At 37.6% G+C, this 144179-nt stretch overlaps 2 protein-coding genes across 7 annotated transcripts in view; both read right to left on the bottom strand.

The window, feature by feature from the left end:
* Window positions 1-2262, bottom strand: part of LOC131030967 (eukaryotic peptide chain release factor subunit 1-3) — an 11803-nt gene extending 9541 nt beyond the window's left edge. The window contains exons 1-2 of one of the 4 annotated variants that reach the window (XM_057961953.2): window positions 669-686; window positions 430-546 (exon numbers count right to left, since the gene is read on the bottom strand). The gene's annotated coding sequence lies outside the window, so the exon portion shown is untranslated. Of the gene's footprint in view, window positions 1-429; window positions 547-668; window positions 687-2090 lie in introns of those variants that run through there. The other 3 variants (XM_057961952.2, XM_057961955.2, XM_057961954.2) reach the window with 3 other exon arrangements.
* Window positions 2263-62220: 59958 nt separating this feature from the next.
* On the bottom strand, window positions 62221-116920 carry LOC131030962 (eukaryotic peptide chain release factor subunit 1-3). 3 transcript variants are annotated; one of them, XM_057961931.2, is made up of 4 exons: window positions 116644-116920; window positions 63004-64545; window positions 62861-62904; window positions 62221-62616 (listed from the first exon to the last, which is right to left on the bottom strand). In XM_057961931.2, the coding sequence occupies exon 2, from the start codon at window positions 64491-64493 to the stop codon at window positions 63180-63182; it is 1314 nt and encodes a 437-aa protein (XP_057817914.2). In that variant the 5' UTR covers window positions 64494-64545; window positions 116644-116920; the 3' UTR covers window positions 62221-62616; window positions 62861-62904; window positions 63004-63179. The 3 variants fall into 3 exon arrangements, with proteins under 3 accessions (XP_057817914.2, XP_059077639.1, XP_057817917.2); XM_059221656.1 differs by lacking the exon at window positions 116644-116920 and adding an exon at window positions 110738-111507; XM_057961934.2 differs by lacking the exon at window positions 62861-62904.
* Window positions 116921-144179: the final 27259 nt, after the last annotated feature.

Genomic DNA, 144179 nt, shown 5'->3' with positions numbered 1-144179 from the left:
TAAAAAAAACAGAAACTAAAAGATTAAATTGCAAGCACAACCTTAAAAAGGGGGGAAGAATGGAGGACCTGAAAATGCAGGTCATGACATGATGTTAAAACTTCATAAACCTACAGAAGATATTAGAGAATGAAAAGAACAGACATGCAATGTACAGAACCCTTTCATGCAAACAAAAAATCTAGATTACTAATAATATCCAGATTTACTCCTACATATGTTATTTCACATATGTATGTATATAATATTTCGTTTAAAACAAAATCAAGACTTTAATGCTACGAAGAGGCAATGAAATATAAACCAAAACAATCCAGATTGATAAATCATGGAATAACAGAATATTCAAGATTTAAAATCAATAGCGTTCATATATTGATACAATATGATGGTTTAAATGTACTGGTATTCTTGGCATAAGATTCAAACTTCTTTGGATTGTTATTGTTGAGTGTTCATGTTGCAGATGAGGTCCCCTGAATAACCTCACCAATTGGGTTGTTATTGTTTGTTATTGTTGAGAGTTCATGTTGCAGATGAGGTACCCTGTTTATGACCTCACCAATTCATAACTAAAGATCAAAAGAGTTCATGCCTTCAAAAAAACAAAAAACTTTGCAATCAATAACAAACGTCCGTCAATTGAACATTAGGGTTAAATTATATACGTTTGGACATTGCTTTTGTTTCACTGCCATCATCCACCCATCCATACTGAAATACAGACAAGAAACATAGTTTCTCTTAAAGTTTAGTAATTCAAATTAAAATAGTTTTTAAAAAACTTAAAAAGGGCCAACAATTTAAATCGAAGGATTATTGAAAAATTCTGAACCATAAAATTCCCACCATATTACCTATACAAAATTCTTTCAAACCCCAAGCTCCGCATGTACTCTTGCCCCAAAAATCCACTTTAAATTAGTTGATTTACGGAATAAAAAATTGATAAGAGTTGAAAAAAGAAAAATAAATCAATCCGAAAATCCCTACCCAGAAAACATCGTCAAAGATATTTGCCATAAATCCATTAAAATTACAAACACAGCATTTTAAAATTTACCAGTCTGAATCTCTTAAATATTTGGAAATTTCGAATTTATTTGAATGCTTCTTACTTTATCAGTAAAGTTTAATAAATTAATAGTTCATAACTAATTAAGTTAGTTGAGCCTAACAATTTGAATTTTTTAACAAATAGAGATTGAGATCGGGTAAATTTGATAAAATGAATACTCTCACATCATATAGTTAAACAGAAAGAGGTTGATTATTTGTGCACCCAGAGCACCGGCCTTCCACGCAAATTCAGCTTTAAACAAAGATTCAGAAACTGATAGAATAAATACTCCTTAAATCTTCAGATACAGTCAGAAACTGATAGAATATATACTCCTTAAATCTTCAGACACAGTCTAAGGAGGCAGTTATACATTCATCCAGAACATCAACCCTTCAAATAAATAGATACTCCTCAAACCTTGCTTGTAAGTAAACAGAGGGATTATCCATGCACCAAACTTGGTTGTAAGCAAACAGAGGGGTTATTCATGCACCAAAACACAAATCTTCCTCACAATTTTCTTTTAAGCTAATTTAAAGATGCTTAAACTCATCCTCATGGCACCCTTATTCTATTAGTAAATGTAAATGATTTATAAGAAATTCATGAGAGATCAGGTCTTGTTAAATAGAAAAACCTAATAATTTAAGAAATCAGAAACTTAAATAATACCCAGAATAAATTTAATAAAATGTATGCCCCTCAAACCTTTACACCAATTATTAATACATTCAAATTACTGTATAACAACAAACTTTAAAAAGATAAAACATCCCATAACAAAATTTATAAAAATAAATATAAAAAACGCATAACAAAACCCCAACCCCTATAAAACCCTAAAATTCTAGGCAAAGCTCTCACATGCACAACAAAGATCAGATTTCTCTGAAATCCCATGACCCTTGAAACAGACATTCACATTACATTAAAATCATTAAATCCTCATATAAAATAGATTTTTCCCAAGAAAAACACAAGAAAAATCTGTCAGATTCAAAAATAAAATATAACAGAATTGCCATACCTGACAAAAGGCAAATATATTCCACCTCCACAGAGTGCACTCCGCTGCTATCGAATATGGAAGAAACGGGAATATCGATTTTATTGGAGATGGGCTGAGGAGAATGATATTCTTGTGTGCGTCTCAAGATAGAGGATGTTTCGTTTACGTATCTATTGCTACGTGTCAGTCGTCCATGATTTATACATTAATGTAATAATGATATATGAATAGTTTCCAAGGTTGAGCTTGGTGATGAGGTACGGAAAACATGCAACAAAAATATCTGAGCCATGTGGTGCCATAGTATAAAATAACAATTAGAAAACTATTGTCCGTATAATTATAAAATAATTTTAAAAACATCTGAACTTTATAAAGTAGATTCTGAAAACTATTATACAAAATAATATTAAAAGACTGTCCATTTCATATGCATAAGGTCAAATCTAAGGTTTTAAAAATTATTTAAAGGTATATTCATACACTTAAAAAATAATTATAAAATCATTTTAAGATTTATAATGTTTTAAAGTAGTTAAGATTTGTGAATTTCAAGATCCCCTCATTTATGATTACGTTGTCTTTTTTAAGAATTAATTATTTTATAAAAGATTAGTTTTCTAATTAATCTATTTTATACGTGATTAAGAAGTTAATTAATAAGGTGGGTTATAATTAATTGTTTGATAAATAATATTTTTGATGTTTTAGAACATGGTTAAGATATTAATAGTTAATGATTTTTATAAATGTGGAGAGTTTTTACATATAACTTAAATTGGTATAGTGGTAGAGAATTTGTGTTCTTGAAAGAGGGGTCACAAGTTCAAGTCCCACAAAGAAGTAAAGTATATATGCTTCATGGGCTTCAACATATTATTGATCAAAAAAATTTGTCAAGAATTTTTATTTTTTGATTAAAAATTAAAGGAGCTTTTTTTAATAAAAGTAAAACGTGTTCCCTTTTCTCTTATGATTTTGGATTTGACTTATAAGTTTATTTTTTATTTCTTAGGGTCTAGAGAAATTTAAGTGTTTAAATTGGATGTTTAGATTATAGGGTGATGGATGTTACATAATAAACTGATTATTTGAAAAAAAAAATGTTGGCCAAGGATTGTTTGTGGGTATATTTTGGAGGAAGGGAGAAGAATTTGAAATTTGCATATTTAATCAAGAGAAGGATAGAGAGAAGGAATGCTTGTTTATCCATTAGTTGTACTTAAGTAGATTAGGCACCTTATTCATATATTAATGGAGATTGGAGGATGAAAACCCCTTAACTTCTATATTCAGTTAGTGGATGAAACCTCTTGCAACAATCATGAGCAATTATGCACAAATTATAATTGAGCTTCACCTATTTTCCATTTGGGTGGCTTTAATAGCACATCTTGTTTTAAGTTTAAGGTGGCTCTCTTAGCGTCTAGGATTTGTAATTCTTAGGCAATTCATAAACCATCTACCATAAACCAAGAATAATCAAAGATAAATGGAGAGAGAAAGGGGGGATAATGAAGGATGAAGGGAGAGGTAGCAAGAAGAGAGAGAGAGAGAGAGAGAGAGAGAGAGAGAGAGAGATGTGGGATAGTATAAAGTAGAGATGGGGGAGGGAGAATTAGAGAGAGACGTGAGATGAGAGATAGATAGGTAGGTAGACCCTCAACCCTCCATCATCATGCATTACCCCTACACCCTAAACCCTAAACATTAGGAGATACACCTTGAACCTTATACACTAAACCCTAAAACATGATAAATTATAATTTAACACTAAAACATATACCCTCAACCCTAAATTATATACCATCAACCCTCAATATTGAATTATAAACCTTGTAGGTCCCTCAACCCTTCACCCTATACCCTCAACCCTAAATTCTATATGTGCTCAACCCTAAAAGTTATACTCTTAAACCTTAACCCTAAATTTTATACTCTTAACCCTAAACCCTAAATGTTAGATACTTTCAAACCACGGGGGCTTCACTAAATAGGCAATATCATATCACGTGCATTCATATTGAGGGGTTTAATATCCCAAAAATGAAGGTGCAATATATTGCCCATCAGTGAAAATAGGGGGGTTTTTAATTCGGGCTATGAAAAAATGCAATATTTTGTGCAAATAGGGGGGCTTTTAATTCAGGCTGTTTATTGGGAGGGGGTGGATAAAAAATGAGTTTAGGGCAATATTTTTTGAAAATAGGGGGATTCTTTAGTATGCCATGAATGCAGGTGATATAACCCTGGTTCACTAAGTGAAGCCCCTATGTCTCAAACCTTGAGCCTAAATGATATATTCTTGATTCTCAACCCTAAATTCTATACTCTCAAACCTTAGCCCTAAATGATATACTCCCAACCTTCAACCCTAAATGCAAGATACTCTCAAGCCTTAACCCTAAACTATAATCTCAACCATCAACCCTAAACTCTTGGTCTAGAGAGAGATAAAGGTCCAAAGAGGAATTGAGAGAGAGGGGGATACAAAGAGAGGAAGGCAATGCAATAGAGTGTTACTCTTTGCAAAAACATGAGCATGTTAGAAAGAGTGTGTTTTTGTTCATAAAAATGTGAGTGAATTAGAGAGAGGGAGGTAAGAGTGGAGAGGGAGGGAGGGAGAGAAATATGGATAGATAAGATGTTTATCTTCATAAGAATGCAAGCACATTATAACTTGCTCACATTCCTATGAAGATGATTTTTTAAGCATTAGGAACACTTTTTCTTCCCAAAAATGTGAGCACATTATAATGTGCTTTCAATATATCCTACTTTTGGAAATCCAAACCTTAGGTTTGGAGTTTCCTTAGGCATTCAACTAAAAGGCTTGGACTAACTTTTTAATCAAGGACATGCTTTTGACAAATTTTAGAAAAATGGCACAATGTCTATTGTGTGGTCCATTAGGTTTGCATGTCTTCCAATGCAAAGTTTAAAAATACCACAATAACGTTAATCTCTCTCTTAGCTTTCCAACCATGTAATGTTTTTTATGTTTTGAGTACCTTAAGGTTTTCATCTTTAATTTCTTTTCTTAGTGTATGCATTTTTTGTCAAAACCCAATGTGTTGTATTGTAGATTTCATTTTTTAACCATACATAAAAATTATATTTTTAGAAACTAGACTCTATTCTATACGTAGTAAAAAAATTGGAATTATACTTTCAAACCTTAACCCTAAATTCTGTACTCTCAACCCTAAATGCTAGATACTCTCAAACCTTAACCCTAAATGCTAGATACTCCCAAACCCTCAACCCTAAATTCTAGATACTCTCAAACCTTAACCCTAAATTCTAGATACTCTCAAACCTTAACCCTAAATATTATACTTTCAATTCTCAACCCTAAACTCTATACTCTCAAACCTTAACCCTAAATGATATACTCTCAACCTTTAACCCTAAATGTTAGATACTCTCAAGCCTTAACCCCAAACACTATACTCTCAACCATCAACCCCAAATCCTTGGTCTAGAGAGAGATAAAGATCTAAAGAGGAATTGAGAGAGAGGGATACAGAGAGATGGATGGAAATAGAGGAGGAAGGGAATGAGATAGAATGTTTCTCTTTGCAAAAGCATGAGCATGTTAGAGAGAGTATTTTTCTCTTCATAAAAATGTGAGCACATTAGAGAGAGGAGGGACAAGTGAGAGAGAGAAAGGGAGGGAGGGAGACAAAAATGGAGAGAGGATGTTTATCTATATAGGAATGTAAGCACATCATAATGTGCTCACAATCTTATGAAGATGAATTTTTGAGCATCAAAAATACTTTTTCTTCCTAAAAATGTGAATATGTTATAATGTGTTTGCGTCATATGCTATTTTGAAAAATCTAAACATGAGGTTTGAAATTTCCTTGTGCATTCAACTGAAAGGCTTGGACTAGCTTTTTAATAAACAAGGATGTGTTTTTGACAAAAAATTTTAAAAAAAGGTATATTGCCATTTATGTAGTCCATCAAGTTTGCATGTCTTCCAATGCAAAAATAAAAAATACCACAATAATGTTAAGCTCTCTCTTAGCTATCTAACCATGTAATGTTTTTCATGTCTTGAGTATGTTAAGCTTTTCATCTTTAATTTATTTTCTTAGTGCATGCATTTTTTTTGTCAAAAACCAATGTGTTGTATTGTCAATTTCATGTTTTGACCGTAGATAGAAATTACAAATAAATTACATATTTAGAAACTAGACTCTATTCTATGTACAATTAAAAATTTAATTTTGATTATTTTTCATAAAAAATCCACTTGCAAGTGACAAAAATTGATGCTCTTGGTATGCTCAATCTCTTAAAACCAAAATACTCAAAATTCCCTATGGATTGATATTGGATAGCTCAAAGTCAATATTTAGCAATACGTATCGAATTTGTGAGGAAAAAAAGGACTAGTTTTATAAGAGGATATTCAAAAAAAAAGATCCTAGACATGCAAATGTGTTCTTTTCACTTTTGAAAATTGAAATGTGCGCTCATGATCTGTTCTTGTAGTCCCTTTATAAATTCTCCTTACGAATTAATTGTACATGGAAGTCTTTAAATGCCAAGGCAAGAATGCTACTTCTACTTTGTGGTGGCATGACACTGTAATATCCCTTACAAAATTTATATTAGATTTGATTCTTCTTTCAAAACCTTAGATTTAATATTTTTCAAAATTTGAAAAGTTGAATCAACATTGCCAAGGAAATTGTCTAGACATTCACACTTGAAAAGCCAAAATATTCACACAAACTGAAATAAATTGATTTTATAGATTTGCAGAAAGGAAATAAATTGCATATGTTCTACGAGTTTGTTCTTTGTAATCCAGTAATATCTGTTGTTTGAAATCAATAACGTGTTCTGATCTTCTATTTATTCCTTTATGACTCATGCTACGCACGTAAGTGGTGTATGAGAATTACTGGGATAGACAATATTGTGGTGATATTCTTTCCATGAGTCTGTAAAGTTGTTGACTTTGCAGGTTTACTGGAGGTTTTTGTTTATTGTTTATAATATGGTTCATACAACACAAACTTTTGCAATCAATTATTTAGGAATTGGAAGCAAAACGATGCTCACAGACATTGCCAGTCAACATCGTTTGAAGCAAAACTTCACTAGAAACCCCCAAGTTGTGACATAAATGAAATGACAATTTGATGTGTCTAACAACAAAAACTGGACAACAAAATATGTTGTTGTCAACAACAATACAAATATGGAACAATCCCTCTAAACTATGCACTCCAAACACCTACAAATTGCTAAAGATGATACTGCAACCTAAAAGCATTCAACACCAATGCAACCTCTAGATGAGATTTCCCCTAGAGACCCTTTGGAGGTCCATGCCTTTGAGTCTCAATATCCTTGGTTTATCAGTCTTAGAGGTCCTTCTTCATCAATTTATCAACCTTTGAAGAAATTACAACATCATTTGGTTATAAATTAACAAGATAGAATGAATCCTTGTTGCAAAACCAAAACTAAATAAATAGCAATTTGTTCAAATTCATTCTTGGAAGTTTGAAGCTTCCGTTTGCCATTTTTCATTCATCTCCTAACATTTTAGTCCAAAACTTCCAATTGTCTCCCCTTATCTAGCAACTTCAATTTCCAATTCACATGCTAAAGTTGTTATTTAAAGACTCATAACATATTTTGATTTTAGCAATATTTTGAATCACTTCTATTATTTTTTCATTAATTCAAATTTGAATAATTTATTTTGATAAATTAAATTTATTGGTTTATCTACAAGTCCCAATTTACTATTTTTAGATAACTAGTCCTACAATAAATAGTAAGGGCTAAATTTAGAAAGCGGACATGACAAATCCTCCCTTCTTAAAATTGCTTGTTCTCAAGCAATTGCAACCATGATGCTCCAATATTCCGATGCCAACATAATCAGTCATATCCAATTGTATATCAAATTGTGACCTTGTATTTGTATGATGTTGCATCTTCCTCCCGTGCATCCTGAAAGTTCCTTGAAAAGTGTACCTATGTCGAGTGACTCTTTTAGTGACTATTTTAATGCATAACCAAATTTCCCATTCCATCATTCTCCAATTTCCTCCCTTAAAAAATGTACCTTCCTTTTCTTGACTTCCAAACTATATAGTTGCATAAGCATTGGGAACTTGTACCAAAAACCCTTGCAACTTCTCCTCTATCATAAATATATTATTTGCAACCTATAAGATTATTACAGCCTTTAATGCATCCTCAACAACAAAAAGTATGCAATTTGCAAACAATTACCTCTTTCACTTTTAAAATGTAGAGATGCTCCCTATAGGAAACAATAATATATGCTCCAAACTTTATCTCTACTTGAAGGATGCTAAATGCAATTTTAGGATCTAATCTAGAATAGAAATCGTATAATTGAGGGACAAAAATTAGCATCATATAACAAGAACCAATACTTCACCAAACTCTAGATATTGAATCTTCAGATAACAATCCATTCTGATGGAAGTTTATGCACCTTCAAAACCCTTCCACTAGCACATATTGCTATCAAAATAAAATTTTCAACATTACAGTAGATTTATTTTTTATGGCAAGTTCTACCATGTTATGAAAGTTAATGATATGCTTGAATTGTCTCCTTATAACACCTCTAGGGCAATCTCTTTCAGCAAGTCAAAAAGTGTCTTGGATCTCTAGCTGGAAGTGCACTGTCAACTTGTTCCTAGTACTTTTGAGGCAATCTAATTTGTGTTTCATAATGGACTATGATAATAGCCAATGTAAACCTCATAAACCAAGTGCATATTTGTAATGTCCCCACTCTAGTTAGCATCAGTTGCCAATGGGTTAGCCTATCATTTGGACTCTCGTAGGCTAACATGTTTGGATAGAGAGTCTCAGGGGCAGTTCCACTTCTTCAGTGCAGTCTTTTTGAACAGTCTTGGTTCTAGTTCCAGGGCTTTATAGTCAGTGTATGGGCTCAGTAGAGGAACTTACTATTTATAGTAAGTCAATCTGGCAGTAGTGCTATTTTAGTTAGGGCATGTGGACACATGGGGGTTATACAGTGTTGACCCCAGCTTCAGACAGCTCATCAAAAGACTGAAAATTGAGGGAGATATTAATATTTTAGTGGTTAAGTTATTAATTAACTTTTATGGATATTATAAAGTCATAAAGTGACTATATAAATTAAAAGCCACTTAAATATTATAAAGTGACATTTAAAAACCACTTAAATGAAAATTTTCACCCAAATTCATTTTAGAACTATGTAAAGTAATTAAAATAAATTTAATGTATTTTAAAGGCAATTGGGCATACTTTCTTGGAATTCGTGCCATTTGGGGTTATAAGGAAAAAAAACCAATTCAAACTCCATTATTGTTGATTATTTGAAATTGCTTGGTTTTTCTCTATGGATTTTTTGAGACAAGGGTTTCAAAGGGTTTTCTATTGAAGAATGAAAATTCTTCATGGATCTGTGATTTTGAGGTTGTGAAAGATCAGCTGAATTATTGCAACTGAGAGGGCTTCATTCAGAAGTCTTATTGTGCTACATCAGAAGTTATTTCCTTCAGGTATTTGCAGATTTTGAATAAGAAAAATGGGCATTCAGGTTTAGATGTCCCAATTGTAGCATATTTAATTCAATAAGCTAGACGTACTATCCTTTCTTGTTGGTCGTACAGCTTCAAGCTTGGCACATGGGTTCTTGAAAGGGGTGTTTGACTTAGAGGGATAAAGCGGCTTCTTATTTTGTATTATGGTTGCACCATTCCCAACGCCTAGGCTATTCAGGCAATTCCATCAATTTTCTGACCTAGAGAATTCACATTTTGGACTTGTACACTCATTTTGGTTTGTTTCCTAGTTTTGGGTTGGAAAACTCTAGAATTCTTTATTTAAAATAAGGTGAGGACCTACGAGTATGCAATTAGAATAAGAATTATTTGTGGCAGTTACCTTATTGATAATATAGTTGCAGTTGCTCCTTATTTCTTGTCTATTCAGTTTTATGTACAATTATTGCCTGGCACAGTTGTTATTTTTTTTTTAAATTATCCAAAACCTTTGAAAAAACACAAAAACAAATCAACAATAGCATTTCAAGGAAGTTAGAACCAACAAGGTTCTTATAGTGGTATCAGAGCTCTATCCTACCTTCCTGGAGGGTTAGAAGTTCTTATGCATCAACATCAGTTTGGGCCTCACAGGTTTTATACATGCAGGAGACCTGGTTTATAGGGAAACCAGGATCAATTTGAAGAGATACCATTGGAAATCATGGGAGACGGGAATGTTGGCGAACCACGTAGAGAGCCTGTTAACAATGAGGACAAAGAAGCCGAAATTATTATGAGGGGTCTAGTAGCTCGACAAAAATAGGTGGCAAATGCGTTGTAGCAGCTGACTATAACCATACAATAGATCATTATTCCTAGGGGACATATCCAAAATCAGGAAGAGAATGGAAGTGTTGTTGGTCACCCAAGGGAAAGAGTGACACCCACACACACCTATGATAGGCCTACATGCCCAACATTTGTGAGAAATGAACCTGAAGAAGAGGACATTTTTGAGGGGGAAGATGGTGTGGTATTTGCAGATAATGTGATGACAATGCATGATAAGTGGGATAGATTACCACAAAGAGTTAAGGATCATATTAACTTTGATAGGCTCATCAGTTAGAAGAGAGATCATAGCAGGAATTGGAATGACTAGAAATCATGGAACAAATTTAGTGATCTCAGATATGCAACTAAAAAGCTTACACTCTCCACTTTTGATGGCAGTGATAGAGTTACAACCAAAGCTTGGGTTAGCAAGTTGGATACCTTCCTGAACTTACATCCTATGAAAGAGGAAGATGCCATTAAGTTTGCTACTTTGCATTTGGAGGGATTTGCCCATGACTGGTGGCACCATGGGTTGGTTACCTTGCAACATGACCTTATCACTACATATCAGGAGTTTATTGATAGACTAGTTGAGCGCTTTGACAAGAGAGACCCAGAGTTATATTTTAGAGATTTAGCTCAGTTGAAACAGGCAGGCAGCTTGGAGTCTTATATTGGTGAATTTCAAAGGTTCTCAATCATGGTCACAGGTATTTCAGAGAGAAGGCTAGTCATACTATTTGTTGAAGGTCTTTATGAACCTATGAAGGGTTGGATTAAAGATTTTGATCCCCCTACCTTGCAATAAGCTATGAGAAAAGCATGTAGCATGGAACTTACAACTCCACGTAGTAAGTTCACTCCAAAAAATTCAAAACCATCTTGATCCTATAATGACAACAAATCTTATCCAAAGAAACTAGACAATGTTGATCAAAAGAAGAAATTTTCAGCACCTTTGGATAGGGAAACTATAAATGATTTTTGTAGGAAGAGGTTGTGTTTTTATTGCAAGGGCCCTTATGATCAAAATCATGATTGTCCTCTCAAGCCTAAGGGGCAAAATAAGCATATGGAATGGTTTTATGAGGGTGAAAACATGACTGAAAATACAGACCAACAAGCTGATCAATAGGATTCAACAACTGAAAATTCTGAAAATGAAGTTGAAAATGTAGAGGAAATGGAGCTATAGGAAGCTCATATATCTAGCATGCAAATGGAAGGATCCTTTAAGTTGCATGGAATCTTGGCTCGTCAAAGAGTCATTTCCTTACTTGATACAGGAGCATCACACAATTTCATAGATGCACAATTGGTGGAAAAGTGTGGTATTCAAACTCGAGAGTTTGAAGGCATTAAGGTAAAAGTTGTTGATGGCTACACTTTGAATTGTGATAGAGTGATTCCAAATTTGCCTATGAAACTTAATAACCATGAGTTTAAAGCAAATTTTTATGTGGTAAACATGGGGAACAGGGATGTGGTTCTTGGCATGAAGTGGCTTCATGGAATTGGAGAGTTTACACTCAACCTTAGGGATATGGAAATGAAATTTAAGGGTGATGGGAAAAATCATGTACTTAAAGCCATCAAGGACAACAACTTAAGAGTTATAACTCTTAAAAGAATGGAGAGACTTATCAAACATGATATGGTAGAGTGGACAACAGAGTGTAAGTTGATGTCTTCTTATGAGGAGCAGCATAAAACACCCTATCATTCAGATGTACAAGATCTTAGAGTTAAGCACATGAAGTTGTTCAGTGACATACCACCTAGTAGACCTCCTAATAGAGGCATAGAGCACATCATTGAGTTGGAGGAGGGCATCAAGCCCATCATGATTACACCTTACCGACACCCAAAGCGTTTGAAGGATGAAATTGAGAAAACCATCAAAGAACTCCTTGCTATGGGACATATAAGGCTGAGTAAGTCTCCTTTCGCTTCATCAGTGGTTTTGGTGAAGAAGAAAGATGGCACGCTCAAAATATGCATTGATTATAGGATGTTGAACAAAAGAATAATAAAGAACAGGTATCCCATTCCTCACATTGATGAGTTGATAGATGAGCTTCACGGAGCTTGTTATTTTTCTAAAATTGACTTGGGGACTAGATATCACCATATCAGTGTCAGAGAGCAAGATATTGAGAAGATTGCATTCAGATGTCATTGTGGGCACTATGAGTTTTTGGTTATGTTCTTTGGCTTAACCAACACACCGGCTACTTTTCAATCCACTATGAATAAGGTCTTCCAGTCTCAGTTGAGGAGATTTGTTCTGGTATTCTTTGATGACATTTTGGTTTACAATAGAACTTGGGAGGAGCACATGGCTCACTTGGATACTATTTTAGGCATACTTGACAAGGAGTCCTTGTACGCCAAGGAATCTAGGTGTGCATTGGGCATGACAAAACTGTTATATTTGGGTCACATAATCAACAGAGAGGGAGTTTGCATGGATCCTGATAAGGTTCATACCATTATTGATTGGCCTACGCCTAAGACTTTGACTCACCTCAGGGGATTTGTTGGTTTGTGTGCCTTCTACCATAGGTTTGTTAGTAGATTTTCATGGCATGTCGCACCACTTACTGATTTGACAAAGAGGGGTGCATTTGTTTGGACACCTCGAGCACAGGAATGTTTTGAGGAGTTCAAGCAGTTGATGACTACATGTCCAGTTCTAGCCTTACCAAATTTCACCAAACCTTTTGAGCTTCATTGTGATGCATGTGGAGAGGGTATCGGTGCAGTGATTATGTAGGATCGTCATCCTATAGCTTTCGAGAGAAGGAAGCTAAGGGGTCCTAAGAGGAGCTATAGTTTTTATGACAAGGAAATTTTGGCCATCATGCATGTAATGGCCAAGTTCAGACATTACTTAGTTGGCAGCAAGTTTTGGGTCAAGACTGATCAAAACAAATTGAAGCATTTCCTTGGGTAGTGGGATCTAAATGAGCATCAACAGAAGTGAGTCAACAAGTTACAGTCTTATGATTTTGACATCTCCTATGTCAAAGGAACTCAAAATGTTATTGATACTGTATCTCATCATCCTCATTTGAGCTTCATGGCTGAGGTTTCTGAGGATTGGAAAAGCTTGATCATAGCAAAGTATGCCAAGAACCCGTGGGCTTCTGGTATTATTGATGGGACAATGTAGGACAATGGGTACTCTCTTGTGAATGATCTCATCATTTACAAAGAGAGAATATTTTTAGTCCCAGGTTCGGATATGAAGAACAAGGTATTGAGATCTTTACATGATTCACATATGGCTGGTCATCTCGGATACTTTAAGACCTATAGGCAGGTACGAGAGAGATTTACTTGGAAGGGTCTCAAATCTTATGTTCTTTAGTATGTCAGGGAGTGCTTGGTTTGTCAGTAGAACAAGCAAGAGCACACTTACCCTGTTGGGTTGCTTCAACCACTTCCTATTCTTGACAGAAAGTGGGAATGCGTGTCTATGGACTTTATTACAGGCTTTCCAAAAGCTCAAGGGAGAGACAACATTTATGTGGTAGTTGATCAGTTGACTAAGCGTGCACATTTCTTCTCGATCATGATTACTTATTCAGATGCATAGGTGGTAGATCTTTTCTTTCATGAGGTATTCAGATTGCATGGGCTACCTCGAAGTATTGTCAGTGATAAAGATAGTAGGTTCATGAGTAACTTCTAGCAGGAGTTTTTCAGGCTATGCAAGATAGAGCTCACTTCGAGTACTAGCTACCACCCTCAGATTGATGGGCAGATTGAGATTGTCAATAAATGGGTGGAGGGATACCTGCAGAACTATATTTTTGGGCAGCAGAAGGCTTGGGTGAAGTGGTTGCATCTTTGTGAGTATTGTTATAATTACACTCACCACATGACTATCCAGATGACACCTTTCAGAGCTTTGTATGGCTATGATGCTCCTAGTTTCCTGGATTTATTGATGAGCAATTGCAGAGTACCGATTGTTGGGGATTTGTTACAAGAGAACCAAGATATCATGAGAGCTCTTTGTGAGAACATTCAGAAGGCTTAGAATCAACAAAAGCAATATGCTAATCAGAGGAGGGTTGAGCAATTTTGAGACAAGGGGTATGGTGCATCTGATGCTACAACCCTATAGATAGTCCTCTCTTAGGAAGAAGGGTTTAGAGAAACTCAAGCCACGTTATTATGGGTCATTCAAGATTATCAGGCGAGTTGGCTTATGAGTTAGATTTACCAGCAAATAGTAAGGTTCATAATGTGTTCCATGTTTCTCGCCCCAGGAAGGCATTGAGACAACATATAGCTCCTTCTTCAGACCTACCACCCCTAGATGATGAGGGGAAGTTGATATTAGTACCTGAGGCCGTCATAAAGACTAAAAAGCATCATCTTCGGAGGTTGGTCATCAGGGAAATTTTGGTTAAGTGGAGAGATCTGCCAATAGAGGATGCTACTTAAGAGAGCGAGAGCATTTTACAACATCCAACATTGACTTTTCTTGTAGACAAGCAAATTTAGGGAGGGTGGACTGTATTGTCCCCACTCTAGTCAACATCAGTTGCTAATGGGTTAGCCTATCATTTGGACTCTCGTAGGCTAACATGTTTGGATAGAGAGTCCCAGGGGCAGTTCCACTTCTTCAGTTCAGTCTTTTCAGTCTTGGTTTCAATTCCAGGCCTTTGCAGTCAGTGTATGGGCTCAGTAGAGGAACTTACTATTTATAGTAAGTCAATCTGGCAGTAGTTTTTTAGTGAGGGCACCTGGACACATGGGGGTTATATAGTGTTGACCCTAGCTTCAAACGAGTTGTCAAAAGACTAAATATTGAGGGAGATATTAATATTTTAGTGGTTAAGTTATTTAATTAACTTTTATGGATATTATAAAATCATAAAGTGACTTTATATAAATTAAAAGCCACTTAAATATTATAAAGTGACTTTAAAAATCACTTAAATGAAAAAGTTCACCCAAATTCATTATAAAACTATGTAAAGTAATTAAAATAGATTTAATGTATTTTAAAAGGCAAATGGGCGTACTTTCTTGGAATTCGTGTCATTTGGGGTTATAAGGAAAGAAAAAAACAATTCAAACACCATTATTGTTGATTATTTGAAATTGCTTGGTTTTGCTTTATGAATTTTTTGAGACAAGTGTTTTAGAGGGTTTTCTATTAAAGAACGAAAAATTCTTCATGGATCTATGATTTTGAGGCTATGAAAGATTAGCTAAATTATTGCAACTAAGAGAGCTTCATTCAAGATTCTTATTGTGCTACATCAGAAGTTATTTCCTTCAGTTATTTGTAGATTTTGAATAAGAAAAAGGGGCATTCAAGTGTAGACGTCCCAATTGCAGCATATTTAATTCAATAAGCCAGTCGTACTATCCTTTCTTGCTAGTCATATAGTTTCCAGATTGGCACGTGGGTTCTAGAAAGGGGCGTTTGACCTGGAGGGCTAAAATGCCTTCTTATTTTGTATTATGGTTACACCATTCCCAACACCTAGGTTGTTCAGGCAATTCCACCAACTTTCTGGCCTGGAGAATTCACATTTTGGACTTGTACACTCATTTTGGTCAGTTTCCCAATTTTTGACTAGCAAACTTCAAAATTCTTTATTTGAAATAAGGGTATGCAATTAGCATTATAATTATTTGTAGCAGTTACCTTATTCATAATATAGTTGCATTTGCTCCTTATTTCATGACTATTCAATTTTATGTGCGATTCTTGTCTGGCACACTTGTTATTTTTTTCTTTAAATTATCCAAAATCTTTGAAAAAACACAAAAACAAATAAGCAATATCATTTCAGGGAAGTTAAAATTAGCATCATATAATAACAACCAATACTCCACCAAACTCTAGATATTGAATCTTCAGATATCAATCCATTTTGATGGAAGTTTATGCACCTTCTAAACCTTTCCACTAGCGCATACTACTATCAAAATAAAATTTTCAACATTACAATAGATTTATTTTTTATGGAAAGTTCTACCATGTTGTGAAAGTTAATCATATGATTGATAATTGTCTCCTTGTAACACCTTTAGGGTAATCTCTTCTAGCAAGTCAAATAGTGTCTTGGATCTCTAACTAGAAGTGCACTGTCAAATTGTTCCTAATACTTTTGAGGTAATTTGATTTGTCTTGCATAATGGACTATGGTAATAGCCAATCAAACATCATAAACCAAGTGCATATTTCAAAGGAAACAACTATTTTGACCCTCACACTAGTCATTGGAACATACATTGCTGAAATTCATGGTAGTAAGCTCATACTTTACCTCCAAATATGAGAAGTCATTTTCAACCTCACGGGATCTTATCTATGGGATCCAAGGTATAATAGTATGCTAATCATAGAGAAACAACATTCATTCCATAACACTCTTGGTACTCGAAAAAAAAAAACATGTCTAGTTGGAAGATGATATACTCCCTGAAATCATCCATTGGCATATACTTGAAACCCTTCACAATTTCGTATAAAGTGTTAGTGGCAAATGCATCATCAAAAAAAGTCTATCATGGTGGGAATAATTTCACCTCTATTTATTGTAATACAATACCATGAAGCAATCATTCTCAAAAGGTTATCTACCACCATCTTTTGTACTAACCATTTCAGTGGCTCATTACTCCTATTATATAGCACCCAAGAGATCCCCCATCTCATGTAATCTACTTGTGTCACATGTCTTCCATTAACCAATGGGTATTTGAGTTCTTTTAGGCATAAGCAATAAAAAAAAATCAGCATACCTTATGTGGAGCTATCTTGTATGACCCTAAACTTCATTATATGCAGTTCCTTGAGTTTTCATCTCTTTTCAATATTTTTGAGGATTTCTTGTTTGTACTCTTTTGTATTCTTTGAACATAGTTGACATGGATCAAGTAAGTGAAGTCAATGCTCCATGTTGTTGATATGTTTGGAAGATCATGTTGTCGATTTACACCTGAAACTATTTCCAAAAGTTCCAAAATATCTAGCCAAGCCTTGAAACACATAATATTTTCAACATAGGCCAACCCAAAATGTATTATGTTGGTTCCCAAAAATGGATGGGTATACACTGCCATTGGGTAGAGACCAAGCTGATTCCTCCAAATATCTATGGAGAGCCACCTCCAACTACCAATTTTCATCATGCTTGGACCAACTTTAACAAGGACATAAAATCCTTCTACACTTCGGGCTCTGCAGGACCCGGGAGGGTGATCCCTTCAGTGAATCTCCTACTCTCTGCAATGATACTCAGGAATTTACTGAAAACAAAGCAGATTATCTCATGAAAGGACTCAATGGAAAGGGATAATGCTTAAGGATGGAAAGTCCTTCAGTGATCCTCAACCTTAAGCTGGAGTATGAGAAAGGTGGGACAACTTTCCAGAAGAAACATAAAACTTAACAAATGATATTCTGATATTTTTAGAAGATTTGTTCTGAGAAATCACAAAGAAGATAAACCAGAAACCAAAAACCTAATGACACTTGCTATCAAATACGAGTGCCTTGTTCATTTGGGTTACAGATTCTTTGAAAATGTTACTGAAATTTGATAACAACTCGTCTAATAGTTGGTCTAGCCTTGAACAATACTACCTTACAATATTGTTCTGCTTACAATCCTTTACTTGAACTACTTATCAAATCCTATTACAAGTCTTATTTCTCCGTAATCTCATTCAAGCATTTTAATTAACCCCTTGGACTAAAGCATTGGATGGAAAATTACATACATCATAACAATGCAACAAACAACCCTTGATCCCATTTGCTTAAAAGAAGATAAAATCACACATAGGAGAGTAAAGATTAGGAAATATATTTGCATTAATATCATAAGCTATCTTCTATCAGATAACAGTCAACAGATTCTAGTACAAAATAACCCCTTTGAAAAGGAAACTCGCAACTGTTTTATTACTTTTGCTTTGCAAAATGACATTACAGTTCCTGTTATTTTCCATGACTCTTTAGAACTACATGGAACCTACCCCTACAGAATAGACCTATTTTACAGAGATCCTTCTCAGAAAATTCTGAACCCTAACTAATGGCCTTGATTTGCCTCTTATAGAAAACAAGGGAGCGACAAGCTTCAAGCCAAAAGACACTTGTCACCAAAACCAAGCCCCAAAGGTTGTACACAATTCTGTTACAAAATATTCCTTATCCACATGCTGGTATGCGTGATGAGGTGGAACCAATATCTTCAACTGATTATCAGTAGAAACAAAAACACTTGAGTTGTACTAATATCACCCAGACACTTCCAGATGGACCCTTAGATGCTCAGTCTGCTCCATAGCAGTTCTCTTCTTGAAAAGGAAAATAGATCTTGCCATGAAACGAGACTTTCCCATCGAAATAGAGGAAAATCTCCAACCTTTATGCCCCGGATAAGAGAAAATGGAAAGAGGAGCTTGGGGGTAAACATGATTTATTGATGAGGCATTGCAACTTCCATGTTGTTGCAGAGATGACTGGCTGCCAATCCTCATTCGAACAAATCCTTCTTTCAGCTCCTTGTGAGCTCCTTCCTAGAACACTCTACTAACGAAATGCAGAGTGAGAGCAGAGGATATGTCCTAGGTGGTTTTTCCTAATAAGAAAAGGCTTTCACGCCCCCTCTGACAATCCTCTGATCTTTCACAACCCCTCGGATAATGAGCAACCTCATACCAAAAAAAAAACATCCATCTAGTATCACAAAATGTGCAACGTCACCGTACATAATTCTATTTGAACACCATCTTCTTACTGATGAAAAACTGTTCTCAGAAAAATGAAGAAGTTTGTATCTGTTTCTACCTATTCTATCACCTACCTAGTGAATTTATAATCATAAATGTGGCAGTGCTAATCCATGTGAAGAATCATCATCCTGATATCTTCTGCTCATCTTGTCAGTTATGGATTCTAGCAATCATGCCTACAACTCAAGTCACCATCATTTTCTAGACCATCACTCCATTGCCACCTGCATATGTTCACCTTGCATGAATGATTTTATTATGATCTTACTCCTTTCTCAGTGTATAGTCTCATGTTTCATGATTTCTATTAATAAGAAAATCTCTGAATTTATCAGAGAAATTGTGATCCATCATATCGAAATCTGGAGCTTTTCTTGATCCTTTCACATCTCTAAGATATCATCTTTGACTGTTTAATCAATCTTGAGTCAACAATTCTATATTCTTGTTTATCCCATCTCTCCTGCACTAGCCATGACAAATGCCTTCAAATATCCCTCATAATTTTATATTTGAAACTCCACCACAGATCTTACCCAGCTTGGCAAATCTATCGGTCATTGCTAGTCGATGCGACGTTTGACCCTCCATTTGTATCTGCGAACCCACAAAATCATGACTAATCAGCACCACATCATCTTTCAACTAGACTCTGTCGTTGGTCCCACCGTAAGTCTTCTTGGCCAACCCGGGACACGTGGCATCATCTCGTGATGTCACGGTCTATAACATCCTTGCAACTTCCATCGCGGGGATACAGGGGCTGTCAGATCTGTTCAAACTTTACTGCTTCGCACAATGCTCGTTAACTCCTCTTGAACTAAAGATCGAGCACCTTTTACCTCAAGAAAAAACATCTCCGTTCATTTTGAACATGTGCAAATTGATGGGACTATTAGTAAACCGACTTTTACCGATGCTTCGACCGACTATACCGCTAGCCTGTCATTTTTTGCTGAAGACACGTGGCATCATCTCACGATGTCGTGGTCTTTATAATCCTCGCACCTTTGACCACGGGGAAGCGTGAACCGTTGGATTCATTCAGTCTTTAGCAACCGGCTGAAATACTTAGGACTTTCAAACTTAGGAAAATTATGGGCGCAGACACAAATATTTAAAGGGAGACCGATCATAAGAAATTTTTTGCACATGACTTAGGAAAAATTATTCCATAAGCTGGTCTAACATGATTTGATGCTTAGGGAACGAAATGGCACCCCCCATGAAGTAGAACCCTTAGCCTTAAGTGGAAAAAAGGTAACGACATAATATATCATTGCTAGGGTTTTCTTCACAAAACATAAGAAATCTTGATAAACCCTAGACCCTAGACCTTGGATCATTTACAGAGGATACAAATAAAACCAGAAAATCAATACTTTAAGCTCAAAATTGAAAATTTCATGCAATCAATTTTCAAAGCTATCAGTGGCTTTAGTTGGGGACGCTCATTTCATAGGAATGAGGCAAGAAATCAGAATCCTTGGGTGAAGCAGATCAACTGTAGGGGCAAACCAAAAAGAAAATTACCTAGACATGGTAACTCCAACAGAAAAGAAACTATACTACCAAAGAAAACCTAACTAATGCTCATGGATAACAGCTACTTTAAGGAAAGTAGAACCTCAAAAATTGTCCATGAACAGGCAATTTAACAGGGAATTTATTTATAACTCCATTGGGCATAGAGTCAGAAAAACTTACTCTAGCCCAAATTGTTTGTGGCCTATAGGGTCAAACCACATAAGATGGCCCAATGCCATCTGTCACTATCAACCAATATTTTCCTCTGTCAAAAATATAGTTATGATCACGTTGCATCTTGAATGATCTAGAGATATCATAGCTATATAATTGTTCTTCACTCAACATGTTATAAAAAACCTTTATCTGAGTACAACGTCCATTCATCTATACCAATTGATAACTTAATGATGAATGAATAGTACCAAACCGGTACTAAGAGGGGGGGGTGAATCACCACAGACAAAAGCACAACCTTAAAGCGGTTTGTCAGCTGACACTATGCACTGACAGACAAACATCAGCACTGGTCCTTCAACAGAGTTCAACCGGCAAAACCCAGTATATCCGAGACAAGCAAAGACCGGTTGACACTTATCTTCTCATATAATCTAACACTTCATTCCCATTTCACCTTAATGCATGAACACGTAATCTACCATCAAAGATGTACATATTGCGGCTAGGTCAACATGCATCACCGCTTAACAGAAAAAACTCATAACATCACATGAAGAAGACATCACACTTGACACACATAATTTTCAAGTGGAAATCCAACTGGGAAAGACCACGGTGGGGATGAATACCCACAAGCTTGTTTTGAACTCTTTAGAAGTCCGCTCTGTTAGGAGCCTTGTCTAGTTAAAGACAGATACAATAGGTTCTGTTAGGAACCAATCCTGTTAGGGATCACCCGGTTAAGGGATGGCTACAATACCCGGTTAAGGGTTAAACCTTGTTAAGGGTTACCTTGTTAGAGGATTTCAAGAACTCAATAGCTAAAGGATATCAATGACTCAGTAGCTTTGAGTTACCCTGTTAAAGGATTTACAGCAAGCCGGTTAAGGCTACCCTGTTAGGGGATTTCACAACTGTTGAAGTGGTTAAAGATCAACAGGTATATCAATGACCTGATAATAGCACTCAATGCCAATGCAGATCTGCTTAAGCTCCTCTTCACCTTCTGCACATACACTTTGCAGATATGACTTCTCTCCTTTGGTCTGGCAAGAATCACGTATCTCTTCTCTTAGATACATACACACAACTTTTGCCAACAACCTCTGAAAGAATCACAACATCGACCTTATAGGAAGATAGATAGATCGGTAGCATAAACCCTAAACCCTAAACCTATTAGGTTAGGGAATTCAAACGGTTCAATCCTGACCGTTGAGCACACTACATTAAATGCAACAATCTTGATCCAATCTCAAGACATTCTCCATCCTTCGTTTTCCACCAATTTCATGGCGGCTAATAACCCTTCACACGTTATCATCATTTATAAACTTCGCACATTCCCGAGGTAGATAGGATCAATCTCCTTCATGCAAGATCCTTCACGCGCACAAGGCTTATGTGGCAACACTATCTGTTCTTCGTTGCCATGCTAACTCATCACACAAAGTCACCGGTTGAGCCACATAGGCTTGAAGCACTCCAACTGGTAGTCATACACCACTTCCATGTGTCGGTTCACCTTGAACAAACACACTGCTTCTCTTTGGCACAAATACCGGTTCTCCGTGTTATACACCACTTCCATGTTTCGGTTCACCTTGAATAAACACACTGCTTCTCTTTGGCACAAATACCGGTTCTCAATGTTATACCGGTTAACACATATGTCGATTCTCCCCTCTTCAGCATATTGACATCAATGACAACCTTCAATGTCATTATGTCCACATACCAGTTCTCATACTGGTTCACATAATGCCAACAATCTCCCCCTTTGGCATTGATGGCAATATACAAAGATATCTCTCTGCTTCACATCTTCTCCCCCAATTTCTGCAGATATCTTCTCTGCTTCACATCTTCTTCCCCTTTGACAACAATGCCAAAGTGGAGACACAAGCTTCCCTGTTCCATTATGTTGCTCCCCCTGAGGAGTAGCATCCTTCAACACATCAATCCAAAAAGGAAATGACTATGCAATACCTGACTGATGTGGAGCAAATACTTTTAGTTCACCTCCTGAAGGGGCAGTACCCCTAATTCACCTCTTAAGTACATAAATGTAGTCTTTGGGAGAGGCTTGGTGAATATGTCTGCTAACTGCTCCTTACTGGAAACATGTTCCAGTGCAATCTCTTTGTTCTGAACCTTTTCCCTCAAGAAATGATATTTAAGCTCAAAGTGCTTGGTTCTAGAATGTAAAACCGGATTCTTTGAAATATTGATAGCACTTGTGTTATCACAAAATATGCTTACCGGTTCAGATACAGGAACTTTGAAGCCATTTAATACATGCTTCATCCAGATTGTCTAAGTGCGGTTCATGAAAGCTGCAACATACTCCGCTTCCGCTGTAGACTAAGAGATACAACTCTGCTTCTTACTCATCCATGAGACCAGTCTACCACCGAGAAAGAATGCACCACCTGTTGTGCTCTTCTGGTCATCCACATTACCTACCCAATCAACATCTGTGAATACTTTTAGATTGAAATCATTGCTATATGGGTACCATGATCCATAGTCAACTGTTCCCTTTAGATACCTAAGAATCTGCTTGACTGCAACCAAGTGGGATTCTCTTGGACTTTTCTGGAACCTTGCAGTAATACCAACTGCATGAGCAATATCCAGTCTGCTATGCACTACATAATGCAACTTACCAATCATGGATCGGTATTCCTTCTCATCAACCAACGCTGAGTCATCCTCTTTGGATAGTTTACAACCAGTCACCATTGGTGTACCAATCGGTTTGCTATCTTCCATGCCAAAGGTCTTCAACACCTCTTTGACATACTTGGACTGAGTGATAAAGATTTCATCTTTCATCTGCTAAATCTGAAGTCCAATGAAGAATTTAATCTCTCCTATGAGTGACATCTCAAACTCCTTCATCTCATCTGCAAACTCATGACTCATCTTGTCATCTCCACCAAAGATAATGTCATCAACAAATACCTCACATATCAGAATCTGATCTCCTTCAATTTTCAAGTAGATATTACTATCTTCACTTGTTCTCTCAAATCCAATTTTCACAAGATGGGAGTGCAGACGTTCATACCATGCTCTAGGTGCCTGTTTTAGACCATATAAGGCTTTATGTAGCCGACACACCATGTCATTGTCTTCTGATAGGGCAAACCCATTTGGTTGCTCTATATACACCTCCTCTTCAAGTACACCATTTAGGAATGCAAATTTTACATCCATTTGATATACTTTAAATCCTTTAAAGGTTGCATATGTAAGAAGCATACGAACTCCTTCCAATCTGGCTACAGGTGCAAAAGTTTCTCCATAGTCTTCTCCTTCTTCTTGGGCATATCCTTTACACACCAGTCTGGCTTTGTTTCTAATCACCATGCCATTCTCATTCAGCTTATTTCTGAAAACCCATTTGGTACCAATGACATTTTTATGCTCTGGTCTGGGTACCAAGGACCATGTACCATTTTTCTCTATCTGGTCAAGTTCCTCTTGATCCAGTCTTCATCTTTATGTGCCTCTTTGAATGACTTAGGCTCAAATTCAGAGATCAAACATGAGCTTTCTCTAACTCTTCTTCTTGTAAGGATTCCAGCATCCTTATCTCCTATGATCTGCTTAGGATCATGATTCAGCTTGACATACCGAGGAATGGTCTTAACAGATTCCTCTTGCTTTTCTTCTTCATCCTCATCTCCATCAGTATCAGCATCTGCATCTGTCGGTGTAGGAACACTGTTACTAGTACTTGGTTGACTGACAACCGTTTCCTAGAAGGTTACAACTGGTTCATTTACCGCTTGCTCACTGCCGGTTTCCTCAGTTTTCTTAGAGGTTTCATCAACTCTTACATTGATACTTTCCATAATTCTCTGAGTCCTATTATTGAAACACTTGAGAGCTTTGCTCTTGGTAGAATATCCTAGGAATATTCCCTCATCACATTTCGCATCAAATTTGCTCTGGTGTTCACTTCTCTTGATGTAACATTTGCTACCAAATACTCTAAAGTAGCTAACCACAGGTGTCTTACCGGTCCAATACTCATAAGGAGTTTTATCCTTGCCTTTCTTGATGAGTACCCGGTTCATTGTGTAGACTGCAGTGCTCACCGCTTCTCTCCAAAAGGTGGGAGCTACCTTTCCTTGAATCAACATGGTTCTAGCTGCTTCAACCACAATCCGGTTATTCCTCTTTGCTAGGCCATTATGTTGTAGAGTCCGGGGGGCAGACAATTGCCTCTTGATGCCATGTTCTTCACAATATTTGTTGAATTCACCAGAAGTGAATTCCCCTCTTTGATCAGTTCTCAGGCACTTGATCTTTTTACCGCTTTCCTTCTCCACTAATGCTTTGAAGGCTTTGAAATTCCCAAAAGCTTCAGACTTATCTTTCAAGAATGTGACCCACATCATTCTTGAACAGTCATCAGTGAGAATCATGAAGTACCTATCACCCTGCACGCTTCTAGTTTTCATAGGACCACACAAGTCAGTATGCACAAGATCAAGCAAATTATCAGTAGTGAAAGGTTTACCTTTAAAGGTTGAGGAAGACATTTTTCCCAATTGACACTCTCTGCACAAGGTATTATCCGGTTTGCTTAGCACCGGTAACCCTCTAACTGCCTTGATCTTACTAGCCTTCACAATGTTATTAAAGTTTACATGGCAGAGTCTCCTATGCCATATCCAGCTATCATCAAATTTAGCCATAAGACATGTACTTATATTTGCGTTCAGCTGAAATAGGTTACCTTTGGTTTGCATGCCGGTGGCCACCAATTCACCATCTTTTCCTTTGATTCTGCACACTCCATTCTTGAATTCCAGAGTGAGACCACTATCATTCAGCCGGGCAACACTCAGAAGATTGTGTCTGAGACCATCAACCCAATATACATTCTCAGCACTACTCTTTCCATTTAGAGAGATGGACCCTCTGCCTTTTGTTGAGCACTATTTTTTAAAAAAAAGAAAAAATATAATAAAAATAAAAAATAATACTATATGTTTCCATAAGCATGAAGACTAATGGATATTTCGGCCAGTAAGCTGTGTCGAGCACTGCAGGAGAGGTTTCATCGAAAGAGCGTTTTCATCGACACAGGGCATATAAAGCGCTAAGCAAAGGTGTTTCGGTAAGAGGTTACCTTCGATGAACGCAAGAAACCGCTCATCGATACCCCATGTTTCATCGAAAAGGATAAAAGCAAAAAGACAAAAGGTGATTTCGAAGAAACATCGTTACCGAGGAAACTCAAGAGGCATTCATCGAAAAGCAAGTCTCATCGATGAACGTGGTGTCGAACAAAAGAAAGGCTGTTTCATCGATAAAAAGAGATATCGATGAAAAGGGGGATATCGATGAACACTCATAAGCCTTCATCGAAGAAAGAAACTCATCGAAAGTATGGCATCGATGAAACTCACGAGCAATTTGTCGAAAAGGGAGACCATCGATGAAAAAGTAATTTCGATGAGTCTTAAAAGCGGCTTCTCGACGTAAGTTTTTCACCGAAACAGTATTATCGAAGAAAGTAAGCTTTCGATGGAAGATTCGAACACTCGGCCGAAGGCAAGGGTTTCATCGATAATTCGAAACGCGCGCACTTTGAGCGGACTGTACTTCCCGCGAAGGAATTAAAAGCCCAGTTGAAAAGTGTCACATCTGCAATTAAATTTAAAACACTTGAGTAGCCGTTACAGATCCAGAACATTAACTATACGCAAGTTGCCCATTCAATTACAGTTAAGCTGAGTGAATTTTCGTAAGAATCAAATCGATGCCAAGAGATTGAAGGTTGTGAAGAACTTGCAGAGATTTGCAAACGATAACCAGAAGAGTTGAGCATTTTACCAAGTAAGTATTGTCTCTCTTATTTGCTGTAACTATGGAACCTTCGTCTTCTTCTTCTAAAAAGAGTAGGAAAGGAAAAGAGTTAAACCCTGAAGAGAAGCCCAAGAGACAGAAGAAAGAAGGGAGAGCTTTGACTCAGGACTTATTAGACCAGTGTCCATCGTCTAGTGTAAGGTCCAAAAAGATTAAAAGTGAAGAAGAAGGATTAGAGGATAAATTTGAAAATCTAGGAGACATCTGGACTGAGATACGAGGGCATGAGTTATTTTTGTTTGGTTACAAAAGAAGGGATGCACCCGAACCCATTAGTAATCTGTGGAAGAGGAACTTAGGCAAGTTAGCAGTTCCGAATGTATTTGTAGACGTAGAATTAATGAAAGCTCTGGTAAATTGCTACAACCCGAGAACTAAAACCATATGTGATTACAGAGGGAATACATTAGTAGTAATCAACAAGCAGACTATTGATATGGTCTTTGATCCAGACTGGGAAGTCGAGGAAAGCATTGATATGAAGAAACTCTCACAGGAATTCTTTAGTTTGGAGAATATCTACAGGACTTGGAGGCTACCTGTTCATAGGCCAAAAGTGGGTGGGTCATTTGTTCAGTTTGGCAAAAGTGACAAAGTGCCATTTGATGTCAACCACTTCCATCCATATTTCAAATATACATATTACACTGCAGCCCAAGTACTAGGCATAGAGGCTCATCCACTCATGGATGTTGGGATTATGGTTCTGTGTGCTGATATTCAATCAAAAGACCCTAGGTCATTTGATTTTGCTACTTATGTTGCGGATACCTTGAATCATGGGCTGGAAAAGATGAAAGGAGACCTTGTGAATGTTCACTTTTCATTATACTCCATGTTAATGCATATTCTTCTTTATTGTGGACAAGAAATTAACTTCTGGCCAGATGAGTTCAGCATCAGGTCTTATGATAAGAATGGTCTAAAGAAGCCGGTTCAGCTGTGGGTATCAGCATGGGACCAGAGGTTTATAAACAACCAATATTGGCATTTTCAAGAATACTTTGTGAAACCTCTCAGTGCAGCTTTTGGACAACGCAGGGATTATACTTTGTCCCCTGAAATTAAGAAGTTCCTCAGGCCAAAGGATTTCTCTCCAGAATCACAGATTGAACACAATTGGGGTGATTGGTATTGCCATGATAATCACACGGAGATAAGGGTATTTGGATATGAAGGGCAACCACACATGCTTCCAATTACGGTGCCAGACAGAGTGGCTAGCTTGGAGATTATAAGGCAATTGTCTATTGCCAGTGCTAAACATTTAACTGATTTTGGTAAACAATCTATTGTTCCAGGTCTATTAGTTTTCTCTGATTTCATTATCAAAAGTTCAAAGAGTTATCATTTATTACAGAATAAATTAAATTACTATGGCATGACTCTGGGTGAGCCTAGGGAGAATTTTGATCCCGAAGGATATATAAAAACTGCCAGAGCCTCACAGAAACTCAAAGCTGGGATACATATGGCCAAAATGCCAGACGACTTAATTAAGAACCTCGAGCGAGAGGAGGCCAAAGTTTTGAAAGGAAAGAGTGAATTAGTCTGGGAGGCCTACAAATGGAAAAGGGCAAGGGGAATGATAGACGGAGACCTAATTGGAAATATCCAAGATCCTCTGGAGGTGGCTAAAAGGCTACTTCAACATGAGGCTGAAATTATGCACAGAGTTCCTTCACAATTCCTTCGCTTCATTAATACTGAAAGAGACAGTCAGCCCCTAGCTCACATGTCACCAAAATCAACCGCCAGTAGTATCCCACCTGATTCTCCTCGAGAGGATTATCCTCCAGGTTTCGAAACAGAAATGAACATGGACACAGGAGAAATCAACATCAAAGATGTTGTTGACATAAGGATGACTGAGCATGAGGACTTTATTGCTGATGATGGATTCGCCTCCTCTAGGGAATTTCTCTCATTTCTATATCAATACAAAGGGGCTCATGTCAAACGAAGCATGGCTGGAAAACCAGAGGAAGAACAGATGAAGAGATTACAGGATGAAATTGATGTCCTCATGAAAGATATGACTCCTGAAAAGGGGAGGAAACTATTAAAAGAGGCCGGTGTGATCATCTTCTCTGGTTGGGATATCAATTCAGCACTCTTATTTGATGGTTTTTTGAAGAAGCAAGATTTGAATCAGCAGGTATTGCCCCAGGAGGTAGATAAACTGTTCCTAGGCTCTGGATATGATCCAGACAAGAAGGCTCTCCTACAGTGGGCACTATATCCAAAAGGGAAAAGGCCAATCATTGTGGATATAGAAGAAACCTTTGGGCACCTCATGGTTCATCAGGTTGGAAAGACCGACCCTAGGGTCACTGCGAAGCTCAATCTGGATGTTGCAAGATTGAACTTGGACCAGACAGAGTTTCTGGTCAGAGAAAACATTACATACAAGGGATTATATGAAAAGTCCAAGGAGGAAAACCAGAAGCTGCAAGCAAAGGTATTGCAATTAGAAACGGGGACTCCTATCAGCGAATACACCTCATACCCTGCAGGACGCAGCTTGGATGACGTCTCTGATGCCCTGTACTGGAAATATCAGGCGGAGAAGGCCAATAAACGCGCAGACAATATCCAGCAAAAAATGGACAAATTGGTCAATGACATCATAGGACATCGGTTTAACACCATGCTCTTACAGGTCGAACCATATTGGACAGTTTACAATGGAACCATGAAGGCGCTAACAGAGCATGAGCGGTTAAGAGCACGATTGCAGGGGGTGCTAAGCAATGGCGATTCCATGACGCCAGAAGAAAAGGCTGAGGGTAACGCGTATATGGATAGTCATGTCAAATTCGAAGATATGCTGAGAAGAGATCTAAAAGAATTAGATGATGAAAGACCCGTTGGAATGCCCTCTGTCTACAAGGAAGGAGAGGTAATAGCCTTGGAGGATTTGCGAAAGGAGCTTGTCAGCGTCAAGGATTGGGCCTTGTCAGAAATTGATCGGAGTAAGGATATGGCCCCTACCATCAACCAGATGATATTCAAGTACCTGACGTTAGGGGATGAATTAAAAAAGCAAACACTTCGAATCAAAACATTCAAAGATGATGATTACATTCATCATTTGGGACTTTTGAATCTCTTTTTGCTTAAGTTTAGAAACACTCGAGTTGATGACTAATATTTTGAAAAGACGTGTCTCTTCATGAAAAGCTTGCGTCCTCATATATATATGAGAATGTTTTTGTAATGTAAGGGAGAGACATTATTAGATAGGATTATGAGCGAAAGAACAACAGCCTGTAAGTCTTCGTGTATGAACTTCAATGGAATACAAATCTTGATCAATTGTTTCCCTGCATATGCGTTGTGGATTATTTCATTTTCTTTTGGCAATCATCTGTGATATTATCTGATAAAGATAGGGTTATTCATATTCTTAAGATCAAATCTATGCTTTATGTTATAATGTTGTAACAAAAGTTTTGCTTGCGGATTGTAATTGTTCCCTGCAAAGCTTAATTGACTGGTCCCTTAAGGGTAGGGTTAAATTCACTCAATCAGCACATAATGTAAGCATTCATTTGGTTTTGAAAGAAATAGTAACTGACAGGTTCATAAGGGATGAGTTAAAAAACTGTCTCACAGATTCGCACTATAAGCCCTGAAGAAAATTGTAATGACTCTGTAACCCATGCAATAAAGAAGGCACTGGCTTAAATCTCAAGTCATACTCATCGTTTATTTTCACAATTAGTTATTTTGATAGCTACAGGAGTAATTAAGAAACACGAAGCGAAATAACAACCTTGAACTCGTCTGCAATATCTCCATTCAAGGAATTCATGCCATTTCAAGATCAGGAGATATCAGAATAGGATAACATATCTGCTATAAAAAGCACTGTTTATTGGAGACATTCAGTGAATAGGTATACCCGCCTAGGTCCTGCAGAGCCTAAAGAGAGAGAGTTAGTAACTAATAGGTTCACTCTATAAGTTGGCCAAGTCAATTGGAGGGTTTGATCATAGGAGTTGGCATTGCCTTAGAACCCATCCAATCTGTTGATTTGAGACCCAACAGATTGGCGACTCTGCTGGGGAAATTGTAAGAACTCTGCTGTGGGAAAGAGCTCAGAAGAAATAAAAACAATTCATGTCCTCTAGACAAGAGGTGGCGACTCTAAAATAAGAATTTCAATGCACGGGACAAGATCGGTTGCGAAAGGACAATCTTTATCCCAATTAGATTTCCCTCAACGAAGGAACAAAAATAAAGAACCCATGAATGATTCCATGAGAGAAAGATACAACCAGTATAAACATGAAAGTAGCCAACACTCGCCCTCGAAGGAACAAGATAGAACAACAACTTCAAGCCCGATGAACGAAGATTTGGTTGCGGCATATAAAGCTCAAAAGGGGCGATGCCAAATTCCCCCTGGTTTTGAAAATCATGAAGCACAGTCCAGACAACATACACCACCTCCATCAAGATCAGGTATGGCAGATCCTGCAGATAGATTTACAGATTTAACCAGACAAATGATGGAGGCAGCTGCTGAAATGAGAGATTCAGGAAGGACGCAGGAATGTTTGGAACTGTGTGCCAAGTTGGGCATAAATGTTGGTGAGGATGACTTTAATAAAGATGTAAACAACTACAAGAAAACATATGCTCAGGGAGTGGGTAGAACAAAGAGCAATGATTTCAAAGCTTATGAGAACCCTCTGTTTGGTAACAAAAGGGATGATCATGTGCAATCAAGTGCACCACCAGTCCAGCAAAACTCACATGCAAGCTTTATCCCTCACAATCAGTATCCACCTCCTGGTCAATTTTATAACCAACATCCACCCCCTAATCAGTTTCAGTATCAACACCAGAATCAATACCCTCCTCCTTATCAAAACCAAATGCCCTTGTATGGTAATATGAACCAGAACTTCGTGAATCCTCATGGAGGGCATGGACTAATAAATATGGAACAAATGAGGCAGTTTGATTTTTCAGGAATGATGGTGTATCCATATCCCATCCCAAATGAGATCAGGACAGCAATACCAAGGTTCACAGGAAGTAATGCAGTTTCAGGTGAGGCTCATTGCAAAGCATTTGATGCAGTAATTGAGGATTTTGGTTTGCCATATGAGGATGTCAAAATCAGGTTGTTTATGCAGTCATTAATAGAAGATGCGAGAGACTGGTTTAGAACGTTGCCTGATGCGTCCATTAGAAATCTTGCAGAATTCAAAGAAATGTTCCTGGAACAATATGGAGACCATAATAGTCCTGAGTTTGCTTTACATGAAATCATCAGCATTAAGAAAGAGCAAAATGAATCAGTAATTGACTTTAACAAAAGATTCAATAGGGTTTTGAACAAAATCCCTAATAGGATGAAACCAGTACCTGAAGTGAGCATTCTGTACTATATCAATGCTTATGACAGCAAAACAAACTATGAGTTGAGAACCAGAAACCCAAGAGATCTCCGAGATGTTATGAAAGATGCCATTGTTATAGAGAACAATAGAAAGGCTGCTGGTAAGATTGGAAAGAGAGAGGATGCAAGATTGTACAATCCTAAAGCACCCAAGGCCAATAGGGAAGAAGATAAGCTTGACAAAGTTTTAAATGCCCTGAAAGATTTATCTGTAAGAGTAAACAAAACAGAGAAGCAGCAATACTACCGTCCTGAGAGACCTAGACTACATGACATGCCTTACAACACTACATGGAAGGATGGAAAACCGATAGAAAGGAACCATAGAGACAATCAACAAATTCCAGATCCTTTAAAAAGAGCAGTAAATTATACTCAAGACGATGACATGTGGTGCTATGCTTGCAATATGCCACACGCTTCCTCTTTGTGTGCAGTAGCAAAAGGGTTGCAAGAGGAGGAGGATAGCTATGAAAATCACGTGGATGATTCAACTATTAATATGATGTCATTTAGTCAGGAAGGAAGGTCGGACTCTATAAATATTGATCAGTACTCTGTTTTACCTGTGACCACCAGCAAAAATGAAAGTGTCAAACTCAGAGTCCCTACTGAAGAAGAGAAAAGAAAAATTACAGCTTATGCTGTTGCACAAGCAAAAAGGACTTATGACTTAAGAAACAGGATGGTGAACCCAGAACAAGGTAAACCTGCTAGTCTTTTCATGAAAGAAAACAATGAAGCATTTAAGCAAATGAATAAGGCAACTAAGACTAGGCAAGATGATAATCAGGGTCCTGATGTTCAAAGGAAAGAAACGGTAAAAACTCTTTCATCACAGCAATCTACCTCGTTTGATATCTCAGCTGCACTAACACAATTAAAAGTCTCTGTCCCATTGATGGAAATCATGAGGTTTCCTGAATATAGGGAAAAAACTTTGGAAATGATTTCAGGTGTCCAAGAAGGGAAGGTTAATGAAAAGAAACGAGAAGTCCCAACAGGTGGCAGTAATGAACAAATGACTCCAATTATATACTTAGGGTCCACTATAACTAAAAATCCAACACAAGTAGACCCATTTTACCTCACTTTGGTGATAAACAACAAAAGGGTAAAAAATTGTATGATTGATTCAGGAGCAGCCATAAACGTCATGCCTGTTGGGGTGATGAAAGAATTAGGATTGGAAGTTGATACTACCTTTGGGAAATGCTATGCCATGGACAATAGATCAGTCCCAGTGGTTGGTATCATGAAGAATGTAGAGTTCAGATTAGCAGCCTGTCCAGAAGCATCGTATAAAACAGATATCACGGTGGTGGATGTTCCACCAAACTATGGAATGTTGTTGTCTAGACAATGGTCGAATATGATTGGTGGATATGTGCAGCTGGATTTATCTTATGCTACAATTCCAATAAATGGACAGGAAATAAAAATTGACAGGGAGCCTCGGTCCACATATATCATAGAAGACATGGAAGGAACAGTGAACCAAGTGTGTTTTTTACAAACTGACATGGACAACTTCCAGGTACAGTTGACAAAACCTAAATTTAAAGAGTGGATCCCCATTGAGTCATGTCTAACTGAAAATGATGGTCAAATATGGAAGATGTTCTTTGATGGGTCTTGTAGTAAAGAAGGGAGTGGGGCTGGAATCCTTTTTATTTCACCTACAGGAGAAACTTGCAAGTATTCTTTCAAGTTGTTATTTGAATGTACAAACAACATTGCTGAATATGAAGCCCTACTCACTGGTCTTAACATAGCAGTCAAACATGGAATCAAGTTGATAAGTGTCTTTGGAGATTCAGAACTAATAGTCTCACAAGTAAAGGAGAGATATGCCTCGAAGCATTTAAGACTGAAACAATACAGAAATGCTGTATGGGATACCATGGAGCTTTTTGATGCTTTTCAGATAACCTGGATAGATAGATCAAAGAACATCATGGCAGATTTTCTAGCAAATGTTGCACTAAAAGGTAATGATATAACACTAACTGGGATATCTGAAGTGGAGATGAAAGTGAGACCATCTGTTCCTGACAACTTGTATAATTGGCAAGTGTTTCAAGATGATGCAGATCTGTTGAACTTCTTGCAGTGTGCTGATCATTATCAGGCTCAAGCTATAAATTTTAATGACTTTGTGGAACAAACTGAAGGTAAGGAGACCTTATTTGGACATGAAATTATACAACTGAAGACAAATAAATTACCAAGAGGCCTGGTAGCGTTAGAGAGAACTTTTAATGCTCAAGATGTAATTGAAACCAAAGGGTCAGCTGTTAAAGAAAGTGATGTTGAACAAATCAATCTAGGAAATGAAGAAGCCCCCAAGAATGTTTTTATTGGAAAAAAATTGACTCCTACTATGAGGCAACAACTGATAATCTTGTTAAAGAGATATAAACATGTGTTTGCATGGTCTTATGAGGATCTCAAAGCTTACAGGGAAGATCTCTTTCAACATGAGATACCACTTAAGCCAGAAGCTAAGCCATTTAGGCAAAAACAGAGACCAATTAATCCTACATTGCTACCAAAAATGAGAGAAGAAATTATAAAGATGAAAGATGCAGGAATAATAGAACCATGCAGATATTCCACTTGGGTTTCTAACTTGGTACCAGTCAGGAAGAAAAATGGGGATATTAGATTATGTGTAGATTTTAGGAATTTAAACATATCGTCTTTAAAGGATAACTATCCATTGCCAAACATGGATAATATGCTGCAGAGGGTAACAGGGTGTGAGTTGCTGTCCATGATGGATGGATTTTCGGGTTACAATCAGGTGAAAGTTAGAGAAACTGAAAAATATAAAACAGCCTTCACAACTCCATGGGGCACTTATGTCTATGCACGAATGCCATTTGGATTGACCAATGCTGGAGCTACTTTTCAAAGGGCAATGGATGTGGCTTTTTCAGAATTAATTGACATAATCATGGTAGTATACCAAGATGATCTGACTGCGTACTCAAAGAAAGCTGATGATCACTGTGAACACCTTGAGAAGATATTTAAAAGAGCCTTAGAATATGGAATTTCCTTGAATCCCAAGAAATGTCACTTTGGTGTTGAAGAGGGAAAACTACTTGGACACATAGTATCCAAGGAGGGGGTGAGAATTGACCCTGAAAGGGTAGCAGCTATTAACGAGGTTCCCATCCCCCGAACTATCAAAGCAATCCAGTCATTTTTGGGACAAATTAATTTTGTGAGAAGGTTCATTTTGAATTTCGCAGACATAGTGAAACCTATAGTAAGGATGTTGAAGAAAGAGGCAAAAATTGACTGGACTGAAGATGCAATTGATTCCTTTGTGGCTATTAAAAGAGCAATTTCTGAGGCACCAGTACTAATTTCCCCAGATTTTGGCAAACCATTTATGATATTTTCATTTGCCTCTTGTCATACTATAGCAGCAGTGTTGTTACAGAAAAATTCAGAGGGGTATGAGCAGCCCATTGCATACTTTAGCAAGTCTTTAAGCCCTTCAGAAGTAAAATATGAGATAAATGAAAAACAGGCCTATGCTCTGGTCAAAGCAGTAAAACAATTCAGGCCATACCTAGTAGGGGCCGAAGTTATTGCTTATGTTCCCAATGCAGCAGTAAAAGATATCTTCAGACAAACTGAGGTCACGGGCAAAAGATGCAAATGGATCAATCAGATACAAGAATTTAACATTGAGCTTAAGATTTCACAGGTTATCAAAGGACAAGGACTGGCCAAACTCATGACAGGAACTGAAATTGAAGAGTCTGATGTGAATCAGGTTGGATGGGAAGAAGCTAATTTCAGTATTGAGAAAACATCATGGTACACTGATATCATGTATTACCTTAAGCACTTAAAGTGTCCAGATGCTATGACCGATAGTCAGAAGAGAGCTTTGAAGTTAAAATCAGCAAGGTATGTGATTATAAATGGGGACTTATACTGGAAAAATAGAGATGGGATATTGTTATTGTGTCTGGACAATTACCAGGCAGACAAGGTTCTTCATGAAATGCATGATGGGGTTTGTGGTGGCCATTTCTCAGCTAAGACTACAGCACATAAAATATTAAGAGCCGGATATTATTGGCCATGTGTCTTCAATGATTCCTATAGATATGTCAGAAAATGCGAAGCTTGTCAAAAGTTCTCAAGCAAAACAAAATATCAAGGATCACTCCCGTTGAGACCAATGGTGACTGAGGAACCATTCCAACAGTGGGGGATTGACTTTATAGGGGAAATATCAGAAAAATCTAGTGGAGGACACAGATGGATATTGGTTGCTACAGATTATTTTACCAAATGGGTGGAGGCAATACCTACCAGGCAGGCCACTAGCAAGGTGGTGATAAAATTCTTAATGGAGAACATTATTACTAGGTTTGGTGTTCCCGCAAGAATCATCTCGGATAATGGCATGTCTTTTAGATCAGAGGAATTCAACAATTTCTGTGATGAATATGGCATTAAGATATCACATTCTTCTCCTTATCACCCCCAGGGGAATGGGCAGGCCGAATCAAGCAACAAGAACATCCTGAAGATCATTAAAAAGATGCTGGGGCAGAACAAAAAAGCATGGGACTCAAAGTTGAATCTTGCATTATGGGCAGACAGGATAACTGTGAAAAGATCCACAGGAAAATCTCCATTTGAATTGGTTTATGGCAAAAGGGCCAGACTACCTTTGGATAATCTTCTACCTGTACATAGATTTATGATTCAAGAGGAAATAGATGTTGAAGATCCATCACAAGAAAGAATAATGCAGCTAGTAGAACTTGATGAAGTCAGGGCAGAAGCTCAAAGGCAAAATATCAGGATTCAGAATCAAATAAAGAGGTTGTATGACAAGAGGACATCTCACAGGAAATTTTGTGTAGGAGACTGGGTTTTAATGTGGAATGCCAGGAGTCAAGACAAAGGCAAGCATGGTAAATTTGAAGCCTTATGGATCGGCCCATATGTGATCATAGACAAAGGGGGGGAGGATTCTTATTTGCTCCAAAACGCGACAGGGGAGGTCCAGGAATTGCCAGTACATGGGCAGTTCTTAAAGAACTTCTTCTCCTGAAGCACTCTGCATCACCTGTACAGTAGGGTAGGATCCGTCTCCATTGTAAATACCATCATGTCTACGAAACCAGAGATTCTGGATTCTTGAAGGCATAGTTCAGAATGCCTCCATCCTCAGTCAGAGCCGCTGTTGAGCACTATTTTTTAAAAAAAAGAAAAAATATAATAAAAATAAAAAATAATACTATATGTTTCCATAAGCATGAAGACTAATGGATATTTCGGCCAGTAAGCTGTGTCGAGCACTGCAGGAGAGGTTTCATCGAAAGAGCGTTTTCATCGACACAGGGCATATAAAGCGCTAAGCAAAGGTGTTTCGGTAAGAGGTTACCTTCGATGAACGCAAGAAACCGCTCATCGATACCCCATGTTTCATCGAAAAGGATAAAAGCAAAAAGACAAAAGGTGATTTCGAAGAAACATCGTTACCGAGGAAACTCAAGAGGCATTCATCGAAAAGCAAGTCTCATCGATGAACGTGGTGTCGAACAAAAGAAAGGCTGTTTCATCGATAAAAAGAGATATCGATGAAAAGGGGGATATCGATGAACACTCATAAGCCTTCATCGAAGAAAGAAACTCATCGAAAGTATGGCATCGATGAAACTCACGAGCAATTTGTCGAAAAGGGAGACCATCGATGAAAAAGTAATTTCGATGAGTCTTAAAAGCGGCTTCTCGACGTAAGTTTTTCACCGAAACAGTATTATCGAAGAAAGTAAGCTTTCGATGGAAGATTCGAACACTCGGCCGAAGGCAAGGGTTTCATCGATAATTCGAAACGCGCGCACTTTGAGCGGACTGTACTTCCCGCGAAGGAATTAAAAGCCCAGTTGAAAAGTGTCACATCTGCAATTAAATTTAAAACACTTGAGTAGCCGTTACAGATCCAGAACATTAACTATACGCAAGTTGCCCATTCAATTACAGTTAAGCTGAGTGAATTTTCGTAAGAATCAAATCGATGCCAAGAGATTGAAGGTTGTGAAGAACTTGCAGAGATTTGCAAACGATAACCAGAAGAGTTGAGCATTTTACCAAGTAAGTATTGTCTCTCTTATTTGCTGTAACTATGGAACCTTCGTCTTCTTCTTCTAAAAAGAGTAGGAAAGGAAAAGAGTTAAACCCTGAAGAGAAGCCCAAGAGACAGAAGAAAGAAGGGAGAGCTTTGACTCAGGACTTATTAGACCAGTGTCCATCGTCTAGTGTAAGGTCCAAAAAGATTAAAAGTGAAGAAGAAGGATTAGAGGATAAATTTGAAAATCTAGGAGACATCTGGACTGAGATACGAGGGCATGAGTTATTTTTGTTTGGTTACAAAAGAAGGGATGCACCCGAACCCATTAGTAATCTGTGGAAGAGGAACTTAGGCAAGTTAGCAGTTCCGAATGTATTTGTAGACGTAGAATTAATGAAAGCTCTGGTAAATTGCTACAACCCGAGAACTAAAACCATATGTGATTACAGAGGGAATACATTAGTAGTAATCAACAAGCAGACTATTGATATGGTCTTTGATCCAGACTGGGAAGTCGAGGAAAGCATTGATATGAAGAAACTCTCACAGGAATTCTTTAGTTTGGAGAATATCTACAGGACTTGGAGGCTACCTGTTCATAGGCCAAAAGTGGGTGGGTCATTTGTTCAGTTTGGCAAAAGTGACAAAGTGCCATTTGATGTCAACCACTTCCATCCATATTTCAAATATACATATTACACTGCAGCCCAAGTACTAGGCATAGAGGCTCATCCACTCATGGATGTTGGGATTATGGTTCTGTGTGCTGATATTCAATCAAAAGACCCTAGGTCATTTGATTTTGCTACTTATGTTGCGGATACCTTGAATCATGGGCTGGAAAAGATGAAAGGAGACCTTGTGAATGTTCACTTTTCATTATACTCCATGTTAATGCATATTCTTCTTTATTGTGGACAAGAAATTAACTTCTGGCCAGATGAGTTCAGCATCAGGTCTTATGATAAGAATGGTCTAAAGAAGCCGGTTCAGCTGTGGGTATCAGCATGGGACCAGAGGTTTATAAACAACCAATATTGGCATTTTCAAGAATACTTTGTGAAACCTCTCAGTGCAGCTTTTGGACAACGCAGGGATTATACTTTGTCCCCTGAAATTAAGAAGTTCCTCAGGCCAAAGGATTTCTCTCCAGAATCACAGATTGAACACAATTGGGGTGATTGGTATTGCCATGATAATCACACGGAGATAAGGGTATTTGGATATGAAGGGCAACCACACATGCTTCCAATTACGGTGCCAGACAGAGTGGCTAGCTTGGAGATTATAAGGCAATTGTCTATTGCCAGTGCTAAACATTTAACTGATTTTGGTAAACAATCTATTGTTCCAGGTCTATTAGTTTTCTCTGATTTCATTATCAAAAGTTCAAAGAGTTATCATTTATTACAGAATAAATTAAATTACTATGGCATGACTCTGGGTGAGCCTAGGGAGAATTTTGATCCCGAAGGATATATAAAAACTGCCAGAGCCTCACAGAAACTCAAAGCTGGGATACATATGGCCAAAATGCCAGACGACTTAATTAAGAACCTCGAGCGAGAGGAGGCCAAAGTTTTGAAAGGAAAGAGTGAATTAGTCTGGGAGGCCTACAAATGGAAAAGGGCAAGGGGAATGATAGACGGAGACCTAATTGGAAATATCCAAGATCCTCTGGAGGTGGCTAAAAGGCTACTTCAACATGAGGCTGAAATTATGCACAGAGTTCCTTCACAATTCCTTCGCTTCATTAATACTGAAAGAGACAGTCAGCCCCTAGCTCACATGTCACCAAAATCAACCGCCAGTAGTATCCCACCTGATTCTCCTCGAGAGGATTATCCTCCAGGTTTCGAAACAGAAATGAACATGGACACAGGAGAAATCAACATCAAAGATGTTGTTGACATAAGGATGACTGAGCATGAGGACTTTATTGCTGATGATGGATTCGCCTCCTCTAGGGAATTTCTCTCATTTCTATATCAATACAAAGGGGCTCATGTCAAACGAAGCATGGCTGGAAAACCAGAGGAAGAACAGATGAAGAGATTACAGGATGAAATTGATGTCCTCATGAAAGATATGACTCCTGAAAAGGGGAGGAAACTATTAAAAGAGGCCGGTGTGATCATCTTCTCTGGTTGGGATATCAATTCAGCACTCTTATTTGATGGTTTTTTGAAGAAGCAAGATTTGAATCAGCAGGTATTGCCCCAGGAGGTAGATAAACTGTTCCTAGGCTCTGGATATGATCCAGACAAGAAGGCTCTCCTACAGTGGGCACTATATCCAAAAGGGAAAAGGCCAATCATTGTGGATATAGAAGAAACCTTTGGGCACCTCATGGTTCATCAGGTTGGAAAGACCGACCCTAGGGTCACTGCGAAGCTCAATCTGGATGTTGCAAGATTGAACTTGGACCAGACAGAGTTTCTGGTCAGAGAAAACATTACATACAAGGGATTATATGAAAAGTCCAAGGAGGAAAACCAGAAGCTGCAAGCAAAGGTATTGCAATTAGAAACGGGGACTCCTATCAGCGAATACACCTCATACCCTGCAGGACGCAGCTTGGATGACGTCTCTGATGCCCTGTACTGGAAATATCAGGCGGAGAAGGCCAATAAACGCGCAGACAATATCCAGCAAAAAATGGACAAATTGGTCAATGACATCATAGGACATCGGTTTAACACCATGCTCTTACAGGTCGAACCATATTGGACAGTTTACAATGGAACCATGAAGGCGCTAACAGAGCATGAGCGGTTAAGAGCACGATTGCAGGGGGTGCTAAGCAATGGCGATTCCATGACGCCAGAAGAAAAGGCTGAGGGTAACGCGTATATGGATAGTCATGTCAAATTCGAAGATATGCTGAGAAGAGATCTAAAAGAATTAGATGATGAAAGACCCGTTGGAATGCCCTCTGTCTACAAGGAAGGAGAGGTAATAGCCTTGGAGGATTTGCGAAAGGAGCTTGTCAGCGTCAAGGATTGGGCCTTGTCAGAAATTGATCGGAGTAAGGATATGGCCCCTACCGTCAACCAGATGATATTCAAGTACCTGACGTTAGGGGATGAATTAAAAAAGCAAACACTTCGAATCAAAACATTCAAAGATGATGATTACATTCATCATTTGGGACTTTTGAATCTCTTTTTGCTTAAGTTTAGAAACACTCGAGTTGATGACTAATATTTTGAAAAGACGTGTCTCTTCATGAAAAGCTTGCGTCCTCATATATATATGAGAATGTTTTTGTAATGTAAGGGAGAGACATTATTAGATAGGATTATGAGCGAAAGAACAACAGCCTGTAAGTCTTCGTGTATGAACTTCAATGGAATACAAATCTTGATCAATTGTTTCCCTGCATATGCGTTGTGGATTATTTCATTTTCTTTTGGCAATCATCTGTGATATTATCTGATAAAGATAGGGTTATTCATATTCTTAAGATCAAATCTATGCTTTATGTTATAATGTTGTAACAAAAGTTTTGCTTGCGGATTGTAATTGTTCCCTGCAAAGCTTAATTGACTGGTCCCTTAAGGGTAGGGTTAAATTCACTCAATCAGCACATAATGTAAGCATTCATTTGGTTTTGAAAGAAATAGTAACTGACAGGTTCATAAGGGATGAGTTAAAAAACTGTCTCACAGATTCGCACTATAAGCCCTGAAGAAAATTGTAATGACTCTGTAACCCATGCAATAAAGAAGGCACTGGCTTAAATCTCAAGTCATACTCATCGTTTATTTTCACAATTAGTTATTTTGATAGCTACAGGAGTAATTAAGAAACACGAAGCGAAATAACAACCTTGAACTCGTCTGCAATATCTCCATTCAAGGAATTCATGCCATTTCAAGATCAGGAGATATCAGAATAGGATAACATATCTGCTATAAAAAGCACTGTTTATTGGAGACATTCAGTGAATAGGTATACCCGCCTAGGTCCTGCAGAGCCTAAAGAGAGAGAGTTAGTAACTAATAGGTTCACTCTATAAGTTGGCCAAGTCAATTGGAGGGTTTGATCATAGGAGTTGGCATTGCCTTAGAACCCATCCAATCTGTTGATTTGAGACCCAACACCTTTAACCATGCATGGTGCATCATTTCCAAAGCGAACCACACCACCATCATACTCTTCAGGATAGAAACTTGCTCCGGCATATGGTGAGAACAACCACTGTCAATGATCCACTCATTGGAATTATCAAACCGCGAGACAAGAGCTTTCTAGTCTAACACATCTTTTTTGACAACAACAAACACAATATCTTCATTTTCTTCATCCTCTGATTCCTCATCTGTGACACCTTCATCAACTGCCACAAAATAGTTTTTCCGGTTTCCTCCTTTGAATTTCTTGAACCTTTCTGGTTTGTCCTTATTATCACCATTAGGACAGTTCACAACAATATGTCCTATCCGGTTGTAAGAAAAACATTTCAAAGGAAGCTTACCTTTGTATTTACTGGTTCCTTTAGGGAGTTTCCTTGCAAGAAGAGCTTCAAAATCCATTAGAAATTCCTCATCATCCATTACTCTGCCTTGTCTTGTTTCAGCATTGGTGCTTGCTTCTTTTCCTTTTTTGGATGGTACAGTAGAAGCTTTAAAAGTTGATTCAGTCTTTTGAACACTACCATCAAAACTATTTAGCTCATAAGCTGTCAACTTTGCAATGATGGAGTCTAGGGATACCTTAGTCTTGTCTATTGATCTCAGCTCCTGAATAGCAGCAACCCTTATTGCATAGACCAGCAATAGGGATCTCAGGACTTTGCTTACCATAGTGGAATCTTCCATTTTACCACCTACACTCTTGATATCTCCAACAACGGTTTTGATTCTTATACCATATTGTTGAATAGTCTCACCTTCAACCATCCACATGTCTTCAAACTTCCCTCTAAGGCTTTCTTCCTTAGCTTGTTTTACACGCTCATCACCGCCATAGATATTTTCAAGAGTATCCCATACCTCTTTGGGATTTACCTTATCTTGGACATTAATAAACTCAATGTCAGATAAACTACTAATTAGGGCTTCCATAACTTGCCCATTCTCCTGCATCTCTCTCTTTTGGTCATCGGTGAGAGTACCGGTAGGGGCAATATAGGCATTCTCAACATAGCTCCAGTGTTGAGCACCCATGCTTCTGATGAATATCTTCATTCTATCTTTCCATATACTGAAGTTTTCTCTGTTAAACTTTGGACCTTCCCTCTTCATCATTAGACTGGGATCTTTACCTCAAGCGTTTAAGCTTATAACACAAAGGACTTGGAGGATGCTCTGATACCAATTGATAACTTAATGATGAACGAATAGTACCAAACTGGTACTGAGAGGGGGGGGTGAATTAGTACAGACAAAAGCACAACCTTAAAGCGGTTTGTCAGTTGACACTATGCACTGACAGACAAACAATAGTATCGGTCCTTCAACAGAGTTCAACCGGCAAAACCCAGTATAATCGAGACAAGCAAAGACTGGTTGACACTTATCTTCTCATATAATCTAACACTTCATTCCCATTTCACCCTAATGTATGAACAAGTAATCTACCATCAAAGATGTACATATTGCTGCTAGGTCAACATGCATCACCGCTTAACAGAAAACACTCATACCATCACATGAAGAAGACATCACACTTGACACACATATTTTTCACGTGGAAACCCAACTGGGAAAAACCACGGTGGGGATGAATACCCACAAGCTTGTTTTGAACTCTTTAGAAGTCCGCTATGTTAGGAGCCTTGTCCGGTTAAAGACAGATACAATAGGTTTTGTTAGGAACCGATCCTGTTAGGGATCACTCGGTTAAGGGATGGCTACAATACCCGGTTAAGGGTTAAACCTTGTTAAGGGTTACCTTGTTAGAGGATTTCAAGAACTCAATAGCTAAAGGATATCAATGACTCAGTAGCTTCGAGTTACCCTGTTAAAGGATTTACAGCAAGCCGGTTAAGGCTACCCTGTTAGTGGATTTCACAACTGTTGAAGTGGTTAAAGATCAACAGGTATATCAATGACCTGATAATAGCACTCAATGCCAATGCAGATCCGCTTAAGCTCCTCTTCACCTTCTGCATTTACACTCTGCAGATATGACTTCTCTCCTTTGGTCTGGCAAGAATCACGTATCTCTAAAAGAATCACAACATCGACCTTATAGGAAGACATATAGATCGGTAGCATAAACCCTAAACCCTAAACCTGTTAGGTTAGGGAATTCAAACGGTTCAATCCTGACTGTTGAGCACATTGCATTAAATGCAATAGTCTTGATCCAATCTCAAGACATTCTCCATTGTTCATTTTCCACCGATTTCATGGCGGCTAATAACCCTTCACACGTTATCACCATTTATAGACTTCGCACATTTCCGAGGCAGATAGGAACAGTCTCCTTCATGCAAGATCCTTCACGCGCACAAGGGTTACGTGGCAACACTCTGTTCTTCGTTGCCATGCTAACTCATCACACAAAGTCACCGGTTGAGCCACACATGCTTGAAGCACTCCAACCGGTAGCCATACACCACTTCCATGTGTCGGTTCACCTTGAACAAACACGCCACTTCTCTTTGGCACAAATACCGGTTCTCAGTGTTATACACACTTCCATGTGCTAGTTCACCTTGAACAAACACACTGCTTCTCTTTGGCACAAATACCGGTTCTCAGTGTTATATTGGTTCACACATATGTTGATTCTCCCCTCTTCAGCATATTGACATCAATGACAACATTCAATGTCATTATGTCCACATACCGGTTCTCATACCGGTTCACATAATGCCAACAAAATATAGTTATGATCACGTTGCATCTTAAATAATCTAGAGATATCATAACTATATAATTGTTCCTCACTCAACATGTTATAAAAAACCTTTATCTGAGTACAACGTTCATTCATCTGAACCTTGCCATCTAGCTTTGCATGAAATCAACAAAACCCAAACTCACTATCCGAAATGGAGCTGTGATGATAACAACATTCAATAGGCTTCATGTCTGCCTCATCAAGATGAAGAGAGAAGCTAAAAACTTCATACTTTGTTATGCAACTGCCATCATGAAAATTGCTTTCTTCATCTGTTTGCACCCCTATAACATGCTTATCATTAAAACATTTTTGCAAACGTGGTGCAAAATCATTACAAAGATCAAAAGGAAATCTCTCATATGCTGGTTCATCCAATATGGTAATTGTTTTACAAACATCCATATCTGAACAGTCAATATCTGAAAACCATTCTAATTCACTTCCTTTTTTTATTGTTGTGGCCAGTGTGTCTTGATCAACTTTGTGTACATTCAGATCATTGCATGATGAAAAAACATCATCATATACCCTTTCAACAAAGGTATCCTCATGTACTACAAAACATTCCAATTCTGGTTTCAAAATACCATGTGGAGCAACAAAACAACAATCTCCTTCATCTATTTTAGAACCCTGATCAATATCAACGAACTCCACACTCTCATATTCAATGTCAACATTCATAACATCAAAGAAGAAACCATCCTCACATTTACTGGCCATAAATGTTTCCAGATCAATTTTATAGAAATCCTTAGGAAGATCAGGACAAACGGTTATAGCATAATCTTTTTCATTTTCTTCAAACTCCCATTCTTCAAATGAAGTAAACTCCTTGCACACAGCTAGACCATTATAAGGCTAATCCCTAAACTGGTTTAATGTGATTTCCTCATTATTTGAACATACCACACAACTGTCTATCTCACAGATCTTATCAACTAAAGTTGATGACATCTCATCATCAGAATTTTCATTATCATATACAACTACTTCCCGAGAGACTAAAATCATATTATCAAAATCCTGCATACTTGTATTTGTCTCAGACATAAAATCTTCCAATCCTTCATACTCACTGTTGGATTTATCCGAAACACAAGACTGCAGATGAATCTTTTGTTGAATCTCATTCCTGGAACAACCACTGTTGCTGTCATTTAATAAAGTAATTGACATCATATCCATCTCTACATCCAATATGTCAGATAATTTCTCATTAACCTCTTCTTCATCAATATGAGGAATAACCATTGTTTGGGACAAGTTCTCTTCACTCATATTTTTATTCAAATCATAATCAATAACAGGGCTAATGTGATCAGTAGGGATATAAGGGCCTTGATATGGATCTTTATGTTCTGATTCATGCCTTTCTTTAACCTCTAATATTGTGGGATATCATACCCTTGCAGATAGATAACCCTTAGGGATTCCATACTTCAAGTTATTCTCAATATCCATTGCTATCCTATAAGCCTGGTACAAGGTTTTAGGATCTTTATCTCTCAACAAATAACTCTCTTCCTTGTCAAATGCAACCAAATAAACAGCTAAGCATATTGCATCATTTGGTCTATAACTGCTAGGAATGTCATCCAATGTCCTAGCAAACCTGAGATTAAAAGCAGGTACTAACTAATCTTCTTCCTTCTAGATACCCATGAATGTTTTCATAACTGAGCTTGGATTAATTCTTTCACCAAACTGTTTTATAAATGCTACCTTTAGCTCATCAAGATAAAACATACTGGCATGTAAGAAAACCAATCTCTGGCATTTTCCTTCAAAGACTGAACAAACAGCTTAATAAAAACATCTTCCTAATTTATCTCAAAATCCTCCATTAATTCAAAAAACTCTTGCAAATGTTGACGTGTTGATTTTGACTTTTTCCCATTGAATCCTGGCAATTTTTCCCTAACCTTTGCAGGTACAAGATTTGGGAAACCTTGGATACCATTAAAGTTCAATGGCTTATATCTTTCCATAAAGAAAGCTCTATGGTGATTTGACAGAGGTTGCACATTTATATTTGACATTTCATAGGGAAGCACAAGCACATAATACATATTTTCATTCATTTCCCTAATTATTTTCCTTTGCCATAAATCTTAAACTATCACATTGCAAGGCTCAAAACATACTCCATCTAATCTCATACAGAAAATGGAAACTGAATCACAGGAGTATGTAAAATAATCACTACCATTGCCTTCCTTAGTGCTTCTTTCACTCTTTAGTGAACATTTTTTCACATAATTTTCATGAAAATACACTTGACTCATGAAAATCAAAATACTTGGAAATGCTGAAGTTGTTGCTGCTTTCTTTAACATGGGACTTGCAAAATCACCTTCAATCCTTCAAATCTTTAACACTGATCTTTTGATAGAGTCGCCACCTCCTTGCAGAGGACAAATACTCAAACACTAGAATTCCTTCATAGGTCAGATTTGTTTCAACACAGCGTTGCAACACTTCCTTATCATCAAATGGCATTACATAGATTCCGTCCTCAACTTGTCAGGGTAATTCATCATAAGAGCTCAAATCTGCTTCATCTCTTCTGTAAATTTTTTAGTTATTTTCACAGATGCACACTAGTGCATAGATCTCAGAGTCTTATAGTCGCCACTCACAACTTGTGAGGTATTACAAATAATCTTGAAAAATAGAAAGATCTGGACCAAACTCTTTATAAAAGATGAACTACAACAAATTTTCCAGCAACATTTATGAGAATTGACTCAAACCGACAAGGGACAGGTTAAGAAACTCTTCACTCTGTGGGCAAAAGTTTTAGTCCTGTGACACGGGAGAAACGCTCAACCATCAAATCACAAAAGACCTAGACAAATTTATGCAACAGTCCCCAACAAAGTCGCCATTTTTGTTGGTGACTTGGATGGGATAATCTTGAGTATATATTTAGGCAAATATTTTTACCAGAGATTCTTTACAATTTATATTTTCCCCAGCGGAGTCGCCATTTTTTTTGGTGACTCGGATGGGATAATCTCAACTATATATTTAGGCAAATCTTTTTACCAGAGATTCTTTACAATTCATATTTTCCCTAGCGAAGTTGCCATTTTTGTTGGTTCCCAAAAATGGACGGGTTTACAGTGCCACTGGGAAGAGACCAAGTTGATTCCTCCAAAAATATATGGAGAGCCACCTCCAACTACTAATATCCATCATGCTTGGACCAACTTTAACAAGGACATAAAATCCTTCTACACTTCGGGCTTTGCAGGACCCGGGAGGGTGATCCCTTCAGTGAATCTCTTGCTCTCTGCAACGATACTTAGGAATTTACTGAAAACAAAGCAGATTATCTCATGAAAGGACTCAATAGAAAGGGAGAATGCTCAAGGATGGCAAGTCCTTCAGTGATCCTCACCCTTAAACTGGAGTATGAGAAGGGTGGGACAACTTTCCAGAAGAAACATAAAACTTAACAAATGATATTTTGATACTTTTAGAAGATTTGCTTTGAGAAATCACAAAGAAAATAAACCAGAAACCGAAAACCTAATGACACTTTCTAGAAAATACCAGTGCCTTGTTCATTTGGGTTACAATCTTTGAAAACGTTACCGAAATCTGATAAAAACTTGTCTAATAGTTGGTCTAGCCTTGAACAATACTACCTTACAATATTGTTCTGCTTACAATCATTTACCTGAACTGCTTATCAAATCCTGTTACAAGTCTTATTTCTCTATAATCTCATTCAAGCATTTTAATTAACCCCTTGGACTAAACAATTGGATGGAAAATTACATACATCATAACAATGCAACAAACAAACGAAACCCTTGATCCCATTTTCTTTACAAAAGATAAAATTGCACATAGAAGAGTAAAGATTAGGAAATATATTTGCATTAATATCATAAGCTATCTTCTATCAGATAACAGTCAACAAATTTGAGTACAGAATAAACCCTTTGACAAGGAAACTCGCAACTGTTTTATTACTTTTGCTTTGCAAAATGACATTACAGTTCGTGCTATTTTTCATGACTCTCTAGAACTACATGGAACCTACTCTTGCAGAATAGACCTATTTTACAGAGATCCTTCTCAGAAAATTCAGAACCCTAACTAATGGCCTTGATTTCCCTCTTATAGAAAACAAGGGAGCAACAAGCTTCAGGCCAAAGGATGCTTCTCACCAAAACCAAGCCCCAAAGGTTGTACATAATTTTGTTACAAAATATTCCTTATCCACATGCTAGTGCTCGTGATGAGGTGGAACCAATATCTTCAACTGATTATCGGTAGAAACAAAAACACTTGAGCCGTGCTGATATCACCTAGACACTTCCAGATGGACCCTTAGATGCTTAGTCTGCTCCATAGCAGTTCTCTTCTTGAAAAGGAAAACAAATCCCGACATGAAATGAGACTTTCCCATCGAAATAGAGGAAAATCTCAACCCTTTATGCCCCAGATCAGAGAAAATGGAAAGAGGAGCTTGGGGGTAAACATGATTTGTTGAGGAGGTATTGTAGCTTCCATGTTTTTGCAAAGATGACTGGCTGCAAATCTTCACTCGAACAAATCCTTCTTTCAGTTCCCTGTGAGCTCCATCTTGGAACACTCTGCCAACGAATTGCAGAGTAAGAGCAGAGGATATGTCCTGGGTGTCTTTTACTGATAAGAAAAGGCTTTCTCTCCCCCTCTGACAATCCTTTGATCTTTCACAACCCCTCGGACAATGAGCAACCTCATACCAGAGAAAAAACGTCCATCCAGTGTCACAAAATGTGCAATGACTCCATACATAATTCTATTTGAACACCATTTTCTTATTGATGAAAAACCGTTCTCAGAAAAATGAAGAAGTTTGTATCTATTTCTACCTATTCTATCACCTGCCTAGTGAATTTATAATCAGAATTCCTTTCAATGTGGCGGTGCTAATCCATGTGAAGAATCATCATCCCGATATCTTATGCTCATCTTATCAGCTATGGATTCCAGCAATCATGCCTACAACTCAAGTCACCATCATTTTCTAGGCCATCACTCCATTGCCACCTGCATATGTTCACCTTGCGTGAATGATTTTATTATGATCTTATTCCATTCTCAGTGTACAGTCTCTTGTTTCAGGATTTCTATTAATAAGAAAATCTCTGAATTTATCAGAGAACTCGTGATCCATCATATCGAAATCTGGAGTTTTTCTTGATCCTTTCACATCTCTGAGATATCATCTTTGACTGTCTAATCAATCCTGAGTTGACAAGTCTGTATTCTTGTTTATCCCGTCTCTCCTGCGCTAGCTATGACAAATGCATTCAAACATCCCTCCTAATTTTATATTTGAAACTCTGCCATAGATCTTACCCAGCTTGGCAAATCTATCGATCATTGCTTGTCGACGCAGTGTTTGACCCTCCATCTGTATCCACAGACCCACAAAATCACGACTAATCTCGACAACATCATCTTTAAATCATACTTCGTCATCGGCCCCACCATAAGTATTCCTAGCCAACTTGGGACACGTGACATAATCTCATGATGCCACGGTCTGTAACATCCTTGCAACTTCCATCGTGGGGATACAGGGACTGTCAGATCTGTTCAAACTTTACTGCTTCATACAATGCTCGTTAAATCCTCCTGAACTAAAGATCGAGCACCTTTTACCTCAAGACAAAACATCTTCGTTCATTTTTAACATGTGCAAATTGATGGGATTGATAGTAAACCGACTTTTACCGCCTAAGAACCGGTAACACAATGCTTCGACCGGCTATACTGCCAGCCTGTCATTTTTTGCTGAAGACACGTGGCATCATCTCGCGATGTCATGGTCTTTATAATCCTTGCACCTTTGACCATGGGGAAGCACAAACAATTGGATTCATTTTGTCTTTAGCAACCGACCAAAATACTTAGGACTTTCAAACTTAGGAAAATTATGGGCACAGGCACAAATATTTAAAGAGAGACCTCTCATAAGAAAATGTTTGCACATGACTTAGGAAAAATCATTTCATAAACTAGTCTAACACGATTTGATGCTTAGGGAACAAAATGGCCCCGCCCATGGAGTGGAACCCTTAGCCTTAAGTGGAAAAAAGGTAACAACACAATATATCATTGCTAGGGTTTTATTCACAAAAAATAAGAAATCTTGATAAACCCTAAACCCTAGACCTTGGATCATTTACAGAGGATACAAATAAAACCAGAAAATCAATATTTTAAGCTCAAAATTGAAAATTTCATGCAATCAATTTTCAGAGCTATCATATTACCCGATTCACCTTAAATTGACAAATTAATTTGTGAGGCAAGAACTAGAATTTTCTATGGTCTTTGCAAGTAGATATCAGAGTCCTCCTTTGTTTATTCAAAAGTTAGAGAAGAAGAGAGAGGGAGGTAGGGATAGAGATGGGGTTAAGGAGGGAAGAAGAGGTAGAGAGGGAGAGAGGGTGGGAGAGGCCTAGGGAGGGAAGGGTAACGACTTAGACATTGCAGAGAGAGAATAATAGAGGGGGATATAATGAGAGAGTGGAGGAGGGAGATAGATGTAGAAGATAACATAGCTTGTGTATTCTTTACCACCAAAATGCTTGCTGTTATATAATCAACTTTTCTAACATGGCTATCGATAACTGAAGTCATCAAAATAAAGAATGTACCCATGGTTCAACAATCACAAAATTGACAAACTTGAGTAGCAATCGTTGATATGTCTCTAGTGAAATGGATGAATAACAAGGTGCATACTGAAATCTCTCCATAAATAGTCACAAACTGTAAAATATTATTTTCCATGACTGGGACTCCCATTATACTAAAGGTAGTAATACCCATGAATTTTATCATATCAATTTGTATATAGGTGTACAAGATCGCAATCAACTCAACAATGGCATATCTCGCTTCAAGAGTAAGCTTGAACTCTTTGGATTTATAAATTTGAAATAACTCATTAACCATTCCATATTCATAATAATATCTGATCCATTATCCAACTTAGAATGCAAACCTCCATAACTCCTTGTGTGACTTGAAAAAGCACTATATGAAACCTCAAGATGCTTGAAATCGTTACTTTTAACATTAACTAAACCCTTTATTATGTCAACTACTTTCTCTTGCCAAACTCATGTGATTGTGATTGCTTCCAATGTGGATCAGTATTCAACAATGGGTTGTGTCTCAACATTCCCCTTTGACAAATCCATATTTGTAGTACCAAGATCCCATATGTAGGAACAACCTTGAATTTGAAACAAAGAATTTTCATGTATCATATTACCCATTGCATCTCTTAAATTGTCACCCATTCTTGCATGCTTCTAATGATGATAAAACTTTTGTATTGGCATAAAGAAAAGCAACAAATCTGAAAATTTGAAATTTCTCTCCATACCTTAGGTTGCAAGTAGGAAGTTTTTTCAATAACTCCATTTTTGTGATCCAAAACCCATGAGTTGGAGTTAATCAAAATGTTGATCTTAAAAGAAAATCAATCCATAATGTTACCATGTAACTTCATCAATAAAACACCATTTGTCAATACTGTTTTCCTTTTACCAAACTCATCATTTTGAATAAGTGGCCCTCTTCCATTATCTTGCATGTTAGACACCCTTCTTACATAAAAAGAGTTTTTCTTCACTACTTTCAAAAGGTATCTCTTTGACAAAATTAAAATCTTTTGAATTATTTGCATTATCAACATGCAATGCTGATTTTGTATTATATTCATCCCAATAATCACATCCTTGCTGTGAAATCTCATTAATTAAAATACCTTATCCAATTGAACATTTATTACCTTTAACTGTTGGTTCTAATGCTCTTTTGTGTTGGGTCTTTCTCTTCAATCCCTTCTTTCTTGATGATACCTTGAGACTCCACCTTTAATTGTTCTTCTTGCTTCTTTATTTCTTTAGTCTTCTGAAATTGTTCTCCTCTTTTGATCATTCTCATGTATTTCTATGAATTTCACAAATGCAATCCGATTTGAAGATTTTAGATTTCTTAATTTATTCTTCATACTATTTTGCAGCTAAAGATGAATTGGTAGGAACAATTTCTTTTTCTTTCGCACTCTTCTTATTTTTCTCTTGCCACATTTTCTCCACAATGTGAGCCAATTTATCAACAGTCGCAATAAAATTTTCTCTTGGATCTTCTTTATGCTTCCCTCTTTCTTCTTTAGCTATGGATACAATGTGAGCCAATTCATCAACAGGGTAGCTAGATCTTAGCTTTGATACGACTATAATATTCATTACAAAATTTATATTTGATCGGATTCTTCTTTCAAAACCTTAGATTTAATCTTTTTCAAAATTTCAAAAGTCGCATCAACACTGCCAAGGAAATCGTCTGAACATTCACACTTGAAAAGCCAAAATATTCATTCACACAAACTGAAAAAAAAATGATTTTACAAATTTGCAAAAGGAAATAAATTTGTATTCACTGATTATAATATGGTTCATACAACAAATAAACTTCTACAATCAAGTATTTAGTCATTAGAAGAAAAATGGTGCTCGTAAGCATTGCCATCAACACTATTTGAAGCAAAATTTCACTAAAAACCCCCAAACTACAACATAAATGAAATGCCAAGTATGATATGTCTAACAACAGAAAATGGATAGCAAAATATTTTGTTATCAACAACAATACGAATCTAGAACAATCCCTTTAAACTATGCACTCCGAACACCTACAACACACCTTCAAATTGCTAAAGAAAATATTACAAATTGAAAGCATTCATCACCAACACAACCTCTGGATGAGATTGCCCCTAGAGACCCTCTAGACCATTACCTTTGAGCCTCAATCTCTTTGGTTTATCAACCTTAGAGATCCTTCTTCATCAGTTTATCAACATTTGAATAAATTACAACATCAATTGATTAGAAATTGACACAATAGAATGAATCCTTGTTGCAAAACCAAAACTAAAGAAATAGAAATTTGTTCAAATTCATTCTTAGATGCCCAAATTTAAATTCTAAGAAGGAAAGATGTTTGTGTTCCAAGTTAGAAACTTTCATTTGCCATTTGTCATCCATCTCCTAACATTCAATTCCAAAAATTGCCAATTGTCTCTCCTTATCGAGCAACTTCCAATTCCAATTCACGTGCCAAAGTTAATATTCCAAAACTCACACCATATTTGGATTTTAATGATATTTTGAATCACTTTTATTAATTTTTAATTAATACAAATTTGAATAATTTCTTTTAACAAATAGACTTTAAGGGTAAATTTAGAAAGGGGACGTGACAGACACACTCTTCAAACAAAGGATGGTTGATGTTCCTGATGGTTTGGATTCTATGGATATTCATTATGTTTCTCTAATGGTGGGGCATGATGTGATTGCTTCAAAATCTTGTGCCTCAAACTTTATTTGATGAACTTGCTCTAGCGGCGATTCCTATTCTTGTCACTCCTTTGGCTCCTAATGGTGAGACACACCCATATTCTACTTAGACCACTCAATCTCCTTTAGCGTTGGTTTAGCCCTAGCCTTCTCCTATGGCAGTTGTTCAATGTTTGGCTACTCCAACTTGACATTGTTGTGACGTTTTCATACATCGCCCCATTGCAAATGGGGACCCCCCTTTTTTTTGGTCATCTTGGTCTTTTGTTTGTGGTCCTTTATGTCTTTTTGCAACAGTCCCTTCGATCTCCCTGGTTTGCAAGTATTTTTGGTGAATTTTGATCAAGTCCGCAAGTCATTTGAGTGAATTTGGCTAAGTCTAGAACTTGTTGTGTCTATTTTAGGGTTTCACCCTTTAGACTTAGATTTTAGGTCATTTCCTTAAATTTTTGGGAAATTTGAACATTGCAATGAAGTCAGAGCCCTTCAAGGAAGCTACAAGTAAAATTTGAGCGAATTATGAGAACTTACTATTTTTAGTAAGTTTCATTGCGTCTCAGATTGGCCTAATTTTGCCAAAAATCAAACTTAATATTTTTAGTAAGTGTCACCCTATTCCGATTTGCCCTAATTTGATGTTTTGAAGTACTTACTGTTTTTTGTAAGTCTATTTTTGACAGGTCCATCTCAAGCAATGGTTAGGACACTAAAGGTAGAGCATTCCTAAAAATCAAGTCTAATTCTGGAAAGTTGGAAAAGCAAGTAGTTGATCAGAGAAATGGCAAAGTATGAAGTTCTTTCTTGAAGTGGAAAAAGCATTGAAAATCATTCTAAGGCAGAGAAATCTACTTCAAGACTAAAAATGATGTCCGAATCCGAAAAGATGAAAAATCTATCCCAAGTCAGGAAAGAGTGACCAAATTCCAATACATTTCCTCCATCATGACGAAAATGCACCCAAATCTAGAAAAGGGGAGCCAAATAGAGGTCAAGGAGGAATTCATTGAAAACAAAAGAATCCTTCATCACATGCAAATAGCGCCCAGGCAGAGGTAGAGGGTGCCAAATAGGGGCTATGGAGGAATTTTCGTCCAAGGCAAAGATTTCTGCACAACATCAAAATGTCACCCAAGCCTTAATAAGAGCGACAAACAAAGGTAAGGGAGGATTTTTTCCTTCCAAGGTAACATTCTTACAGAGCATGGTTCCAACACCCAAGTAAGAATGGTGAGCGCCAAATCAAGGGTGTGAAGGAATTTTCCAATAGAACAAAATTTCCTCCATCATGTGTAAACCCTACCCAAAAGGCAAGATGGGTGCCAAAACTAGGTTGTGGAGGAATTTTCCTCAAGCATTTTTCTCGCAACATGTTGAAACAACACCCAATACTAGAGTAGAGAGCTAGAAAGGTGTTGAGGAGGAATTTTCCTCATAGCACAAATTCCTCCTCCATGGTGAAAATCCTCCCAAGCAGAGGTAGAGGGCACCAAAATGAGGATCAGGAGGAATTTCCTCCCAAACAAGAGATTCCTCCTCTATAGTGGAATAGCGCCCAAGATTATGAAGGAGCGCTAAAAGCATGTTGTGGAGGGTTTTTCCCTCCAAGCCATAATTCCTCCTTCATTGTCAAATGGTGCCCCATCGAGGAAGGGAGCGCCAAAATGAGGAAGAGGAGGATTTCCTTCCCCCAAAGACAAATTCTTGCACGGTTCAAAATCCTCCATCAAGACAAAATTTCTTCCCAAGGATAAAATTGAAAATGGAACTCAAAGCAAGGGGAAATAATTCAAGAAATTCAAGATTTCAAAAAGTTCCTCTGAAAAAAAAAATTACACCAAGGATGAAATTTTTTTGAGACGAGACAAATTGATTGAGAGGATTTTCTCTCTCCTAAATTCCCAAAATGTGGTCAAGAAGGAAAATTCAACTTCAACAAAATTCCTCCTCTTCAGTTGAAATATATCTAAGGACAAAAGTAGGGCACGAGAATCAGTGCATGAAGGAATTTTTCAAATTTTCCAAATTCCTTCATCAAACTTATGCCCAAGGATTGGGATAGGGCGTGAATTTCATGACAAGGAAGATATTTTGTCCTCGAACAAAAAATTCCTTCCTCAGGGAAGAAACACACCCAAATTGACAAAATTTCGAGGCGCAAGGAAAATTGGCTAAGTAAGAAGATTTTCTCTCTCTAGGACTTAGGTTGTCAAAAATCCTTGAACATGGAAAATAGTCAATGGCCAAGAAAATCTTCCTTCAAGACAAAGTGTGCACCAAAATTTTTTGTAAGGACAAAATCTCTTTAGAAAGATTTTCTCTCTCCTCAAATTCTAGCATACAGGAATCCTTCAGAAGTGGAAAAGATTGTCAAAAATCTTCCAAGGCAAGAAAATCTTCCAAAATGTCTTTTGTGAGCCCAAAATAGAGAGATTCTTGCAAAAGATGAGTTGGCTACATGCAAAGAGAATATTCCGTATTAATGAAGCACAACCCAAAAAATTATAGAAGTTCCTATGACGACGAGGTCCACTTGCTTGTCGAGAATCTATTGAATGCATTGCGAAATGATGACACATTTACTAATGGCGGGCATTTGACCAAGTGGTGGTTGATTCAATGCATGGCAATCATCATACTTAATGAAACAATGATGCATCTTTTGCATGTTGGGCGAACTTTGCATAATGGAGCATTTATTGCATGTAGGTGATTTTGGAGATAGTGGAGCATTCAAAGCATAATGGGTGATTTCTAGCTTGACGGAGCATTTATTACACATTGGGCGAATTTGAAAGAAGTGCATTTAATGCACAATAGACAACATTTTTGGCATAAATGTGATTAATTGATAATAGGCATAATGGGTCATTAATGCTTATTCCCACCTTGTTGCATCATGTGTGGAATTTTTTTGGCTCAAACCCTAATTAGGGTTTGCATGTAATCAAGGCTAGAGGCCTATAAAAGGGGGTCTTCATTTGTAAAGCAAGGAGATTTCTATGAAATTGTTGCGATAAATTATTGAGATAATAACAGTGATACATTGTTCTCTAATGGTGTTCATTTAAGTTATTTTTCAAAACTTGCATTGTTTCACCTTCCTCACTTAGAGTAGAAATTTATTTTCAAGCATTTAGATGAACAAGATTGATTGCAGTGTTTTAAGGTGAAGATCATTTGCTGATAACTTTTCTTGATAGATGATTTTTATCAACAATGCAAGGTTGGATTGAGCTATTTTATGTGTGCGCTTAATCTAAATCGTGGGATGTGATAGCTCTGAAAATTTATTGCATGAATTTTCAATTTTTGAGCTCAAATATTTATTTTTGGGTTTTATTTGTATCCTTTGTGAACGATCCAAGGCCTAAGGTTTAGGGTTTATCAAAGTTTCCTACATTTTGTGAAGAAAACCCTAGCAATGATATATTATGTTGTTACTTTTTCCCACTTAAGGCCGAGGGTACCCTTTCCATGAGCGGGGCCATCCTATTCCCTAAACATTAAGTGATGATCAACCGGTTTATGAAAAATGATTTTTCCTAAGTCGCAAATTTTTTCCCTTATGACCGGTTTCCTTTTAAATATCCCTGCCCATGATTTCCCTAAGCCCGAAAGTCCTAAAGTATTTCAACCGATTGCTAAAGACAGGATGGATCCAATGGTTCACACTTCCCCGTGATCAAAGATGCGAGGGTTTTAAGGACCGCGGCTCTGCGAGATTGTCTCACGTGTTATCGATGGAAACCGACAGGGTTAGCAGTGTAACCGGTCGAAGCATTGTGTTACCGGTTCTTAGGCGGTAAAGGTCGATCTACTAACAGTCCCATCAATTTGCACGTGCTCAGAATGAACAAAGATGTTTTGTCTTGAGGTAAAAGTTGCTCGATCTTTAATTCTAGAGGAATTAACGAGCATTGTGCAAAGTGGTAAAGTATGAACAAATCTGACGGCCCTCGTGTTCCCACGATGGAAGTTGCAGGGAGGTTACGAACCGCGACATCGCGAGATGATGCCACGTGTCCTAGGCTGATCAGGAAGACCTACGGTGGGACCACTGACGGAGTTTGATTGAAGGATGACATGACACTATTTAGTTGGGATTTTGTGGGTCCACGGATACAGATGGAAAGTCAAGGTGCTAAGTCGACAAATAATGACCGTTAGATTTGCCAAGCTGAATGAGATCTGCGGTTGAGGTTTAAATGAGAAATTAGGAGGGATTTTGAAGGCATCAGTTGTAGCTTGTGCGGGAGAGGCAAAATGTATGGGGTTCAGACTTGTCGATTCAGGATTGATTAGACAGTCAAAGATGATGGCCCAGAGATGTGAAAGGATTTGGATAAGTTTCTAGTTCAAGTGTGATGGATCATGAGTTCTGTGATGAATTCAGAGATTTGTCTGTTGGCAGAGACCCTAAAGCAGAAGAATGTACACCCATGGAAGAATAAAATCAGGATAAAATCACTCGCATCAGATGAACCTTGACAGAAGAATACAGTAGATATGATATGCATGAATTCTAGTGTCCATAGCTGGCAGAGTAAATTGAGAACACCAGAGTGATGGTGTTTCAAGAACATGCACTACTTGATGAAGTATTGTTCAACTATAAATATAGCAAGGTGGTGATCGAATTGGTAGAAGAGTATGAAGCCTTTTTATTTTCTAAATGTGGTTTTTCCTTCTGCAGAAGAAATGATGTTTGAGCAAGCTTGTAGATGGAGTTGCAATATACTCTATGATACTAGATGGATTTTTTCTCTAATGTGTGAGTATGTCTATTGCCATAGGGGATGTGAAAGTGGGGAGGATTGCCAGAGGGGGCGTGAAAGCCTTTTCTTATGAAGAAAGGCCATGCATGACACAACCTCTATATCTACTCAGTCATTGGGTGGCAGGGGGTTTTGAGAGAGAGTCCGCAGAGGAATGAAAAAGGAACATGTTGGGGTAGGGAGTGGCAACAATCCATCCATGTAGCTGCATGGAAGCTACGACCCCTCCCCAACATATTATGTTTACCCTCTAACTCCCCCTCTCACTGCCTCTGATCCTGGGCATGAAGGGTGAAGCTCCTCCTCTAGTTTAGAGGCGACTTTTCTTCTTGCCAGGACCTTGTTTCCTTTCCTAGAAAGGAAATGCTCAATATGACAAAAGCGCAACATCTCACACTCCATCCGAAGGTGTCAAGGCGATAACGACATGGCTCAAACAGTTTTGCCCCTACCAATTTTCAGTTAAAAACAATGATTCACAGGTGCCAGCGCATGGACATGTGAACATTTTTGCAACAAAATTGTATACGACCTTTTAGGGCTAATTGTTAAAGAATGAATCTGCTGTTAACATGTGTCTTCTGGCCAGAAGCTTGTCACTCCCTTTAATTCTATAAAAAGGGAAATCATGGCCACAAGAAGGGTTCAGATTTTGTTGGAAATATCTCGTAGGTTCAGTTTTCCTGTTCCTTGGGTTTTTCCTAGTTTGTTTCCAGGAGTGAGTAAAAAGTGAAGCAAACATGTTGTAAGATCTTTTACAGAGCAAAATAAAGAAGTGTTTTAGTGTCAAATTTTGTATAGGTTCTCGAAGGACTTATGCATTAATTTTATCTTGTAACAGAGGTAGCTTTTTGCTTATAGAAAATATAATTCCGACCTTTTTCTCTCCATTGCATGATTCAATTAGTTTTTTAAGTGAAACAAATCAAGGGTTTATTTCATTTAGTGCATTGTTATGATGTATCTAGCTTTATGTTTATGCTTGGGCCCAAGGGGTCAATTAAATTGCTTAAATGGAGTTGCATAATGATAGGACTTATGCAAGGATTTTAGATAAGTAGTTTTGGGTCAGGGTTACAAATGGGATGTGTTGTAAAGCATAATCATCTCAGATCTTATGCTATCAGATCAATTTCTGTCGCACTTTCAAGTGCCCAATGGAATAAGGCACTAATCAGTGCTTGTAACCGGTTTTATTTACCAGTCTTGTTTTGTTTTCAATTGATGAATCTTTGCAAATATCAAAATATCATTTGTTAAGTTTTATGTATTTTTTGACAATTGTCCCACCCTCTCTCATACTCCAGCTTAAGGTTGAGGATTACTGAAGGATTTGCCATCCTTGAGCATTCTCCCTTTTTGTTGAGTCTTTTCATGAGATAATTTGCTTTGTTTTAGTAAGTTCCCGAGTATCATTGCAGAGAGCAAGAGATCTTACTGAAGGGATCACACTCCCTGGTTTTGCAGAGCCTAAAGTGCAAAAGGACTTTCTGTCCTTGTTATTGTTGGTCCAAACCTAACAGAAATTGATAGTTGGGGGTGGCTCTCCATAGATATTTGAAGGAAATCAGCTTGGTCTCTACTCAGTAGCAGTGTAAACCCACCGTCCATTTTTGGGAACCAACAGGATGAACCTTGTTCTCTGATGGTTTTCATTGATGATTTAAAATCCTTCGAGCACAACCTTTGAAGATTGCACCCACTTCATGTAGTTGTCTTCTAGTGGCGAAGTGAAGTGTGGTTGATCTCATCTGAAGCATTGCTATCTATTGAGTTCTTAGATTTAGCTTAGGCTTCCTAAACCCTTTCCCCTTTAATTTCAGTTCATTTCAATTCAATTTGTTTGAAGTGGAAGCATCACAGAATTGCTATATCTGATGATGAAGTTCCAATCATAACAAATAAGTGAAAGAATGATCAAACGTTAAGTCCCCTTGAAATGCCAACAAACATCTACCACACGAGCCTATATCGACATAAAGTCGCTAGTACGCAATTGGAACCTTGGACTCAAAGTATGATCTTCCTGCAATCTTAGCATACATTTGATTTTGATCAAGAGAGGATAACGTGACCATTGGGAATTTTTATTTTGTGTTGGTGTGGTCACAAAACACACATCAACATACATGTTTTTGATCTACCCTTGGTTGGGCCCTCTATGGTGGATTCCTCACCCACTTCTCCTAGGTCTAAGGAATTTGCATTGTACTAGTGTTGGGACCCTTGTTTCACATTTATCTAACCAAAATAATAAATCACACAAATATGTACAAAGTTCGCTCAAAATGACTAGTAGGAAAAGATAATTTTGAAAATTACAATTTATTTTTATTTTTATTATTTTAGGTTAATCCTAAGCACCTCAAGAACAACCAACAGTTTTAATTTTAAAAAAAATAAAAATTGAGACAAGGAATGAATGCACACAAATAGATGTCGAACCTCAATAAAATAAATGATATTTAGATAACAAATATATAGAAAAAAATGCCTATGAATAGAGAGATGCACACCATAAATATAATAAATGATGTTTAGATAACAAATATGGAAATAAGAGCAAAAGGGAAAAGGATAAAGTGCAACAAATGATGAACATCATAAATGTGTAAAATAGGGCATAGAGAAAGGTTGAGTCATAAGCCAAACTCAAGACAAGTGTGCTATTTGTCAAAATTTCATATGCAAAGAAAACGTTCCATCTCAATAACCTTTGAAATGCATCTGCATGAGATTTCCATACTTAACACGTAAACTTTATTTTGATGTTTGGGAATGACTTAACTTGAGAAATCAATTACGACTATAACTAAACCAAGAAAAATTGCCAATCTAGAAAAGCATGCATTTTAAAAAAACATTCGAGGTGGAACATGGATTTGCTGTAAATACCGGTTCAGTATTATTAGCAGAGTATCCGAGATCTCTTGAAGATAGAAGGGAGTCTTATTTTCACTAATATCATATCCTTATACCATAAAGTATATCAGATGGTCTGTTCATAGGAAACATTTTAACCAAGTCTAATCTCTAGACTTCATGTCTGGTTCAATAACACGCACAACCTCCAACATATATCAATATGCGACATAGATGACGAGATGACGAGATGACAAGTACCAGGTTCAAATTGGTGAAACACAGCTACTCTAATACAATACTTTTGCATTTATCATAGAGCTGATGGTCTCAATTTTCAATCCAAGGCCATTTTCTCCAGCGAACCCCTGACACAAATTCAAAATTTCAAATTGACAGTTCATAGTTTGTCTTACAAGAAAAACAAGACTACAAAATGATTGCAAACAAATTACAACTCAACTACAATTTCTTGATTAATAAAAATACAATTTCAGTAAAACTCTTACTTTTGCAAGTTGATAAAAGGAAACAATCGAAGTTCAACATCTAAACTATTACTGTCGGTGGTAATAACCAAAATATAATGACAAGTCTAATAATAAATCATACCAGCCAACGCTGATAAGCCTACTGGTTTGAGACAGTCCTATTATCTGTAGAACCCACGAAGTGACATGATGCCTTAATAAAAAGAATCGTTCATTTGCCATGCACAGAGGAAAACAATAATTTGCGAAGCATGGTCCTATTACCTGTAGAATCCCCGTAGGGACCTGATTCCTTAATTCCAAAGATTGTTTCCAGCTTGCACTTGTATAAGACCAGTTGCCAAGACAAATTTGCATAATCTCGAATTCAAAACTGTTGAACACCCCATGCATGTTTCTGAGCTCCAGCTGCCATGCTCAAGATAAGTATGAATCAATTCTCATTCAGATTCTTCATAGACATCCTCTTCATCAGACTGCTCATCAAAGGTTCGCAAATCTAGCTGATATCTTAGGATCCCACCAATACCACCAAATCCTCTGCAGAACTGAGAGCCTTCCTGTGATTTATTAGTCACAAATTCAAGGTTGCAGCCAAATTTTTTGTATTCATTAGCAAACCACTCCAACAAGGGCATTTTGTCTTTAACTTCCAACTCTGCTCCTGAGTTTGGATCCCTGAAAGTTTTTACATCAAGCTCTTCCTCTCTGTTTAAGTACTTGATGAGAGTATCACCAGTCACACTATTCTGTACTGTATATCTGTTGATATCTAGGCTCTCCCACACAATCAGTGTTTCAACAGCTCCCATTTCCAGTGCCTTTAAAGTATCATCAATACCAAATACATACTTACCTGTATCCTGGCTTATTTCTGCAAAATATTTCACTATCAAATGCTTTTCTTGAAGAAACTTGACATTTCCTAGAATTTCAGCAGATAGTCCAATAGCTTGATTAAATCCATTCTCTCCACCATATGATACATCAACAATGTTAAGTATCTTTGCCTGAAGCCTGGCATCAAACATATCAGATTGGCTTAATTCAGTCTTAAAATCTGCAGATCCTGCCAAGATCAAACCAGCGACATTTGGTTGATTGGTGGCAGCATTGATGTAGAACTGAGTTGCTAGCTCTGCTGTTTTCCGAACATAATTGTGGCGCTTCTCCATTCGAAGACGTGCAAAACGCAAAGCCGATTGTCCTCCTCTTCCATGCTTCTTAGGCAGATCTACACTGAACTTGTGAAGCACTTCACGAGTGTTACCACTCAAGGTTCCAAAAAGAGTGCCATTGCCATCCATAACTATAAATCCAAACTTCTCATCAGATGCAAGAAGTTCATTCAGGGCCTCTGTGTGGAATCTACTATCACAAAGATACAATGATGAATTTATGGGCTTAAAAGGTTCGAAAGCATGTGTTACTTTCTTTTCCTTTCCGTCTTCTGTGATAATAGTTCCTGTATAAAGCACTAAACCATTAGGTGGGACCTTGCTGTAAAGCTTCAGCCTTTGCTGTGCAGAAGTTATTGCTCCTAAAACTGATTGTCGGTTAACCCTGCTCTTAATGTTTGATGCAGTTCCTAACTCATCGCCAAGCATTTTTGAAACACGGGATATCTGATCCCTTGGAGGAATTACCAAAGATATCATACTTGTACCGCTACCTGTGGCAGACTCCAAGGTTTTTATTAATTTTTTGATCTTCCATACCTCAATGTTCTTATCAGTTTCTTGGCCATCTGCCATTTTTAAAAGATGCCCGTTTTACTCAAGGGAGCTTTCAACACCTGAAAAACCCCTGATAAAAACATTAAAAAACAATTAAAATCTGGTTGAACTCTAGAACACTCCAGGGAAAAAATCAGCAAACCAAAGATATATATATTTTGCAAAAATGGGGAAACAATTGGATTTAAAAAAAAAAAATTGTAGAAAAAAAGACAAAAACTACTCTTAAAAAAAATCGAAGGCATTTCTATTGCATGGAGAAATAGAGAGCAAATAAAATAGAGTTTAACCTATGAATTGTAGAAAATAGGATTTTGTCATTTATATTCATATTGCTAATTGCATTGCATTGCACAAAGCATACTTCACAGTGCATAAATAATAACTAGATGGTTATAGTTGACAGCATTTCAAATACAATATAGTTTGAACAAAGTCATCCTATAAACTAAGTACAAAGTTCCAAAACATCAAATGTAGTCAATGACTCTTGCTACTACAAATAGAGCTATGCTATAGGGCTACAAGTCCTAATGATGAAGCTCCTAGTTCAAAGCCTCTCCTAAATTGTTCAACCTCATGACTATCCAAGTTGACCTCCAAGAAAATCCTCAAGCTCAAGAAAGCCATTAAAAATATAGTTTTCCTTTGCTGAGCAGACATTATAAATTACAAAACGGGAATCAACTTGTTCATATTTGTGAATTTCTAGGATACTGTGAAAAAGAACTATATTAAGAGTGTGAAAGGGAAATTATATGACAAAAGAAGAAATTGCAAAGTTCAACTTCATAGGTTTTGAATCAAATAGCTAAGGATAAAGCAATAGAAAATGCTTTTGGAACATAATCTTACATCTCAAAAGACCATAAATGATATTGAAATGTTCTCATTGATAACTATTTTAGCAGATTTGTAAAACAGTGAAGGGAGTGTTAAATATTTTTCTATTAGATAATAAAGATCTGCTGGTACAAAAGAAGAGAGCAATTCTTTGAGCCACAATTTTAGTTATTATTATTCAAGTAAATTTTTCCTTGATTGTGCATGTAAGTGGATGATGGAGTTAAAAACATTGATGGACTTTGAGATAAGAATTTGAGAGATTATAGGTATAAGTTTCAATGAAAAATTAAAGCACAAGGAACATTCCCTTGCAATGGGGCAGTTGCTGCTGAAATCTATCTAGATTATTAAAAAGAAAATATGAGGCTTGCTTCGGAAGGAATTAAAATAAGCACACGAGACTGGGGCATGACTTCTCTCAAGGAATGTATTAGGTTGTCTAAAACCTATTTAACATGCATGGAATGCTATGCTATATGTCTAAAGCATTCAAAATGGAATGTAGTTCCCTAACAATTGCAGGGCATGCATTTAAGCAGTGAGTTTCACCAATTAACAAAGCATTTAGCCTGTAGAATATATTGGAAATTTAAATTAATCATTTTGATATAAAATATTGCTGCAGTTCAATTTTTTCAGCATTACAAGCTGGATTTTATTTGTCTAATAGGAACTATTCTGCTTCCAATTCCACAATGTCTATATGCTGTTATGTATATACGTCTGCTTTCCACTTGATTATAGCTATACAATTGTCACTACCCTACCAGCTTGTCATTAAAACTTGATGGGCAGTGTCAAGTTGAAGCTTCAAAATTTCAAATTATCACGCTTTGTTAGCATCTGAAAAGGAAATTTGTCCCAACCAAACGTTGATAATCTAAACAACCACCTTGGTATTATTGTTGACAATTGAAATATTAAATTCTTTTGAATAGTCAGGATCATAAAAATTCCAAGAAAACAAACCTCTATATCAAGCCAATAGCGTTTCGTTTTGTTTTGTTTCGTTTCGTTTCAGTCTAGTTTGGCTTTCTATATTTACTTTTGGCAAGTACTCTTATAAGGTCCAGATATGTTTAAAAAATTATTTAGAAGTCTTAGTATTTATGATATTGTCTACTATTTAACACTAAATTGTGTCTTTGGATTTATATTCATGGAATGCACTACTATGAGCCTAAGGCAAATGACAGTAGTGTGGAATACTGAAAAAATCAGCACATCTCTTAACCATTCCATGTTAGTATCCTTAACATCAAATGTAGAAGCATACCAAAGAATGTGTCTCTATTTTAATGTCCTTAACATCTATTAGAAATATACATCATTCAAAGTCGCCTAACTACGATTTGCCTCTACTTGATGAAATATGATGAATCTTTGATGATGAACCACATCACAGCGACTAGTGCTCAGTTCTATGCTAAAAATCAACAAAAAAACCTGATTAAATAGTGATTTTGCACGGATAGGATATTACGATAGGTTCATGGATAGTAAATGCATTTCCTAGATGATTATTTTGCAATTTTTTCACAATTTAAACCTTTAGAAGTCGTTGAACATCATTGAAATTTGTGGCTGATTAAATTGGGATTTTAGGGGGAAAAAGCTTTTCAGCCAAGGATTTGTAAAAATCGTGAAAATTGGGATTTTTTGAGGATTTATGCTTCTACTGTTTAAAAGCCATTTTACACAACTTAGTTAAAAACAGGTACAATTTCCAAAACAGAAATGCCATCAGAATGTAATTCCCCAAAGTCTATAGAAAAGGGAGAAAAGATAAATTGAAAAGAAAGAAAGAAATAACATAGAAATCTTAAGATATATGCTTATATTTACAGGCCAAACAAATAACCCTCCAAATATTGCTGTCAGACTTTAACTCCAATTTACCTAATAACATTAGCATAGTATTACCGATTTATGAAAGTACAGGTTTCTGTAACTGAACACAGCATTTATTACTAAACTAATTGTTAGGATTAAAAACACTACAGGTAATCAGACTAACATTTCAACCCAGAAACACTGATAATTCTTCTGTGCACGGGCATACCATCATCAGAAAGATGGTATAACATGGTACAAATTTGTTTGCAAGTATTAAATGATTAAGTATAAAAGTGTGCAATGTGATAAAATGCAAGTGCCAGACTGAACTGCAAAAGAGCATCACATATAAACAAAACAATATGTCCTTCAAATAATTGTACTTGGTAGATTTGCTAACTAGAAGGAACCACTGGGAGAAAAATAAACATTTAGTTAGAAGGTTTGTGCTCTGATATGCCATGAAGGACCTTAAAAAATGACAGGTTTCATAAACCATATTCTTTCAAATACAAAACAATGAAAATCGGTATAAGAAAGTCACAAATCATACTTATTTGAACCATAAATGCAGACAGGTAGAAAGATGCATCCCAATGACCAGTACATTACAAAGCCACCACTAACAAGGGAAAATTAAGTTCAACTGACAAAAGGACAACCATCGAAAACAAAATAAATGAAGCACCAACGGCTGACAAAGATTTTAAATAGAAAAACAAAATAATGTGGTTTTTATGTGCTCATAGAAAACCACAAGATACCATTACAGATAAGGGGGGCATTCCTTATATTTCTGCAATATAGATCTAACAAAATGGAATATTCCATGGCACATAAATAGAAAAATTGAAAAGAATACATGTTACTAAACAAAGGAATATGAAAACTTCATTAACAAAACATGTTTCTCAATAGTTACAATCTTAATTATAGAATATTCAAGATTCCACCAATTTCCAGAATATGACATAAGATAAAAGACAACGTTCTGGGCAGCACCCAAAATTTTACGTCATTTGCATGAAGTCCCTATGGAAAACTGGCATTTGTGGACAGCAACCAAAATCCTATGTCCTTTGCATGCAGTCCCTATGGAAAACTGGCATGATTCATAATCAAAGGCAATGAAATTCAGGCGCTCTAATTTAATATTTAACTTTAGTGTTGTAGAGACTCGGACCTAATACATAACTCTGAACTTACAATTTAATTAAGTAAAGCATGTTCTATGCATGAAATATCAAAGAGATCATGCCAAATAACATCTACGAGAAGAATGTTTTCATGTAGCTGATACAAGCAACAATGGAAAGCAGTCTAGATGAAGAATAAAATGAAAATAGGAAAAAAACTGAGAGCCAAGCAAAGCTGCTACAAATTACGGTAATTGTTATTCTTCATGAAAGAGACAAAATTACTCTCTTTCCCTGCCAGGTGCTATCTTTATTAAGTTAGATAACATCAACTGAATATGGGAGGAGATGCAAGGGACACCAAACCTAGAGGGGGTTTTGGAAGACTGTAAACTTTGAGAATTTCTTTGGTCTCCGTAGCCTTAGAAGTTCTTGCATTAAGCGGTATTAAAGCTTCCTCAAGCAAAGAAGTGAAAACAATCGCACTGACAAATACGGTAGTGTTCCCCAACCAAAGGATTGACAGAGAGCATTGCATAAACCAATACACACAGGTTATTAAAGATGATGGAAGATTAAAAGGAGAATGAAAGGTGCAAAAAAATAAAGTAGACACTGGAGTAGTCTGATAGGTTAAAGACAATGAAGAAATAATAGTAGAAGCTTTCCACAAATACCAAAAAAGTGGAGAAAAGAATACTGGCAACCGGCATTGTTAAAATGACTTACGAGAATGACCAAAAGATGAGGAAGCAAGCATGAAAAAATGTGAACATGCAAGATGAGAGTAGATGATAAACCAATTATGACATTAGAAGAGAAGTACTGGGTTGCTAACTAAAATAGTAAAATGGATTTGGAAACCAAAAAGGTGCAGAATTGGAAGAGGTTATAGTTAAAGGCAAAGCAAGTGTGATATGGAAATGATTATAGTGTGACTCAATACCCAAAAAAGGCTGGTGTACATGAAGAGTGCAATATGACAAGGGCGGGCATGCAATGATGTGACTGGACCATGCATAGAGAACTTGAATAAAGAGAAGAAATTGAAAATGGTTGAAGAGAATACTCTGGTGGTAATTAAACAAAAGAAGGAAGCATGCAAAATGGTCACATCACAAAAATAAAGCTGAAAATGAAAATAATCTCCAAGTTACAACAGAGATTACCACCCAAGAGTGTTATGTTTTATTCTCTATGCATGGTTTGGGAGGTCCTGCTAAGGAAAATCTGTGACAAATTTGAGATGGCATTACTAGAATGCTTTCATGTAATAAATAAAACCAATAAAGTAAAGTAGTCAGTTGAAGAATAAAAAGAAAATGGAAAAAATGGAAACCAAGAAACGCTGCTACTCATTATGATAATTGTTATTCTTCTTGAATGACATTAAATTCCTTTCTTTCCTTTCATGCTATCTCTTATGAATTAAGGTACCGGTAATCAAAGATGAAACACCAATTGAAGAGGGTGAGTTGCATAACTGTAAGATTTGATGTCATGTCCCTTCTGTAGTAGACTTTAAACACACACCCCTCCTCATGCTGCAAACACTATTAATTAGAAGTGTTTCTCAACACTATATATATATTTTGAAATTTCAAATCTTAGCACCAATGTGGCTCCATGAGTCCTAATTTGTTGAAGGTATTTCTACAAGTTCTTTTTTTGATTGGAGATTATGGAAATTATTAGACTACTTCTGATTTTGCATTGTGAACAACTCACTTCAGGGACAAAAACCCCTTGAGTAGAATTTTGTGAGGTGAGGACAAAACCCCTGCACACAATGACATCAAAAAATCCAGCCAATATTGCAGGGCTCAACTAATTCTGAGTTTCTTTCATCGAAGGCCTACAAAAATAAGATGCAAGCAAGGTTGAAGGTGCTCTGTTTAATCAAGGATTACAGTGTTGTTAGATTGCTGAAGATATTGGAATCTGCCAAGCGTTTGTAAGCATTGACAATCCCCTACAGCTACCTGTTGTGACGTATTCACACATCGCACCATTGCAAATGGGGACCTGTTGTGACCATTTCACACATCGCCCCATCGCAAATGGGGACCCCCTCTTTTTTGCTTGTTTTTCGCTCGTTTTCGCTTTTGTTTTTAGGGTTTTGTTAGTTAGTTGGTCGTCTGGATTTAGGGCCAAGCCTTAGGGTTTTAAATTTTGCCTTTTCAAGCCAAAATCCAGTCATTTTTGAGAGCTTCTGAGCTTCTTTTCTAGAGTGCAAATTTTTGAATGCAATGAATTCGCCAAAATGGTCTAATTTTCAATTGGAATGTTCATGCAGAGCTTAAACTTGTCTAAATGATGACCGTCAATGTGAATTTTTGTCTGATTGAATGTTTTGACCAAATTTTGACTTTTTTGAAGTTTGATCCTGGGCATTGGAATTGATTCGTTTTCGCCTCGTGAAGTGTTAAAATGTGAAAAATCTTGTTATTTTGGCCTGTAGGAGCAAAATCGCTCCTGTCCCTTAGTGAAGGACGGGAGCTCAATTTCAAATATCTCATCATCCTTGTAGAGTCCAGACAAATTTTACGTTTGAAGTGATGAAGAACGACGAGATCTTTTCATTGAATATAAATTGAAGATTTTCATGAGCACAGAAAGGTCTCCAGAAGGAAAATCGCTCCTGTCCCTCAGTGAAGGACCGGAGCTACGAATCAAATTTCACCTCGTCCTTGCAAGATTTTAATGACTTAGCAATTTGAGGACGTCCAAGGGAAGATGCTTTGCCAAATGAATATAATTTGAGATGCAAAAACGAAGGAAAATGACCTATATTGACTAGTTCGCTCCTGTCCCTCTCCAAAGGACCAGGGCGAGGTACCTTGTAGCTCTCGTCCCTCTCCCAGGGACCAGAGCGATTTCCTTCATTAGACAGAATCCAGGCAAGGGTCAAGGCAAGTTTACGTTCAAAAACAAAGGAGAACATGAGATGAATGCATTGAATATAAATTGAAGATTTTTGGGACGTCCATAACAATGCTAAATGCCTAGTTCGCCCCTGTCCCTCAGGAAGGGACCAGAGCGATTTTTGATATAATTGCTTTTCTTGCAAAGTTACAAACAATGTAAAGGCATGGGCGGATAGAGTGAAGAAGGACGACTCCGTTGAATATAAACTTGGAACCTGGCAAAGTAAGATAAAGGCCACAAAGGGAGGATCGCTCCTGTCCCTCTCCAAGGGACCAGGGCGATACAATGGTGATGATACGTCCCTCCAAAGTTCAAGGTCGTCCCTCCAAGGTTCAAGGCCGATCCAAGCCAGGACGAAGGGTGGCGAGTACATTTCAAGGCATTTCCATCAAGCGCAACGTTGCAAAGGTCATCACATGGAAGGATTTGCACTCTAAAGACCTAGATCGCTCCTGTCCCTTAGGAAGGGACCAGAGCGATATCTACATAATGGCGTAGATTTCAAAAGGCAAACAAGTTCCGAGCAACCAAGAAGGTCGAAAGGACGTCATTTCACGCAATGAAGTTGATTGCAAGTTGGTACAAACAAGAACAAGCACATAATGATGAACTTCGCTCCTGTCCCTCAGGAAGGGACCAGAGCGATATTAGATGTGTTGATCAATTCATGCAAAATTCGCGTAAGGACAATATATTGCAATGTTCTAGAGGGTCCATGGTATGACAACAAGGTGATAAACAAGAGTTTTGAATGTCCAAACATCGCCAAATGGTGTAAAGGCCCCACATCGCTCCTGTCCTTTGGACAAGGACCAGGGCGATCCTATCAAAAGCGCTCATATTCCTCCAAAATCGAAGCAAGGCGAGGTTAAGCAAGACAAAGGACGGCGTTTGGAAAACATCACAATGAAGGATCGAAGGTCAAAAATGCATATTGAACGTGAAAAAATCAAGATCGCTCCTGTCCTTTGGACAAGGACCAAGGCGATCCTATCAAAACACTCGCGTTCCTTCAAAGATCAAGGCGAAATGAGGTTAGGAAGTGCGAAGGACAATGTTTGAAAGACATTGCAAAAGAGATCGAAGTTTAAAATCGCCAAGACCAAGGAAAACATGTGGATCGCTCCTGTCCCTCTCCAAGGGACAAGGGCGATGATCCTTATAACATCGAAGGTACCTTGCAAAAGCAAGTGGAAATAAGCGCAAAGGACACAAGCAATGATATTTCGAAGATCAAAGATGCAAGGTGAACGCAAAAACATGGAGATCGCTCCTGTCCCTCTCCAAGGGACCAGGGCGATAATGGTCATGGGACGCACTTGCTCGCACAAGAGAGGCATTCAAATTCGAAGGACCACCAGATGATCGATTTGGGACGTGAAAATAAAGGAGTTGAACGTTAAAAACGCAAGAATCTAGACCAAAATCATGAATCGCTCCTGTCCCTCTCCAAGGGACCAGAGCGATGAGGTACGTCCCTTTCATTTTCATATTTTTGGCGCCAAATTAAACAATTCGAATTTCCTTAAATGCTAAATCGATTTAAAAATTGAAAATCTTATTTAAATTGGCATTTAATATGGCGTTAATCTTTATTAATTATTTTTGCCTTTATTAAAATCGAAATTTACAAATAAAAAACACAAGGCATTAATAATTAATTATTTAATCAATAAAAAATCGATTTCAAGCGCTCATATATGGAAGTCGGCCTTGTTATGTCATTGCAAATCATTTAAAAATCGTTTGAAATTGTTATATTTCATCAAGTCGGCCAAAGAGATAAATCGATGAGAGCGCTATATATAGGGGGGTGAAAACTATTATTTTCACATCATTATTTTACCTCTCTACATGCGAATTAAGGAAGACAAAGGAAAGTGTTAAGTGTGTTCAAAGATAGTGCGAATATTATCCAAGGTGGTGCGAGTTTCATTCATCCAAGGGTGGCGCGCTTAGCTATCAAAGGTGGTGCGATTCCAAACCAAAGGTGGTGCGAATTTGAAGATCACGCCTAAGGCGAATTTGCTAAAGACTTGGAGATTTATTTGTGCGAATTTGAAGATCCATTTGAGACCACGTCCAAGGCGATAAGTGAAGATCACATTCTATCCAGAGGTGGCGAAGTCAATTTTGAGGGGATCATATTGAAGATTATCTTTATACCTCAATTTTGCCTAGGCAAATTTTGTTTTTTGCATTCTAGAGTTAGCTCTTTATCGAGGTATGGCGATTTAATTATTATTGTTTTATTCATTCATCGTCATATTTCAAATTTTGATTTTAAATCTCTTAGCTCAATCGTTGTATTTTAGGACATGATAACTCTAGGGACTTATCATGAGGTTTCCTAAAATCTATCTCTCTTATCTGCGTTATTTATTGCAAAATCTATTTCTTATAGTGAAATGTTGTGTAGGTATGGCGACCCCAAAGGCGGGAGCATCCACCAGTCGCTCGGCCCCTCATGAAAGAAGATCAGAAGACTGAAGAAGTGGAGACCAAGATCGTGTCCAAGTGGAGCAACATTGGAGATACAAACTTGGGGAACTTTAGCACGAAGAAGTTCCGAGAGGTCCCTTACATCGGCAAGCCATCACCTGTCGCCCGGAGAATAATAGAAAGTGGCATCATTAAGGCGGCCGGTTTTCCTCCAGCCATTCAGTGTCACGAGTTGATGATCGAGTGTGCCCGTCATTACAATCCACAGTCCAGGACAATTGTGTCCAATGAGGGAAACATTTTGGCGTACCTCTCAGAGGAGGCCATAAGTGAAGCCTTCCATCTTCCAGAGCACAGGGACATGATATACAAGAGCATTGAAGGAGCCAGATCAGTGTACGATGATGATCCAGATGCTTGTCTAAGCATAATCAACAAGAATTGGCTACTCAAGAGTCGTCCCCGTCTGAGCAAAGTACCGAACACACCACACCGGATCGATTTCCAAGAGGAGTACAGAGATTTGATCACTATGCTCAACAGAGTTACAGGAGCACCTCATGCCTTCTATTTTGAGAAATGGATGTTTTATTTCATCCAGGTGATTGTTCAAGGGAAGGGTACAATACATTGGGCTAGGATAATTAGCCATTGCTTAGACGTACAGTTGAGAAGACTCAGGGCCACTAAGTCCTTCCACATGAGTTCATATGTCATCTATGCCTTAATCAGGAGCGTTGAGTACGCAGGACTACCTCACAGAGGAGTGATTGGAAGAGGACCCGGTGAGGTCAGAGTTTGTGAATCCTATACCTACTTGCATCATCCACCAGGGAAGAACTACAAGTTAATCAATGATACTTTCACGATGAACATCACAAGGACGTTGCAAGGAGGGATTCACAACAGATTATCTCAAGATGCCCAGGAATTAATCAAGAGGTACGGTGCTTGGTTCATTCAGTTTCCCAAGTTCACTTACATTAGAGTGTATGGATGTCCTTTACCCCCATACATGTTGCCGAGATACCCGACAGACAGGATTGTGTTACTTGAAGTAACAAGGCAGTTGGCAGCATATGTGAAGGCATTCAGACACCGACATCAGAATGGAGTTCAGGTACCTATTATTTTGGGTAATTCAGTTGAGGTATGTCCCAATGTCTCAGCCATGGATGATGCAGAGAGGGAGTTAGCCTTGTATCCTTTTTCATCTTTTGCTTGGAGGAATAGTTTTGATCCTCATGGACATTTAGAGGAGACAGTCGGTAGAAGATTTAGACATGAGTACCAGATTGAAGATTTTATGATGAATCTCCTAGATGATCTCGAAGTGAAACGAAAGATACATTCTAGATTGCCTCTGGATTTCATCAGGAAATGTAAGATTTACAGAGTAGCCGACCAAGCTCAGGACAACGGCAGGCACATCCAATCTTCATATGATAGAGAAAGCAAGACAATAAGTTTGAATTGGAATGAGCCCGAGGCCGTGGATTTAGATGAATTGATGGCACCAGTCTTGTCTTGTACTCGCAGATGGGTAGATGTTCAGCATCAGAAGTTGAGAGAACAAGGCATAGCCATGTCTTTTACTTTGGAAGAGAAACCAGCCGAAGGTGGAGCCAGTGTTAGTGAAGGCAATCCTAATCCTAGGAATTCAGGTGAAGGTAACCTTCGATGTGCCAGTGAGGGCAATCTCCATTCGAGAGGTTCAAAGAGAAAGGAAAGATCAGAAAAGAAAGAGCCTTCCAAGAAAAAGCAAGGTGCCAACAAAGATCAAACACCAGGTATTTCTTCCAGGCCAGAGGATAGAACAGTTCGAGTGGAAGAATCCATGGAATCGATGGTACAGAATGACAGACAGGAGGAAGAACAGGCACAGCATGTTTCATCCGATGGATCTCTCCAAGACTATGATTTAGAAGAAGATAATGAAGTAACATCTCCTCCCAGACAAGAAGAAGTAGTACACAAAGAAATTCAAGTTCAAGAGACAAGATCAAATATCCCAGATTGGTTGAAGGAAAGATTGACTAAGGTGATCGTAATTGAGGACGAGGACAGTGCAATCGATCTAGAGAGCCTTGTTGGACGTTCACATATGACAACAGAGAAGAAAAAGGCTACAAAGATGTCCAAGATGATTCGACATGAGACTGGATCTAGAAAACTGCAGATAGCTACACCGGCAGCAGACAAATATGAGGGTGAGATCCTAGCAGAGGACTATCATATACAGACTATTGAGTTGGGACCATCCACAGCAGAGCAGACTTTAGATGATGCCACCGACACATTTGAGGCATTGAAGGACAAGTTCAGAGAAGAAGTAGAAAAGAATAGAAAGCTTGAGAAAGAGGTCGGTGCATGGAGGACATATTTCAGTCACATCAATGAACCGTTGGGACGTCAGGATCCAGTTAGATCACCATTGCAGGCATTGCCCCTTCAATCAATCAATGAAGCGGAAAGATTCAGGAATATGGTCCAGCGTACATGTAATTGGATGGATAGATCTCACACGGTGGCCATTGAGTTTATTACAAGGATGTCGAAGATCACCCACCAGGCTATCCAAGTTCTTGAGATAATCCACAGATTAATGGCAACAGTAGCTGCATTTGCCCATACCAAGGACGTTGTCATTCCTGTCTTGAAAGTTATAAGACATACATCCAGAAGAATTTTAGCACAAGAGAAGATCTTGGAAGGCGATTCTCACAGTTTGTTTCAGTGGTCAACCTTACTCCATATAAAGAGTGTTCTCTTTGAGGACATCAGTGTTAGATGTGGTCAAGTTGAGGAGGTGATCAATCCGATCCAGGACAGAGTATTTGAGGTACTTCGTACCATTCTTGGCAGAAGGATCGAGGTCGAGACAGATGTGGATATCCAGGAATTTGAGGATAGAATCAAGATCATCTTTCGCAAGGACGCAGATGTTACAGATGAGCAGTATGATCAGATGTATGCCACCATGCTCCTGATTGATAGAACGAAGGAACTTGAACCTACTTGGGACACAGCTCTTCTAGATGCATTTGATCAGGTTATCCACTTAGAAGAGAGTATCAAGAATCTTCCCGAGATTCCAATCACAGAAATCGAAGGGATCGTGACAAAATTCATTGCATATGCTAAGAAAGAGAATTGGAAAGGGAATAAGATTCTAGATGAAAGGTTGTTACAGATGACATGACATCTTATTTCTCATTGGCTGATACCTCCTAGATTTTTGTGCCAAATTTAATATTTGGCTATGCATTTAATATTGTTCAGTAAAAAGGAGGTCATTTGTAACAAACCCTAATTAGGGTTTAGGTGTCATGATCTTGTCCATTGATTTACTTTCAATCTGGACCTTTCATTGTAATTGGGGATGCTATTTATACCCCCATTTTTCATTTCATTTGATATAGAATAGTCAATAGAGAAATAGAGAATAGAGTTGAGAGATTAGAATTGTAAGCAATTTTTATTTTGTAGCAAGATTGAGTCTTGAAGAGAGAAGTTCAAGCAATTGTTGTATATGATGACTTGGAAATCAATAAAATATTGAAGTTATGGTGTTTTGTTGCAAGTTTCTTAAGTTATCTTCATGGTTGTTGGATGTACTTGAATCACGCTCAATCAAAGTAGTTTGTTAATTTGAAAGGCTAAGTGTGAGGTTTGATATTTGGTAGGATTCGCTATCCAAACCACTAGCTTCTTGCTGATTGTAGGAACGCCTTGCGTGGTCGACTGGAAAACGTTTTGAGTCCTTAACCTTCAAGCATTTTCGCATCTAGGATATGTACCTTCGTAGTAATGTCCTTGGTCTTTGATGCATTGAACACCATTATTACCTTAGAAGATCGCACTAATTTCAGTTGAGTTGTTATCTTATGGCAAAATTGAAATTGGTTGAGTCTTGCCGAATCTCATTCATGCTAAGTCGTTCATAGGATTAGACTAGATTAGATTTACTCAAACCCTGTCCTTTTTCCTTTTTTTTGAAAATTCCTTTTAGATTAGTCAAACCTTCGAACTTTTGAATCCGTAAGAAGCCTTGGAGGAAATAGCAAATCACATCATACCACTAAAAAAGCTTGTCCACACGTGGAGACCCCACTAAAAGAACCTTGGAGTCCACCTAACTGATCCTTTTTGCAGATCTTCAGCAGTTAGAGACTATTTTCTCAAGAGAGGATAAGATGCCTAATGGTATTTTATTCTGTGTATGATTGTGTACAAAATACACGTCAACAGGACCCCTACTTTTTGCTTTCTAGGGTTAGTTTTCTTGGCTTGGTCGTTTTGGTCTTGGCTATTAATCTTTGCATTGGAGAGTTGCCAGAGAGCTCATTAGGATAGTAGGGTCTGCTTGAAATGAAGTGGGTCAGTAAATGGCCCAGGTCAGGGTCTCTTTGAAAGCCTCCCCTCGGTTAGGCCTAGGTTTTGCTTCTAAGGTCGAGTCTTGATTGAGTTTAAGTCAGTCTTTGTGTCATGTTAGGAGTCTTGCCTTTTGAGACCTATGTCATTGAGTCAAGGAAGTGAATGGAGGTCTGTGAGTATGTGTTCTCAAGGATTCTTCCCTTTGAGGGTTTGAGATTGGTACAGTTAATGAATGATGAAGTTCTTTTACCTCTAGGCATTGATTGGTATAAAATAGACCTATTTTTCCCTTAGAAAATGCCTAATGATCAAGTCTAGACTTAAAAGTTTGAGCAAAAGGTGAAGAATTTGAGCTAGATTGTTAAATTCGCTCCTGGCCCTTCCAAAGGGACAGGAGCGAAATCCTCCTTAGCTCCCTTTTGACTCCTATTCTGGACAAAACCTTCACTTTAAGGTGTGGATTGGGAGGAAATTAGCTTGAATTCACCCTTGGAGACACCTTGGACAAACTTAGACTTCGAAATTTGGAGAAAAGGTCAAGAATTTGAGCATTATTGCAAAATTCGCTCCTGACCCTTCCAAAGGGTCCAGAGTGAATTTCCTTAGACTCTTCTCTTGCTCTCAGTTTGACAATAAACCTTGATTTCTAGTCATGATTGAGGAGAGGATTGTTAAAGCATTAGTAGCCTCTGCAAGATAAGACCCTTCTAACTCAGTAATCTCCTATGTTCTGTTTACTCATTTCATGCTTTATGTTTTGATCACAATCATGATATTAATATTGGATTAGACTGACGCCCTGCTTAACTATGTTAAGCGTCAATCTATAATGCTATCGGGCTATTACCCCGATAGTATATTAATGTCGATTCTCATCGGCATTAATATGCTATCGGGGTATTAACCCGATAGCATACAATACTAACAACTTTTGTTATTGTTTATGTTATTAATCCATATGCTTTGATACTGATTCATAATCGGGTATGTTTTATCTGTAAACAATTAACATATGATATCGATCAGATATGATTAAAACACTATTATCATTACGCACTATTATCATCAGCAATTATACCGATTCATTATCGGGCATAGTATAAACACTGTTATCATTAATGACACCGATTCATTATCGGGCATAGTATAAATGCTATTATCATTAATGACACCGATTCATTAGCGGGCATGATATAAACGCTGTTAAGATACCGATTCATTATCGGGTATGTCTGAAGCACTGATTAATTATGAATTGGTTAGCAGGGGTCACGACCAAGTGACATATAGACATGTCCGACCAAGGTGCCACTTGATCGTGGCCACCCTACTACTTATACAACAATCCAATCAAAGGAGATGTCATTGAAATCGATAAATGTTCATTCTCCTTACCTGCAGTAAAAGTGAAAGATTACAATATTAGTATCATTGACATAATATAAAATTCAAATACACCATCCTGCATATAACCTGTCCATGAAATTGGAAATTACAATACATTTACATGGTATCAGAGCCAAGTTGATCAAACTTGAGGCTATTTAATTTCGTGAAACAAATTTAAGAACAAGGTTATATACTACATCACATTTCTTCAAATGGCCAGTGCTATCAGATTTGAAGACAGACTTGGAGGTGGCAATGATTTTTCAGCCTGGAAATTCATAATTCAAATGATCTTAAAGGAGAACAAAGTGGATTCGTTTGTTCGAACTAAAAAAGATCAACCCGAGAATGAACCTGACAAAACAGCATGGATTGAGGGAAATGAAAAGGCAATAAAAATAATAGTTGATGGGGTGAGAAACAACATAATGCCCATCATAAGAAAACATCAGACAGCCTATAAAATGTTCAAAGCTCTTGAAAGCACATTTGAGATATCAAATGCAAGTCGAACTCTAGCACTAAAACGAGAAATAAATCATATCACCATGAACAAAGGGGAGACAATCAATGCCTACTTCATGCGGATATCAGTTCTAAAAGATGAATTTGCAACTCTGGACTACGAGATCCGAGGCAAAGAGCTAACACTCATTGCTTTAGATGGGTTGCCTTGTGGATGGAGCACATTCGTCCAAGGCATCAGTGCAAGGTCCAAATATCCCAAATTTGAAAGATTAAGGGATGACTGTCTCCAAGAAGAATCAAGATTGAACAAATTAGGAATGAAACACAAGAATATAGATGAAGACCTGCAGATTCTAAACACCAACTCCAACAAGCAAAACAAGAAAAGGCAGTTTAGAAAGAGAAAAGGTCGTCAAGGCAAGAACACTCCAAAGAAGGACTTATCTCATATTCAATGTTACAGATGTGATCAGTTCGGACACTTCGTTGCAAAATGCCCAGAAAGAACCAAGAAACATGCTACATTTGTCAAAGCAAGGAAGACTAAAGGGGAAGATGACTTTGGGAAATACGTATTCTATTCAACACTCACAAGTCAAGCTTCTAACAAAATCAACTCATGGGTAATTGACAGTGGTTCATCCAGACACATCACTGGGTTTAGAGAAGCACTTGATTCCATGACAAAGAAGAGTGATGAGGACGTAACCATCGGAGATGACTCCACATATCCAGTCAGAGGAGTAGGAACCTGCACCATCAAATTGAAGATAGGCATAACCTTACAGCTTGAAGGAGTACTATATGTCCCCGGTATCAAAAGAAACCTAGTTTCTATATCAGCACTGGAAGATAAAGGATACAGAGTGACGTTCATGGACAACAAAGTATTGGCCTGGCCAAGGAACTCCTCCATCAAGAAGGCAAAGACCATTGGACAGAGACAGGGTTATTTGTATGAGCTGTGCACGGAAACCAATATAGCTCTAATCCATGAAGCCACTAATGCAAATGAAGTTTGGCATAGAAGATTAGGCCATCTGAATTTTAAGGCTTTATCTTCAATGGGAAACCTTGTCACAGGTCTACCCAAATTAAAGCAAGATCATTCAGGGGCATGCAAAGGATGTGCCCTAGGTAAGAATACCAAAGGTGCATTCCAAAATAGTACTAGGAAAACTAGCAAAATTCTAGAGTTAGTTCATTCTGATGTATGTGGACCTATGCCCGTATCCTCTCGAGGGAGATTCTTGTATTATGTAATATTTGTTGATGACTACTCTAGGAAGACTTGGATCTACTTTCTGAAAAGTAAAGAATCAGAAGAGATCCTCTCTAGGTTTAAAGAATTTAAATCACTAACTGAAAACCACTCAGGAAACAAAGTTAAAACCCTAAGAACCGACAGTGGGGGAGAATACACATCAGATTCATTTAAAGAATTTTGTATAGATAATGGGATTAAGAGGGAGCTTACTATACCTTATAACCCTCAACAAAATGGGGTAGTAGAAAGGAAAAATAGGACTATAGTTGAAGCTGCCAAAGCCATGATACTAGATCAAAACCTTAACACTAATCTTTGGGCTGAAGCTTCTAGCACTGCTGTGTATATACAGAACAGGTGCCCTCACTCCCATCTTGAGGATAAAACTCCTGAGGAAGTATTCACTAAGATCAAGCCTGATATTAGTCACCTTAGGATATTTGGATGTCCTGTCTATATCCATATACCTAAAGAAAAGAGACTAAAACTAGAACCTTCTGGAAAAAGAGGATTGCTTGTAGGATATAGTGAAACCTCCAAAGCCTATAGAATCTATGTACCTGGTCAAAAAAATATTGAACTAAGTAGGGATGTAATATTTGAAGAAGACCTAGCTTTCAAAAGAGCTTAGAACTTCATAGAACCTGAAATCTACATACCTACCTCTAACTTAGATGAAAATCCTGCCCCTGAGTTTCAGAGGGAGAATCTAGATGAAACTGAAAATGAAAATGAAAACACACCTAGAAATCTCAAGAAAAGACCACTATGGGCCACCAAAACTGTAGAAGAAGCTCAGAGGTTTTGCTGCTCCTTCTGGAACCTTCAGAGAAAGCAAAAGACCTAATAAGTTTACTAGCTATGTTGCTCTTATGAATGACCTATCTAAAAACGAACTTGACAATGTAACAGATGCCCTTAAACATCAAGTCTGGAAGGATGCTATGACTGAAGAGTATCAATCCATAATGAAAAATGATGTATGGGAAATTGTCCCTAGGCCAACTAAGAAGTCTGTTGTTTCTTCTAAATGGCTCTTCAAGATCAAACATGCAGCAGATGGCAACATTGAAAAATATAAGGCAAGATTTGTAGCCAGAGGTTTTTCTCAAAAGGAAGGGATAGACTATGAAGAAACATTTGCTCCTGTAGCCAAATATACCTCAGTAAGGGCTATACTAGCTATTGCAGCAGCAAAGGGATGGAAGTTACATCAAATGGATGTAAAGACAACTTTTCTTAATGGAGAGATATCTGAAGAAGTATACCTAGAGCAACCTAAAGGGTTTGAGATCCATCATACAGAATCTCATGTGTGCAGACTCAAGAAAGCCCTATATGGGCTCAAACAGGCTTCCAGGGCCTGGTATGAAAGAATTGACACATATCTATCAACACTAGGCTTCTCTAAAAATGAAGCAAATCCAAATCTCTACTACAAACAGAATAAAGGTGATATGCTAATAATGATTTTATATGTTGACGATTTATTAATCACAAGAGAGGATCATCTTATAGATCAATGCAAGAAAGAGCTATTCAAAGAATTTGATATGAAGGACTTGGGATTCCTTCATTATTTCCTAGGGTTGGAAGTATGGCAGAATCCTGACAATATTGTTCTAAACCAAGGCAAGTATACATTAGATATTCTGAAGAGATTTGGAATGCTCAACTGTAGACCTATGACCGCTCCAATGGAAACCAATCTTCACAAACTTAAAGAAGCAGCAGCAGAATCACCTTCAGTTGACCCTAGTCTATACAGGCAAATGATTGGATCTCTTATGTATCTAGTAAATACAAGACCAGATATCTGCTATGCAGTAAATGCCTTTCAGTTTATGTGTGAGCCAAAGGAAATACACCTAGTAGCAGTAAAACACATTATGAGATATTTACAAGGCACCTTAAACCTTGGTCTCAAGTATAAGAAAATTAATCTTAATCTACACGGATTCTCAGATTCAGATTGGGCTGGAAGTGTGACTGATCGAAAAAGCACCTCTGGGGGCTGCTTCAGTTTGGGATCAGCCATGATATCCTGGATCAGCAGAAAGCAGTCTTCTGTAGCACAAAGTTCCACCGAGGCCGAATACATTGCAGCCTCCATGGCTGCCCGAGAAGTAGTGTGGCTTAGAAAGTTGCTTGTGGGATTGTTTGGCAATCCGATGAAACCTACTATCATCCATTGCGACAATCAAAGTTGCATAAAACTTTCAGTGAATCCAGTGTTCCATGATAGATCCAAACATATTGAGATCCCATACCATTATGTATGAGACATGGTAGACAAAAATGTGATCAAGTTAGAATATGTTAATACTGGAGATCAGACTGCAGATATTCTGACCAAACCACTTTCCAGAATGAAGGTTGATCACTTTAGAAAGGGTTTAGGTATGATAGAAAGGTAATCTGCTTTGTAAATAAGATGTTGAAAATGTAAACTTCTTTTGTCATGTTGAGACATTCTGGGTTTTACCCCCTGTGCTCATATCTAAGAGGTGACGATCTCTCAAATTATGAACTCTTGTATACAGACATCATAAGGTGACGATCTTATGATTCTCAAACCAGTTATCATGTGAGATCTCTGGTATGTCATGGATGTGCCATGATGCTGTTGTGATAAAACATTTGAATGAAATGTTTGTGCACATATCACAACCTAGATAAGATGAGAACTTAACCATCCTCATATGTTTATCCCCAGTATTGCGTGTTTAGGCAATACTGATATCACGTGTTTAGGTGATATCTTGTCATAATAAAATGATGAATCTATTATTGGTGATACTCTATGTCACATACTTAGGATAATGTTTTATGTTTGTATCCTATGTTCTGATGGTACTTCATATCATATGTATAGATGATATATATTCTTGGAGACTGACACTGTGAAAAAGAAATGTGATGCAGGTTACCTTATCTTCCAAAAGCTAAGAGGGAGTGTTAAAGCATTAGTAGCCTCTGCAAGATAAGACCCTTCTAACTCAGTAATCTCCTATGTTTTGTTTACTCATTTCATGCTTTATGTTTTGATCACAATCATGATATTAATATTGGATTAGATTGACGCCCTGCTTAACTATGTTAAGCGTCAATCTATAATGCTATCGGGGTAATGCTATCGGACTATTACCCCGATAGCATATTAATGTTGATTCATATTGGCATTAATATGCTATCGGGGTATTAACCCAATAGCATACAATACTAACAACTTTTGTTATTGTTTATGTTATTAATCCATATGCTTTGATACCGATTCATAATCGGGTATGTTTTATCTATAAACAATTAACATATGATATCGATCAGATATGATTAAAACACTATTATCATCAGCAATTATACCGATTCATTATCAGGCATAGTATAAACACTGTTATCATTAATGACATCGATTCATTATCGGGCTGTTATCATTAATGACACCAATTCATTAGCGGGCATGATATAAACGTTGTTAAGATACCGATTCATTATCGGGTATGTCTGAAGCACCGATTAATTATGAATTGGTTAGCAGGGGTCACGACCAAGTGACATCTTGGTCGGACATGTCTAAAAGACATGTCCGATCAAGGTGCCACTTGATCATGGCCACCCTACTACTTATACAACATTCCAATCAAAGGAGATGTCATTGAAATAGATAAATGTTCATTCTCCTTACCTGCAGTAAAAGTGAAAGATTACAATATTAGTATCATTGACATAATATAAAATTCAAATACACCATCTTGCATATAACCTATCCATTAAATTGGAAATTACAATACATTTACAAGGATGACCTATCTAGGCCTTGAGAATGAATTGAAACATAGCCAAATGCACTTGGATCATGGGAAAATTTGGAATTTGAACTTAAAGAAGAATTTCGCTCCTAACCCTTCCAAAGGGTCCAAAGCGAATTTCTCTAAAAACCTCTCTTGCTTCTAACATGGGTTAAAATCCTTGATTCCATGCCTTGACTGAATGAGAAATGACCTATTTATGCCTTGTGAGCGTATTCAAACAAGATTGGATGATGAAAATGTTACGAATTTGACCAAGATGGCCAATTTCGCTCTTGACCCTTCCAAAGGGTCCAGAGCAAAATTCCTAGAGAGGATCCGGTTGGAAGGGTTAGGAGCGAAATTTGCATCACAAACATTGCTCCCATGGCGTCTTTGAAGAAGATAAATACACTTGGAACATGAAGAAATGGAGAATTTGGGCAAAAACACCAAATTCGCTCCTGACCCTTCCAAAGGGACAGGAGCGAATTTTCTTAAAACACCTATTTGCTCCTTGTTTGGGTTGAACTCTTTGTTCCTTTGGTATGATTAAGGGAAGATTAATGATTTAAAGTGATTTGAGATCCAGATGAATGCCCTTAGCCCTTGAAAGAGTTAGGAATTTGACCAAGAGTGCAAAATTCGATCCTGACCCTTCCAAAGGGTCCAGAGCAAAATTACCTAAAACCTCTATTTGCTCCTTGTTTGGGGTTGAAATCTTGGTTCCTAAGGCATGGTTGAGAAAGGATTGATGTATACTTGCCTTGAGAAGTGGATTGGAGCAAAGGAAATGATGGAATTAAGACTAAATGACAAATTTCGCTTCTGATCCTTCCAAAGGGTCCAGAGCGAATTTCATTATAGGGCCTGTTCTTGGAAAGGGTCCAGAAAAAATTTCATTATAGGGCTTGTCCTTGGAAAGGATCCAGAGTGAATTTCATTATAGGGCCTGTCCTTGGAAAGGAAAGGGTCCAAAGGGAATTTCATTATAGGGCCTGTCCTAGGAGAGGGTCCAAAGCGAAATTGATCATAGTGCCTTCTTGTTGATGGTTTGAAGTGGAAATGCCATGTCAGAATGAATATATCGTAAGTGCTTGACACCATTTTTTGTTTGTTTTACAGATCAACAAAATCAAGATGGAGGAAGAGTAGGCCAGGACAAGGGCGACCTCTTCAAGTATCATCATCATCAAGGACACTTCAAATGAGTGAGAGAGGACTCAAAGTACTTCCAAGTTGAAGGACTTCAAGTGTTCAAGGAATTGCAAGCAATGGAGCTGACCATCCTCAAGGACCTCATTCTGTCACATGAAGAAATCACAAGATGGCAAAGAAGAAGAAATGACTTGACCGTGAAGAAGCCTCATCAAGCACAGGAGAGCCAAGGAAAGGTACATCATTTCTCAAATATATCAAGGACGAAGGAGGATCGACCAAAGGTCATCACAGAGGAAGTACTAGACAAGATGGCATCCCAGTCACTATTCCTCCAATCAGAAAGGTCCACATCAGCATGTCCAGGTTCAGTGAATCCTGCTTATGCACGAAGGCACAAACTTCGAGGCACCTACCCCTGTTTCCTATTGGTTCTCATGCATTAAATGTAATTTTCTCATTGGCTAAAGGAGCTTGTTGTAACAAACCCTAATTAGGGTTTTCTATCTTGTAATCCTAGCCATCCATTGTAAATCAATCTGAGCCATTGAATGTAAAGAGCTCTCTATATAAAGCTCTGGCTCTTCATTTGTAAAGGTTAATAGTTAGTCAAGAGTTAGTAGCTAGAATAGTGAATAGATAGCAATTAGAGTAGATTAGGAAGAGAAGGGAAGAAATTGTTGCCTAAATTGTAAATGAACTCCATTTTCATTGAAGTTATGGTGAAGTGTGTTGTTTCTTTGCAATATGCATGGTTTCTTGTTGAATCTTCATTTTAGATGGTAGATAATTAGATTGCATGAAAGAAGTTACTGAATGCACTCCCGTGGAATCCGTCTAGTCCAAACCACTAGCCTCTTGCTGATTGTAAGGGCGCCCTGCATGGTCAACTGGCATTGAATGAGCTTAATCTCGAATTGTTATGAGTCTATTGTTCATGCATTAACTTGAATAGTGATCAGTGTTTGACGATGATGATTTGAACATCTTCAGAACTACCCTAGAAGATTGCACTAAGCTGGTGTTGAATTGTTCAGTTTGATGGTGAGACCTAGGCCAGTAGGACTCCACCTAGTCGTTCATCTATCTTCTTGCATTCTAGGTCTTAGAGTAGACTTTATGAGCCCTTCACCTTTTGTTATTTCTTTTTTCTTCCCGATGATTAGATAGGACTCAAGTTCCAGCAGATTAAACGCTTAGGCAATCAAACGTAAGTCCCCTTGTGATTCTAGCATAATCATATCATACCACAAGAGCTTATCCACACATAGAGACCCTACATACCAGAACCTTGGAGTTATTTCGATTGATCCTTAGGCAAATCTTCAGCATACAAATAACTTTGTTCAAGAGAGGATAAGATACCTTGGTATTTTATTCTGTGTTCGCATGTGCGTAAAATAACACATCAACACTACCCCTCACTCAGGCACACCGTATAACCCAATAGATCCAAGCTTATTCATCCAGTCAGGCACAACCGATCAGATCTGATCACTGTGCATGATTGGGACGGTTGCTGCGGTGATACCTCATCCACAGAGGGTGCAAATTATTCAGCATTGGAGCTACTGCTGGTCACAAACCTGTGCAAAGGAGGAAACCAACTTGGCACACCCATACACTTTCCATTTCTGCCACCTTGGGGTGCCTAGAATTGTTGCTTCAACTCAGGAAGTTCAAAATTATCATCAAACTGATGTATCCACCATATCTGATTGTGCTATTCCAGGAACCTTTGGAAAACCAAACTATAAGATTGTCATACAAATCAGTCAATTGGTATATCATTTGATGGTACACTGTCAGATATCAATGAATTAAATCTACCGGGTCACTCTGAGTTGATGGTTGATTGTGCCAAATTGTAGCAATTGTTTTTCTCAGAACTGCAATTCTATGATCATATTTTAAAAGGCTCAACCAGTGATATATGTGCCTGGGAAAATTTGCAGTAAGGATTGGTCTTTTTCATTGATCTATAACCAGAATATATATATATATATGGAAGAAAATTTTGAATGCATGCAATTGAGCCAGAGGGATTTGAGGGCTTTAGAAATGGAGAAAAAGAGATTGGAAGTTGCACAAACAAATATTAGTGTTGGAATAGGGGGCAAAGGTAAGAAAAAGATGGCAGATTAGGAAGACACAATGCCTTCATCCAGAAGCAGGAGCAGATGAATCAGCTACTCATCCAAATGATATACCAAATGAATGCCACTTTGAACACCACCAAATCCACAAAGAATCTTACTGGATGAAGGGAGTAACTCAAATGGCCCAAGCAATCAGAACAGGGCTTCAACTAGATCAGCAACTAGACCTTTTCAACCCACCTTTTTACCTAGAGAAGCACTACCTAAAGTAGAAGAGTCGAATCCAACAACATACAGCATAAATGCTTGCATGGATAAGTAAATGGGCCTTGATTTGGACATCAAGAATCAAATTACATTTGTAAATTATTGCAATTTCAGATTTAGGAGTGGACCAAGAGTGGATAGAATACCTAAACAACAGCCCCAAAGAGATTTGCAACAAAAGTTGAGCAGGTTGACCCTTCCCCCTTTTGATGGATCAAGGAAATTACTGCACAAGCTTGGGTCCAAAAGTTGGATACCTATATTTCACTCAGCCCTATGTTGGAAGGGGAAGCCATCAAATTCGCAATTCTTCATTTGGAGGGTATTGTTGATTTTAAATCAGACTGAAAGCAACAAACAGAAAATGACACAATGAACACAAAGAATGCAGCAGTACCCTGGGAAAACCTCCCTCTTGGAGGTAAAAAAACCCAGCAACAAATTTAAATCTTTATTAAATATCAATCAGCATGCAGCATTACACAATTACTTCAACACTTGAAGTAGTATATAACTCAGAGCATCATCATAATGAATCTGAACTAGGGCATAATCAGAATTATGACAACTTATCTGCTATCACTCACAATACAAATCAATGTATATCTGATTGGGCGCTGATCCTGAGAGATAGTTTGCTGATCAGAAGTGCAGATCGCCACCTGGGAAGAGAAATCGCAACCTCAAGTAGAAGTTCGCTGTCCTTAGGTTTTCATCTGCCTGATGTAGACCATTTGCTCGATCTGAAGATGTCTAGCAGCCCTTAGAAAAAGTTCGTTGATCTTGTAGGTGAATTCGTTAGTCCTAGATAATGTCTAGGATGAATTCGCTGCACAAGAGAGCTGATATGCTGGAGTAATTCGCTGACCATAAGCAGAGGTAATTCACTGAACTGTATATTTGATGCTTGCAATGACTTGTATATATATGTGTCCGGTCCGCCCATACACCTTAGGTCGGCCTTAATATGAGTTTATTCTTGGCGCTAAAACATAGGGTCAAACCCATAACAATTCACAAGTTACATGGGATAGGGTCTGCCCTATTTCATTCACAAGTTACAAGTTTTATTGCCCATTATGGGGCCAGCATAAATTACAAGTTGCATCGCCCAATTAGGGCCAGACCTGAATAAGAGTTATACATTGAACTTTGCAAACTATTGTGGCTAAAGCTGACAGGCCAATTAGCCACCCAAAAGTGCTAGGTCGGCCCAAGAAGGAATCCAACCTAGCTATAACATCAACAGGTATACGCCATGAGTGGTGGCATCACAAGGTGATCACCCAAGGACATAGTCACATTGTCACTGGTGCTAATTTTGCAAAGAGACGTATGGATAAATTTGATAGGAAAGGCCCCGAGATACATTTCAGGTAATTGGTCCACTTGAGACAGCATGGCACAGGGAAAGATTATATAGCAGAATTCCAACGTGTTGGTTATGGTTCCAAATGTGACAAAGAGGAGACTCATTGTCTTATTTGTAGGACTATCAAGCCACTTTGGGGTTCAGTCAAGGCTTTTGATCCAATATCTCTACAAGATGCCATCAAAAGAGTGCTAAATTTACAGGATTTTGTGACGAGGAACAAATTGAAATTCTACTCCAAGGATGAACCATTGGGAAAACATACGAAACCCTTTCATAAGGTCTTCCCTCAACCTAAGACATTACCTCCTAAGCCAAGCAAGATGGAAGAGTCCAAAGACGAGTTTTGAAGGAATAAATTATGCTTTTATTGTAGAGAGCCATGGGAGCCAAGACATAGATGTTGGGGAAAGAGCACTACAAAGAGGTGATCTTCAAGTAGAGGGACCCAAGCTTGAGGATGTAGTTGAAGAGACAGGACATGAGGGCAAGGAAGGAGAAGAGTCATTGGGAGCACACTTGCTACACTTTTAGGAGCACTCAAATATCATCCTTTTCAAGTTAGAGGTGTTTTACAAGGACACAATGACAATTTTAATTGATAGTGCGACTACCCACAACTTCAATGATGAGAGTCTAGTGACTAGAAAGGGATTGAGGGCAAAAGATTGAAGGATTCAATGCTACGGTGACTAATGAGATTACTATTTTGTGTAAGAAAAGGATACAACATCTTGATATGACCCTAGGGAGACATAGGGTACTAGATGATTTTTATGTGGTTGTCATTACTTAGATGAATGTGGTTTTTAGAGAGCAATGGTTGCATTCACCTAGTGAGTTCCCAACACTACCAAACTATGGAGTTGGGGTTCAAATCTAAAGGTGAGGTGGTTTTGTAATGTCCCCTTTTTGGGATTACCCTAGAATCACAAATTCCATTCAAATAAGAAATGTATATAACTCTACGCTTAGAAATGCCTTTTTAACTGGATGAACCCTGATTTAAATCTCAATTATTTCAATTAGGGTTAGTAATCACACATATAAGTACAAATGCATATAATTATCATAATTCATTAGATAGGTCTTGTTGTGACCTTTTCACACATTGCCCCATTGCAAACGAGGACCCCCTCTTTCTTGCTTTCCACATCTTGTTAGCTTAGGTTTTTTGGTGGTCAGGCAGCAATTTTGAGCTCTCAGTGCCCACGTCTCGTTTTGAAATGATCTTGCCCTAAGCTTTTCCTATGTGTCGATTAGGGTTTGAAATTTTGAATTTTGAAGTCAATAGGATCAAATGTTTTAAAGTGTCAAAATGTTTAGGTGATCCTAAATTTTGGTATGTCTGAGGTTGCAACAAGTTTTAAATTTAAATGTAAAATATGTCTAAGCGTTGCAAATCAATGTTATTTTTGTGCTAGATCGTCAAAAGTCCCTATAGGAGTCCATTTTCCACTCCTAGGAGGTTAAGTTAAGTCAATATGCACAAAATCCAGTTAAAATGATAAAAGTCCCAATGCAAAATGATAGAATTTGATAAGTTTTGACTTTTACAATGTGAAAAAAGCCATTGTCCCGATGGGAAACGTTTCTCCCCTATGAACTTAAGGCATAAAATCAAGTTGCCTAGATGGGAGATGTTTTTTCACTAAGTTTTTTAAAGCAAATTGGACTCTGTCGCGATGGAGGGCGTTTTTCCACTAAGTTTCATGTTTTTTGGGGGAAAATCCCGATGCATTTGGATTTTCCATTGCAATTGTCCCGATGGAGGTCATTTTTCCACCAAACCTTTTGAGCAAAATTGAACAAGGAAAGTGAGTCCAGATGACCCACGTTTTTCCACCAAGGGTGAAGATGACCAAGTTAAGTGCAACAATTTGTCTAGATGAGGTTCGAATTTCCACCAGGCTGGAAAATGAGTAGAACGGAGTTAAGTGTGGACAAAATTGTGTTGTCCCAATGAGGTGTGTTTTTCCACTGGGATGTTTTGGGGAATTTTAATGAATTTTTATTGTCCAGATGGAGTTCGAATTTCCCCTGGAGAACATTTTTTATTAAGTTGCAAAGTTTTGACGAGTTTTAGTTGTCCAGATGAGGGACGTTTTTCCATTAGAGATGTTTTTACATGAAATGAGAATCTTCTTCGAACCCTCGTACTAGTACATTCGCAAGCATGTTTGTAGAAGTGTCCAAAAAGAACAAAGTTGTGGCTAATGTCGTAGCTACTCCTTCGATAGTTGCTGCACAGGAACCATAGCGCAATAGGGTCTTCACCAAGTTGAATGATTCCTATTTGAGTATAATGCAAAGGTTATTGAAAGACAACCTCATAACCCTTCTTGAGATTAGACCTCTACCTAATAAAAGACCATACCCTCATTGGTATGATGGTTCAAAATTTTGCCAATATCACTGTGTGCCTTGTCATGACACTGAGAGATACTATCGTCTTAGACACATAGTCCATGACCACATCAAGAGTGGAGCTATAAAGGGTGGTGATAGAAAGCATAAATCTAACAAGTTTGTTGATAAAACAAACAATGAGTTGCAAATCTACACAGATCCGTTACCTCCGCATTCGTCCAATTTTATCTTTGCATCAGATTCAATGCCAGATGATGGCCCTTATATCAATATGGTTACTATCACTCTAATCTCGCCTCCTGGCCAGAAGGTGAAAGTATTTGATATATCATTAACCCTTTTGGATGCCCCATATTGTGGAGAGCCTTCTCCTTTGTACATCCCTGCGAAGCTCATAGGTCAAACTGTCACGGGTGGGATGGTTGACCCTCATGCAAAGTTGATGTCATCACAGAGGAAACTTTATCAATGGATGGCATAGGCCGATATATAACGAGTGTCGTGCAACTTTGAGAATGCATGATGGGTTGTCTCTTTCTCCTTTGGGCAGTATCACCTTGACGGTCCTTGTGGGACCCAAGGCGGTTTTGTCTACGTTTGTTATCATTCTTGAATCAGACCTTTTTTAAGTTAAACTAGGTATTCCTTGGTTGATTGCTATGGATGTGGTCCCTTTAGTGATTCATAAGTGCCTAAAGTTTCCTCATGTGGATTCGGTGCATGTTGTCAAAGATACTAGATAATGACCCTTGCTAGCCCGTGGGGATTTTTTGTTGGATCATTTTTGGCCTGCTTCGGTGGGGCCCATGCTTCCTCGTGGTGACTTGATGTACCAAGCATATTATCAATACAAGACAGAGGAGTAAGCCCCTAAATCGGTTCAGCCTAGTTATTTGTTGCCTCTTCCTGCATCGGCCTTTGCTCTGTCTATTCCCATGTTGGAGGTTAAGTCCGTTCCTCCGAATAGATCTCCCCGTCAGCCCAAGGCTATGCAACCTCCAATGGTGTCCTTTGTTCTTGTGACTACACCTAGTGTAGACAAGGGAAAGGCACCCACATTGTCAAAGTCTGCAACCCACCCTCCCTTCAAGCTCCCGATCATGGCTGATATCCCTCGGCCTCCTCGATATGAGAAGGGGAAGCGTTCCCCTCGTGCTCGTTTGTCATTGCTCGCTCCTACTTCATAGCCTGTGCAAGCACCCGCTATTCCTCTTGCTCCTCGAGCGAAGTGAGGTAGGGCACCTATTGCTATGAATGTAGTGCCTATCTCCGGTGCACCTCCTGTTCCATCGGTTGGGCCTTCTCCTGTCTCCAACAAGGTTCTAGAGGCCTCTTCTATGGAGCATGATCTCCCCCAGGGGTCAAAAACAGTTGATCTCAGCTGGGTCAGTTTCCTTATTTTCTGTATTCTTGACTTGCCTTCCCGAGCTTTGGTTCCTGGTCCTCATCTCGTTGCAATCAGCGTGTGCGTGAGCGCTATCGACGGGCCATGGCTCGGTTATGTGATGCTGCCTTGAAGTTTGGTGGTGCACCTTCAACACTCGTATCCTATCTCTTTGGATGTTCTGGTTTTTGCATCATCTTCGGTGTTGTTGCCGGTTGCTTCAAGGCCTATTGATGAACCTCCCCCTAAAAGGGTGCACGTCTTCATTGCTCCTTCCTTGGAGCCGCCCCTCATCACCTCATTGTCGGATGTACCTCCGTTGTCTCACCCCTTGAATATGCTGCACACGCAGGTGGTGTCTAGTGCAGCTTTGCCTGACCCTCCTGTTTCGTAGCTGCTTCTTCGTCTAAGCTTTCCTGGGGTCCTCCAACTTGCTAGAGTTGACAAGCATCTTGTGCCTCCTGTGCAACCTAAATGTAAGTTCGAGCAGGGCCCCATTCTGGAGTTTTGTTAGCACAAATCGGCTTAGGTATGCTCCTCACCTATCTCTTTGTCTGCTTCAGTTCTTGCTTCTGTGCCTATCTTTGTCTATGTTGTTGAGAAGGCCCCGCCTTCACCTGAGTTTGTCACTGCCCCTCTTGTCGAGGCCGATAGTCCAACTCTTGGTTCATCTCCTCAGCTTGAGTCACCTGCTTCCTCTATGGAGGCATGCTTGTTCAACTCTCTAGAGGATATCCCGATGTTATCTATGATCTTCACGTGGTCGTTGATTCTTGCCTCTTCCAACCTTGTGGACGCAGATGTTGCCACAACCTCGTCCCTTGCCCTAGCTCCTGGTGAGGCACCTAGTGCTGCCCTTGCAATTATTCCACTTCGGTCTCACCTTCCTTCCTCATATGTTCAATGAAACAACCAAGTCGGCGCTTGGGAAATAATACTAATTTTATTTAAAACCTTATCAAGTCAGCCAAGGGATGAAAAGTCACACCTTTCCTCTTCAATGCCTATAAATGCCAATTCAAATTAGTCATTTGATCACCAAAAGCAAAGCGAATTATTCCTTAATAAGCAGAGCAGCGACTCCATAAGTGCAGCGAATTTGATCATAAGTGAAGTGATTTCATTCATACACCTTCAACATTCAGCGAATGTATAATATCAGTCATTTCCGTTGATTAGGTGCATCGTTATAGGATCAAAATCGTCAAAATCAGAGGTATGTTTGATGTGCAGATTGGTGAAAATTTTGTGCAGACCTAATTTATGTTAAATGTTTTCATCATTTTATTGAAAATAGACCTTCTCATCATCATGAATTTAGAAGGAAATTGCATAGCATACTGAAGATAAAGAATTAGTGATTTTTAAACATTCATTTTCAGATTTGCTTGAGTTTGGGATGGATCTTAGTCAATGTTATAGCCATGTATTATTAGTTCTAAGACCTCATAGGCATTGAATTAGTAATTTAGGTGCTCTTCACACCATAATCCTAGCTTAGACAACTCTTTTAGGTGAAGAATGGCAATGCCAAAGACTAGTGGAGCAGGCACACATCAAGCCCTCATCAAAGATGATTCAAAAGGTGAGGTGCTGGAGACTAAGATCACTTCTTATTGGAGCAATGTGGGAGATACCAATCTTGGAAAGTTTGATGTCAAGAGATTCCGTAGCTCACTATACACAAGCAAGCCTTTAGCAACAGCTACAAAGATGATCGAAAGTGGAATCATCAAGGCAGCCAGCTTTCCTCCCGCCGTTCAATGTTACGAATTGATGGTTGAATGCACCAAACACTATGATTCCCATACAAGGACAATAGTGGCACCCGATGGAAGGATACTTGCCTACCTGTCGGAAGCGGCTATTAGTGAAGCTTTCCACCTACCTGAGCCAAAAGATATGATTTATAGAAGCATGGAAGGAGCTAAGGCATTCTATGATGATGACCCAGAGACATGTTTAGGAATCATCAATAAGTACTGGCTATTGAAGAGTAGACCCGGAAAGAGCAAGATGCCTGACAGAATACATAGATTGGATTTCAAGGACGAATTTAAAGACTTGATCACCTTACTCAATCGAATCATGGGTGCTTCCCAAGCATTCTACTTTGAAAATTGGAAGTTCTTCTTCATAGAAACAATCACCCATGGGAAGGATATGATCAATTGGGCAATGATTATCAACAATAGCTTAGATGTACAACTAAGGAGGATCATCCGCACTAAGACATTCTACATGAGCTCCTATATCATATATTCTCTTGCTAGAAGTTATGAGTATAATGGATTGATGTATAAAGGTGTAGTTGGAAGAGGACCTAGAGAAATAAGAACTTGTGAATCATATACACAGTTGCAACATCCAAGTAAACGACATTATAGAAGAGTCAATGATGCCTTCACCATGCATATCACAAGAACCTTATAAGGCAGAATCCATCAAAGGTTATCCCTAGAAGCACAGAAATTGGTCAAACAATTTGGCACCTGGTTCATTCAGTTCCCAAAGTTTACATATATAAGGATTCAAGGATGCCCTTCCCCTCCCTATATGTTACCATGCTATCCAATGGACAAGATAGTGTTACTTGAAGTGGTTAGGCAATTGGTGGCATATAACAAGGCACAAAGGGATAAACATAGGATTGTCATTGCTTTTCCTATCTCACTTGGAGATTCCATAGAAGTTTCCCCCTCTATGCCAGTAGCTGACAACGCCGAAGAAGAATTGTCACTCTACTCACTCACACCATTTGTTTCTAGAGATAACTTTGATTCTTATGACAACATAAGGTGGGCTGATGGGAAAAAACACAAACACATGTGGTGATTGGAGGACCATTGGATGAACACTCAAGATGATTTCGAAGTGAGAAGAAGGATGCATTCCAGGTTACCCATTGACTTCATTCAGAGATGTAAAGTCTTTAGTGTTGCTTATCAAGTGCAAGATGGTGGCAAACGTCTCCAACCCACCTACGAAGAAGAGAAAAACAAGAAAGTAAAAGTCAATTTGACCAAGGTAGAGATCACAGATTTGAAAGAATTGATGAAGCCAGTCTTTTCCTATACACGCAAATGGGTAGATGTCCAACATCAAAAGTTGAAAGAATAGAATGTGCAATTAACATTTGATAATGAAGAAGATGCAAGTGCAAGTGGAATCGTCGCCCGATCAGCTCATCCCAAGGGTTCCAAGAGAAAGGAGAATCATGAAGAAAAAGGATCATCACGTAAAAGGCATAAGTCAAATTCCGGTCATCCTTCTACTAATACTTCTTCAAGGCATGAAGAAGAGATGAATCCAAATGAAGGCCACGAGAATCGAAGACTTGAAAAGGATTTGAGCCATGAGGTGAATGAATCAATGGAATCAAATCTAGAATAACAAAAGTGAGGGGCGAGACAAAGGAAAACAATCACAAGATCAAGATGATCCCACTCCCCATATTCAAGTAAGTGGTGAAGATGAAGGAGAAGATAGTGAGGAGACAACTTCCCCTCCTAGAGATGAACAATTGCCCGAAGAAACACAAGTAGGGGAAGGAAGATCCTCTATCCCAACATGGCTTAAAGAGAGGCTCGCCAAAGAAGTAATAGCAATGGAAGAACCATTGAGTGACTTGGATAGTCTCCTAAAACGGACTCAAGAAATCACTGAAAGGAAGGCAACAAAGATGTCTAAAGTGATAAGGGATGATACAGGCTCTCGAGTAATACAAATCACCACTCCAATGGTTGATAAATTTGAAGGTGATATCACAGCAGAAGAGTACGATGTAGAAACTATTGATTTGGGTCTGCCTACTACTAAGCAAGCCTTGGATGATATGAATGATTCAGTGAAAATAGTCCATGACATGCTTAAGATGGAAGTAGAAAAGAATAGGAATGGAGAGAGAAGTGTGTGCATGGAGAAATTACTTCCAGCAATTCAAGGAGCCATTGAGACAGCATAATCCATCGGTTACATCACCACCAGTGCTTCCTCCAGAATCAATGGATCATGCGGAGAAAATAAAGAATTCCGCGCAACTAATGGATGCTTGGATAGACAAATCCTTCAAGAAGGCTAGTAAACTCGTAAGAGATATAATGAAGATACTTGATACAGCTATAAAAGTTCTTGGGAGAACTCAAGCTCTCATGGCAGCATTTAATACTTTTGTCTACACTAGGGACATCACTATCCCTGTCTTGCAAGAAATGAGAAAAACACCTACGCAAATTTTGATGACAGAAGGGATATTAAAAGTTGGGCAGTTGTCGGGTTTTCTACATTGGGGGAGTTTGCTTCGCATGAGAAAGGTTGTTTATGAAGATATCAATAATGGGTGCAATCAAGTTGATGAAGCAATCCACCTGATTCACGACAAGATTGTGGAGGTAGTACAAATCATTCTTGAAAAGAAGATAGATGCCAGAATGCACATAGATATCAACGAGTTGGAAGAGAGAGTAAAAGTCATTTTCCATAGAACTGATGGGTTGATCATAGAAAAGCAACTAGATGACATACATACACTCATGGTACTTGTTAGCAAGACAAGGGATTTCGAGCCTGGATGGGACACTACTTTCGTCTCACCCTTTGAAAAGGTTATCTATCTAGAAGAGCAATTGAAAAATCTGCTAGCAGCTCCAGCAACTGAAATCGAATGCATGACGACCAGGTTCATTGAATTTGCCAGAAGAGAGAAAGAAAAGGGAGACAAAATTCTAGATGACAACTAATTGGAGGATTCCCCCTCATATTTGTGTCGATTGGATGTCATATTCCCATTGGCAGATACTTTTTATAATGTTTATCTAGATAGGTTTTGATTGTATCAAACCCTGATTAGGATTTAGGTGGCAAAATCTTGGCCCTTGATCTTCATTCAATCTTGGCCATTCGTCATGTCTGGGAGCACTATATAACCCCCACTCATTTTCATTTGTAAGAGATTAGAGGGGAGATTTGAAGAACTGTTGCTATTTTTGCTATTGGATTAATAAAGACATTGAATTGTGGTGTTTTCTATTCAATCCTTGAAGCACTTGCATGATTATTCATCTTCTCAAATCAAGCTTTGAAATTAGTTTAAGTATTTTAAGTTGAATGATAGAATGTTGTGTATGATGCATGGTGAAACTCCTAATCCATACCACTAGCATTTTGTTGATTGCAAATTTGCCTTGTGTGGTCAACTGGAATCCTTGAATGTACTTAAGTTTAACTGTTATTAAATCATTGATATGCATTTGATTAATGGTGTCTATGCTTGGTAATAATTTGAAAATTCGCTTAATATCCTTAGAAGATTGCATTAGCGTTTGTGGAGTTGTTCTTGCATGTCGAAGCAAAGACTAGTAGAGTTTCACTAGAGTCATCCTTCATCCTTGCATTCCTAGGCGTAGTTTAGCATTCCTCAACCCTCATCTTTTGCATTTTCTTTATCAAATAATTAGAAGTACTAGTAAGTAAGAGAGCTCCACTGCATATCATTAGAAAAGCATTCCTTGAAAGTTAGACATCCCTCTCTTAAGAAGTACACAAGGCCCCTTGGATTAACAACAATCACAACAACCAATTGTGCTTATCCACAAGTCGAGACCCGACAATAGAAACCTTGGAGTCTTCCAATTGATCACAAAGTTTAGCATTTGGGAAGATTTTGGTCAAGAGAGGATAGGATACTCTTGGTATCTTATTCTGTTTTCAAAGTGCCTAAAAAACACATCAACAATCCCCATCTTAACCTACCCCTATCCTACCCACTACACCCTACACCCAACCTCTTGTTATCTCCTTATGACTCTGTTGACGTGTGTTTTGTACACTATCAAACACAGAATAAAATACCTAAAGGTACCTTATCCTCTCTTGAGTAAAGCCTCTGATTGCTGAAGATATCGCGAAAAAGGATCAATCAGGATGACTCCAATATTCTTTTATGTAGGGTCTCTACGTGTGGATAAGCTCTCTGTGGTATGATGTGATTTGCTGGAATCACAAGGGGACTTACATTTGATGATTGAATGTCTGATCTGCTTTGAATATTGTTGGAACACAGTATTTCACTAGCTTTGATTTGAAAAAAGGGAAAAAGACGAGGGCGAGGAGAGGATCTAATCCTAATACTAAGAATGTAGGAGCAATGAATGATCTTTGATGAAATTCTAACTAAGTCTTGTTTTGACATCGCAGGACCATCTCCACAAGGCTAGTGCGATCTTCGAAGGAAAGCTTTATGATGTTCAAATCATCATTGCAGGCATAGACACCATCAGGTTGATGCGTATCAATGAAGAAGCGACAATTGAAGTTAAGCTTAAGCTGAATGATTCCAGTTGACTACGCAAGGCAAGTCTGCAATCAACAAACTGCTAGTAGTATGGATATACGAATTCCACCATCAATCAAACATATTTCTTCCACTCATCTAATAACATGAAATCAAACATGAGAAGTATAAAGACCATGCAAATTGTCGAATCGACCCATAAATTTCACCATTTCTTCAATGAAGTTACAAGTCTTTTACAACAACATCTTGGCAACAATCTTTGCCTTCTCTCTCTACTCTACTCTAATTGCTATTCTATCAACTATATTCTAACTCTTCCAACTATCTTCTAACTACTTCTAAAAATCCCCTTACAAAATGAAATGCCAGGGCTTATATAGTGCCCTCAATACAATTCGATGGCTTAGATCAATTCAAGATCAATGGCCAAGATTCAACAATGAAAACCCTAATCAGGGTTTGTTACAACCATTACATAACATTTAATGCTTGACCAATGATAAAATTGTATTGCTTGGACACATGTCCTCTCTAGAAAATTCCACCAATGGATAGCTAGGGTAGGTACATCGGAGTTTGTGCCACCTTCCATGAGTTAGGTACATTGAATCTGGAAATGCTGAGGTGGACCACACTAACTGGAGAAGTGATGACTAGGATGCCACCTCGTCTGACACTTGTAACTTGGTAAATATTCAACTTGATGTTGTTGAGAAGCTAGCTTTAATTAATTCATCTGGAACTATCTACTTCTTCAACGAACCCTTGCTCTAACTTCTTTCGTCTTTGATGTGCAGGACGATTGATGTACCTCGCCTTGGAATACTGGATTGGAGAAGTCGCCCTTGATGACGTTAGTCCAAAGAAGGCCGTCCTTGTCGATGCTAGGCTGGAGGAGGTCGCCCTTGTCCTTGCTTGATCGTCCTTGATCTGGCTTGATTTTCCTTGAGGAGAGTCTTCCGACTTGTAGATCTTTCGAGCTTGGGAGTCGCCATCTTGATACCTACACAACATTTCACAATTAATAATATATCTTGAAATCTAAAAATTAAACTTTAAAAGGAAGATTCAAGATTTTAATTAGGAAACTTCATGATAAATCTTGAGTTATCATTTCCTAATTTAGGATTTTCAAAGCAAAATTTAAATCTTCAAAAAATGGTGCCAAGGTGATTACGCCATACCTCCACTTGGGAATTAACTCTAAGAAATGATGTAAAAATAGATGGAACTCCACCTTCCTCTTCAAAAATCTGGAAATTCGCCTTCAAATGTCTTCAAAAATCTGGAAATTATCCTCCAAACTAGCAAGAAATACGCCTCTCCAATAGCCTTCAAGATGAATTTCGCCTTCCTTAGTCTCCACACTTGGTAGAAATTCGCTCCACACAAGCTAGATTTCGCACCTCCTTCCTTGCTCCTCCAAATCGCACTTGAAACAATGAGTGGATGATTTGAATAATGAAAAACACACCCCAAATATATAGAGCGCTCACCATTTCACCTCCCCATAGGCCGACTTGGAAAATAGGCCAAAAATAAATAAAAATTTAATAAAAGAAGAGGCCGACTTTATAAAAACATTAAATAATACCCCAAGTGCCCCAATTTTATTTTTAAATTAATAATAATTAATTTTAAATGCCTTTATAATTAAAATTTCGATTTTTTAAAGGCATAAATTAATTATTAAATGTTTTGCACACTTATTAAATGTCAATTTAATTTCAAAAATATTTCAAGGTTTTATCGAAATTGGCATTTAATGTGTCATAGATGATATTGGCGCCTAGGCATGGCAAGATAATGGACATCAACAAGATCGCTCTGGTCCCTGGGAGAGGGACAGGAGCGCCCTTACACTTTAGCCTTGCAATTCTTGTTTTTCACGTTCAACACTTCATCCTGGACGTCCAAAATGGCATTTTACTTGAAATCTTGAGTTTGATCTATTCAATTTTTGGAACGAATGCTCCTTAGAACCATTTTCGCCCTGGTCCCTTGGTGAGGGACAGGAGCGATTTTGCCTTTTGCCCTTTGTTTTTGTCTTTTCCAATCGCCAATGCAAGTTGTGAGGTAGGCAATGGTCATTATTGTTCGTCCTATGCATGTTCAATTCGCCCTCTCAAGACAAAATGAGCTCTTCTAAGGATTTTCGCCCTGGTCCTCCAGTGAAGGACAGGAGCGATTTTTGTATTTGAGCCTAAGATTATTGATTCTTGGGGTAATTTCTTCGTTCACCATCTTCTTAAAGGCATTTCTGACTTTGCACAACCTTGCCTTGGCGTGGTCTTGGAAGGAAATGATTGTTTTAATGAATATCGCCTTGGTCCTTGACTGAAGGACAGGAGCGCCTTTTAGTTTATTGCACAAATTCTTAATCGTATCAACCTTGAATCACTTTCTAGACGTAGAATATCATTCCCCCCTTCATCTTGAGTCCTGGAAGCAAGAAATAGTATTTCACAATGCTAGGTAATTAAGTATTTTGAAAATTTCGCTCAGGTCCCTTGGTGAGGGACAGGAGCGCCCTAGCCATTTTTCATCAACTTGATGGCCTTTGTTACTTCATTCCTCCGTGAAACCTTTTAAACATCATTTTGACCTTGCGTCTTGACTTGGATTCGTCCGAATTTGGAGAGGAAGGTTAGCTAATGTGTTTTTCGCCCTGGTCCCTGGGAGAGGGACAGGAGCGATTTTGCATTTATAAGCTCACTTGTGTTTTGCTAGCTTCGAAAATTATCTTCAACGGATCGATTGCGTCTTCCTTCACCCACCTCAAACGCGAAACTTGCCTTCCTTGAGGGAAAATCGCTCTGGTCCCTTGGAGAGGGACAGGAGCGCCCTAGCCTTTATGAGCTCATTTATGCCTTGTTAACTTTCAAAACTATCTTCAATGGGTTGATTACGTCCTCCTTCATGCCTTTGATGTCTCAATTTGTCCAAACAAGGTCAAGAATGACTCCACTAAGCTTTTTCGCTCTGGACCCTTGGTGAGGGACGAGCGATTCGCCTTGGACCCTTGGAGAGGGACAGGAGCGCTTTTCGCTCTGGATCCTCAGTGAAGGACAGGAGCGAAATTTGACTTTTTGAACTCTCCATCAGGATAATTTTTTATGGAATATAACATTTAAGTATAAGTATTCTTATACTTTAAGTTATATTCCATATATACTTTCAGGATGTTTGAGAGTGGTTTCAGACCTCCAGGAGTTATATTGCAAAATCTAGTTTTTTGAGGTTTTTCAGTTTCAAGACTTAGTCAAATTTCAGGATCAGGACATTCCAGACTTAGCCAAATTTCAGGATCAGGACTTCACTCAAGCCGGACTTGCTATCCTATTGATCTCCCCGACAGCACTCAAAATGCAAAGGCTAACTAACAAAACCCTAAAAGACCTAGAAAACAAACCCTAAAAAGCAAAACAGCAAGGGTCCCCATTTGCAATGGGCCGATGCGTGAAAACGTCACAACAGACTCCCACCATAGCATTTATCCTTCCCATCACCTCCTTACCTTTAATTCCTTTCTACCATGTCACATATTATTGGGCCCCACCACAAACTTCAATATGAAGATTTCAAAAGGCCTGTTTTTTTTCAAAGAGTTTGTACCCCCTCCCAATATGTGTGGTATTGTTTGGGCCCCACCAACTTTAGAGAAGAAGCATAGAGGCTAAACTAACATCAGCACTTCCTTTGGGTTAAGAAGTATGAACTCAGCCCACGATTTATCTTTGATCAACCTTCAAAATTGAAAATAAAATTTTTTGGCTATTTTGTCATTGCTTTTGACACGTCTTGTCATTGCTTCGAGCACCGTATCTTTGACCAAAACACCTTGTCTTTGACTTTGATGATCTAGAAACAAGTGAGAGTGTCTTTTATGATCAAGCCTAATTTGATTTGGAAAGAAGAGAAGCAATGCCTCGAACTCCAAACGATGCAATGCAATGCAATAGCGAAGTATAAGGCATTCAATGGCACCACCTTGAGACTTGAGTGTCCACAATGCAATCTTTATATCACATTCAACACAAGTTTTTTTTAAACTCCAGAATGATCACAAGTATTGAATGTGATGTGGCAACCATGCCTCGATCATTAACGCAAGGCATCGAATTGGATGATTTTAAGTTCGAGGCTGAGTTATGAATAATCGTTGCAATGCATTTGATATGGAGTGCTTCATGATTATAAGGCGATTTTATTTGAAGACATGAAGTACAAAGTTCGAAGTTGCTTGTCAACTATAATGGCATTTTGTTTAATATGAAAGTGCTGCATAAGGAGCTGCATTTAAGATGATCGTCATGAATTGGCTTGACCAAGGCAACCTATTAAATCGATGGATCTGGACGATTACATTTAATGGCTTAATTACAGAGCTCGAAGTCTCTTTAATAGGCATCAATTGCAATCATCTAAATACATGATGCCTTGTAATTTATGAATGCACCCCAGTACATTTAATTAAGACAGTGATTGCCAACCAAAGCATTGTAAAAGGCAACACGATTTTGAAAGGGGGGGCTCATATTTACAATTGAGCCTGAGTGACAGTGAATGAAACAATCAAGATGATCATTTTAAATTTTTAAATGCAGACCATTAAATGAAATATGCCAAACAATGCGATGAGGTATCGGTCTTCCCAAGCGATTATAATCTTGAAATTGATCATTTCATTTGATTAATTTGAATTCGATATTGCCACTGCATCAGCGATTCAACTCTCAATTTAGTTACCAGTGATCTAGCTTCCATCAGCGAATTGATTAATGAATGATAGCGATTCATGTTCGTTTAAAATGACATTGAAGTAATGTGATCTTGACCAGTTTATGGGAAAGGGCGATTTCTATTGATCAATAGTCAGACTGCAATTACATATGGGCCCAGCGAATCCACCTTTGGTATTTGATTTCAATCCAGGTTGCAGCGAATTCATAGTCACAGCCCAAGCATTTTAGGACCAGTGATTCCCATTCTTGATCAGATGCATTACCTTGGCAGCGATTTCTAATCTTGACAAGCAATTTTCGATTTGAAGGCAGAGGCAATTCTTGGAGGTGGTGAGTTTGGCCATTACCTAGAGTGACTAAAACCTCTTCACAGCAAACCTATATCCAGGGCCAGCGATGTTAATAGTGAACATATGTTGTCACACTTGCCACTGGGGATTACCATGGATTGTCTTATAAAGGGAATTGATTAAGGGATACACAAATACGCCAAGATCATTAATGAGCAAATTCAGGACTAGCAGCGATTTGTATTCTGATCTTAACAATGTTGAATCCACCTTCGTTGGAGGCCAATTTTGAATAGGGTTATGATAAATGCATGAGAAGCCGATTTTGATCCAGCGAACCTTGTTTCAATCATAGGAGATTTAGATTGTCATCAAAGCAAACTAATTGAGACGCTACAAGTTCAATTAGGATCAGCGCTGAGTTTGTTATTGGGAGGACAGCAATTGCACTCATTGCTGAGAATTTATATTTTGGTCAGAGCAAGTCACCAAGGTATCACATTCAATCATCATCCACGGCTGACTAACCCCATTCAACCAGCGAATTTGTCATGAAAGGGCAACGACATTGTGGATACAAGTGAAGTTGATATTGGCGAACCCTTGACAGAGGACAATTTTGTCCAAAAACTGATTATCAGCTCATTTTGGGTTAGTTGCAGGTATGAGATAAATTAATTGTCATATTTGACCTTGTTTTGGTGCAAGTATATTTTGTCATTTATCGAATCCAGCCTTAGAAAGGTTTATTTAGTATAATTTGATCATCTTTGAGCATTTCTGAGGATTCATCACCAAAGAAGGTGATCATATTTCATGATATTATGAGCCTTAGGCTTAGATCATTAAGTTTTATTTGCAAATAGAAGATCACTTCACAAAACTAATTTAAACAACTCTTATAGGTGAAGGATGACTCTAGCAAGGCGAGCTCTCATCAAGGAGGACATTGCACTTCAAAGTGTCTGAGGCAATGACACCATCCGTACTAAGCAAAGACACGAACCAGGAACATGATCAACATGATGATTCAATTGCAACACTTCAAATCTTAGAAGGATACAAGGAAGCTGCTTGAAGGAAAGGATTTCACAAAAGACACACAACGAGAAGTAGGATCAATGCACTTCAAGGCATGATGAGGATCAAGTATAGGCAAGACAAGGTCTACACCAAATGCAACATCAAGGCAAATGATAGTTATCAGCATCAAGCACCTAAGGTGGATGAAATTTTCACAATTTTGAATTTCCTTCGGAAATCCAAGAATCGTTGCCAGTATAGCTAGATGAAAGCTCAAGATTGCAAGTGATCAAGACAAGAAGAGTTAATCAGAGTTAGAAGATCAACTTGAGCAAAGTCATCATCACATCAAGAGCTTGGAAATGTTGAGTATCAAGAGATATGCCTCATTTATTCACACACTTGTGATGAGTTACAAAGAGCGAGATGAGGTGGCGCCTAGTCATCACTTATCCAATCATATCATTTTAAGATAAGGCATCCAAATTCAATGAACCCGACTCATCCTACAAAGAATATAACTACCACATGGGCACAAAGTTCGGTTTACCTACCGTCACCATCTATTGGTTGAATTTTCAAAGGACATGTGTCCCATCAGATGTAATTGTATCATTGGTCAAGCATTAAATGCTTTGCAATGGGTGTAACAAACCCTAATTAGGGTTTTTTATCTTTCGATCTTGGGCATTGATCTCAAATTGATCTAAGCCACTGAATGTAATGAGAGCACTATATAAGGCCTCGCTTCTTCATTTGTAAAGTTAATGGTAGTAGTTCAAGAATAGCAAACAACGAATAGAGAATAGTAATAATTCAATAGCAGCTAGAATAGAGTAGGAAGAGAAGGCAAAGATTGTTGCCAAGACATTGTTGCAAGAAGCATGTAAACATCATTGAAGATATGGTGAAATTGATATGTTGATTCAACAATTTGCATGGTCTCTACTTATCAATTTGATTTTCATGTTATTTAGATGAATGGAAGACTTTGTGTACGATCAATGGTGAAATTCGTATATCCATAATACTAACACTTTGCCGATGGTAGAGTGCCTTGCGTGGTCAACTAGAATCATTCAGCTAAAGCTTAACTTCAATTATCATTCCTTCATTGATATGCATCAACTTGATGATATCTATGCTAGTGGTGATGATTTGAAAATCATAAAGCTATCCTTAGGAGATTGCACTAGCCTTGTGGAGATGTTCATTGCATGTCAAAGTGAGACTTAGTTTGAATTTCACCAAAGATTGTCCTTTGCTCTAACATTCCTAGAGTTAGATTAGCTTCCTAAACCTTGTCCTTTTTCCCCATTTAAAAAAAAAAAAGTGAAATCCCACGTTCCAACATCATTCGAGCATTCAAACATTCAACGTAAGTCCACCTTATGATCCCAGCAATATCACATCATATACAACTGAGTCTATCCAAGAGCACATCAAGGCCTGACATTTGAGAACCTTGGAGTCATCCCACTTGATCACACAGCTTAGCATTTGGGAGTCTTTGTTCAAGAGAGGATAGAATACTTAGTATTTTATTCTGTGTTGCATAGTGCATAAAACACCATCAACAAGTTCTAGGGCACTACCTTCCTTTATATTGTAGCATAGCGTGTGTGCATGATTGTGTTCCCCAGTGCTTGCTTTACATGTTTGTTCCCTCCTAGAAGACCCGAGTTACTCAGTAGGTGCTAGGATACAAGAGATTTTTTGTCGTAAAACTTCTTCTATCTGTTGTATCTTGCTTTTCAACATTCGGGGCAATGCAAAGCGTTGGGGGCATTTAGGCCTTCTTCCATGTTGACCCAAATTTTTATTCTCTTTGTCTTCATGTGCTCTTCTTTAGATCTGAGAACTCTGGCATTATGATGAAACACCCATCCACAGATCTATTACATATTTATCCTATTGCTATGGGTTTTGACGCCAAATAATCAGATCCCCATGTGCTCTTGCATTTTTGTTGATGTTGTGGATCTTATGTGTCATTCGCCGAAGATGACATTCCATCGAAACATCTCGCTATGTTGACGTGCCACAACATTTCTTCTCCTTAGAATGACATGCCTTTCATGCATACCATTCTAGGGGGGGGCTATCATATCTACATCATTTGCATTTGACATTTATATCTGTTTAGCTTAGCATTCTTGTTTGCCTTGGTGGGGGCCAAACCACTCGATATATTCTATTTATCTTATTGCCTCTAGTGGGGGCCAATCCATTGCTTATCAAATCAATCTACCATCGCCCAATCGAATGACTATCTAGCATTTTGCTATTCATGATGGCAAAATCTCACCCAATTGCATGACCATCTAGCATTTTGCTATTCATGTTGGCAAAGTCTCACCCTATTGTATGGCTATCTAGCATAACACAACTTGCTACCCATATCGACGAAATCTTGCAAATCGTTGCCCTATCGTATGGCTATCTAGCACAACACACTTTGCTACCCATATCGGCACTCTCTCTTTTATCATGGCAGCTGTTATTTCATATCTTTCGTAATAGGGGTTTTCCTCCATTAAGCAAGGTTTGTTTCTATTACATTATCTTATCTATCTTATCTATTCAATGACTGATGGCTTTTCCGTCTAACACATTGCACTACAACTAACGTTTTTTGTCATGAAATAGCTTAGCAAAATCTAAGTCTATCTCAAGTTCATCTCGCTAGGAGCAACTTCATTCAATAGGCGAATTTTGCTTCACCCTTTGTGAATATCAATAACATCTCTCTACTTTAGCTTTGCATTTCTCGACAAAGATATGCTTGCTAAAGTAGGGGCAAAATGTAACGTCATAAATTGCACCCCGTACAATTCCACATCACATAAGCATCTTCACTTCAAGCTGATTGGGAGCATTCATCACCTCATTTGTCCTTTTGTCCACATGGATTGCCTTGTCAGCTTAGAACTAGGCTTCTAGCGATCATGTTGACCAATTGACCAATGGACTCTAGCGTGTCATGGAAACGTCAATGTGTCACGCTAGCGTCCCGCGAATCTGTCAATCTATAGGTGTTCCTTTGAGCGTTACACTTGCGCCCGGAAGAGTTTGTAATACCTCTGTTCGCGGCCACCGACGTTGAGATTCCTTTCAGCACCTATATCTCTTGCATTTTGGGACTTTCTAAGGACTTATGGATCGTTTAGCAAGTTTCCAAGCTACTGGCATATTTTTCTACATCTTCTACAAGTTTCTTTGGTGATTATCGTCCACCATTGTTGCAACTTTAAGAGCTTCTTAGTTGTTCATCTTCAATCCTTCAAGCATCAACTTCCCGCGTGTTGAAGGGGAGTTCTCATTATCTTATTATCTTATTGCCATTCTTTATCATTTATCTTCTTATCATTGCCATTATCTGGGTTAACGTGGAGGTGGAAACAGCGAAATGGGGGTCTAACTGAGGTAGGCCTCTAAACAGAACCCCCAACATTTTCCTTCTTATTTGTGTGTAGGTTTGTGATTGTGAGAAGATACTCATCTTGTGAGAGGCTTCAATTGTGGACCGGTTGTAAGCTTCCCTTGTCCTTCTCATCTTATTTTGGTGTTCGCATTCTACATCGTTCGCTTGGTTTGTTATTGTGCCATTTGTTTAGTAGTTTAATCGTATCTATCACTTTCATACAGTTTTTGTGCTTTGACCGTATAAGACATTAGTGTGCCGCGCTAGTGTCCTCGTTCCACGTGCTCATCCCAAGGACAGAGACTTAACAGAGTCATTCGGGAGTCTTATTCGTAGCTTGTTAGTTTAGTTTAGCATTTCCATCCCTTGGCTCACCTTTAGTGCTAGTTTAAGTGAGGTAGAGTGAAGGTAGGTTTGTCCTTTGAGGTTTGTCACCTCAAGGGTGACAAATCCCGTCCTCTACAGTAATCAAGAAGTTTCTTCCTCCATTCGACCCCAACAACAACTACAACAACAATAAAAGTAGTGGCAACAACATTGACTATGATATTAGACATTCATATATGGCTAGTAGTACTATTCCCACGTGTATTATTGACAATGTTACATTTAAATTGTGCACTATTGATATACAAAGCTTGATAGATTCAAATTATCAACATATGAACTTCAATCAGCAGCACGAAGTACAATTGAACAAATATATCATGAACAATAAGCTGATCACCAAAGAATTCCAAGCTGACCATCAATGCTCAAGTTCTTCTGTGAACAACCTAGGCACTCTTCTTATGAGATTTTGCAAGAAAACATTTCAAAGATAGTTGATATGGCCACTTGAAAAGCCTTAATTACATTGAGCAATATTGTGTTTTCATCTATGTTAATTTTGTCTCTCAATACTTGTACCTTGGAGCAGGTATAAGACAGTTTACAACTGTGATTAAATGTAGACCAATGTCTTGTGTTTCCAAACTATAAACATAGAACAGAAGTTAACATTTATCTTGAGGTTCTTACTATCTATCTGATGCTTCTGTTCTCCTGAGCCAAAAAGGGTAGATATACTAAGGATAAGATTTCAAATAAGTTGTTCGATCTTTCTAAATGCACTAATTCTTCCATCAAACTCAGCTAGCTTCCATGTTGATAACCGTGCTTCCTTGATTACATGTTTCAATTATTCATTATATTGCATTCATGTCTACCGCTATCACTGAAATGCAAATACACACCAAAACACAAGGCTGGCACTAGTCTAGAAGGCCTAAAACCTAAAAGCCCTCGCAGAAAACCAAAAAAATTAAGGCATTACAAGATAAAAACAGAGAAAAACGAAATCAGTTCAGAATGACAACCTGTGGCGCCTGAAAGTCCTATCCTGCGCCACTGGTCCAGGAAACCTGCAATCTGCAGAAGTGCAGTTGTCACTTTCTTTGCTGTGGCAACTCTGTCTGGTTCAGAAACAGGCAGCGTGGTAATAATGGGCTGCTCCAAACTGCCAAACTCAAACTCCATATAGTTTTCGTTCAAATCACCGTTCGTAAGCAAACCATGCATCGACCTCACTTGTCTGGTAAAAGCCAGGAACCGCTTTTCAAGCTTTTCGAATGAACCCAAGAACACAAGATCCCTAAACTCAAGACCCAAGATGGGAACTTGTACAGCTGGATACCGCAATGAAGCTCCAACATCTCTTCCAAGTTACTTTTGTACTGTGTCCTCGCTAGACAAGCCACCACCGGCATCTCAGCCTCCTTTTTCTTCACCAGCCACAGCGAATTTGACAAGAAACAGAACCCCACTTCACAGTTTACTCGGCCTGTCATGTCAAGTTTAATATAATCGATCCCCAGCACCTCTTCGATTTCTGCCTCCGCCAGGTCCGACTAAATAAGGAAAACATTGATCGGCCTAACTTCTGTTGTCAACCCTCTAAACGACATCACTCCTTTGGTTAAGAACAGCAAAAATAAGAAATAAGGACTCAATTAGAGCAGAGAAAAAGGCTCAAGAGTAGTCCGCAAGAGTGGTTTCATAACTGTCCGGCTGTTCTTGATAGCATCAAGTTCTAGAATGAAAGTGCAGAAAATGCACTGTCTTTCTTTCAATTTTTTTTTGGTCTTTTTCAAGGTTCAATTCGGAGCTGATTGGAGTTAGTTCTTAATTGAGCAATGAATGAAAGGGATTTGATGAGAGTTAGTTCTTGATGATGTTAGCAACTTTTTAGGAATAATTAAATAAATGAAAGGGAGGATTTTAATAACGAATATTCCTGTAAGCCACATACTCCATATTGAAGTGCCACTTGGTTTCAATTGCTCCTTACTGGATAAGGCTGTGGATTATGGAGCTGAGTATTGTTGAATTTTTTCTACAACTTTTAATAAGTAGGGGTTTATGAATTTTGTAATAATGTATTTTGATTAGTCTAAGTTATGGTTTTATTTTTTTATTTCTTTGGTGTGGATGAAAATTTGTTGCACATCACTAGAGAGGTTATAAGGTCTATCCCTTGAAGAGCTAAGCTTCAAATTGCTAGCAATTTCATGATTATTTTTAGCAACAAGGAATGTTAAACCTACATGGCAAAAGAATTTATGAAGCAGGCACTCCAAAGGCACTCTCTTAATCTAAAATCTAAAAAGTAAGAACTTCTATTTTATTTCACATGGCAAAAGAATTTATACTTTTCTCCCATGAAATCTTGAGCTCTACAAAAAAAAATTATTGTAACACTTTCACAAGACCCCTTCCTAATACTAAGCAAGCTAAAAGTTTTAAGCTTTAAAAATTGCATAGATTGATAATCTGGTTAATTTTTAGCAATACTTAAATGCTAAAATATTTTAATTAATTTTTTTTTAGAGAAGTTCAAAGTTTAATTAAAAAAAATTCCTTCAAAATCATCTCGAATTTATACATTTTTTAACATCATCTTAAATATGAAAATATAAACATAAGACCTCTTATTTGTAAGGAAATTCTATATCTTATAGTGAATTTTTTTTAATGAGATCCTCTCCTCCAAGAAAATAGTTCTTAAAGCCCTTCCACATGCTTAGAGTTATTGATGCTTCAATTAGACCTTGACTACAATTATAAAATCTCCTTCCATGAAAAAGTGGCTATTTTTTAATGAAAATGTAATTGATAATTGTGGATTAGTTTGCAAGCAACAATAATAAGGAAGCTCTTACAATCTCTAATAGCATGTCCCATCAAATTGAATTTGAAAGCATTTTTACAATCTCTAATGGCACCTAACCCTTAAGTTCTTAAAATTTCTTTGATAAGTTTCATCAAAATTGAATTTAAAAGCATTTTTAAGAGAAATAATTGATTTTTATTTCATTCTTCAAAATTTATTAAGATTAATCTTAAAATGGTGTTAATAAAACATTTATATAATCTATTAATAATATTATGCACATTAACAAAATTAAAACAATTATGTAAAAACTCACTTATTCGTGAGAAAAATCATAAGATCCAAAAATTAAGTCTGAGAGAAAAACTTGTTTGGTAATGAATAAATATGACCCACAATAAGAAAAGCATTAAAACATTTCATTTTTCATAATTTTTTCAAGCTTTTATTATGTTAACATGTTCCACATTCCATACCTTTACAAGTAATTTTAATAGTGTATATAACTTAACAATGCAAGTTTTTGTGTTGCTTTTTTTATCTTATTTTATAATTTTATTATTATTTTCTAAATATCATTTCTTTAATGTTATTTAGCTAGTTGCTAGAGTTTAACTTCACAATTTAAAATCTTTAATTTTAAAAATGTATTTGTTTGTTTCTTTAATGTTATTTAGCTAGTTGTTAAAATTCAACTACACATTTTATAATCTTTAATTTTTTAAATGTATTTGTTTATGTTAGAGTTTCAAATTCAATCTTTTGTTTAAGATATGACATTCAGTTACAACCCCTAAGGAGAGATGTCCAACTTTGTGATAAAATAGAGCTTGGTGTTGTACAAGAGTTTGTAGATTTCTTTTTCTTTATATGAAGAGATCACACATAACAAGTGTTGATAGATGTAGCAACACAAGACATTATTGGTAATTATAAATTTAAGTGCATATATGATAGTTCACTAGATATTATGATACATGGCGTTTCACTTTACACTATGATAATGTAATATTGTATTAATTATTTTTTGATCTGTCATTTCATAATTTAATGAAAAACTATTTATCAATTTTCTAAATTCAGTTTTATGCATGTTTTTTTAAGAGTATTTTGTAAATATATGTGTTTTTGTATGTTAGGTCATTTTGTTGATTTTTTGTGAATTGTCAAGTCAAATAATAATTTTGTGTCTATTATATTTTGTTGAGCTTGAATTTTTAAACTATGTTATTCTATATTAAATATTATAATATTATACTAAATTTAATGTTAAATATAATAACACTATATTTATATTTACATTTATTTCATATTTATATATCATACAAATAAATTAATTTACATTTTAAACTATTTTTTTTTTTTTAAATTATAATAATAAATTCTATTTACCACACTCTACAATGATCCCCTAAAATTAGTATATCTTGTCTCCAAAATCCATCCCTAATCATAGATATTTCAATACCCTATAAAACATCATAATTTTATCAACTCAATGAAATACATATAGGTTTTTTATCTATCTATTAATATTTCATATTTGAAAAACATTAAATCTTTTATATTTAAATTTGCCTATCTATATAAAATTTATCTTTCACCAAATTGACTGTCATTCCTCAAATGTGTCTTAGACAGGGCAAAACATGAATTTGGTCAATCATAACGTGTTTGAGACAAGGCAAATAGAGGTATAAAATAAGTTAAACCAGTCTTTATCACAAAAGTATTGATTTTCTAAGAACATAGTTAAATTTATGATTAATATGAAGCATTAAATTTATGCTCTACGAGGGCTACATAGTATTAAATTTATGGTCTATAAGGGTTACATTTAGGGGAACACGACATTATAGATATCATGAAAAATAGTCATATATTATAAGTAAAGGCTAATGTTTAGTATAAAAGAAAAAAAGAGAATAAAGAATATCAATTGTAGAAGATTTGAACTCAGTAGCATCTACATCTACATACCTACAACATGAATTTTGTCATTAAATCAAATGTCTTTTAATTTAATGACAAAAAAATAAAGTTTGAAGTCTGACTAAAAAAGACAATACCTGTTCAAAAATCTTAACCCAGAAAAAGATTGTTGAAGCTGTTGTGGAAATCTGAGAAGATTCTTCTTCTAGAATTGGACCCAAAAATTGTGGAAAATGAGAAACTGTTTGCAAATCTGATATTGAATTGTAGTTCAATAATTTCTGGCCAAGCCTTGCAAACCTCCATGATTGGATTTCAGAGACTTGTAAACACTATTTGTCTGATCTTTTAGAAAAATTTCTGCTTGCTCAGGGATTATTTTTGTAGTGAATTGTGAATTGGATGATAAGTGGAATTTTATTTTGAAAGCAGGCCTCTGGACTTGGGGTAATGCTATTCTGGGACCCTCCAACCCAGAATTCAATCCTGCCACAGAGACTGTTTTTAGTGGTTCCAATATGGGTTAGCTGCCTAATTTCCTACTGCAGCTTTAGTTAACCTCTTGTCTAACTGCTATTTGTAACTCCTTTGCCAAACTAAGCCTGAAATGGATACTTGTCTCCAAGTCAGAGACCATGGATTACGAGAGGATGATCTACAGGCGTAAATTTTGTTTTGCACAAGGTCATTTGGCAGATGCTTTCCTGCATCCAAAAACCAAGCAAGTCAGGTAGACTTCTTAGTGAATTGATGCTGAGCATCATCAGACAATTTTGGCTGGTATTAAGTTTCCTTTGGTGCCTCTGGATCTCATTCGTAAGGACTCAGAAATTGAAGAAAATAACTTTTTTTTTCTGGAAGATTTTATATTAAACTTAAATTTGTTTAACTATTCATTATAGATGTAAAAGTTATAGGTTGAATCTTTTTGGCTAAGAGTCAAGGACTAAGAGGTATGCATTCTACCAAAGTCGTCTGGAACAATGATCCTGACTTCATTCCTTATGATATTAGAGCGTTGCACTCAACAAGACTTAATTTCTAATGGACTCATTCAGAATTAGTCCACTTCATAAACACACCAAGAATCCATAGACAAACAAAATGTTTTGCAGTATTCTATCCTTCAAAATCTTCTTCTCAATTTAGAATGTTTAGTTTAAGGTGCTAGAGTCTGCGGCCCTCACCCCAGTTTCCATGATTCTTAGTTTCTCATATGTTGCTCTCCTAGATAGCAGGCTTCCTATCTCTTAGTTAAATCTCTATATGATTCTTAGTTTCTCGGGTGAGGCTCCCATGGATGGTGGGCTTCCTATCTCTATTTTGGATAAATGCCCTTTTTCCTTGGATGGTCAAGTGACTACAAAGGCAGATTCCAGTAGCAAGACCTCTACCTTGTATGTGTGGAGGAATTAATTCACAATTAGGAAGCCATTGTCAAGGCAGAAAACTGTTTGCATGAAAAGACAAATAAATGAGACATGAAAATATCAAATTTATGTAGTTAGGATGTAGAGGAAATCTCTGTATTAATATCTGAGTTTTGTTTATACATACAGCAGCAAAAACAATTACTTTAACAATGACTACATTATCCATCTCAAAAAAATTTGAGAAGACAAACAATTAAAAGAAAAAAGGAACGAGTCTATTGAACTTCACATATCTAACAAAAACCACCTCTCAAATGGAGCTCAGATCCCATAATAAGAAGGGCCTCTGGCCTCTAATCCTAGCTCCCAGATTGCAAGGGGGCTGTAACAAGCAGGGGGGGGTTTTTCAGCCCTGTTGTGGACTTGGAAGTTGGATCTGTGTTTGTAAGTTTCAGGCAGTATTTTGGGTAGTTTGGGTTGTCTTTTGGTGGGCAGGAATTTTCTGCAGTTCAGACGGCTGATGGATCTCTCTGCTAATGTATTTCTCCACATACAATCCAAATTTACTTCAGAAAAAAAACCTAACAGTATGTAATAAGTTCAGCTAAAGTTAATTGAAATTAAAAACAAATAAAACCTTTCTTCACAAAATCAGTAGTAAACAAAGATCTTTTTTCTCTCAAACTCCATAGCTCTCAAAACGGACACATTTACAAACATTAAACCCTCATTTATAATCTAGTTTTTTTCAAGAAAACAGCAATAAAATCCGTAAAATTCAGAAATAAACATAATTGAATTACCATACCAGACAAAAGGGGAATGTATTCCGCCTGCAAAGGATGTATCTCTCCACCGTTTAATATGGAAGAAGCAGTAGAATCTCAATTCAATGTATAGATGGGCTTAAAAAGGATGATAATCCTGTGTCAATAAGGAGGAAGTTTCTTTCACATTTCATTCACCCGCATTAGTTTTACTTCTTAAAGATGAGAAATGGTTTCAGTAACCAGGTAATGTGAGGGATGGTTTCCAAAACCAGAGATTCTAGAAAAAGTTGATTAATATATTTTATGAGGAATGGTTTTAATAATCTAGTATTCCAAAAAAATTGACTTCCATGGTTTCAGTAATCAGATATTTTTTAAAGATTTTATATTATTTATAAGATGGTTCAGTCAGCACAAGTTTGATGTTGAAATCTTTTTGATGGAGAGTTAAAAGTTGAAGTCTGATTGTTATCTCATTTTTATTGTTAGAGGCTTACATCCAACAAGAAATATAACCTATCATATGGAGCAGTCTCTGCATAGGTCTACAGATGACTTATAGCAATAGAGACTACCGTACATAACCTGCTATATAAAATAAGACATACATAGCTTATTCTTGTAGGATTTGAACAAACTTCTCTTTCAAAAACACAAGAATTGATTTTTATTGAATTTATTCAAAAATATTAAATTTGATTAAGAAAATAAAAAAATCTATTAATTTATTGAGCATTTTTTTTTTTTGTATTGGAAATCGAGAGTAAAAGTATCAAAATACAATACGTTCAAAGGGGGAGGCACTGCCTCATATCAAGTATAAACAAAAATTACATAAAAAAGAAGGCCTAATCACCGATCAGCCAAGTATGCACGACGGACAAAAGTAGAGTCAAGAGACAAAACACATAGAGCCTGCAACTAGGATAACCAATGACTAAGTTTATCCACCCAGGCAGTCCATCCAGCAGGGCCTTCCATCCAAGCTATCTCCTTACTTTCCATGATCTTAACAAGCATATGAGGTTGTTCATATGAGGGAGCACTGGCTCCATGGATCTCACGTATCAGCTTAGTGAGAGCTTGGTTGAATTTGTCGAGGTCTTTAGCGCACCTCATCCACTCATAGCCATCCCGCATCTCGAATACAAACATTGTAGCAGCTCCATCTTGAAGGAACCTAAACAACTTGTCTCTTTCCAGATCCAATATTATAGAGACCTGCATAGCAATATGATAGAAAGTCAGTCTTCGAAAAGACTCAGTAAGAACCCTCACATGACCTTGAAAAAGCTCTTTGTTCCTAATATCCCAGAGATACCACAGAATATGGGCAGAAAGAATAGACCAGAGAAGATTAGCATCCTTTTTAAGACCATGAATGAAGCCAGATATAATATCAAAAGTCTGCACAGCATAGGGAATCTATAAACCAAACATAAGCCACACTTCCTTAGCAATAACACAGTAAAAAAAAAAATGTCTAGTAGTCTCAGGTAACCTGCAAATAGTGCAAATATTATAATCAACAGAGTCCTTTCTCAGGGGGAGCCTGTCAAGAATAATGAACCAATTAAAGCATTTGATCTTAGGGGCAATAGGCCTTTTCTAGAATCTGTCAAGTCTTTCGGTGCCATTGAGGGAGGGTTAGGTCCATATACCAGAGGTGGTTGACATGCTTGATGATGGAGTCGTTGTAAGAAAGGGCAGAGTATATGTGTTTAGCTTTAGTTTTGTGAAGGAGAGTCCCTTGGGGCCATTTAAACTCAAGAAAGCTATGGGAGTCAACCTCACAGAGTTTGGGGAGGCCAATGTTAGAGCAGGCAATCTGAATAAGCTTGTAGGTTCTTTTCTGCGAAGAGGGGAGGTTAAAGGTATCTTTGAGGTCTTCCCAAGGGATGAGATAGCCATCTTCAAGAATAGAGACAAGTTGCTTGATGCCTTTCTGAGCCCATAGGCGGGCCGAACAGCCCCTGGTGAGAGCAAGAGGTTTGGAGTTATACTCAAGGTTCCACCAGATAGAACTCTCCCCATGGATAATCTTATCATTGAAGAACTCAGTATCTTTAAGGAGGCCCCTAACAACCTCCCAAGATTTCCAAATAGATTTGAAAATGGGGGAGCCATGGACGCTCACAGGGAACTTCCCAGCAATGATGTCACTGAGAGGGAGGCCTTTCCATGTTTTAGCCTTCCTAGGGACAGCCTTTTCAAGATTATTGCAAATGAGGATTTTCCAGGGTTCATCTCCATCAAGTGCATGGAAGATCCATTTGGCCGCAAGGGAGATACCTTGGAGACGGAGGTCTTTCAACCCTAGGCCTCCAAGAGATTTGCTAGTAGAGCACCATTTCCAGTTGACAGCCTGTTTTTTCCTCCCCCCTTTACCATCAGACCAGATGAACCGCCTGATAGCCTTTTGGATTTCGTAGATTTGGTAGTTAGGGAACATCCAGGTAGAAGAGTAATAAATGCTATAGGAAGATAAAAAAATTTGACAGACTTGGAATCTGCTAGCAAGAGATAAATACCTCCGGTTCCATTTGAGGAGTTTCTTAAAGATTTTTTCCTTGATCCAGGACCACATGTCTTTAAGGGAGGGAGAGATGGCAAAGGGTATACCCAGATATCTGACAATCTTGTTAGGGCCCCCCCATTGAAACCCAGTTTGGGGGATCCAATCAGGAGGAGTATCATCCCACCAGAGGAGAATAGATTTAGCTTGTGAGATTTTGGCTCCAGAGATGTCACTATTTAGTTTTGAAATTTAAGGCGCAAGTTCTCGAAGTTGGTCTTAGAAAGCTCAAGAAAAAGAGAGGTATCATCAGCGAACTGTAGGTTGAAGAGTTGGGAGTCATCTGGGAGCATGATGCCCCGGATACAAGGGGAGAGGGAATTGTCTTTCAGAAGGAAGCCAAGGGCTTCCGAAGCAATGACGAAGAGAGTCGAGGCCAGAGGGCATCCTTGTCTAATAGACCGGGAAAGGCTAATAGTAGAAGAGAGGGAGCCATTGATTTCAATGAGGGCAGAGGCATCTTGGAAGAGGACCTTAACCATGTTACAAAAAGAAGCAGGGAAGCCAAAGGCCTTGAGCATGGATAGGACAAAGTCCCACTCAATTTGGTCATAGGCCTTTTCAAAGTCCAGTAGGAGCATAGCAGAGTTTTGTTTAGAGAACCGTCCCCACTCCATGGCCTCCCAACTAGTGATGAGGTTTTCCAGGATGTAGCAGCCTTTGATGAAGCCAGTTTGGGTGGAAGAGATGAACTTAGGGAGGATATTTTCTAACCTCATAGCAAGGGCTTTAGCAAGGATTTTATAGGAGACGTTGAGAAGGGTAATAGGGTGCCAGTTTTTCATAAGGGTTTTATCTCCATCCTTGGGAATAAGTTTGATGATGCCTCTGTTAATGTCAGATCCAAGGGAACCATTCACAAGGGCCTCAATATAGACATCAAGGAGATCTTGGACAATCCAGTCAATGTTAGATTTGTAGAATTCAGCCGGGAGACCATTGGGTCCCGGGGCTTTACCATCTTTAAGGGAGTGAATAGCCCTAACAATTTCTCCAATATTGATGGCCTGATCCAAAGAAACAACATCCTCCCTAGAAATTCTTTGGGGGATGATAGAGAGAAACCTACTCCTACGAGCCTTGGAGTGGCTATTGTCTTCGGAGGAGAAAGGTTCTGATAGAAGGAGGCAAAAGCCTCAGAGATATCCCCGGGGTTGGTGATGGGAACATCGTCAACGAGTAAAGTATCAATGTTCTCCCTAATATTCTTCTGCTTGAGAAGGTTAAAGAAGAATTTGGAACCTTTGTCTCCAAATTGCAGCCATTGGTGGCGCCCACGAATCATGGCCCCTCTAATCCTAACATTTTGATGATTTCGAAGAGCATCTCTAGTCTTGGAGAGGAGAAGGGAAAGAGAGGTGTCATCAGGGGAACACTGGGCCTCAGCCTCAAGCCGAGAAAGGAGGATAGAGAGAGACTTCTCCACAGATCTGGCAGCCTTAGCTTGCTGCTGACCAATAGTTTTAAGCAGTTTTTGCCAAGAGGTGATATTAGTGTTCCATCTGGAGATGTGGGGGGTGGGAGAGCGGTTATGGATGTTAAGGAATCTAACCATCTTAATGGCAACCACGGTAGTGGGGTCCTTAAGGAGGGAAGTGTTGAGAATGAACTTATTCCCGGGGACCGGGAGGGGAACTGGGGGGCCAGAGAGGTTATTGAGGGCGGAGATGGGGTGGTGATCAGATAGGGAGGAGGGGGAAGTGGAGACAAAATTCCCATCAGCCCCAGGGGTAAAGGAAAAGTGGTTTCTATCCACATAGAACCGGTCCAATCTAGAGTAAATCTTGTTAGCTCCCTACTGGAAGTTGCACCAAGTATGCCAGATGCCAACATGGTTAGCCTTATTGGTGGGGAGGGGGTCAAAAAGATGCATACTATGCTTAAAGCTATCCTAGTTAGGCTTTTCATCAGCCTTCCAACAGAAGCTATTACCACCAATCTTATCCATAGGATATTCAATCATGTTGAAGTCCCCACCAAAGATCTAGGGCACATCAGGGAGGGAGGCCAGGAACTGCCAAAATTCGGCCCTCTCCCTATGATCATTGGGGGCATACAGAGAACAAACCCCGAATATGGAGCTATTATGTTTAATAATAACCCAAGCAGCTCTATTGCAGGGGCAAGCACCTTTTAAAGTTATGAAGGGCTCCCAGTTGGGGTGAATGAGGAGGGCTGCTCCTCCTCGACCTTTGGGGTGGTTAGTGTAAATTTTAATCGAGTCCTTCCAAATAAAATCTAAATTGATCTCAAGAGTAAAAGAAGTAGCCTTGAGCTCTTGAAGCATGAGGAAATCTATGGAGTTGATAGGGTTGAGAGATCTTCTAATGACGTGCTTTCTGTCTGGTGCTTCCAAACCACAGATATTCCAGGAGACGCACTTCATGGTAAATTAGGTGAGTCAGAGTTCTGTGCTCCAGATGAGCCAAGAGTCTGACAGTGAGGGTCATGCTTCCCCAGTTTCTTCTTAGAGGCGGGGGGGTCTTATTTTTAGAGCCAGTAGGTCTACCTTTTGGTTTAGGAGGGGGAAGGGGGATGTCATTTTCATCATTAGAAAGATTCTCCATCAATGAGAAGTTATTGTGGAGATTCATATTATTAGGGATCAATTGCCAGTCAAGCGGGGAGGATGGCACTTGTGAGGAATAGTCTTGATCATTAGGATTTGCAGGGATGACATTAATAACAAACTCATCACCAATTTCCTTCAACTGTGATTCAATCGCATGGATGTTCGCACCAATACTGACACCACCATTAGCGGGAGTTTCTGCCAGAACGTCATTAATGACCTCTGGAAGGCCATGCATTAATGTCGGCCTGGCAAGGCCTAAACCAAGAATGGTATCCCTACTGGAGCGAACACCATCCTCGATGGCTTGAACAATACTTTTAACCACAGAGCCAGAATGGGTCTTTCCAGTAGAGCCTCTGGTCATCATAGTAAGCTCAAGGATATCCTGTTTCTTAGCTGGAGTCTTTGATTTCCCGACGGATGGGCATTTATCAGATATGGGGGTGTTTTTTCTCTGACGTTTTTTTGATTTTCCAACAACCAACTGAAAGTCATCTCCTGGGGACCCAGCGACAAAATGAAGGGAAGACTGGTCAGCAGAGTGAGCAAGGTTAGGAATATCCGAGATAGGTTCATTAGGAACAGGGGGAGAGACTTTGTTGATGGCGGGAGAAGGATTAGGTTTAGGGTGGGGTTTTGATTTGAGAACAATCGGGCAATTTTTACGCAGGTGCCCTTCTCTTTTGTAGAGGAAGCAAGCATTCAATCCACCTAGGATCTCAATAGGGCACGAAAAAATTTCATCCTGTATAACAAAGTTGAGGTTGCTAGGAATATCAATTCCAGGATTCAAGGAAATCAGAACCCTAGCATCCATATTAGCAACCAGTCTGGACGAATTGTCCATTCTAACAATTTTGCCAATTGAATCCAGCATTCAAGGGATAAATTTCCACAGAAAAGGCGGAACATTCTTAATCAAAATCCACCTAGGGCTCGAGAGAGCCAAAATTTCTTCCGAGATAGCCTCTGGGGTCCAACCAAGGGCACGGAAGGATGTTTTCCCAACAGCCCAATATTGTTTTTTCAAGACTTCACTCTGCATTGAGTGGTTATCAAAGAATATAACAAAAAGACCCTTCTGGATCTGACGACAGAAGGAGATACAAAACCCTAATTTAATATTCCAGAAGTTATGAAACCAATCATCCAAAAATTTCCTGGGTGGAACCTTTTCTATCTCAACAACAACAAAGAAGATAGCACAATCCTTAAGCCTATTCTTTTCAGAAATGATTTCATTTAGGAGACATTCATTAGGAGCAAGGAAAGCAGAGTCAGGGTCACCGTGAGGGGTCTTACCCAAACCAGATCCTTCACTGCGATCTCCGGCCGCCACGAAGACCACCTGGTCGGGCAATGCTTGAGCAGGATTTGCCACGACATCCTTGTAACTGGTCGACAGCCCAGCGGCAGGGAGTTGTCCATGGTTGCAGGCGCTAGAGTTAGGAGAGACAGGGAGGGCGTCGAGAGAAAGTGAGGACGGTGCAATGAATGCACCGTCCAAGCCAGACTCCATAAGGAGAGTCGATGCAGAGAAGGAGTAAATGCAAACACGGGGGAAATAAACCCTAAAAGAAAGACAGACAAAGCAGAAAGCACGCGAAAACAAAGAATGACAGGTGGAGAGTAGAGATAGAGAAATCAAACCGCGTGGAGGAGGGAAACCTCCTCTACAGTCGCCAAGTGTTTAGCCGGGTCAGCACCACCATCGCCACTTAAAGGTTTTTCGCACCATCGCCAAATTTTCGCACCATCCCCCTCATCCTGAGCACAGGGCCTCAAGTTCCTGGCATAATCATTTATTGAACATTTTAATAAAAAGAAAAAGAAGAAAAAAAAAGGGAGAGAACATTTTACTAAAAAGAAACTGATGATTTTCATATATACAATTTTTATTTTTAAAATAAAATATTCTATATTTATTTGTCAATTTTAGGACGCTTTATAAACAAGGGTCGCTCGTGGTTAGTTTTGTGCAAACGGTAGAAATGAAGACATCCTGGTGGGGCATGTAGTGTACGTGGCCATTTATGTTTTTGAGATAAACATGGAGAATTAGATATTGTTTCATTTTATAATTAGTATATTAAATATTTTTTAAGTATATTTTATAAATAAATGGTTTATGTAATTAAGTTTGATTTTTATTTGGAATTGTCAAACTTTGGAATAGTCAAATTTGTAATTGTGTCGAAAGGCATATACAATGACTTACAAATATTCGTAAATAAAAAAATGATTTTGAATAAATTTGATGTGTAGATGACAATAAGTGCATGCATGTTTTAGTTTCTCTATAAGTACTATTTTATTACTCTGAATAAAATAGAATCATTACCACTCTTTCACTCTCATTACATCTTTAATGAGAGTGAAAGAGTGGAGCATTATTTAGCTCCATGTGTGAGAGAATTGTAAATTAACCTAGAGTTGTGGTCATATGTAATTCAAAATCAAATGCCATGTAAGTCAATGGATCTTTGGTTTGCTTGTGAAGTTGAATAGTTCTTAATGAGCTCACTAGGGATCAAGTTTTGATGAGTGCAAAGCTTTGAAATCATAAGGGATGAGGTTGGGATCATGCTTGGACAAATTTGGCGAAATGGATACCCCTTAGCCCTTAGCTCTTAGTTGAAGATATTTTAGCCTGAAGGCTCGTGCTCCCTTATCAGGTAGCTACAAGACATTGTGGATGATATAGAATTCTCTATTAAAAAAGTAATAATTTAATGCAATATAGCTAGATATACTTACCTCTAGATATGAGAAGTGATGTATGAATCTATTTTAATATTGAAATCAATGATGTTTTTGAATTGAGAATGATAAGTTTATATTAGTATTCTACCTCAAAATTTGTATAAAACATATGTCTTTGTTTTTGTTGAGTCCTCACATTAGATCATTTTTTGCATTTGTAAATCTAAATTGGTATTGGTGTACACTTTTGTTCTCAAATTTTCATAACTCACCCATGCCTAAATACTTAGGGGTGTTGAATCACTAGGGAAAAAGTTCTCCTAGGTTAACCACTGGAAAGGACCAACTTTATGATCATGCCAATGATGAAATAAATTAACAAGCTCAATTGTACAAATGCTCCTAAGATGACTATGCAAGCCTAGAGTGATTTTAGTGCTTAACTAATGTGCTCCTAACATTAGCCTTCATTAAATGTAAATGGTATTTTAATGATGCTTGTGAATGATAAATGATTTCAATTCAATGCTTTTAGATATGAGCATATAGTAATAAATCATGAAAAATGTGTGTTTAATCGGTTCATGATATATAGAGAAAAGGGGTATGAACATTAGAATTCTAATATGTTTATTTTTTTATATAGCATTGGATCCACAATTATGAGCTCAATCTTGTTAGTATATATATTATTTTATGCACATGGTTATACACATGACTCTAAGCCTAGTTAGGTGTCCTAGTTAGAGAGAGTTGACTTGCTAACTCTTGCTAGCTTTGAGGAAGTTGACTCACCACTACTCACTATTAGTGGTATTCAATTGCTAAATCTTCTCCATTAATTACATTGGCAATTTCTTCCCTCTTTTCTATATGTACATCTCATTCATACATTGTTTTATATGTTGGTTTCTCCAATTTCATGTATTTTTTTGCTTGTATTTCTATGTGTTGGCATGATTGGCATAACTGATGCAGATGAAGAATGATGACTGAACCGGTAAAGGAATTTTTGTGATGACATTGTGATGAAGAGATTGAGATTACATGATTGGATGACTTTGATCAGTTATTTGTGTTGTCATTGATGACAATTGATGTTTACTATGTTGTATTTTGTCATCTTAGTCTTTTTGGTCTACCAGTAAAGAAACAAGAAACTGGGAATTAGGACCTTAACCAGTAAACGAGGAAATGTTTTGATTAGATCTGGTGATTGGTGATGAATGAAGTGTTGTGGTTTGGAACGTGTGCTTATATCACTGTAAAATGTATCTAGTCGGAACCGCATCATGTTTTGGTTACCGAAGGTCATGTTTATGATTTCTGTTGTATTTTTGCTTGGGTTTAAGGACCGGTAAAGAATTCTCTTAACCGATAATGTTTTTTGATTTGGCGGTGATCTACATCAAGTTCAAATGTTGGAGTGACGTGGCACAACCTGTGTAGATGGATGAATTGTTGTTTTGGTGTGTTTGAAGATGAAATTTCTTGGGAAACAACGAAGCGCTTAGAAGAGTGTTCTAAGGGTTTGACTTTGTATCAGATTGAGTTGTTGTGATGAGTTATGGTCACTCAACGGTTGATATTGTCTTTTAAAATGTTGTAATGATCTGTATGATGATCTGATATGATCTAAGATGATTTGTATTGTAAATTCTTGATGTATCTAGGGTTTAGTAACCGACCTAGTTGTAAAGGTTATTTATGTTGGTTTAGTTGATTTTTGTTGTGTTGGTGATTTTGAGAAGAGTGTGAAGCTGAACCAGAGTGTGATAGATCTGCTAGAGTGTAGCAGATTTGGAGCGGAATTGGGTTTGATCAAGCAAGCAGTTAAGTGTTATACCCAAATCATTCACTGTTGTTCCCTAATAGTTGCAACATTCAAAATCCCTTAACTGGGTAGGTCCTAACATGCCTTAAATTGTAAATCCCCTAACAGGGTGGCTCAACATTTGAGTTCTAAATCCTCTTGCAAGGTTGATCCTAATATGTCAAAGCTCCTAACAGGGCTCATCATTTAAATCCCTTAACTAGGTGACTCCTAACATGGCATCTTTGTAAGCTCCTAACCGTGCTAGGCTCCTAACAGGGCGTATTCTGAAAGAGTGCACAATTGTTGCGGGTACCAATTCCCATCGTGGTTTTTCCCTATTTGGGTTTCCATGTGAAAAACATGGTCACATGGTGTTCATATGGTGAATGTTTTTATGTGATGTTATGTTTTATTTTTAGTTAATGCATGGTTAATGAACACTTAATGTGAAGACTTGATAAATCAGATTAGCAGTTGATTATCAGTAGATACCGGTATTGGTAAATGACTTTGTTGTTGGTTATTGTTTGATTTGGTGAAAGTTTTATAATGTTGAGTTTCATATTTGAATTTGTTGTTAATATTGATTCACTCCCCCCTCTTAATATTAACCGGATCCTCTAAGATTAACAATTGGTATCAGAGCATTGGTCCTCTATGTGCAAAAAGCTTAAGAGCTCGAGGGAAAGATCCTGAAGAAAGATGATGAAAAAGGAGGGTCCCAAGTTTACCAAGGACAACTACCAGATATGGAAAGACCAGATGAAGATATACATTAAAGGATTGGGTTCACAGTATTGGAAATATGTGACAAACAAGTATGTTGCTCCTACTACTAGCCCCTTGACACTGGATGAGCTTAAAGAACAACAAGAAAACATTCAAGCCTTTGAAGCAATTGTAAGTACTTTATCTAATTCTGAGTATATAGATGTTCATGGATTAGAAACTGCATTTGAGGTATGGGAGAAATTAGACTTGATTTATGGAGGAGATGAACATGTACAGAGAGCAAAAGAAGAAAGTTTAAGAGGCAAATTTGATGACATGAAAATGGTTGATGATGAGAACATTGCACAATATGGTCAAAGGATTAAAGAAGTTGTAGGTAATATAAGAGTGTTGGAGGTAAGATTGATGATGATGTTGTTGTTAGTAAAATGCTTAGAACTCTCCTACCACAATATGCTATTAGAGTTTCTGCAATTCAAGAACTGAGATCTATTTCTAAAGATAAAGTCACTGTTGATTCTCTTATTGGAAATTTGACTACATTTGAGTTAAACAACTTTGATAATAGTGTTTCAAAACCGTCTGAATCTACTTTTAAAGCTTCTATAACCGGTACATCTGTGAGGAAAGGAAAGGATATTTGTCATAATCATGACTACGGGCCTAGTCATGGTGGTAGTAGAGCTGAGGATGATAATGAAGATGGTCTGATGGAGTTTGAGGCATTATTAGCTAGGAGATTGCCGAGAGGCACTGGTAAGTATAAAGGTAAATTACCCTTGACATGTTTCTCTTGCAATAAAATTGGACATGTAGCTGCTAATTGTCCTAACACTAATAAGAAAGAGAAGTTTAAGAAATTCAAAGGAAAAAGCAAGAAACAATGCTATGTTGCAGTTGATGAAGGAGTAACCGATGAATAATTAGAAAAAGATGACAATGAGGAGATAGTGTTTGTTGTTGTGAAAGAAGATCTAACTGATGAAAAGGCATTGGTGACTCACATGGATAGCAGTGATGAATGGATAATAGATAGTGGTTGCTCACACCACATGACCGGTGATAGAAACAAGTTCTTATCCCTTGAAGAATTTGATGGAGGTGTATTAAGGTTTTGTAACAACTCACCCTGCATGGTTAAAGGTAAAGGATCTATTTCACTAAATGGAAAAAGTAATGTAGATGACGTCTTTTGGGTTGATGAATTAAAACATAACCTTTTGAGTGTTGGTCAATTAAATGATAAGGGATATCTTCTAGAATTTAAAAGTGGAGTGTTCTTGGAAGTAATGGAGAATTGATTTCTATTGGAAAGCAGACAAGAGGTAATATTTTTCATCTGAATACTAATGTGAATAGTTGTTTGGTGGAAAATATTGAAGACAACTAGTTATGGCACAAGAGGTTTTGTCATGTGAATTTTGACAATTTGATAAAGGTTAGTAAATCAAGTATTGTGAGAGGTTTGCCCTAGCTTGTTAAACCGGATAATGTGTTATGTAAGGACTATCAGATGGGTAAGATGACTTTTGTATCTTTTAAGAGTAAGTCTTTCTCTTCAGAGAATATCCTTGATTTAGTTCACACTGATTTATGTGGTCCTATGAGGACTAAGAGCTATAATGGTGATAGATATTTCATGATTTTCACTTATGGTTTTTCCAAGATGACGTGGGTAACTTTTCTAAGAGAAAAGTGTGAGGCATTCAATAAATTCAAAGCATTCAAAGCTTTGGCAAGAATTCAAAGCTTTGGTTGAGAAAGAAACTGGGAAGAATTTGAAATGTTTGAGATCTAACTGAGGAGAAGAATTTACTTCTGATGAGTTTGTGAAGTTTTGTGATGAACAGGGAATTAAAAGGCAGATGTTAGCACCTAGAACTCCACAATAGAATGGGATAGCAGAGAGAATGAATAGAAAAATTGTTGAAGCTGCTAGAACCATGTTGATTCAAGGTGAAGTACCGAAAATGTTTTGGAGAGAAGCAGTTAGCATTGTTGTTTACACTTTGAACTGGGTACTTGTCAAGAGAGGTAACAACAAAATACCTTATGAATTATGGCATGGCAAGACTCCTAATGTAAGTTACTTTAAATATTTTGGGAGTAAATGTTTCATCAAATGTGATGATTTCACTAGAAAGTTTGTTGCAAAGTGTGATGAAGGTATTTTTCTTGGTTACTCTACAAAGAGTAAGGCTTTCAAATGTTATAACAAGAGAATAAAAAGGATCATTGAGAGTGCAAATGTGAAGGTAGATGAACTCTTTGAGAAATTTGATGAGACTAGCAGATCTGAACCTGAGAAAGATGAATAAAAACTTGTGTTTATTGTATCGGAAGTTCAAAAGAATGATGAGCAGGAAGATGCAAAAATAGGTGCTTAACTAGTAAATGAAGAAAGCGATGAAGAACATGAAGAACATGAAGCATAAGGCACAACACCAGAATTGGTAATACCAAGATATGTCAGACTGAATCATTCAGAAGACCAAATTATTGGAGATAAAAATGCTGGTGTACAAACAAGAAGGAAAATCAGAGAAAACTCCTGTCTGATTTCAACTATTGAGCCTAAAACTATAAGAGGAGCATTGAAGGATGATGATTGGATTAATGCTATGAATGAGGAAATGGATCAGATGGAGAAGAACAAGACATGGACACTTATTCCCAGACTGGAAGACAAGAATGTGATTGGCACTAAATGGGTCTTTAGAAACAAGTTGAATGAAGAAGGCACAGTTGTGAAGAATAAAGCAAGGTTGGTATGCAAAGGCTATGCACAAGAAGAAGGAGAAGATTATGGAGAAACCTTTGCACCATTGGCAAGATTGGAAGGAGTAAGAATGTTACTTTCTTATGCTACATTTAAAGGCTTTAAGGTCTACTAGATGGATGTTAAATCTTCTTTTCTTAATGGCATCCTTGAGGAAGAAGTGTACATAGAACAACCAAATGGATTTTCTTTGTTTGAGGATAAAGATATGGCTTTCAAATGTTATAACAAGAGAATAAAAAGGATCATTGAGAGTGAAAATGTGAAGGTAGATGAACTCTTTGAGAAATATGATGAGACCAGCAGATCTGAACCTAAGAAAGATGAATAAAAACTTGTGTTTATTGTACCGGAAGTGCAAAAGAATGATGAGCAGGAAGATGCAAAAATAGGCGCTCAACCGGTAAATGAAGAAATCGATGAAGAAGATGAAGAACATGAAGAAGAAGGCACAACACCGGAATTGGTAATACCAAGATATGTCAGATTGAATCATTTAGAAGACCAAATTATTGGAGATAAAAATGTTGGTGTACAAATGAGAAGGAAAATCAAAGAAAACTCCTATCTAATTTCAACTATTGAGCCTAAAAAAATAAGAGAGGCATTGAAGGATGATGATTGGATTAATGCTGTGAATGAGGAATTGGATCAAATAGAGAAGAACAAGACAAGTACACTTGTTCCTAGACCGGAAGACAAGAATGTGATTGGCACTAAATGGGTCTTTAGAAACAAGTTGAATGAAGAAGGCACGGTTGTGAGGAATAAAGCAAGGCTGGTATGCAAAGGCTATGCACAAGAAGAAGGAGAAGATTTGGAGAAACCTTTGCACCATTGGCAATATTGGAAGGACTAAGAATTTTACTTGCTTATGCTACATTTAAAGGCTTTAAGGTCTACTAGATGGATGTTAAATCTGCTTTTCTTAATGGCATCCTTGAGGAAGAAGTGTACATAGAACAACCAGATGGATTTGATTTGTTTGAGGATAAAGATATGGTTTGCAAGTTGCATAAGGCACTGTATAGATTGAAGTAGGCACCTAGAGCATGGTATGAAAGATTGCATGCACACTTGATCAAGATAGGGTTCCAGCGTACCAGTGAGGACAGTAACATATATCTTAAAACTGATGGAGACAGAGTGTTGATAGCTGAAGTATTTGTAGATGATATAATTTTTGGAGGTGATGATGATTTATGTATGGATTTTGTTGAGGAGATGAAAAAAGAATTTGAGATGTCTCTTATTGGTGAGATTAAATTTTTCATTGGGTTGCAGGTCCAGCAATTGGATGGTGGAATATTTATCTATCATAGTAAGTATGTAAAGGAAGTATTGAAAATATTTGGCATGGAGGATTGTAAACCGGTTGGTACTCCGATGGTGACAGGTTGTAAATTGTCTGAACAAGATAATTCACCCTTTGTTGATGAAAAAGAATATGGTGCAGGTGCACCCAAGCAAGCTATCAAGACCATGAAGAGTTATGAATCAAAACAAGTGAATTGGAGTGTTTTGAAGCCAATAATGGAAATTTGTAATGATCAATATGATTTTAAAGTTAAATGTCTTGAAGGTCTTAATAAGGGCTTTAGGACCAAAATTATGTAAGGGAGGCCAATAGTGCCTAAATAGGATTTGGATGGTTAGATAAGTTTTTTTGGATCCTAGGAGTAATAAAACATTAAGTTTGATAGGTTAGGCTTTAAATTATTCAATAAATTGTAAGTTAGAAATTCAAATTTTTGAATTCTAATGGTTAGTTGTTTTTAGGTGGGAAAATGGATTTTAGAGTCTAAACAAGTCTATAATGACAAATAACTGATTGATTTTGGTTTGGGAAGTTGGGGGAAGGTCTTATAAAACCTTGGAACTCCATTTTGGTGGGGTTGGATGCTACAGTACGGATGTTATACGGATTTAACAGAAAAAGTGAATAAAACCTTCATTTTCTTGCAATTTCTTGTGTTTTGTTACTTGAAAGTGATTAATCTTTCATGGTATAAGCCTTGGGCAGTCATTAAACATTGTAATAAGTGATTTGGAATGATTTTATATCAGGTTTTTCTCAGATTTTATCATTTGTGCTGATTGTCCTAAAATTTTCTGAGTTGTATCATTGGCATTGAAGGCCCAAAATGCAATTTTGAGCCCTTCTATGGATGTAAGGTCCTGTTTCTCATAGAGAAGGCTCTATCTAACATGTATAATATGATCCTAACCAAATAACTTGCAGGAAGTGTGGTTTGACAGGTGATCACCGTGAGTTGGATAAAGGAGAAGTGAGTAGGAAGCGTAGCAAGCCTATAGCAGTAGAAGATCTACCTTAACAAAGGGGTAGTTTAATGATTGTATATGTCTAATATGGTCTAGGAGAAGGTGTATGAACCTTGATTAAGTTGCAGCAGTGCTGGGAGAGTGATTAATCAAGAAACCCTTGGTTTTGGGAGCCTATTGGTGAGGGCTTTGGGGTTTGCACATTAAAAAAGATCATAGAACCTAAAAAATTGGATTTTCCTTGGTTTGGAGTCATAAAAAACTACTGTTGAGAGTTTAAAGGTTGAGGGATAAGTATTTTATATACTTGCTTTGTAAAAGTGTGGGTTTTTGCATCAAAAATAGTCTCAGTCTTAGGACAGCAAAGGCATGGTCCAAAACAACCATACCTAATTTTGATATATGTTGTAGTAATATGAAAAGGGTATCCAAAAATCTATTTTTTTTTGGAAGTTATTTGGGAAAAATTGGAGAAACCGAATTAATTCAGCCTCAAGTGGGCTAATTGGGGCTCTATGGCTAGTAGCAGGCATAGTGGGGTTTAAGAGTATGGAGAAGTCTTGAAACCTTAAAAATAATTGAAACTTGTTGAATTGGGTTGGAATAAGTGGTTGAAGACGCTAGGAGTCATAGTGGAGAGTTGGGTATCGATTTGCCCCTTTGAAGCCTTAAAGTGCCTTGGAAACACTAGGCAAATGCAAGGAGTGTGAAGCACTTGAAAACATATTTTCTTGAAGTCACCTAAAACCCCTGACCCTCTGCATCAGAATACAGGCCCATGATTGGTAAGTTGCATTATGTTTTCATAGTAGGCCTGATATTGCACATGTTGTTGGTTTGGTTGCTAGATTTCAGAAGGATCCCAAGGAGACTCACTTAGTAGCGGTGAAAAGGATATTTCGGTACTTGAAAGGCACAATAGATTATGGTTTATGGTATCCTTATAAAGGTGATTTTTCTTTGAATGTGTTTATTGATGCAGATTGGGCAGGCGATGTTGATGACCGAAAAAGCACTATCGGTGGAGCTTTTCTTCTTGGAGATAGATTGGTTGCTTGGACAAGTAAGAATCAAACTTGTGTTTCACAATCAATAGCAGAGGCAGAGTATGTTGCCACATCAATGAATTGCACGTAGGAAATATGGATGAGATGTGTTAGAAGGTTTTAAATTTGATATGTCTGAACTGGTAACTATTTATTGTGACAATACAAGTGCAATTAATATTTCAAAAAGTCTTGTATTACATGCAAGAACTAAACACATGGAATTGAAATATCACTTTCTGAGGGAGAGAGTACAAGAAAAACAAGTCAGAATGAATTATGTGACAAGAAAAAGAGCAACTAGCAGACATTTTCACAAAACCATTGCCAAAGACTACCTTTGAGTACCTCAGAAGTAAATTAGGGGTCAGACCCCTACACAAGAAAAACTATGATGTAGGAGATGCATCAATCTAGTGTTCTTATTGAAAAATTTTCACTACGGATTGATGAAATGATGGCTACTCCACAGGGGGAGCATCTTAGATGAGATTTGCAGAGATGTTGAAGACAACACAACAACAAATTTGATGACCGACGATGCATATGCACCTTTGGCATTGCTGTCAAAGGGGGAGAATAAGAAATATGATTGGGGAGAAGAAGATATATATTAGCCTAAGGAGGATGAGATGTGTAATAGAAAGGGGGAGAAGAAATGAAGATTTAGTTCCAGGTGGAGAAGAGAAGAACCAACAGAAGATTGAAGTGTGAGAAGTTCTAGAACTGAGCAACATGATATGAGCTGAATATGTTGGTGTTGCCATCAATGCCAAAGGGGGGGAATGTTGCCATGATTGACATAACTGATGCAGATGAAGAATGATGATTGAACCCGTAAAGGACTATTTGTGATGACATTGTGATGAAGAGATTGAGATTGCATGATTGGATGGCTTTGATTAGTTATTTGTGTTGTCATTGATGGCAACTGATGTTTACTATGTTGTATTTTGTCATCTTAGTCTTTTTGGTCTACCGGAAAGAGCTTACTGATAAAGAAACAAGAAACTAGGAATTAGGACCTTAACCGGTAAACAAGAAAATGTTTTGATTAGATCTGGTGATTGGTGATGAATGAAGTGTTGTGGTTTGGAACGTGTGCTTATATAATTGTAATATGTATTTGAACAGAACTGCATCATGTTTTGGTTACTGAAAGTCATGTTTATGATTTTTGTTGTATTTTTGCTAAGGTTTAAGAAGGGTTTAAGGATCGATAAATAATTCTCTTAACCGGTAATGATTTTTTATTTGGCGGTGATCTACATCAAGTTCAAATATTGGAGGTGACGTGGCACAACCCACATAGATGGATGAATTGCTATTTTGGCGCATTTGAAGATGGAATTTCTTGGGAAACAATGAAGCGCTTAGAAGAGTGTTCTAAGGGTTTGACTTTGTATTAGATCGAGTTGTTGTGATGAATTATGATCACTCAATGGTTGATATTGTCTTGTAAAATGTTGTAATGATCTATATGATAATCTGATATGATATGAGATGATCTATATTGTTAATTCATGATGTATCTAGGGTTTAGTAACTGACCTAGTTGTAAAGGTTATTTGTGTTGGTTTAGTTGATGTTTGTTGTGTGGGTGGTTTTGAGAAGAGTGTGAAGCCGAGCTAGAGTGTGAGAGATCTGCTAGAGTGTAGCAGAATTGGATCTGATCAAGCAAGTAGTTAATTGCTATACCCAGATCATTCATTGTTGTTCCCTAACAGTTGCAACAACCAAAATCCCTTAACTGGGTAGGTCCTAACATGCCTTAAATTGTAAATCCCCTAACAGGGTGGCTCAACATCTGAGTTCTAAATCCTCTTGTGAGGTTGATCCTAACATGTCAAAGCTCCTAATAGGGCTCATCATTTAAATCCCTTAACCGAGTGACTCCTAATAAGGCATCTTTGTAAGCTCCTAACCAGGCTAGGCTCCTAATAGGGCGCATTCCGAAAGAGTGCACAATTTTTGTGGGTACCAATTCCCACTGTGGTTTTTCCCTATTTGGGTTTTCACGTGAAAAACATGGTGTTCATATGGTGAATGTTTTTATGTGTTGTTATGTTTTATTTTCGGTTAATGCATGGTTAATGAACACTTAATGTGCAAACTTGATAAATCAGATTAGCAGATGATTATCAGAAGATACTGGTACTGGTAAATAGTTTTGTTGTTGGTTATTGTTTGATTTGGTGAAAGTTTTATAAGGTTGAGTTTGTTGTTAATACTGATTCACCCCCCCTCTCAGTATTAACCGGATCCTCTAAGATTAACACTATGATCACATGGGTAGAGTATGTGCTTGCTTTCCTTCTATGACTTGATCCAATATTGACATTTCTTTAGAGATCTTGGCTAATCTTACATGATACTAGAACCAATTTGCGTCAAGCATGTTCAATTTGATATTAAGTACTGAGATTTTTTAGACACTTTGCATGCAAGTTTTCTTGTGTATGTGGGTTTGTGTCTTGCATTTCTGGCTAATATCAAGGAGGTCAAACTTTTGTTCAAATTATGTCTGAACCCATGTTAGGGAAAAATCCAAGAGACATGATTTGTATCTACATGTGCATGATCCCTTTTGCATAGATGATATGGCAAAATGTTGGCATGAAAGCTATCAAAATCAACATTTGAGGCTATTAACAATTTGAGTGTCATCTACCTTGTAAATAATAGGATATGGTTCCAACATGCTTGGAAAGTGTATTAAGGTACTAAGGGTGCATTGAAATGATATTTTTTAATATTTATAAGGGATGATGGGTTCCACCAGTAATAATAAAGGTGGGTTGTGGATACAATTATTTAATGTTTTTTCCCTACATGTGGGTTTCTAGAATGGAATAATTAATGACACGAGAAAAATAAAAATGGGTGACCTTTAGGATTCTCCAAGTGGGTGCTTGGAAGAGGCAACATGTGTCTCTTGGAATGACATCATTTATTGCATTTAATGTAATGTTTATCTTCCATATTTGGGTATCCAAGTTAGAGGAAAGTATTGGAGCTAGAATTGGTATCTTTTCACATTTCATAGAGGCAACCCAAGGGTTGAGTCCATGTTTTTAATGAAGAGTCTTCTTTGGATGCCTTGTTTGGTGCTCTAGAGATCTTGTCATGTCCATATAAACAACTCTTTGGATGTAGAAAGAAAGAGGAACAATTGAACGTAGAGTTATTTTGCAAGAACAAGGATGGGTAGAGGCTTAAATAGGTTGTTCATAGGTACATAGATTCTGCCACATTGGAGGAAAAGTGGAGAATGATGAATGTATTGTAATTACATTTATTTTTTGATAATGCATACTTGGGTTCTCTTCTTCATAGAATTTTTTTCTGCAAGTGTTTCTCCATGTATTTATCACGTTATGTGATGCTCTTACATTGTTGATTTGTGCCTCATTGTTTCTATCTCATGGTGATTTTATGTTTTTTTATTAATGTTATAAGTTTACATAAGGTGGTGTTATTAAGCATGATATGTATGTTTTTTTTTACATGGTAAAGAGGGTGGATTTATTCAGGGATTTTCCAAATTTTTTTAATCAATATCATGGAATTTCCACATTAAGGCAACTTAATTTTCAAATTTACATATAAGTTTTACATTTTTATTTTGTAGTTGGTCAAACCTTATACCTCATCCATTGAATTAATATATGGATAGAGATTTAATTTCACAACCTTTGGTATTAGAACTTGTATATTTCTCAATATTTGGTATCATAGCTGAAGGTTAACTAGTTTTGGATATTCCTCTCTTTTTCATTTCTTAGCTTGACAAGCTTATGGGAATCTTTTATAAGGAATCAAAGATTATCAAAAATTTTATGGGGCTTCAATGAATATTCTTTGAGTTAAATTTATTTTGTAGATTTGTGAGATTGGAAACCATGGATATCGTCAATGTGAGCTATTTTGGTATTGGAAGCTCATGATTGTGAGCTATTTTGATATTAGTGTTCAAACACCATGGTATGCAGACATAGATAATTATCTAGTTATAGAAATAATATTATCCACATTTTTCTTAAAATGAAAGAAGGGTGCTCGTAGAGAAGACCTTCCAATTCTCATAATTGCAGAATGCATGTTCTACATAGGGCCACATCATGTGATGATGAGGTGCATAAGAGAGGATGAGACATTTGAAATCTTGCATGCCTACCATGAAAAGCCTTGTGGAGGTCATTTTGTTGCTAAAAGGACAACCATGAAGATCCCAAACACTAGATATTATTGGCCCTCCATAAAGATGCAATTTAAGGAACACCAATAAATGTGATAGGTGCCAACAAATGGGAAGACCAACCAGATCTGATGAGATTCCTTTGTATCCTCAAGTAATTATTACTCTATTTGATAAGTGGGGTATGAAATTTATTGGTCCTACTGACCCACCATCTGATGGTAAATCATACATACTTGTACACATTGATTATCTCGCTAAATGGGTTGAAGTCAAAGCCATGAAGCATGCTAGGGATAACAAAGTTGTTGAATTCCTATATGAAGAGATATTTACAAGGTATGGGGTTCCTAGAGAGATAGTGATAGACCAAGGTGCTCAATATACCTCAACCTTAATCACTGCATTAGTGAATGAGTACAACATTGGGCACAAAATTTTTATCCATATCATCCTTGGGTTGATGGTTAGTCAAAAGTAACAAACAAAAAAATTGAGGCAATCCTGACAAAGACTGTGGAAATTCACAAAAAATACTAGGCATCTAGATTACTTGAAGTTGTGTGCGAATAGAGTATAACATGAAAAATACAACTAGTTTTACACCATTTGAGATCTTGTATGGGAAAGTAGTAGTGATGCCTATTGAATTTGAACATAAGACTCTTAGAACAACCTTAGATCTTGGTATGAATCTCTCAGAAGCATAAGAAAAATGTGTCATGCAACTTAATGCTCTAAATGAGATAAGGAAATTAGCCCTCCAACATACAAAGTTAATCCAACAACAGTAAACTAAGTGGCATGATAGGTATGACATGACAGGTATATCAAGGAAAAGCAGTTTAAACCTAGTGATTGGACCTTATTATATGATTCTAGATTCAAGGACAACCAAGGAAAACTACAAATCCGATGGTTGGGTCCATACAAAGTTGTATCTAAGTCTTTCGCAATGGTGCCATTAGGATGACAAGTTCCATTGATATAGTATGGTTTCAATTGTTAGTGAATGGGCATCGCCTCCACCTATACAACAAACTAGTCACCAAGCAAGAGTTCCTATAGCAATTTGCAGAGTATCAAAACTCCAATCCTCCTGCAACCAAAGAGGATGAACTCCGGGTCTTGTCCCAAAATTCCTAAGGTACAACTACTTTTTCCTAATAAAATTTTCACTTCAATGTGAAGATCATTTCTTCATAAATAATGCCACTTCATCCATATCCCCTCATTGTCTCTCCACAATCATTATCACCATCACTTCACAACAAGTTTTCTTTCTAAGTTTACAATCACATCATGACTAGACGTCCTTCATTTAAACACATGGCACATGCTATTTATATCATTCCACATCTTTAGATATGTGTACAAATTTCTTGTTTATTTGTTTATTACTTCATAATGCAATTATTTCATCGTTGCACTATTAATATCTTTCAAATAACCTTTTTTTAAGTGACAACATGGCCCATAACCTTAACCTTTTTGCATGTGTGTACACACACTCCAATTTTGGTTGGGGGGAGGGGTTATTAAACCATTATACATGTGTCAACTCCCTGTTTGGTAAACCTTTGTTTTAATGTGCAACATGGATATTATTTTTAATGATGTTTCTTTTTCTTTTTGTTATGACATGTTGCATGTTAGCAAACTAATTTTTCTCTCTCCCCCGTATCTGTCATATTATCCTCCTATTTTTTTGAATTCATAACTTGTAGCCACTACCTTCTCTTAATGATATCCCTTTATGGTGGCAATACTTATCATGATTACCTTTGAAAGTGTGAAGAGAAAGAGTTGCAAGACATCAATAAAATTTTAATTCAAAAATAGAAGTTGCAGAGAAAAAGGGTTTGAGCATATTAGGAAGAGACAAAGTAAATAGAAAAGGAAGTTGTGAGAATAGTTGAAATTTGAACATGAGTAGCCCTCCTATATGCCATGAACTAGTGTACCATCAATTGATCCTTGGAGATGGTCAATGTGAGCCAAAATTCAAAAACAATGGATGGCTTGACTACTTTCTAAAGCTATATTATTTAACAATAACATTGCATTGGAATTTTCTCATACTTTTAAGGATGGAGAATAAATGGCTAAAGGGTTAAAGATTTTGGCTACTGGGGAAAGAATTTCAAAGGTTACAAGATTACCCATAGGTGGTGAAGCCTATCTTGAAACTTGAGATACCATGCTAGCTAGGGCTGAATTTTACAAGGCTTGATGATCCTCCACTAAGTATAAGTAATCAAGGGACTAGAAGAGTGTCTCTGCCACCAAAGTGATCTTTTATTGTTGTCTACATTATCAAGTGTTTGACATAAGAGGGGCCCTAGTCTCTAGTATACTTGCTGCATTTCAAGCTAATGAGTCATTTAGGACATGGAAGGCATCTGAATGTTCCCAACTTCATGTACAACCTACTTAAGAAGATGACCAAGGAGACTCAAAAAGGTAGTGACAATTCTATTTCTCATCATTGATTAATTCAAATATTGGTTGAAAGGAAGTTGCAAGAAACATATCCAACAATGTCATGGGATGAACTTTTAAAAATTAAGAAGTATAGAACAAGAAATATAGGACTTAGTGGCAGACCTTTGACCCATAAGGTTAGGGGAGCAACATGAACTGCTCATTTTACACCAAGTGCTACATCTTCTAGAGAACTTGTTGGCTCATCCCCTAGTCCAAAACCTATTAAAATTGAGTCAAGATCTTCTATGAATGTTCATGGTGATACTGATAGTTCCACCTTTGATTATGATCAAATCTCTATCTTGACCACACCTCCAATAACTAGAAGTCGGAAGAGGGCATATGCAGGAAAGGGCAAAGTAATTGTTCAAAAGAAGGAACTTTGCCCAAAAGAAGGTCAAAATTTAGAAACCTAAGTTTGAAAGCCCCAAGCTTAGGAAAAGAAAGGCTGAGGAAGTAGAATAACTTGCAGCTACTGAGCAAGGTAAGAAAATTGAAAAGATACCTAAAGTAACTAAAGCCGCTGCTAAGACCCCTAGGAGACAAAGCCATAGGCTCCAAAAAATGGCCAAAAAGGAGTAACTTTTTCCCAAGGAAACCTTTATCCTAGTTGATGATGAATCTGAGCATACTTCCCCTAGTGAAGAGGAAAGTTTGGTATGTAATAGATTACCTCATAGAGTACAATCACCCTTTTCATCCTAAGATCAAAATGTGGATGATATATCATAACACAACTATTTCTTGATAAGGGAAAATGAAGGAGAAAAGGTTAATCAAGAACATGGAAACTAGGTAGATGAAGCAATTGATTTTGGACAAGGCACTATTAGGTTGGATAACCTTGTTGAAAAAACTAAGCAAGTAGCACATGATCAACCAAGGGAAAGAAAAATGAAGGTAAGCCTGCACAAACATCCCTCATTTTCATGGCCTTCAATTGCAATGAACCTCTAGAGAATGTTGCAAGAGAAAGGAGAAACATGGTAGAAAGAAAACAAACACATGCATGAAGAAATTAGAAAGAAGGATGTAGAAATTTTTGGGTGGAAGAATAAAGTGGAGAATGTAATGAATTTAGTCCCATAGATTCGTTAGTGCAAATCTCCTCCTAGAGTTTATGCATTGCATTTAAGAGACTTATGTTATTCCTATCAATTTTCAAGGGTACTATATGGTTTAAACCCTTCTATTGTGACTCCTCGTGACTTCTTTCATCCCTATACATCATCCACTACTGAGATTAAAAATCTACCTTTTGAATTATAGCTACACAACTATGGTGTTCCCTATGATACACAATAGAACCCATTGTTATATATAGGAGATATCCATTTGATGGCCCTTATGTCCTACATTCAAAATGAAAATAGTTTGGGTAGCCAATTTAGAACTTATAAATAATTTGAGGTAACTACTCCATTACCACTAAGGGTCGGGGGATCTTATCCAAAAGATATTCTCTACAATTGGAACAAGATCATTTATAACCCTAAGCATAAGGATAAAGTTATGGCTCTTAGAGAAGAAGCCTACTAGGAGTATGATAATATGGCCAACACCTTTGCTAGGATAGTTTTGGATATCTATCACATAGGTGGAATGGGTTACCAAATGAGCTAAAGCAACATGAGCCTCATTCCTTACAAAATTACCATGCAGACATGAGGAGAGAATTTGAATACATGCACTTGGGTAGGACAATGCAGGAAAGATGGATCCCTTTGATTTTTCAGCTAACTATTCTTCTATGGCCGATTCCATACTGGAAAGATTACAAGCCATATGACCATGAGGCAAAAAAATTTATATGGGAGAGACTAGAAAAGGATCAGGATTTTTACTAGAATTCACTTGATAAGACATTAGGGCAAACTACTATCGAGGACTTCAAGATACAAGATTTGTAGCATAATCAACTTCCTCATACTTGAGGACAAGCAAAGGATTAGGTTGGGGAGAGTGACGAGCTCCATTATTAGCTCTATTTATATAAACTTTTGTCATTTAGAGACTCTTGTTATGGTTTAATGACATGTCACTTTATGTTTTTGAGTATATGTTAATCTTGAACTTGCTTGAAACCTATGAATCTTGAACTTTCTTGTGATACCTTAATCTGCCAACAAATGCTACATGATATGTATATTAATGATTGCATTATGGTGTAATGAATGTTATTTTGGAGTAGCTGTAAATATTCAAGGTCTTGTGCATGTTAACCCCGTGGATGCAGCCATAATGAAGGAGTTTGACTCCAAACGAAGGAGCTCATGCCAATACACTGAGCATTCATGAAGCAAGTCCTTGAAAGAGTCAACGAGTTGCTCAAAACATCGAAGACTTCCAATTGTATTAGGAGACATCTTCCTACCTTATAATTCTCATGTTCGATGGTAAAATAAATATATGATAGGTTATTGTGCTACTAAAAATGGACTGAGTCCTACTCAAAAGCAATTTCCTTTCCTTATTTGATGCTTTCAATAAATGCCATCCTCCTAGTTGTTGGGAGTGAGCTGACTAAGTAGTTAGGGTAGCTAGTTTATTTTCTATAAATGCATTAGTCCTTCCTCTTACAAGAAGGTTGGAATGACATATATGTAACTAATGTCATTCATTTAAATAGTTTTTTTGAATTTAGTTTACTCTTTTGCAATACTGTTATTTTGTGAAAAAGTTTGATGAGTGAAATGATATACTAATTTTATGTGTTTGATTAAGTACAAAGAGACTCACCCAAGGGGGCCCACTTGGTGAGGATTTTGTATATTTCTTTAGCAGGTGGATTTCATTTGGCTGGTAGTTGTAGTTTCGATAGTTGACTATTACTACAACCACAAAAATCCCATTCTGTGACAGTTCCTACAACCAAGGCAGAACAAATTAATTCCTTTCCGCTTGTTGGAAAATCTTTCATTCAGTACTATTTCAATTGTGTTTTAGCTATTAGAACATGTTTGGTGTTTATGAGAATCCATTTCCTTTCCAACAATTTCTTTAATCATAGCATCTTCCTTAGATTAATGTGGATTAAGTGCAACTCCAAGTATCTCTAGTGCACAGACCGTCTTGACCCATTTCAAGTTATACACCCCTGGGTTGACATAAAAATGAGCTATAATGATGAGAATGATAGCTACATAGTAAGGGTATCCTATCCCTAAGTTGAGGTTATATACCCAATTATTAGATCATTGTTGGAGTCCAACACCTCTCTACAAATTTCTAATTCAATTTCTCAAGAGAAAGATTCAATTCAAGTGAGAAAGCAATCAAGCATTTTCAAAGGATAGGGTCACCCAAAGCATCCAACATTCTAAGGATAGGGTCGCCCAAGCATCCTTTTCATAAATTTTCAAGCCCAGATTCCAGTCACAACTTCTACTCATCTCCCTCATTCTAGATATGTATATGTAGCTTCATATTAAATCTGAAATTGTCGGTTCATATTAATTTATGTCATTTTTCCATCTTTAGCCCTAGATCTAACATTCACTTTACATTTTTGCAGTATCCGATTCAACACAAACAAAAATAGGAGTGGAATCCAATCACCATTCAACCATTTTCACACGATTGAACTCCTCTCCTTAATGCAATGTTGGAAAATAGGTCTAGTTCCTAGTTTGAATGCATAAACTTGTGCACACCTATTTCACCATATTACAACATCCTAAGTAAATCTTTTAAATAAAATTTACTATTTTGATTTATTTTGAAAGTTTAAAATAAAAATTTAAGATATTATTTTACATTTCAAAATAAAATTTAGTGTTTATTTTGTTTCTAAATTTAAAAATAAAAAATGTATTAATTTTTAATTTTTTATGTTTATTGAAACAAAATTTAGTATTTAATTTATTTTTTAGATTTAAAAATATAAATTTAATATAATTTATTCTAATGTTTTTTAGATAAAAATTAGTTAATGATTTAAATATTAAATATCATTTTCTATTAAATCGTGTAGATTGTAATTGAATGGCTTTGAAAAAATTAAAAGCCAAAGTATGGAAATATGTGACTTGCAATGGTGTTGATCTCTATTGTACCAAGTGTCAGAAAGATTTTATTGAAAGTTTAACAAGGGCAAGGAGCCACTTGCTTGGTGTTATTGGGGGTCCAAGAGGAGGTGTTAGTGCATGTTCAAGTGTGACTACAAAATATGAGTTTCTTTAGAGAGAGAACAATCCTCTTCAATTAAAGGAACGGTGAAGAAGACACAAAAAAATAAAGAATTGAAGAGGATGTGTCCAGATTCACATCTATTATGTATTCTTCTTCCATTTTACCCAAGGCCATAGGTGCATCAAAAGAAAGTGGAACTTTGAACAGCTTTTAGAAACCAATGGAGAAACAATAGGTGGATGATGCATT

Source organism: Cryptomeria japonica, chromosome 5 (genome assembly GCF_030272615.1).
Source record: "Cryptomeria japonica chromosome 5, Sugi_1.0, whole genome shotgun sequence".
Classification (NCBI taxonomy): Eukaryota; Viridiplantae; Streptophyta; class Pinopsida; order Cupressales; family Cupressaceae; genus Cryptomeria; species Cryptomeria japonica.
Note: the sequence above shows the minus strand (reverse complement) of the source record. Positions and strands in the feature narration are given on the sequence as shown.

Bases quoted from the DNA above. Each gene is read 5' to 3' on its own strand.
- LOC131030962 (XM_057961931.2), bottom strand. From the start codon at position 64,493: ATGGCAGATGGCCAAGAAACTGATAAGAACATTGAGGTATGGAAGATC.